Here is a 121896-nt window from a genome sequence, read left to right on the forward strand (position 1 = left end):
TTTTAAAGTTTTGCCAATCTGGTGAGTAATGGTATCTCATAGTGGTCTAATTTGTATTTCTCTGATTACTAATGAGGTTAATCATCATTTCATATGCTTGTTAGCCATTAGGATTTTCTTTTTCAAAAAGTTCTGTAGAAGACTTTTGTCTGTTTTTTCACTGGGTCATCTTTTTTTATTGATTTGTACAAGCTCCCTATACTGGATACTATTGCTTTGTAAGTTACATATGTTTTAAATATCTTCTCTCACTCTATGGTTTATCCTTTCACCTCTTTATGATCTCTCTTGATGAACACAAGTTTTTAATGTTAATATAGTTATAGTTTTGTCTTTCCCATTTAGATCTAAAATCCACCTGGAATTAATTTTTATATGTGCTGTGTGGTAGGGATCAAATTTTATTTTTGGAGCCTGGCCCAGTGGTGTAGCGGTTAAGTGCACACACTCCGTTGCAGCAGCCCGGGGTTCAGATCCCAGGCGCACACTGACGCACCACTTGTCAAGCCATGCTGTGGCGGTGTCCCATATAAAGTAGAGGAAGATGGGCACAGATGTTAGCCCAGGGCCAGTCTTCCTCAGCAAAAATAAAGGGGAGGATTGGTGACAGATGTTAGCTCAGGGCTGATTTTCCTCACCAAAAAAAAAAAAATTTCATTTTTTATCCATGTGGTTACCAATTGTCCTGGCACTATTTATTGAAAAGTCCAGCCTTTCCCCACTAATCTGCAATGATACTTCTCTCATATATTGTGTCCGTTTATGCCTGAGAATCTGTGTCTGAGCTCCCTCTTCTATTTTTCTAATTGTCTATCCCTGCTCTAATGCTACTCTAAAATATTATAGCTTTTATAATCCATCTTGATATCTGGTACAGCAAGTTTTTCCACCTTGTTCTTCAAGAGTATCATGGCTATTTTTGCCCCTTTGCACTTTTATATAAATTTTAGAATCAGCTTATTAAGTTATACACACACAGAACTGTTGAGATTTTATTGGGATTGCATTGAATCCATAATTAATTCGGGAAGAATTGACATTTTTACAATATTATCTTCTAATCCTTCAACATAGTATCTCTTCTTTTGTTTGTCTTCTCTCAATAGGATTTTTTTTTTTAAAGATTTTATTTATTTATTTTTCCCCCCAAAGCCCCAGTAGATAGTTGTATGTCATAGCTGCACATCCTTCTAGTTGTTGTATGTGGGACTCGGCCTCAGGATGGACGGAGAAGTGGTGCCTCGGTGCGCACCCGGGATCCGAACCCGGGCCACCAGCATCGGAGTGCGCGCACTTAACCACCAAGCCACGGGGCCGGCCCTCAATAGGATTTTATAATTTAATATGTTAGAACTCTTTCAGACCTTTTGTTAGATATATTCCTAGGTATTTCATATTTTTGGTGATATTACAATTGGTATTTTTCAAATTCCATTTTTTGTTCTTGTTGATACGATTGGTTTATGTATATTGATTTTAGCAAATTGCTAAATTATCTTATTCATTTTAATAATTTATCTGTAGATTCTTTTGGATTTTCTATATACACTACCCATTAGATCACCTGCAAATAATGCAATATTCTTTTTTTTTTTTTTTTTTTTTTTGTTTGTTGCAGTAACATTGGTTTATAACATTGTATAAATTTCAGGTGTACATCATTATACTTCTATTTCTGCATAGATTACATCATGTTCACCACCCAAATACTAATTACAACCCATCACCACACACATGTGCCGAATTATCCCTTTCGCCCTCCTCCCTCCCCCCTTCCCCTCTGGTAACCATCAATCCAATCTCTGTCTCTATGTGTTTGTTTATTGTTGTTATTATCTACTACTTAATGAAGGAAATCCTACGGTATTTGACCTTCTCCCTCTGACTTATTTCACTTTGCATAATACCCTCAATGTCCATCCATATTGTCACAAATGGCTGGATTTCATCGTTTCTTATGGCTGAGTAGTATTCCATTGTGTATATATACCACAGCTTCTTTATCCATTCGTCCCTTGATGGGCACTTAGGTTGCTTCCAAGTCTTGGCTATTGTGAATAACGCTGCAATGAACACAGGGGTGCATGTATCTTTGAGCATTGGTGTTTTCAAGTTCTTTGGATAAATACCCAGCAGTGGAATAGCTGGATCATATGGTAGTTCTATCCTTGATTTTTTGAGAACTCTCCATACTGTTTTCCCTAGTGGCTGCACCAGTTTGCACTCCCACCAGCAGTGTATGAGAGTTCCCTTCTCTCCACATCCTCTGCAACACATGTTGTTTCCTGTCTTGTTAATTATAGCCATTCTGACGGGCGTGAGGTGATATCTCATTGTAGTTTTGATTTGCATTTCCCTCATAGTTAATGATGTTGAACATCTTTTCATGTGTCTGTTGGCCATCTGTATATCTTCTTTGGAGAAATGTCTGTTGAGGTCTTTTGCCCATTTTTTAATTGGGTTGTTAGTTTTTTTGTTGTTGAGATGCATGAGTTCTTTATATATTTTGGAGATCAACCCCTTATCAGATGTATGGTTTGCAAATATCTTCTCCCAATTGTTAGGTTGTCTTTTTGTTTTGTTGATGGTTTCCTTTGCTGTGCAGAAGCTTTTTAGTTTGATGTAGTCCCATTTGTTTATTTTTTCTATTGTTTCTCTTGCCCGGTCAGACATGGTGCTTGAAAATATGTTGCTAAGACCGATGTCAAAGAGCATACTGCCTATGTTTTCTTCTAGAAGTTTCATAGTTTCAGGTCTTACATTCAAGTCTTTAATCCATTTGGAGTTAATTTTTGTGTATGGTGTAAGGTAAGGGTCTACTTTCATTTTGTTGCATATGGCTATCCAGTTTTCCCAACACCATTTGTTGAAGAGACTTTCTTTTCTCCATTGTATGTTCTTGGCTCCTTTGTCAAAGATTAGCTGTCCATAGATGTGTGGGTTTATTTCTGGGCTTTCGATTCTATTCCATTGATCTGTGTGTCTATTCTGGTGCCAGTACCATGCTGTTTTGGTTACTATAGGTTTGTAGTATTTTGAAATCAGGGAGTGTGATACGTCCAGCTTTGTTCTTTTTCTCAGGATTCCTTTAGCTATTCGGGGTCTTTTGTTGTTCCATATAAATTTTAGGATTCTTTGTTCTATTTCTGTAAAAAATGTTGTTGGAACTTTGATAGGGATTGCATTGAATCTATAGATTGCTTTAGGAAGTATGGACACCTTAACTATGTTAATTCTTCCAATCCAAGAGCACGGAATATCTTTCCATTTCTTTGTGTCTTCTTCAGTTTCTTTTAGCAATGTTTTATAGTTTTTGGTGTACAGATCTTTCACCTCTTTGCTTAAGTTTATTCCTAGGTATTTTATTCTTTTTGTTGCAATTGTAAATGGGATTGTATTCTTTTTTTTTTTTTTTAAAGATTTTATTTATTTTATTTTTCCCCCCAAAGCCCCAGTGGATAGTTGTGTGTCGTAGCTGCACATCCTTCTAGTTGCTGCATGTGGGACTCGGCCTCAGGATGAACGGAGAAGTGGTGCCTCGATGCGCACCCGGGATCCAAACCCGGGCCGCCAGCATCGCAGCGCGCGCACTTAACCACCAAGCCACAGGGCCGGCCCATGGGATTGTATTCTTAATTTCTCTTTCTGCTACTTCGTTGTTAGTGTATAGAAATGCAACTGATTTTTGTAGGTTGATTTTGTATCCTGCAACTTTACCATATTCGTTTATTACTTCTAAAAGTTTTCTGGTGGATTCTTTAGGGTTTTCTATATATAAAATCATGTCATCTGCAAATAGTGACAGTTTCACTTCTTCCTTTCCAATTTGGATCCCTTTTACTTCTTTTTCTTGCCTGATTGCTCTGGCTAGGACTTCCAGTACTATGTTAAATAGGAGTGGTAAGAGTGGGCATCCTTGTCTGGTTCCTGTTGTTAGAGGGATAGCTTTCAGTTTTTCACCATTGAAGATGATATTAGCTGTGGGTTTGTCATATATGGCCTTTATTATGTTGAGGTACTTTCCTTCTATACCCATTTTATTCAGAGTTTTTATCGTAAATGGATGCTGTATCTTGTCAAATGCTTTCTCTGCATCTATTGAGATGATCATGTGATTTTTATTCTTCATTTTATTAATGTGGTGTATTACGTTGATTGATTTGCGAATGTTGAACCATTCCTGCATACCTGGAATAAATCCCACTTGATCATGGTGTATAATCTTTTTAACGTACTGTTGTATGCGATTTGCTAGTATTTTGTTGAGGATTTTTGCATCGATGTTCATCAGTGATATTGGCTTAAAAAAATCTTTATATATTTTGTTTCCTTTTTGACTTACTATACTTGCTAGACCTATACAATGTCAAATAGATAGAGGCAATGAAAACAGGCATCTTTGTCATTTCTGATCTCAGAGAGAAAGCTTATAACATTTCACCATTAAATATGATGTTTACTGTAGGTATTTTGTAATATGTTTATCAGATTAAAGAAGTTCTCTTCTATTCCTAGTTTTCTAGGAATTTTTATCATGAATGGAAATTGAATTCTATCAAGTGCATTTTCTGTATTTTTTGAGATGAGCATGTAATTTTTCTTCTTAAATTGTTAATATGGTGAATTACATAAATTGAGTTTTCAATATTAAACCAACCTTAAAATCCTAGATAAATCTAACTCAATCTTAATGTATTGTCCTCTTTTCATTGCTTGATTTGGTTTACCAATTTATTTTCTATTTTTTCATCTAAGTTCATGGGTGAGACTGGCCTGCATTTTTCTTTCTCTTGTTCTTGTTAGGTTTTGCTAGCATTTATAAATAAGTTGGAAAGTGTTTCCTCTTTTTCTATTCTCTGGAAGAGTTTGCATAAGGTTGGATTTCTTTATTTATTTAGGTGAGGAAGAGTGGTCCTGAGCTAACATCCGTTGCCAATCTTCTCCTTTTTTGGATGAGGAAGATTGTCACTGAGCTAACATCTGTGCCAACCTGCCTCCATTTTGTATGTGGGACGCCACCACAGCATGGCGTGATGAGCAGTGTGTAGGTCCGCACCCGGGATCCGAACCTGCGAACCCTGGGCTGCCGAAGTGGAGCACGTGAACTTAACCACTATGCCACTGGGCTGGCCCTGAGGAATTATTTATTTTTGAATGCTTAATTTAGTTTACTGGAGAAACCATCTGGGCTTGGAATTTTCTTTGTGGGAAGATATTTTACCATTGATATAATGTCCTTTGTGGTTATAGGATTTTTCATATTTTCTATTTATTCTTGGTTTAGTTTTAGAAAATTTTACTTTTCTAGGATAGTGCGCATTTCATCTAAAATCAAATTTGTTGGCATAACATCGTTCCTAATATTCTCTTATCTTTTTTGTGTGTATGTAAGGAAGATCAGCCTTGAGCTAACATATGTCGCCATTCCTCCTCTTTTTGCTAAGGAAGACTGGCCCTGGGCTAATATCCGTGCCCATCTTCCTCTACTTTATATGGGACGCTACCACAGCATGGCTTGACAGGCAGTGCGTCTGTGCGCGCCTAGGATCCGAAACCTGGGCCACCACAGCAGAGCGTGGTCACTTAACCACTATGCCACCGGGCCGGCCCCCTCTTATCTTTTTAATACCTATTACCTCTATAGAATTGACCCCTTTTCATTTTTGAAATTGTTTATAGGTGCTCACTCTTTATTTTTATCACTCTTGTCAGTGGTTTGTCTATTTTATTAATCATTTCAAAGATCCAATGTCTGTCTTTATTGAACCTCTTTATTATTTGTTTCCTATTTTATTAACTTGTGTTCTTTATTTTCTTTCTTTCCATTTATTTGGATTTATTTTGCCAGCTTTTTTTCTCATTTCTTGATAGAGATACTTAACTCTTTGATTTTTTTCTTTAGACTTTCTTCTTTTCTAACATAATTAAAGTGATACATACTTTTTCCTCTGAAAATGGCTTTAGCTTAATCACACGTGTGATATGTATATTTTTCTTATTGTTAAATACAAAAAAAAAATTTCTGATTTCCATTAGGATTCCTCTCTTGACTCATGAGTTTAATTAATAAACATGTACCTTACTTTTCTAACATAATGGTGATATTTAGTAATGTTTTTGTTATTGATTTCTAGCTTAACTTTCTTGTAGTCAGAGAAGATGCTATGTATGATTTCAATCCTACAATACATGTTGAAACTTATTTTATGACTCAACATATAGACTATGTTTATAAATGTTGCAGGTGTATATTCTACAGTTGTTGAGTACAGCTTTCTAAATATGTCCCTTAGGTCAAGTTTGCTAATCATGTTCTTCAAATCATCTGTCTTCTTACTGACATTTTTAGCTGCTTATCTATCAATTACTAAGAGAAGTGTGTTAAAATCTTCACTGTGGTTGTGTATTTGACTATTTTGTCTTCTAATCTGTCAATGTTTGCTTTCTATATTTTGAGGCTATTTTATTATGTGCATAGCAGTTCATAATTGTTATATCTTCCTGGTAAATTGAAATTTTTATCATTGTGAAGGCACCTTTTTTGCCACTAATAATGATTTATGCCTTAAATTTATTTTGCCTATTATTAATACATCTGAACCAGTTTCTTTTTGGTTAGCATTTACATATCCAATATATTTCTTTGTATTTTCAATATTTTATATCCTTATGTTTTAGATATGTCTCATAAAGAGCAAGTTGATAAATTTATCCATTCTGACAATATTTGCATTTTTACTGGTTCATTTAGCCCATGTACAAGTTATGTAACTTCTGATACATTTGTATTTCATTCCACCATTTTCTTTTGGGTTTTTTGTTTCATCTTTTCTAGGTTTTTCTCTCTCTCATTTCTTGTGTTCTTTTTGTTGATAGTTTTTTTATTATTCCATTTTTTCCCTCTACTAGTTTGTTTCTATTCTGTTAATGGTTACCTTAAAAATTGTAGTATGCAGTGGCCAGCCTGGGGGCATAGTGGTTAAGTTCATGCCCTCCACTTCAGCAGCCCAGGGTTCATAGGTTTAGATCCCGGGCGCGGATCTACACACCACTCATCAAGCCATGATGAGTAGTGTCCCACATACAAAAATAGAGGAAGATTGGCACAGATGTTAGCTCAGCGACAATCTTCCTCACCAAAAAAAAAAAAAAATTGTAGCATGCATACTAAATTATCAAAGTCTAAAGTTAAGCAGTATTGTTTCTCTCTTCCCAGGTAAAATATAACCCTTAGAATACTTTAAATTCATTATATCATATTATTTTACTATGTTATTGTTATCATGTATTTAACCCCACAAGATACTATTGTTTTATTATTTTTATATACAATTACTGTTCATTTAGATTTAACCCTATATTTACCAGTTTTTTTGTTATTGTTCTTCTTCATTACTTCTTATATCTCAGACCTTTCATTTGAGATCTCTTTTCTTTTGTCTAAATTTACTTTAGTGAGAATCTACTCGTAGAAAACCCTCCCACCTTTTGTCTAAAAATAATTTTATTTAATTTCATTCTTTTTTTTTTTTTGGTGAGGAAGATTGTCCCTGAGCTAACATCTGTGCCAATCTTCCTCTATTTTGTATGTGAGATGCCACCACAGCATGGCTTGATGAGCAGTGTGTACATCTGCGCCCAGGATACAAACCTGCAAACCCTGGGCCACTGAAGCGGAGCATGCAAACTTAACCACTACGCCACTGAGCTGGCCCCTATTTAACTTTATTCTTAAAAGATAGTTTTGTTGAGTATAAGATTTTATTATTATTATTATTTTTGTGTGTGTGTGTGTGAGAGGAAGATCAGCCCTGAGCTAACATCCATGCTAATCCTCCTCTTTTTGCTGAGGAAGACCAGCTCTGAGCTAACACCTATTGCCAATCCTCCTCCTTTTTTTTCCCCCAAAGCCCCAGGAGATAGTTGTATGTCATAGTTGCACATCCTTCTAGTTGCTGTATGTGGGACGCAGCCTCCGCATGACCGGAGAAGCGGTGCGTCGGTGTGCGCCCGGGATCCGAACCCGGGCCACCAGTAGTGGAGCACGCGCACTTAACCACTAAGCCATGGAGCTGGCCCCGAGTATAAGATTTTAGATTGACAGTTATTTTCTTTCAACACACAGGAGATATAATTTCATCATCAAATGGCTTCCCTTAAAGTTAGTTTTCAGGTTAACTATAACTTCTTTGAAGGTAAGCTGTCTTTTTCTCTGGCTGCTTTTAAGATTTTATCTTTGCTGCTGTTCTGCAATCCTTTACTATGATTTGTGTAGATGTGGCTTTCTTTTTATGGATCCTGCTTGGGATTCACTGAGCTTCTTGATCTGTGGCTTGATGTTGTTCATTAGCTCTGCAAAATTCTCAACCATTATCTCTTCAAATATTGTCTTTGCCTTAATCTCTTTCTCCTCCTCTTCTTTTTTTTTTTTGTGAGGAGATCAGCCCTGAGCTAACATCTGCCAATCCTCCTCTTTTTTTTTTTTTTTTTGCTGAGGAAGACTGGCTCTGGGCTAATATCTGTGCCCATCTTCCTCCACTTTATATAGGACGCCGCCGCTAATATCTGTGCCCATCTTCCTCCACTTTATATAGGACGCTGCCACAGCATGGCCTGACCTGCCAGTGCATCAGTGCACACCCAGGATCCGAACCGGCGAACCCCAGGCCGCCGCAGCGGAATGCGCGCACTTAACGGCTTGCGCCACTAGGTTGGCCCCTCTTTCTCCTCTTCTTTTGGAACTCGGATTGAACATATTTTATACCTATTAGTATCCTCCATGTCTCTTGACCTCACTCCATATCTTCTCACTTTTGTCTCTGTACTATATTTTGAGTATTTTTTTTTCTGATTTCTATTTCACTAACTCTCTCCTCAGCTATATCCAATATACTCTTTAAATCTATCCATTAAGTTTTTTATGTAGGATCAACATTTTCATTTCTAAAAATTCTATTTGGTTCTTTTTCAAATATGATAGGTTATTTTTTACAGTTTTCTTCTTGCTATTGGTATTTTCAAGCTCATTTTAAAATTTCTTTAATTACATAATGAGCACATTTTTATAATCTAGCCTAATAATTCCAATATTTGGGAATTTTATATGTCTCTTTCTGTTGTTTGTTGTTTCTGCTTATTCTTGCTCATGGTGTTGTGTCCTGTGTGCTTTTTAATTTTTTTTATTGGGAACCACTCATTGTCCTTAAAAAATTATTTGTAGAAATGAAGATGACTTCCTTCAGAAAAGATTTGTGTTTGATTCTGACAGGCATCTGGGGACACAATGGATCCTGGGCCCTCACAAACTAAATCTGCAGTTGAGATTCTCTGAAACACCCGGATGATGCAAATCCAGGCTAAGTTCTGTGAAAAGACTAGCCTATGGCCATAATATTTCGGAACTTTTTTCCTTTCCTTTTTTTAACCTCTTCTTCACTCAATACCAAGAGTGTTCCCTACAGTCCCCTGCAGGTGAGGCAAGAGCTATGGGTTTACTGCCAATTCACTCTTCACCTAAATGATGAAGCCCTTTGAGATTCCAGTTTAATATGGGGAAGATCTCCTTTTACTAGACTCCCCACCTTGGGTGAGTACTTGTCCTTGACTTCTGGACTCATCAATCCACAAGGCTGGCAGAACTGAAGCCCCAGCTTGCCTGGATTTGCAAATCTCAACCCCCTTCACCTGGGGCAAAATTACATTAGTGTTCTGATACTTACCTCCCTGGGTCTCCTTTTCCCTTGTATTTTGGCTTGAGTTTCTTTATCTTGCCAGAAATTAGATGCTTATCATGGATGTTTAAAAATTATCTTATCCAGCATTTTAAATTGTTTTCCATGGGAGAGCTGGAGCAAATAATCTAGCTTACTATTACCGGAAACAAGTTTGGCATCACCATTCTTGAATGTTCTTCACCTATCCCGTATCTTGAAGTATTTACTACCTCACCTAGTCTCAGCCTCTCTCCATCTTGCTTGTACTTCTGTCTTCCTCCATTCTCTCTCCTTTCAATGTCCTTCTCCTCCATCTTAGGAGCAAAATCAATAAATTCCTCAATTTGTTTCCTGCAAAGTAGTTTTCCCCCTTCTCCAAGAATTGTTGACATCCAACTCCTTAGAATCTTATCTATCCCAAGCTGGCATTTCTCCAAAACAGTTTTCTTCCCAACAGGGGTAAGCACAGTGTGTTTAGGGGTCTCTAACTCAGCCTGGAGAGATATACAAACTATAAGAAGGGAGTATTGCTTGAGCTAAGAGTTCTGAAGAATGAGCAAGAGTCAGTGGAATCTCCCACATCCCGCCAAGCTCAAATAATGACTATCCCAACTGTCCCCATTTCAAAGTCATCTCTGTCACAAGTTTCAGCCGCTACAACAGGAAATTCCTTACAGATGTATGCAATTGATGTATTGAACTTCACTCTGGAATCAGAAATGTGAGATGAGAAAAGAGAAAAATCAGCAGATCGAATATAAGCCTCAAGTTTCTGGGTCAGTTTAATCTCCCTAAGACAAGTAGTCCCCTGCTGAGACTTGAGAGGAAAGAAAAAAAAATTCTTAGTGACAACTAGTAGTTCTGAGGTTGAGCTAGCCTCATGAAATTCTGGATGTGTCTCCCAAACTTCCCCCAACTCAAAGGCACTTTTGAAGCAAACCAGCATTTACTGAGCCCTAGCAAAAAAAAGTAAGATTTAAACACTATTCTCCAGAACTTCCACATTAGTGGAACAGACATATGTATTAATAATTTCAGTACAATGTGATGAATGCCATAATAGAAATGTTTTCAACATGCTATGGGCCACGCAGAGGAAGAAGTAACCAAATTCTTTGGGAAACTGGGATGACTAGTGAGGAAGGGATATTTGAGCCATAGTGTAAAGGATGGATAAGGTGAGGGAAGGAAATCCAGGCAGAGGGAGAATGCAACCTGTATTTTAAAAAAGTATGTCATTGTAAAAGTACATGGCATGTTCAAATAAAAGACCAATAGTTTGGTATGGTTGGAATCAGAGTTTAAGGAAGAGGGAAGGGGACAATGTCAGAGGTAAGAGGGGACTGCTCTGCTACCTTTTATTAAATGCCCTCATAGTACCCTGTCTTCTATTTATAAAACTTACTACTTTGAACTTGTTGTTCAATGTCTGTTTTTCCCAAGATCCATCCTTAATACTGGGAATCAATAAATACTATCTAAAATTAATAAATTAAGAACAAATATAAGAATATCATTTTTAGTTGTAATAGTAACAGACAGAAAAACTAAAACAGAGTTAAATATGGCTGTCTCAAGAAAGTGGTACTAGTTTCTAGGGTGAAGGGGTTTGAGAGGAAATTTTTACTTAATTTTTTTATATTCTTCTGTATGTTCAAATATGTTTTCATGTGCATATATTATGTTTTTAAATTAAAATTCTTATTGAGGTAAAAAAAAACTTACAGTAAAGTGGAGTAAAAAAAAGTGCCCAGATCTTAAGTGTATAGCTTAGTAAATTTTTACATATGTAAACATCCATGTAACCACTGTCCAGATCAAGATATAAAATATTTCCAGTGACCCAAAAGATTCCCTCATGTCCCTTCCCAGTCAATACTGTCCCCAATAAGATAACCACTATTTTGACTTCTACCACCATTGCTTAGTTTTGCCTGTTCTTGAGCCTCATGTAACTGGAATCATACAGTATTGTGGTGGCTGTGGAGGGTACCACTCAGATTTTCTTTAGGAGAACCTGCTGCAGGAAGCATAGTCGACTGAGAACCTCTAGCTGACGCCCTGTAGATCTGCTTCCTGAGGTCAAGCTTTCCTGGGCTGGTCCCAGCCAAAGGCTGAGCATGGTCGGGGGACTTCTCCAGTAGACTATTTTTGCTCAGGTTGGCTTGGCTGAGACTCTCAGAACTTCGCTGCGATCTGAGACTCTTCCTACTAGATCCTTCCCTCCTTCTCTACTTTCACAGGTTTTAGACCTGCATTGTGATTTGAAGGTTTGCCATGCCTATTCCTGCTTCCTCTCCCTTTATTCTTTACAGCCTTTTCCTCTAATAAGTCTTTTGCACATCTAGTTCCATTTTGGCACCTGCTTCTCATAGGACCCAAACTTAAATATGTTCTTTTGTGTCTGGCTTCATTTGCTCAGCATTATGTCTGGGAGAGTTGTTGTTATGTGTAGCAGTAATTTGTTTTGTTTTATTGCATAAATATACAATAATTTATGTATCCATGCTAATGTTATTGGACATCTGAATAGTTTTCAGCTTGGGGCTCTTATGTTAACATTCTTGTATATGCATGTCTTTTGGTGAATACATGCACTCGTTTCTCTCAGGTGTATGCCCAGGAAATGGAGTTGCTGGGTCACAGGCATATATTTAGCTTTAGGAGATACTGTCAAACAATTTTCCAAAGTGGTTGACAAATATACACTCCAACAGCACTTATGAGAATTCCTGTTGCATATAATAGTTTTACAAATTTAAAAGAAAAAAATAACTCTAGATCAAAAGATACAAAACAAATTTATGTTATATCATCCTAGATTCATGTTTAAATTACCATTTTAAAAGCTGCTGCAGAGGGAAAATGTTAACATATCCCAAAATGTTAACAGTGGTTATATTAGAGGGAGAAAGGGAGGTCCCAGAGTACCTTTACCTTCGACTTTGAGAAATATTTGAAATGCTTTACAACAAGCATATATTTCTTTTACTTTTAATTACATCGTCTTAAAAAATATTAAATGGAACTAAAAGGAACTTTTAGAATTAAATTTTAGAACTAAAATAGAACTTTATGATGTAAAAAACAGCAGTGTCCCCCTGCACTCCTCTGCACCCCTCAGTCCCACAACTCCTGGCTTGCACTCCTTTAATTACTTTCTAGTTTCCAAAGATGTGTTGAAATCTCTTATCTGCTGCCTCATTCTCTTTATCCTTGGGGGTTTATATCTTTTCGATTGCTTTACTGTCATTTAGCGAGGTTTCAAGAAAGAGAGGAAATTAATATGATCAATCTGCCACTTTTAATCAGAAGGCCAAGCATACAATCCAGGCTGATTTTTGGACATTATCAAGTAGGGAATAGGATTTATCAAAGAATAGCCAGCTGCTTGTTTTAAAGACATTCTGGTGATGAGGCGGGTAGGCAGGATAAAGATAGACTGGGAAGGGGAGCAGCCAGAGGCTAGTGGGGAGAATGGTTAAAGAGCTAACATACAGTTAGGAAGACACAGAGGTAGGCTTCTCACTCAGCTGCAGCAGGATAGAAACAGCAACATAGAGAGCACAGAGAATCCGTGCCTCAGGGTCACAGCCCACCTCATGGGGCTGCTCACCGGGGTTCTGCTCCAGGATAGACTCAACCTGGAAGGAAACACACCAGAATGTAAACGCTAGGAACAAGGAAATATACTAGAAATGGCAAATACTTGGCCGCATTCCTTATTTGTGAGCCCATGGCAGATGTAGTAATCCATCATGGCACTCTTTCCTGCGGAGGCTGGAGGGCCTCATACTTTCTCAACATAGTGACAGGCACTGCTAATCAATGTTGTCACTCAAGATGGTGCCAGCTGCCATCCTGGGACTAACAGTCTTCCATCCTCCTCTCTTGCCCATAGGCAAGCAACAGAACGTAAAAAGCCCATCCCAATTGTCCTGGAAACTGTATGTCCAGGGGATTGCCACAAGCCAGCTGAATAAACATGAGCTGACAGAGAACTGTGAAGTAGGAAGAGTCTGTACACTGGGACTTTTGGGTCCCTTGAGAGCCAGGGTCAGGGTCCCTCAGCCCAGGCTGTCTTACCTGGCCCTTCAACAGGGTCAGAGTCCCCTTCCCTAGGGCCTCAGCCACAAGCTGCTGCTCCTCAGACAGCTCTGGGGGCAAAAAAGAGGGTGGTTGGCAGAGAAGAGAGGCACATGGTGGGACAGGGCTTCAGTGTCTGATCAGATTCAGGACAAGCATCAGAAGGAGGTTCTGGAGAGACCCTGGCAGTGCTAGATGGGAGTTATTCCAAATGGGCTCCTGCTGTATGGTTCCTGCTTTCCTCTTAACCTGCAGGAGGTCACAGACTGTGCCAAGGGGGAAGAGGAGGCAATCCCTCAATCCCTGACCTGGGGAAGATGACTAGTTTCTGAAGTGTGAAAGCCTTTCCCTCACAAAATGTAAAGGGCAATGTGTACCCCCTTCCTCCCAAGATTTGATTCCTCACACACCCCTCTGCTCAGCGTTTTCTCCAAACCAGCATACATCCAGACCCCTCCTCACCCATCAAGGCATCCAGGACATCCAGAATGGCTTCTATGCGCGCCTGTACCAAGATGCCAGCATCGTTAAAAAGGCTACTTATGAGAGGACCTGCTGGGCCCTCCGTCTGTAGCTCACCAGAGATCAGGACCTCAGACACCTAGGGCCAGGAGATGGGGGAGATGAGCACCACTCCCACTATAGCAGATTGTCTTTAGCGTGTCAACTTCCCTCCCCACTGGCTCCTCCCTCTCTCTGCCCAGTTCTTTCTTGGGCCTCTTACTCTTTGCTCTAGATCCTGCAGCTGCCCATCCTTGCTGAGGCATTCAGTGAGGCAGCTTAGCACATCTTTTTGCTCCTCCTCAGTCAGATCCTGGAGGCCTATCACCATGTCCTGCACCTTCTCCTTCATGTTTCTGAAATCCTCCAAATTCAAGGACTTCCCTGTAAAGGAAGCAATTAAGAGCCCAACCTACTCAGCCCAGCAAGCTCCATTTCCAAGACCCCTCTAGACTCCATTCTTCGTCTAGTCTTTCTTCTGGAGACCACCTTTCTGTATCTTCCCTTCTTCTAATCTTTTCCTATTAAAATGAAGCATCCTTCTTCTCAGATTCCCACCATCATTGCCTCCTGCTGACCCCACTTCCATCTCCCCAGATCACCCCTAGTCTTGTACCAACCCCAAATTCTTTGGACCACACTAGGAGTAGTGAGGATTTACAGCAAGTTAGAACAGTGGTTCTCAACCTTGATTGTGCATGAGAATCACCTGAGGAGTGATTAAAAATCTTGAAGCCAGGCCACACCCTCAGATCAATTAAATCAGAATTTCTAGCGGTGGGACTCAGGCTCACTAGTTTTAAAGTTCCTCCAGGTGATGTCTATGTACAACCAATGAGAACCACTGTGTTTAGAGGAGACACATGCAACCTCCAGACTAAACTTGCCAGAGACTGAACTTGAAACCTGCTTGGGCACTGTCCCACCCTTCTCCCCCGAGCCACCCCCCAACACACACACATACTCAGCTACCCCACCTGAGCTGCAGTCCTTGAGGCCAGAGGGCTCAAGGGTGAGTGGGTGCAGCCACCCTGAACACAGCTGGCTCCCATACTTACCTAAGCAAGATGAACCACCATCTTTCTCTGCAAAGAGAGGAAGAATAATCTCAGAGTCTTCAGGTCACCTCCAGCCCCCTGTGGACATTCTCTTCCCAGCGGTGGAAGTTTTCATTCTTGGACTCTGAGCCCTCACTGCCCATGCCAGGGAGCCTACATCCTCATCATTGTGTGTAAATGACCCTTCCCACATCCTGGGAGATAGGCAGCCATAGGATTATATCTAGATGATTGAAGAAGAAACAGAGGCCCAGAGAGGGTGCAATATGCCCTCAGTCACTCAGCAAATTTGGGTCAAATTAGGGATTGAAATCCATCTCCTGTCTCCTCTGTTATGGCACGTTAGAATGACAGAGATTCACTCTTTTGAGCTAGCAAGACCTTGCCAGGACTGAACCTGCAACTTCTACAACTTCCAGGAGTTTCTCAAATTTTCTACCATATCTAGACCTCTCTCTACTCCTTCCCAAGGCCTTTTAGGCAGTACAATCCTTCTGAGATGCAAGGAAAAACTCTGAAATTCCAGAGGAAGCCACATTCAGAATCACAGGGATCTTGTAATCTAACCCATTCATTTTAAAGTCAGGATAACCATGGCTCAGGAGGCTATAGAGCTAGTGATTGCCAGAGCCAGGACTAGACCCTGAGACCATTTGACTCCCAGTCCAGTGCTCCTTTCACAGCCAGTGCTATCATGTGAGAACTGGCCAGGCAATCCAGTTGTGCTTCCTAGGCCAATAAGCCTTCAGTAAAGGCTGTGACCCTGGGATCCAGCACACTGCCTCACACAAAGCAAGTCAAAGTTGTCAGAGCCTAGAAATCCTAGGCCAACATGCAATCCCACCTGCTTCTCCAACAGGCAGATTTTTCTCCTGCCCTTACCACGGTTCCCACCCTGGGTGCATCCTATTACATTCTTAGCTCTAATAACTTTATAATTCCAGGCCATTTGTTATACTCTTTTTAAAAATACTATCCTTGCCCATTCTGGAATGATGAACAGGAGGCCCAGAAGCTCACTCACCTTCTGGAAAGGATTCTGTTTCGCCCAAGAAACAAATATCTAAACCAGTGCAAAAAAAGAGAGAGAGACCAGTTATCAGAAAGACCAGTTCTCTCTCTGTAAGTTCTTCTTTCTAGTCTTTCCTCAATCCTCACGCTCTGCCCCCCACCAAAAAAGAAAATACTGGGAAAGAGATGGTAGTTAACACCTCTAGGGAAGGATTAGTGTCATGGTGGGGCAAATCCTGGGTCTGTGGTGTCTGAGCAAGAAACCTCAGGCCTTCCTCCCAGTCCTAAACCCTCCCTCTTCCTTGGAACTTCCCTGACCTTCAAGCTCACCAGGAGCCCTCCAGGCTGACACAGAGCCTGGCTGAATCAGCCCCCACTCCCACCAGGCCTTGCTTACTCATCCTTTCCATGTTGGGGAAGACGAGCTGCTTTATTCGATAGCCCAGGACGCACTTCGGGGGGATGGTCACTGCCCTTTGGTGCTAGGAAAAAGGAGCTCACGTTGATTGATCCCTAGGTGCTTTATGTAGTTATCTTACCTGATCTCCCAAACAGTCCTGGGAGGTAGAGATTTTTATCCTCATTTTACAGATGAGAGAACTGAGGCTCAGAGAGGGTCAGTAGGTGAGCCAGTTTCACAGCTAAAAACAGTAATAGAGCTGAAATTTGAACCCACATCTGACCCTAAAACTCATGTTGTTTCCACTGTTCATTCAACAAATGTTTATTGAGGATCTGTTTTGTTCCAGGCACTGTGGCTCCTGCCCTCCTGCCTCCTAGAAAGGGAGGCAGACAATGAATAAGCAAAAAACCCTCGTGTAATTATGAACTGTGGGAAGCCTTTTGAAGCAAATGAAAACAGGATATCACAGCGAGTGACAGGGGAGGGACTTAGCGATGCCACACACACTTTCTTGGGGCAAGAAGAGAGGTCATAAGAAGGCCAAGGAGCAGGCAGGGCTGCTCAGGGAGGTCTGGAGGAAGAGCTGAAGAGCCTAGAGTCTGGGCTGGCATCCCCCTGACCTGCAGTGGGCGGGCCAAGGCTGGCTCTCCACAATCCCTGCCTCCCAGGATCCAAACCTTGTGTTCCAATTTGAAACTGCCAAAATTTATCTTGCTCCATAATGTACACTGCCATTTACTTTCCAGGGTTTCCTTCTTTGTTGTCTCCACAGTTTCTGTCACCAGATAGAGGTCTTTTCTCTTTGTCTGGATTGATCGGAAAAAAGCAGGTAGTTTTCTCTTCAGCTTCCTGGAGGGAGTGAGGGGGGATGAGAGTTCAGGATCTCAGGGGCCCCACCTCCCAGTGAGGTTTCCTCTCCATCAGCTAGTTCCTATTTGAGATTAAGTGCCTCTGAGGCTAGAAAACCAAGGAACACAGCATCCCTGTCACAGTTAACTTGACGCGCTGGGGGCAAGGGAGTGCAAAGTGGGAGGGGAACTCACTAGCATTTTTTGAAGACTAGAGTGTGCAAGCACTGTGAGATACTTCACATGTCATTTCGTTTAACCCTCCTCACAACACTATGATATAGGCAGAATTGCATCCATTTTTCATATGAGGAAATTGAGGCTTAGAGACAGGTGGTAAATGGTCCAACGTCACACAGCTAATAAGTATAGAGCTGGGATTCAAACCCTGGTCTATGTGAGTCCAAAGCGTGTGCCCTTCTCATGGCACTGAGATAGGCATCTGCCCAGCCCAGAGTAGCCTGTTGTCTGAGAAGGGGCTCCAGCTCCTCGCCTGTACCTGGGGCCTGGCTGCATTGTCCACCCTTGGGTTCCAGGAGGTATCTCTGATTCCATAAGAAAATTCATTTTGTGACTAAAAACAGCCTGATGGAGCTTCTGGTATTTACAACCAAAAGACCCTCAAGGAAGGCCTACATCCTTGCCTCTGCTGAGCCTCCTGTACCCATCCAGTCATCCTCCCCCCAACTCTATATATACATACCACATAGCCTCACCCTAGAAACGACAGGCATTCTAGAAAAACTCCAAAGGCCCTACCCAGTAATACTGTGGTGGGGAAGGGTAGTTTCAAGGACCAGTAAAATTTCACTGTAAGCCTTTCAACTTTTAATTAAAAAGGAAAAACAAAAGGCAGCCACCCCACTCAGGGAGCGCTAGACCAGGAGAATGGTAGGGCCCCTTCCCCTGAGCTGCTCCAACCACGCTTTCCGACAACTCCAGCTAGGGAAGGAACACCAACACCAACAGCAAAATGATCGCTGAGGGGGAAGGCTGGTGATGTACCTCTAAGTCCCTTGGAAGCACCAGGACCTCAGCTATCAGAACCTCTGTGGCACTTGATTGGTACCACCCCAGTGGAGTGGGATGGTGGCACTTTCTGTGCAGGAAGTGTTCTACAGGGGTGTTTTGATTTCATTGTGCTTCACCTCAGCTCTCCTACTGAGCACCTACTGTGTGCTAGGGACAAATACAGAGAGGTTAATAAAGTCAGTCCCCGGTCACAAGTTGTTCCTAGTCCAGTGAGGGAGAGGAACATGGAAATCACTGGCTTGCCACAAGGCAGAGTGAAATAAGCACAAAATACAGATTTGGGCAACTCAGTATAGAAGAACAGAGGAGAATGGCCTCTTGAAACCAGCAGGTTTTGGTCCAATCCAGAGTAATCAGTCACCCCGGAGGATAGCAGGGATGTGAGTGAATTGGAGGTATCAGAAGAAGGTTTCCTGGAGGCTGATCCTGGAAGAATGAGAAGGCTTCCTGAAGGTGGAGAAGAGGAAGGCATGCTTGAGTAAAGGAGTGGGTTGGGGGAATGCTGGGAGTAGGGAGTGAGAGGCTGCACCAGCCAGGGTGCCCCCCCTCAGATGCCCTTGGCGCCCAAAATGGGCTTTCTCCCTCTCTGCCTCCCCACTGCTGCCCACCTCCAGCCTCACCTGTTCTCAAGGGAATCCAGATATTGTGGGGATATCTGAGTCGCCAATATCTCGATTCTCTGCTCCTGAGAGCCGTGGAAGGCCCCTGCAATTGTTATTTCTTTGGGTGATTTCACTGTCAACATTCCCTTTGAGTCTACCATGTCTGTAACTTGGAACTCAGCCTTTTGACCTAGAAGGAGAAGGGTAAAGGTCATACTGAGGCTGACCCAAAAGATTTTTCTCCAGAAAATCCTCCCTGGAGCAGCCCTACCCTGGGGTCCCCTCCACGATCCCTTTCCCTTCTGAGGAAGTCCTGCAGCTGTGGCTCTCCAGAAAATGCTCTTCTCACCAGGAGTCATCGTGAGGTCACACAATCCCAGGTTTGAGCACACTCTGCCACCTTCTCACCAATGACCTTGGACAAGTCACTTAACCTCTTTGAATCTGTTTCCTCATCTATAGAAGGAGAATATTAATAGTACCTACTGCCTGTGCTTGAGGAAATTAAATAAAATAATGCAGTTAAGCACTTAACAAAGTACCTGGCATGTACACTAAATGCTCAATAAATGTGAGCTAGTCCTATTTAACTATTTGAGAGGCTGAAATGAAACAAAAGTAAAGCTAAAGAATTAGGAACCCTTGCCCATTGGGAAATAAAAATTAAGCAGCGTTCAGCCTCTGTGTTTGTATGAACCATGCAGGTATAAAGTGAGGTAACCCTAGGAAGTTGCCCACGTCTGTGTGGACTCTGCCCAGGCTGATGAGGTGCTGTCATAAGGGCCTTGATTCTGAGTCAGCTGCTGCCCTGGAGTTAGTGGAGCTTGTGGAGATGCTGCCAGGCTGAGTGCCTTTCTCTCAGACCTCCCAGGTGTGACCTACAAAGGAGGGAGAGCTTCAACTGCTAGGTTTTGGGGGCAGGGCTGGATTTCCAGAGAAAAATCCATTTTGGAACGGGTGGAACATGACAGAACTAGAAATAGTGCCTGAAGTCAGTCCTGTATGTGTGACACTAAGGTCTCAGGGCCCATTTGTTTCTTGAGCAATGTAAATTTTGTATGTGCTTTATCAGAGAGAAAAGAAAAGTCAAACCTAGCACACAAAGAGTACAGTATGGGGGGTGGGGGGTGGGCAGTAACTTTACAGTGGAGAAACCTGACAAAAACTACCTCAGCCTGGTGACCAAGGTTAACATCAACAGTGATAAGTCATGTTGACAGTCTGTACCCTTGATACCATGTGATGAGAATGGCACTTTACCTCTGTGGTCTTCCTCCCCCATACCCATTACCTCAGTCTAACCATGAGAAAAAAGCATCAGACAAATTCCAGTAGAGAGGCATCCTGCAATAAGCCTGACCAATAGTCCTTAAAACTGTCAAGGTCATCAAAAACAAGGAAAGTCTGAGAAATTGTCACAGCCAAGAGGAGCCTAAGGAGATATGATGACTAAAGGTAACATGGTATCCTGGATGGGATCCTGGAACAGAAAAAGGACAGTAGGTAAAACTAAGATAATTTGAATGAAATATGGACTTTAGTTAATTAAAAAAACAAAACAAAAAAACCTATTCACACTTTAACCAGACTATCAGCACGATATAGTTAAAAAATAAATAATCCATTTGAAATGGGGGCAGGCCAAGTTGCTGAAAACCAATTCAAATTACCAATTCACTTCATTCTTAAGGATTTTTTTTTTTTAAAGTTGGTTTTCACCTCTGCCTCTGAATTTTTTATGCAAACAGACAGACTGTCCCTTAAAGGAAGTTAACTGACTTAGTCAAATTTTTTTTCCATACTTACACTTTGCCCCTGCCCCTGGGGAGTAATATGATCATGGCAAAACATCCCAGTCCAGGTTTAAAGTTTTTTTCTGTCTTTAGTGAACTGGTCATTTGACAAACTGATTTTTTGAGAATTAGCTTTTAGTAAGTTGGCTCTTGGCAAGTTGCTTTTTAGAGCACTGACTCGGAGTCTTTGAAAAATGCTAATCTGAAATTTTCCTAAAACCCCTTGCTTCCTTAATTAAACTCCACTTGTGGAAAGGCCGACCACCTCCAAGTAATCTGGGCCCTTCTTGGGGTCACAGAACAGCAGTGCCTGGCACGTGGCAGGTGCTCTAAAACTGTACAGTGGTATCGTTAGAATTCTTTTCCTTCTCTTGGTGAGACCCAAATGGGTTATAGCAGAGATGTCTGAGCTGTAAAACTCCTCACCATGAGGCACGAAACACTGAAGTAAGTCTCCAAGTAAGGGTTCAACAATATTTACCCTGGGCCTTCTGAAACCCAAGAAACCGCAGAAATAGCTGAGCTTGGAGGCAGGGGGATGGAATAGACTCCTCTACAAATCCCTTCAAGCCCTTAGGGAGTTCTGCTTGCCAGCAACTTCCCATTCAGTCATGATTTCCAGAGAACTTTAAGGGATAATAATAATAACCGCCACCAGCAGAATGATTGCGGTGAACTTTGATTGAGTCTCCTGTGCAGGCACTGTGATAAATGATTTATGTAACTAATCTCATTCGATTCTTGCAACAATCTTCTTGAGTTGAGAGATGAAGAAACAAACTTAGAGAGATAAAGCAACTTGTCCAGAGGTCACCCACCTGGTAAGTGGCAGAGTCAGGCTTAGAAACCAGACGCCCCCAGCTCTAAAGCTTGTGTCCTTTTTTAACCACTAAGCAAACTGCCTCCATTTATTTATCCATTGAAATGATAAACATATAAACACATGAGAAGACCTCAGCTAATTTAAAAACCAATTATTTACAAAGAGAAAAAATGGGAAAGGAAGACTGTTTACGAATAGTTTACAATAAAAATAAATTTCCAGGGCCGGCCCTGTGGCTTAGCACTGCGCTAAGCAGTGCTGGCAGCCTGGGTTCGGATCCCGGGCGCTCACCCATGCACTGCTTCTCCGGCCATGCTGAGGCCGCGTCCCACATACAGCAACTAGAAGGATGTGCAACTATGACCTACAACTATCTACTGGAGCTTTGGGGGAAGAAAAAAAGGAGGAGGATTGGCAATAGATGTTAGCTCAGAGCCGGTCTTCCTCAGCAAAAAGAGGAGGATTGGCACGGATGTTAGCTCAGGGCTGATCTTCCTCACAAAAAGTAAAAATAAAAAAAATAATAAATTTCCACTTCCTATTCCCTTCTCCCCATTCAGCTCTTCTGTTGGAGGTGTGTGGATGTGTATATACAAATTCCACAGTTTCTTTGTTGACTGGCTGACTTGGTTGATGGCAGTGGGGAGTTGAGAGTGGGGTAGAGTAGGAGTGGGCAAAGTCTCCTGCCTGGCCATCTCTCACCTACCTCATACTGACCTTGGAACCCAGAATCCAGCTCATCAAACTGCCCTTCACCCTTCTCTGTCTCCAGTATGTCCTTCAGGGTGAGGTCTGTCTTGTAGTACCGGCATCCCAAGAAATTTCTCCTCTCCAACACCAGATAGAAGCAGTGAAATCTGTTAGCATCGACAAGGCTTCTGACAGCAATCATATCCCCTCTAGCATCCATCTCTTGGACCACAACTCTTGTGATTTTCTCAAATACGCTGGGCATTGTACCTGGACCAACTGGGAGAAGGAAGCCGATTTCAGTTTGGGGGAGGGGGATATTGGTTCAGGTTTTTAAATCTTCTACCTTTGGCAGCCTGGGCTCAAGGAAGAGCCAAAGTTTCTAGGACAACTAGGACCTGAAGTTACTTGCCTTCCCTCTTTCTAGAAGGTGAGGTGGTCACTACACACTAAGGAAGGGTGACCATCACAAATGCTGTACTCCCCTTTGCCCCTCATGGAACCCTTCTGGAGGAAAGATGGAGCAATGATTGCCTCAAACAGAAAGCGAGATCTGTTTCCTGCATCTCCCACAGCAGAGTTTCCCCCTTGCTCGGAGGGGCCTGAGGTGTAGGAAGGCAGGCCCACCATCCCCCGGGTAGACTCTCACCAGTGTTGATGAACAGAGGATCCAGGAAGGGATGAGGGGCATGGCTGCCAGACCTCACATTACCAACCCCAACTGATTATTTCTTCCCTTGGCTCTGAGTCCCTCCCTTGCTGTATTCTGCAAGGCAGTTGGATGGGTGCCCCTACCAACCATTTCCCAGTGAGATGGTGGTAAGTTGGCCTTAGAAGGAAACAAGAGAGAAAGGATGGAGAGCAAGAGTAGCTTGGAGCTGGGCACCATAAACAGCTCCCTACCCCCAGGTCCTGTCTCCTCAGTTTTTGGTCACCTTCTGAAAGGTCCCCTTACACTTGGTAAAATAAAATGAATCTCAAAACCCCACCTGGGGCATCTCCCCCCACCCACTCTCTCTTTCACCCTCTCATCTACACTTGGCCCCGGTACCTCTCTATCTCCCCTGCCCTGCGGGACCCTCCACAGGCCTATCACCAGTCCAATCTGACATAGCTACTGCTTCTCTGTTTCTATTCAGCAGCAGCTCTTTGTCCCCACATTGGACCCTTTAGGCTCTTTTACCTTCAAATCCTTCTTACTCTCTCCCGTTTCATCAGTCACTCTGCAACTCTTTCCTTTTGAGATCTCTTTCCCTTTCTTCAGGTTCCTTTGCTTCCCTCATGGGGTCAGGCCTCCCCTCACAAGCTTCCTGGGCTCCTTCACTTCTCCATCCTACCTCTGACCACCTTCCCCTAAGACCCTTCTGGCGGCCCAGGCACCTACTCACCCGTGCTCCCTTCTCTGTCCCTGCCCCCATCATGGCAGCCAACTCTCAGCTCACTCCCAACCTAGGAATTCTTCTGGGTGTCTGAAAAGGCAGTGCCCAGGGCTCACAGGCCCATCTCAGGGATCTCAGGGACCACCCACCTCCTCTCTATCCTCAGCTGCTTACCCGAAATGGAGGTTGTGAGAATCCCCTCTGTAAGATCTCTGCACAGTTCCTGGCCGCTGTGTCTCAGGAAGCTATAATAAGAGAACTGAAAGGAATTGGAAAGCTGGGTAGGGCTAGGTGCCCCACCTCTCAGGCCTTTAGATAAGCTACATTATGGCTGGGCCGGAAGCAGATAAGGCTCTCCTCTTGGACTAGGGGAGCAGGTGGTATATATATATATACATATACACACACACACACACACACATTCTAGGTGAGTTTGGGCCAGGGAATGGTGTAGAAGGAGGCATACTGGGCTGTGCAATCCAGTGGGTTTGGAATAGAGAAATAGAATATGGGTGGGTACCAACCAAGTGCCAACAGGCAATGGCTGTGACTGTGCCAGGGACATGAGGAGAGTGACCTAGTCAGAACCAGCTACCCAAATGCCATGCTAGGGTGGGCAACACTGAAGACTGAGAGAGCAACAGCAGCTAACACCTGTAGGGAACAGGCTGGGCCAGTAAGGACTCAAGCCTCTCTCTGCAAATGTGCCCTCATAGCCCACTCAGGGAGATGCCCCCACCTGTCTTCATCACTCACCTCCACCTCCAGGGAGAGGCCTCTGGCCCCACCCCTCAGTCCTCAGAGATAACCACCCTGTCTCCTGGCCCCTGCCTCCCTCAGTTCTGAAAGAACACTTGAGATGATGATGGTGGTGGTAACAATAGTAATAATATTAATATGGCTACCATGTGTTAAGTATTTGCCACATGCCAGGCATTGAGCTAATCCTCATAACAGCCCTAACCTCTTATACAACAGAGGAAGAAACTGAAGCTCTGAGAAGTAAGGTCACGAGGCCACAAGGCCAGTAAGAGGCAGAGCTGGTATTTGAGCCCAGATTGTTGTTGATGTGCCTCAGCCCCTCACCCTGACTGCATTCTTGCAGGTCCAGGAAGCTCCCAGGGCGCCCCCACCTCCAGGACTGAGCACAGGTGGCTGATTTCTCTTCCCAATGCAGTGTGGGCCTCAGGTGCAGGCAGAGGATGGGGGGTGGACTTGGGCAAAGATCCTGCACTCTTCCTGACACCAAGGACATTGTGATGCTGGACCAGGGCCAGAGAGGAGCCCAGGCTGCCGGGGGGGCAGCTCCTCCCTTCTACTCTGGACTTTGTACCTGTCCCAGAATAGCCGATGATATTGCACAGAACAAGCTGAAAGGCCGGGAACCTGGGAGATAAGAGTTCCTTCACTAAAAAACTGCCTTTCCTGGCCATGGGAGCCTAAATAACTCCTGGAGGGTGATCTCTTCCCCTCCCACTCATACTTATGGCAGGAGGAAGCATGAAGATTCCTCTGAAGACAGAAAGGCCAGGAGAAAAGGCAGCCCTCCCAGGGAAGGAACACTGGGGGAAGAGAAGTGAGAACAGGGGAGGCGTTCAGAGGATGGCACTGGGCCCCTCAGGACTCCAGCTTCATTTATAAAGCCTTTGCTGGACCGACCCCCTCCTTGGCCACAGCACAAGCTGTCCCTCCGCCAACCCGGCCTGACTCAGCCAGCCTGTGTAGCCCAGAGGTGGAAATTCTGTCAGAGGAACAGCCAGGCAAAGTCACAGAGCAGAATCCTACTCTTTGGGCTGCTGCTGCCTCTGCCAGTTCCCTCCCAGACCCTGGACTCACTCTGCTGGGGCAGCAGGAACAGCAGCATCCCAGGGTCCCTCCCACCATCCAGGCAGAGGGTCGAGCTGATGCTCCCACACTGCCCTCAGCAGGAGCGCTGTCCACACCCCGCCCCCTCCCCCAGGGACCTCCAGGAAGCAGAAGCCAGACTCAGGAGAAATAGGAACATTGTCCTTTATTTGTGTTTCTCAGAATACTGTACAAAGGGAGTAAAAATCCTATTCACACTTCGCTTAGAAAGATTTTGAGGTGAAAGTTCCCTATGATACATAATGGGGTGGGGGTTGGGGTGACCAGGAGGCAGAAAACAGGGCCAATGACCTCCCCTCCTCCCTCAGGGCCCTGAGACGGGGCACAGGCACCCACACCTTTTCAAAAGTAACACAGACCCTAGTCAGATTGCGGAGGGGAGAAGGCGGCTCCTCTGCAGCCCATGCTCAGGCTCCTGCCCCACCTCTCTTCTCCTCAGGCTGAGGAGACGGCACCTACAGGCCGCTCCTTACTTTCTACTGCGCTGCTGGAGCAGGGACCATGTAGCACTCTGCAGCGCACCGACCCTGTTTGGGGGTGGCCTCATAGCCCCACATGTGCATGCCACACAAGAGGCCTTGCCCCAGTGCCATTCTGCACAAGATTACAAGGTGAAGGGCTGCAGAAGGGCCCCACCATTCATCATTTCTGTCCCAGTTTCCCCACGTTCCTCACACCAAAGGCAGTGTCGAATTGAACCTGTGCTTATGATGACTCACAGGCCTCTTCCACCCATCTCCACCCACTCACGCCAACCCAGGAGCTTCAAACCCACAGCAGCCTCCCTTCCTATTACCACCACCATGCTGTGGGTAAATTAACTCTCCAAGCCTGCCCTCATCCCTGACCACTTCCCAAAGGATGAGATTGGGTCTAGGTTCTCTCCCGACCCTCCCTCCCTCCCACCGATCTCTGCTGCTATGCAGACCCTTCTTCTAAGTCTCAACTCACCATCCTCACCCCTCCCCTCACTTCCTTCCCACCTCCACTAGGGCCAGGATGGCAGCAGCCCTGGCCCCTCACCTCTGAGACCAGGCCATCCACACTCAGCCCCACCATCCCTCTCCTTACTCTCCCCACTCCCACCTAGTACCCAGGGTGGGTCATAGGGAAGCTGCCGAAAGCATGAGACTTGGATTAGACGGTTCTCTACCCAGAAGGACGAGGCACCGTCACACATTTGCTTTCATACATACGAGCACACACTGAGTGTCATCCTAAAGACTTAAGAATTAAAGTGAAACAATCTAGAAGCTGTACCATTCCCTGTGCTCCCCTCACAGAGGTTAAAGTGCTTTAGCAATAGGATGAGCAAGTGAACAGGGGGTTTCCCTGGCCTCCTGTCTAACCTCACAGGTCTGTGTTCAGCCTCAGAGCCCAGCCCATTCCATGACCACCCCCATGGAGTCTCTATCCAAAAGGCAAAAGGAAAAGATCAAAAAATCAGAAAGGGTCAGAGCCCTGGGGGGGGCCTGCCCCAACCCCATTACAAGCTACTTCAGGTCGGCTACTGGGGGACGTGAGTGGGGAGACTAGGGCCCAGAGGCTCAACCTCCATCTCTGGCAGTATCCAGAGGCTCCTTCTGTCTTCAGCATCACAGCACAGGCTTCCACCCCTCCCCTGCCATCCTGGGCAGGGCAAGGGGCTGCACCCTCAGTATTTATTGATTCCAAAAATCCGGACTCCATGGAGCTGGGGCAGCTTGGGGATGAGCACGCTCATCAAGGACAGAGTGTTGAGGATGAAATGGATCTGGTCATACTTGGTATAGAAGCTGGTGAGGAAGTACCTGGGTGGGGAAGGTTGGGGAGAGTTATAAGACTCTGTTTGGAGGTCCCCTTCCTCCCTCACTCCCTGGGTGGGGAAAGGCAGATTCCTGACAGCCGAGGAGTCATGGGAAAGACCCCCAGAACAGAAGTAGGGGGGCAAGATCTCCCTCGCTAAAGAGGCCCCTTGCTTTACCCCAGGCCTGTGGGCTACCTCCCTGGCAGGAAGGAAGACCCAACTGAGGAAAGATAGGCCCAGGGAGGCCTGAGCCCAGCACAAGACCCAGGGACACTCCAACTTCCTTTCCTCTGTTCATTCCTAAGCCAAGACCAGAGCTGGGGAGAGGTTTAAGCCTCGCAGGTCCCCAGGGTCCCCCAGGCCTTGGCCTGCCTGCGGGTGTCCTCTTCTACCAAGGCACTCACAGCACGATGGGTGTGATGGTCAAGAACTTCCGAGACGCTGTGAACTGGACCCCATAGTCCATCTGCTCCCAGTGAGTTAGCAACCTCGCCTTGCCCTGGTCCGGAGTCTCAAAGGGTGTCCCCTTCACCGTGTGCAGGAAGATGTACATGCCCTGGAGGGAGGGGTCTTTGTTAGAGGACACACAAGGCAAAAGGCCCTCCAGCTCAGCTCTCCCACTCCAGTCAGAATGGACTCCGGGTGATCTGGAGCCTCCCTCTGCTGGGCAGGGGGATATGGGCTGGAGGTCAAGATGGAGCAGCTGGGATCCTGGCAGGAGAATAAGGGGACCCGCTGGGTGAGAGGGCAGGCCTGGCATGAGGAAAACCATGGGGAGGAGTTAGCCACAGAACTGGCATGGAGATGCTGCCCCTCTAGCCCAGTGACAGCCTCCCTGTGCCAGCTGGGAGGGGGCAAGCTGATGGGAAGGAACTAGGCCCCTGCTTGCCCACCAAAAGAGTACAAGGTAGCAAGCAGGTGGTGAGGGAGCAGAGGGGGCAAGAGTGGAAGGTGTGTGAGATCCTAACTTGGGAAGGGAGCATTCCTGCACCAGGCTAGGTGCCTGGGTCCTGGGGACTCTCTGGGGCCCTTACTTCACCTCTCAATGGCCCATCACCCAGGTCCATAAACTACCCCATCCTAGGGATGTGGACAGATTTTTTCCTCTTATCGGAATGCACAGGGCTGGAACCCAGAAGGAAAAGTGGGGCAGAGAGATGAGGGCTGGGTCTGGGCTCTGGTGACAGTTGTTGTCAGTATGTCACCCTGACATCTGGCCCATGTTTGGGGGGGCTCCTCCTACTCCTCAGCCCTGCTCTGCTCAGCAGAGTAGCCTACATGGTTGGGTGGGCAGCAGGCAGGTCCTCACCATGTTGTGGATAAGGTTGGTGAGAGTCCAGACGACAGGGACGCTCACGAAGGGGATGCTGAGTAGCACAATGTGGAGAAGCCCAATGGCCAGCACGTAGGAGAGCCAGATGCCGCGGCTGTTCATCACCCGCGTGTTGGGGTTCACCTCGCTGTGCGCCGTGCCCACATTCATCCTGCTGCCCCTCTCCTGCCACTCTCTGCAAACAACCAGCACAGGTGAGACAGGTCACACCACTTTCCCTGCCCCCTCACATCCTCCAGGTCCCGCAGGGAGGGAGGCTCTGCTCTCCCCAAAAACTCCAGGCAGGTCTACTGTTTGATTCTCAAGCAAGGAGGCCACGAAAGTCCATGTGGTCTTTACTCTATTCATTTCCCACTACTGGGATGGGAGAAACACCAGGCTGCCCCACACATCACCAAATCAGCCGCTCCAGCCACTGGGACTGCCTGGGTGGATAGGCCACGAAGAGGCATCCCGCCCCAGAGCAAAGAAACCACTGCCTATCCTCCAATCTCACCCTCCAGAGCATTCCCATGAGGGCTGTCTTCCCACAAAGCCCAGGGAGAGGAGACGAGGCTTGTCTCCTAAGAATCACCCAGCATAACCCCTGCAGGACTGTCTCACTAAGGGCCTGAAATGGGACATCTCTTACCCCTGAGCCTTCTCCCCCGATTATAAGGAATAAAAGGAGGTGGGGCCTGCAAGAACAGGTAGCAGTGGATAAAACATTTGGGGATCATTGCTTCTACCCATCTCTCCTAATTCTCCAGTCCCGGGTCTCCCCTAACGCTGACCCAAGAGGACTGACAGGGTAGAAAGCGGGAGGGAGGGAGGGAGGGAAGAAAACAACAGACTAGGAACAACCTTTGCCCAGACCTGGAAGCCTCCTTCTTGGTGACACAAAACAACCTATCCAGACATTTTATCCATTTGGCAGCCGCTCAGGCTAACCCTCGTGATACCACTCACTCTGCAGCCAAACCACCAGGGCCCTTTTCCCCACTAGAGGAGAGGCAAGGATGGAGAACGTGGCCACGATCTACAGCTCCAACGGGCAGCTGAAACGCACATCAACATACCCCTCCCAAGGACACAAAACCACACCTGTGGCCGCTCCTGCCTCCTTTCCTCTCTGCCCCACCCATCCTCACCTTGGCCTCTTTTCCCAGCACCTGTTTCCAGGTGTAAGTTAGCACCATGCCTTCCCCTGCCCAGCTCCAATGGCAGAAGCCCTGCAGCTGGAAGAACTAGGAGGACTGCCCTTGATGCCCAGGGAACAATGCAACCCAGCTGCAATCCTGGATGCAGGTAAGGAGGGGAATGAGCAGCCCCTTGTCCAGAGCTGGTTGTCTCCAGATCCCTGAGGGCCCTGTGAACAGCAGGAGGTGAGAACAGATGGTGCCTTTGTATTAGCTCACCTCCCTAGCTGAGGGAAGGCCCTGCCTGATAAAGACCCTAAGGTCATCACCATGGTAACAGCTCCATCTTTCCTGGAGAAGCAGAAAGGGGTCGCAGATGGGGGTATCATAGAAGTGCCCAGGCAGCCACCTCCCGCACCCTGCTGCAACCAGACCCCCCCAGACTCAGTTGCTATCTATCTCTGGCTAGGATCACAGCCAAGCCTGTGTAGGGGCCAGAATTCTCAACGATCAGTCCCTTACTTCCAGGATAATGGGAACAAGTTTCCTCTTCTCAGACAGCTCCAAGCTTAGAGACCTCCGGGGAAATGTGACCCCACAACACACCTTCCCAACATGCAAACATACGTGAGAGGGCCCAGGGTGCATCCTAGAAAAAGTGATGCTCCTGGGGCCCATCAGCTCAGCCCATTAGGCTGGATAACTGGGCCTAAGAGAAACCCAAGGAACTAGAAAACCGAGACTGGCTCAGTTGTTTACTTTCCCGGGGCCTTGGGGCTTCAGTTACCCTAACACAGCTCCTGGGACACCTACTGCGCAAAAGCCTCCACCTGGGGTGAGGGAGTGGGGGTGTGGAAGGGAAGCTGGCTAGGAAGTGAGGGCTCTGAAGGACTTACTACTGTCTAAGGAGAAAGTGTTCCCCATCCTGACCAGAAACTGTTGCCCCTCCCCACTTCTCCCTAACCTAGACCTACAGGGGTGGAGGAGTAGAGACCTCTAGCCCTCCCTGGTATTTTGTCCAGGAGTGCCAAGAGCCTTGCTGAATCCCAGATCATCCTATACCTTTCTGGCTGAAACAGGGCATCGAATGAAGCCCAATGAGTCTAGGAGGGGCCTAGACCTAGGACCTGAGAAAGGTTCTTCCTGAAGCCTGAACACTAGCTGCCCCAAGAGCAGAAATCCCAGGAGACTCCCCAAAAAGACAGAATAGATCAATACACTAAGAAAAAGACTGGCAGCCAAGAAGCACTCTTGAGACTTTTGTGTGACTACGGGTACATATCACTTCCATCAGTAAAATAACCAATTGCCCCTCGCCCAGAAGGGGGGAAACGGAGAGAAGCAGCTGGCAGAGGTAGAGTAAGTCTACAGCAGCTGCGGCTGAAAAGTTCTGCTGCCATAGCTGGCAGGTGGCTGCCCGTGCCAGTCCCTAATGTGGTTTCATAACCTGCCTCAAACTAGAGCCTGCAGCAACTCTCTTCTGTTAACTACTTTCTTGCTGGTAACTATTTACTACCCCTTCTCTCCCTTCCCCCCTGGCTCCACATGCAAATAGCCCTGCCCAGCCAGTCTGTCAGACACTTAAGCCAAGGCCACAGAGCGCCTCAGGGCAGTTGCCAGGTGAGCGCTTCCTATTCTCTCCCCCAAATAAGGGCAGCCCTTTAAGCAGCAAACCTTTTGCCTTCTGGATGAGCAGCACAAAACATTCAAGCCTGTAACCTGGACCCCAACAGGGAGTCCCTGGCAGCACGTCACAATGCCATCTTCATTCTGCCCACTCCCAAACCCGCAGGGCCACAGTCGCTCACCTCTCAGCTCTAAACCTGCCTTCCGGACTTAGGAGAGCAGTGGGAATAGGAAGACGGCGAGTACCGAGGCGAACCCCTACCAGCCGAGAGAGAGGGTGAAGCGAAGAGGCAGAGCCCTCCCTATTGCTGGGGTTTTCTGAGTGGGACCTCAAGCCGAAGGGGGGCCTCCCGCTCCGCTCCTCAGCCTGGGACGTCGCACTCGGAGCCTGGCCCGGTCCGGAGCCCCACCCCCACCTCCACGCGTTCACCCAGCCGTAGAGACGGCCAAACATTTATCCCCGAAGCCCAGCCGCTCCCCGCCCCCCACCCCCAGCCCAAGCGCTCCTCCCCGAGGCCCCATCCCCGGCCTCCCGCCTCCACTTTCCCCTTTGGGCATCCCTTCGGCTGACGCACCCCCTCGGCTGCACCCCCTCCACCTCCACTCACCCTGCTCCGGTCCCCTCCAGCCCGGGGCGCCTCCTCAGCAGCCCCCACCTCCTTCCCCGCCCCGCCCCAGGAGGCTCTCAGTTCCGCCACCCCGAGGCCGCCCGTCTGGACTCACCGTACGGGGCCGCAGGTCGAGGGCCCGGGAAAGATGCCCAGGGGCGGGGGCCGCTGCTTCTCTAGCAGCTGTAACAACCCGCGGCGCAGCCACCCGGCTGGCAGCTCTGGCCGAATCAGGGCCCCGCGCCGGGCCCCGTGACGTCACCGCCCGGCGCCGGTCCGCCGGATGCCTCCTGGGAGTTGTAGTTTTCTAGCCCTGCTCCAGCCGGGGCCTCGCTGGGGCCGCACCACCGGACGTTTCAATAGCAAGCGATACTAAGATGAGATGGTATTGCTTTGGCGCGTAACAATTCCTGCTTTTGCGTCCGCGCTCTTCAGCTGTGGTTTACCATTGCCGAGTTTTGCAGATGAGGAAAACTCGCAGTTTTAAGTAACTTGCCATTGTTCCCCGCTGGGTCTCATCCTGGACCCGGAACCCAGAGATTCTGACCCCAGATCAGAATTTTTCCTTTACATTTCACTGCCGCCGCAGATTGGCTCCTGCAGAAACGAACTATCCTAGCCCTTTGCCCTGCCGGGCCTTCCTGGAAGCGGGCTTTTCACGACGTTGGTTAGGATGAGAGTCTGGAGGGCAGAGAACTCTGCCTGTGCGCAGCATTTGTGCAGAGTCTGTCTACTCCTTCTCAGTTACTCCTGGGCCAGGCCACATCCTCGATCTCCTCACATTAGATGTCAGAAAAGGCCACGTGTCTTGGGAAGACTCCTTGATGAATAGTTAGGAGCCTGAATTCTAGTCCGAGGTCAGCTTGTGTGGCTTTGGGTGAGAGGCTGCACCTCTCTGGTCTGCATGCTCTGAAGGCAAGGACACAGATTTTACTGCTAGGTAGACATAGCATAGGCACTCCTTGACCAGCTGTGTGACCTTGGGCAAATAACTTGTCTTAATCTCGAATTCCACACCTGTGAAACCCTACCTCCAAGGTTGTGCAAATTCAAAAGAATGTATGTAAAGCATGAAGTTGAACTAAATGGCTCTTGATGTCTCCTGGGTCACCAAGAGGGCCCTGTTTGGGTAGTTTCCACTCCTCCCACCCAGCTTCTTTTTAAGCCCAATCTGTGCATGGCAGGGCTGGAATAGCAGGATCAGATGGTGTCATGATGTGCCAACTTGCCTGGCTGTAAACACACCCTGAAATGAATGTGAGGGGATAGAAAGCATGCAGGCCCAGGGAACCTGGGGGCACTTTCCTCAGACCTCACCCACCCCTCCTCAAGGGGCTGCCAGGAAACAATTTGCACAAAGCTGGAGTGGAGTCCCGGGAGGTACCTAGTGGGGCATCAAGCAGGTGGATATCTGAACCACTCAGAACAGGAGAATAGGCAGCTTCTTGAAGATTTCCAGGGCCAATGGCCCAAGAGTACTCAGCCCAAGACCTAAATAATCACCCCAGAGTCTGAAAAAGTTCTGCCTTACATCCTACAGAAGTTTCTCCTGGTTCTTGGAGTCCCCTCTGCTTATAGTCAGACTTCTGAAGACATAAGCAAACAACTGAGTGTTGTCCTTTCCACAGAAACCTCCCCAGCACTGAAGCAAAAAAGGTCTTTATTTTTTCCAAAGTGAGCCTAGTTGACCCTTTTGACTTTTCTCTGAGTGTCTTCCATCCTGCATCAAGTTGGTCAAGCTCTCTGGTCCTCTGCAAAGTTCGATGACCTAGACTGGATCCACGTCTCAAATAAGGTTCTGACTAATGCATAGTCTAATGGAAAGATTACTGGACATTCCCTGCCCTATTAATAACTTTTGTTATCGAGTTTTTTTCACAATGTGAATTAACGGAGTTCTGACTCACTGTGGGTTTGTGGTAAATTGTGGATCACTTTCTGCTTAATTTAGCCTGAATCCTTGTCATCATCTGTCTCCTTCTCTAGCTCTCTGCCCTCATAATTACCATGTCTTCAGCAAACATCCTTCAGCCATGAACAGGCCGAAGTACTGTTCAGAATGCGTGTCAGCACTCTCTTGTGGTGCTGGGGCATGCACAGCCTCTTGGACAAAGAGTTAGTAATATGTGCCAAGAGGCTGTAAAATCATTCAGGCTTCGGAGCCATGATTACATTTCTGGTAGTGTATTCTAAGGAAGTATATCCCGTATACTATGTATGAGGATGTTCATCCTAGAATCATTTATAATAGTGGAAAACCAAAAGCAACCTAAATGCCCAAGAAAAATATTATGGTATATCCACTGGATGGAATAGTATGAAGCATTATAGTAGATGGTTGTGAAAACTATGTGGCAGGATGGGAAAATGCTTGCTAGGTTATATGAAAAGATCAGGAATAAAAATAGCGTGAGCATACCCCAGGGATGCAGTCAGCAAAATCTAGAGGAAGGGAAGCTAGGAAACACACCCAATTCCCTTAACAAATAAATTAGAAGAAAAAAAGAAGAGGGAGAGACTTACAAATTAAAATAAATTAAGCAATATGTCAACCAAAAGCCATATTTGGATCCTAATTCAAGCAAACCAACTTAAAAAAAAAAAAAAGATTTCAGGGGCTGGCTGGTGGCATGGTGGTTAAGTTCACAGGCTCCGCTTTGGTGGCCCGGGGTTCACAGGTTTGAATCCTGGGCATGGACCACAGCACCACTCATCAAGCCGTGCTGTGGCGGCATTCCACATACAAAGTGGAGGAAGATCGGCATGGATGTTAGCCCAGGACCAATCTTCCTCAGCAAAAAGAGGAGGATTGGCAACAGATGTTAGCTCAGGGCCAATCTTCCTCACCAAAAAAAAAAAAAGATTTTATTAAATTATTGGGGAAATTTGAATACTGACTATTCAAATTGATGATATTAAGGGGTTACAAATTTTAAGGCATGATATGGTACTGTGTTAATTTTTGTAATAAAAAATCCTCATCTGGGCCGGCCCTGTGGCTTAGCAGTTGGGTGCGCGCGCTCCGCTGCTGGCGGCCCGGGTTCGGATCCCGGGCGTGCACTGACGCCCCGCTTCTCCGGCCATGTTGAGGCCGCGTCCCACATACAGCAACTAGAAGGATGTGCAGCTATGACGTACAACTATCTACTGGGGCTTTGGGGAAAAAATAAATAAATAAATAAAATTATAAAGCAAACAAAAAAAAATTCTCATCTTTTGAAGATACATACTAAAATGTATGTGGATGTTTGATACAATGACTGGATTTGCTTCAAAATAATCTGGGTTAGGGACATGAGGGAATAAAAACCAAGATGAGCCATTGAGGTCATAATTATTGAAACTGGGAGATGGAGATATAAGATTCCTTATATTATTTTCTCTACTTTTTTATGTTTGAAATTGTCCATGATAAAAAGTTTTTATAAACCTTTAACGCAATAGCGTTAACGATTATGATAAAAAATAGAACAACACTGGTGAGATCCTGGCACCAGACTGCCAGGGTTCAAATCCCTGCTCTGGTCACAGCTGTGTGACCTTAGACAAGTCACTGAACCTCTCTGTGCTTCAGTGACTTAATTTCTAAATGGAGATGGTGATGATCACAATAATGCCTACCCCGTGTTGTTGTGAAAGATTAAATGGGTCAATAAATATGAAGCACTTAGAACAATTCCTGGCACCAAGTAAGTGCTCTATATGTGTTGCCTTTTATTAATCCATTCCATATTTGAATGATATTTGAGCATCTACTTTACTAGGCTGTGGAAATTCAACAAAATAAAAACAGATCTTTTGTTAGGATGGAGGGGTTTGGGTGATCTTTTTCATTCTCTAGTTTCAAACTTTGTATAATGTGAAATAGCTTTAAATTTTTTATGAAATGTGTTTGTGTTTTTAAAACAGAGTGAGCTGCCTTCACAGGCTCTCCCTGCTCTCTGGGAGCGCCTTAGTCTGCTGAGGTAGATGCATTCCCCAGCCTTGGGGTGTTTCCAACTGGCAGGGTGGCGTGGCCTCTGCTTGCCATAGATACACCGTGTGGCCAAGATAGCAAACTTGGACGGGAGGGGTAATAAACTGGGACCATATTCCCAGGGTGACGGCAGGGGTGGGAGGTGAGGAGGTGGGGTGTCAAGAAACATGGCCCCTTCGCCAGACCCCTAGGAGAGAGAATGGCACTCGTCCACTCCTCCTATCCCCCACTCTCCTCAAATTCACTCCTACTACCTTCCTGTTCCCCCTACCTTGCCTCCCTCCTTCCTGAAGGGGAGGTGTTGAGGTCACACCCAGAGCAAGTGCAAGGAAGAAAAGAGCTGTTTATTTCATCCACAGTTGTGTTTTTGTTTGGGTAGGGGGCACCCCAAGCATGTGGTGGCAGCGGTGGGGGAGGGGGCGGGCAGGGGACAGGGCAGGGGCAGTGATGCTAAGCAGACCAAGAGGCACTCAGTGAGAACACTAAGAAAGGAGGAAGCACAGGGACTGGCAGCACTGGCAGAGGGCACTGGCTCTCCTCCCCTTGCCCAGCCCTATGGTTGGCTATTTTGCGCTGCAGAGGGAAAGGGCTGAGCAGGCCAGGGCCTCCACGCCGATGCCAAGGCCTGGGAACTAGAACCTCCCTCTGGGAACCAAGAGCAGGGCTGTTCTTTAGGAACCTCTCAATCTGCATATTCTTTGATATGGACAGTTGACATCTGGCTCCCCCATAAAGAAAAGCAGAAAACTGTAAACATTACAGATAAAAAGGGCGATGCCTATAAAAACAGGAGCTTTAGGAAAAGACCCCCTAGTGCCCTTGCAATTGTATTACTACCCCAGCAGACCCTACCTCTCTAGAAATTCTGGATGGCCACTGCCCTAGACCACCTTCTTGCCCTGCCTAACGCCAACTCCTCCTTCAGCGACAATCACAGCCGACATGATTTAGTGTTTGCCATGTCCCAGGTTCTGGGCAAAGGGCTTTACGTATATAAACTCTTTTAATCTTTAAAACAGCCCTGTGAAGTAGGTGTTTTTATTATCCCGACTTTACAATGAGAAAACTGCAGTACAGAGAGTTTAAATATTTTGCACAAGGTCACACAGCTAGGAAGTGGCATTTCTCCCAAAAGCCATTCCTGGCCACCCCCCTGTCCTGTGTGTCCCTCATGTTCCCATAGGTGCCTTGTAAAGTCTTCTATCCCAGACTGAGGTTGCTATATTTAAGTTATCTGTCACCCATCTGCTTCCCCTGCGAGGCTGCTGGCTCCACATCTTAGTCATATTTGCATTTCCTGCACATAGTGGGTTCTCAGTAAATGTCAGCTGAAGGATGTGACTGACCCACACATCCCAGACTTCAGCCGCACTGAGCTCCTAACCGTTCTCAGAACACATCTTGTTCTTTCTTGCTGTTGTCTCAGCCTACAATGCTTTTCCTCCTATCCTTTTCCATCTGGTAGACTCCTATTCATCCCTCAAGGCCTAGTTCACCTGTCACCCTCTCTGTGAAGCATTCCCCCACTCTCCAGGCAGAGTCCACTGCTTCGTCCTCTGGGCCCCTCTGACCCCAGCAGACACCTCAGCTAGAGCCCACCCCAAGGCTATCAGGTGGTCATATTTGTGCACACGCCATCTTTCCCCATTGTCTGGGGGATGTTTTACTTCTCTCTCCATCCCCAATGCCTAAGAGGACCAGAAGGTATGTGTTGAACAAATGAGAGAGTACATCCAAGGATAGGAGCATGAGGTATATACACCCTTTGCCATTTTCCACAAGGAACAAGAATAGCCTTTGCTGTCCCTCCCTCTCAAACTGCCCAGTAGACTGGTGTTAGAGGGTCCCTGGCTGCCATAATAGGAAAAGAAGCTAGTCCTCCTCCTTTTTTGATTATCCCTCTCTATTCAGGCTGGACCTGGGGGCTTCCAACATCAGGGAGGCAGGGGCCTGGAGGCCTGCTGAGCTTCTTTCCGCCAAGGTCACATCTTTGGGGCATGGAATTACTGCCTTTGAAGGCAGGAGCTGTGACTCAGCTCACCCAGGGTGGGCGCCTGAGGGGCCTACTTTCTGGGGCCCTGAACTTGGAAGCCAGGGCCCTGCTGTACCTTAGCTTCTTCCCTGCCCCACCATCATAGACACATTGAACATCAGGCTGGAAGGGATCTCAGAGACTGAGGACCAGAGAACCAAAGGCCCAAGGAGGTTGGGGAAGGATATGCCCAGTGGCACAAATGTCTGATGATCTTGGGCCTGACCCAAGGGTTTTCCCACATGCCCCACAGGCCATGGCAAAGAATGGAACACTCCAGTCACCCTCCTTCAGTTCCACACCATGGCTTCCACTCAGGCCCTTATCATCTCCCACCGGGACTGCCGCAGTAATGGTTTTTCTTCCACCAATATATCCTCCACACAGCCAGCAAAGTGATCCAAATATCAAAGCTAATTTTAAAACCCTTCAATCCATTAGCCACTGAATCAAGTCCCAATTCTTCCATGGTATAAAGACCACAAAGATCTGGTCCCCTTCCACTGTAACCGTGGGCTTTGACACCACCCCCTCCACTCTACAGTCTAGGAGAAGCCAAGGCTTCTCATGTTCCCCTATTCTTGCACAGACTATGCTGCTCCACCTGATGAACTCAGCCTTAAAGACCCAGCTCAAATGTCTTTTTTTGGTGAAGCCTTCCCTGATATCCTGGAAAAGTCAGTGTCTCAGGCAAGAATGCTCTCAGCTGAATACAACAGAAAACCAAGCAAAGGAATGATTCTGACCTTAGGTTGCCAGTAGAATCACCTAAGGAAATTTTAAAAGTCCCCGTCACCAGACACCTGCTGGATCAATTTTACCAGAATCTCCATGATGGACCCAGACATCAGTAGTTTTCAAAACCTCCTATACTCCGATGTGCAGCCAAGTTGAGGAGCACTGAAGCAGGGGTTAATTTTCCCACATAATGAGTCCGGAAGTAGGCAATTGCTAGTGTTGGTTGAGTGGCTCAGTGATATACAGGCCAGCAGTTCAGTGATTCTCTTGACCTTTCCTTTGTGATTCGTTGCCTCATGGTCACAAGATGGCTATAGTTGACCCTCCATGCTCAAAGCAGGGAGAAAGCTGTAGGGAGAGAGGATGTACAGACTGCGCCAAAGACTGCCCCAGAAACCCCTTCTGCAGACTTCTGCTAAGATGTCATTGATCAGAATTGGGCCACCCCCAGCTGCAAAGGGGGCTGGGAAAGTGGGCAACAGGACTTCTGATAGACTGAGAGGACCAATCAAGCTCTATCATAAAGGACTGAGCATATTGCTACTCCCAAGTCAGTGTGTGTTATCAGGTTAGGAGGTAAGGAATGGATACTGAGGAGTGGCAGAATATGCCGTCCCAAAAATATGCCACTTGGCATATTAAAAAACAGCAGATGCAAGAAGGGCATTCTAATCTCCCCTTTTCTTCCAGAAAACAGGAGACAAAAACTCTTGTGTGAAAGATGCCCTCCTGGTACCAGGAGAAAATAAACATTCTTCAACGGAAAGTCAAAGCCGAAAGAACTCTGTACAAACAGCCTTTGTTAAAATAATTCTTGGGCCGGCCCTGTGGCTTGGTGGTTAAGTGCGCGCGCTGCAATGCTGGTGGCCCGGGTTCGGATCCCGGGTGCGCATCGAGGCACCACTTCTCCGTCCATCCTGAGGCCGAGTCCCACATACAGCAACTAGAAGGATGTGCAGCTATGACATACAACTATCTACCGGGGCTTTGGGGGGAAAAAATAAAATAAATAAAATCTTTAAAAAAATAATAATAATAATTCTTATCTTCCTCTAGCCTCCCTGTATATTTTAGTTACTTTTTCCCCATATATTTTAGTTACTTTTCCACAATTGCCTCTCTCTATTCAACCTAGTATAAAAGTATTTGTGTTTTGCCACTTCTTTGGTTCTTCATTTCCTTATGAGGGCTGTGTCACATAAAACTTATATAAATTTGTATGCTTTTCTCCTGTTAAACTATCTTATGTCGGCTTAATTCTCAGGCCCAGCTGAAAAGCCCTAAGAGGGCAGAGATAAAATGTTGCCTGCCCTACAATAATACCAAGTAGACAGCCAGCAGATTCTGCCAGTTACTTATTCTCTCCCTGGGCTTCAAATCTCCTTGCACACAGGTCATTATGACAGACATCACATTAATGCATTGTGGAGACGTGTGTCAACATGTCCACGTCTCCTTCTAGACTGCAGTTCTCAACTCAGGCTGCACATTAGAAATACCTGGGGAGGGCCGGCTTGGTGGCATAGTGGTTAAATTCATGCACTCCACTTTGGCGGCCCGGGGTTCGCAGGTTCTGATCCTGGGCACAGACCTATGCATCGCTTATCAAGCCATGCTGTAGCGGCGTCCCATATAGAGGAAGAGGGGCACACATGTTAGCCCAGGGCCACTCTTCCTCAGCAAAAAGAGGAGGACTGGAAACAGATGTTAGCTCAAGGCTAATCTTCCTCACCAAAAAAAAAAAGCCTGGGGAGACTTTGGAAAATACCAGTGCCTAGACCCCATCCACAGAGATTTTAATTTAATTGGTCCAGGCGAAGTCCAGACATAACTAATTTTTAGTTTTTTTTTTTAATTTTTATTTATTTATTTTTCCCCCAAAGCACCAGTAGATAGTTGTATGTCATAGTTGCACATCCTTCTAGTTGCTGTATGTGGGATGCGGCCTCAGCATGGCCCCACAAGCGGTGCGTCGGTGCGCGCCCGGGATCCAAACCCGGGCCACCAGCAGTGGAGCGCGTGCACATAACTGCTAAGCCACAGGGCCGGCCCTGACATAACTAATTTTTAAAAGCTCCTCTGAGTGATTCTAATGTGCAGGCTGGGTTTTGAGAGCCACTGCTATAAAGCCAGTGCCTTAAGAACAGGGTCTGTATCCCTTTCAATAAGTACAGTTCTTAGACATGGGGCTTGCAGGAAATCCTCGCTGAATGAATAAATGAATGGCAGAGAAGGATCTGTGCTCCAGCCTCGTCAACCTCCAGCCTGCACCATGCATCATCCTAAGTGTAATTCCTCTTTCCTCTCAGTTCTGCCTTCTCCTCTGAGCACAGCACTTAGCCACACTCCACTAACCACAGCCACTACTCCAGTTGGACTCTTCTATGTACACAGACTGCCTGCTTCTCCTACAGCTGCTGTGCTGGGCACTCCAGTCCCACTCTTTCCTACTAGCTGCCCTGGTCTGAGAAGGAGATAACTCTCTCCATCAACAGCCAGGCTCAACTCTTGTGCCTCAGCTAAAGCCACTGCCCAGTGTGAGAGAAGAGCAGTGGGAGGGTAGGGTTCCACATGCTTTCTATTCCACATTCAGCCACAATCCTGAAATTAACACCCGAGTACTCACGGCACAGTGCCTGGCCTAACTAACAAGCGACCCACAAGCAAAATTTTCACTTCTGCCCAAGTGTAGAAAATGTGTCTTATCTGATTCCTTGGACAAATGTGAGTGTGAGAAATGCCCCTGTTGATATCACAAGAATGAGTCAGTGGTGAGTACATCCCCAGAGATGACCTCATCCAGTATTCTACCATCTGATTCTGATCTCTATCGTGATTCTGAAACTGCTTGTTTAAAGGTCACCTACAGGGCCGGCTTCACGGGCATGCTACGTGTGCAGTCCCACAGGGCCCTGTGCCCTGCACTCAGAAGGGCCCTGCACTTGGTTTTACGATCTGCTGTTGCTGTGTTGAAATTCTTAACAGTATTTGAATAAGGGGCCCCATGTTTTCATTTTGCACTCAGTCCTGAAATTATGTGTCCAATCCTAGTCACCCATAGTCTCGTACAAAATCCAGCAAGGTTTTTCTTCTCAGAAAAGTCTCCACAGCCCATGACCTCAGCCTCCTTTGTGCAAGTCTCTGTGACACGCCACTCTCCCATTCCCTTCCACTGCATTAGGAGAGGGTGACATAATGGGGTGGCATGGGCTGCAAATGATGGTTGGGATCAGGAGGCCCTGGGGAAGAAGTTGCCCAAGCCCTCCTTGCCTCCTGGGAAAGAGGGAGAGTTAAAAGTACCAACTTGGGAGCCCAGGGCCCCTTCCAACTCCTAAAGGGGCCATCTACCAACAGCACAGAGAACAAACTAAAAGTGAACCATGATGCTCCCTGCCAGGCAAAAGGGCTGGACACCCCGTGAAGAGCCAGGAGATAAGGTCCACCAGAGAGGGACAAGTTTTCCAAGGAAAGGCTGAGGGAAGTTTGCTCACTGTGGAAGAAAATGCCACAAGCCTCGGTAGAAGAGCAGAGAAGGAGAGTGGGGGAGAGATGGAGCTGGGAGCTGAGGGTTGCTGGAGGCAATGGGTGTGAAAAGGGTCCCACCCCAGTTCTGTCCCCTAGGCCTGCCAAGCAGGGATTCTTCTGCTCAGCCATGCTCTGGGCAAGGGGCAGAGGTTCTGGGGGGCAGAGTCTCAGCCCTGGCTGGGATGGAAGATGGCAATGTCAAAGCCTTGGGAGGGGAGCCTGAGGCAGGGAATGGAATTGGGACCTGGTCTCCCCACAGCTGAGTTCATCGGGGTCCAGGATCTGCCCTCTCTTGGCATCATCTGGCCAGGCCATGGCTCAGGTATCCGACACCTGGGGCCCTGAGTCACATGCCAGGAAACCCAACACTCTTGGGCCTCAGCCCCCAGCTTCCAGCAGCTACGAGCAAGCAGGGCTTCTGGAGGAGGAATCGGGTCTCCAGAGCCGAGCAGCAGGGAGGCTACTTCCAAGGAGAGGGCAGCACAGGAGAAGGCTCTCCCGCCAACAGGGGTGAGAGGCGGGGAGGAGGAGGGAGAGGACGAGGGAGGAAGAGCGGGGCAGACAGGACAAAACTGGGGCAGGCAGAGGGGTGGATGCTCCAAGAAAAGGGATGGATGGGCACAGAGGTGGGGCCTGAGTCACCTAGCCTAGCTTGTTGCCCTGCAGTCCTATTGCTGATCCGTCCTCCTTGTCTCCTTCATTCTAGTGCCAACCAGGCCCTCTGGTGCCTACCTGGCCCACCTGGCAGCCACCCAGGTAGGCTGGCAGAAAAAGACTTTATTCCAATGAGGGAAATCAATACATGGGCAGAAGCAGAAACTTAGAACCCCCTAGACCCAGAATGACCACCAGGGCCTCGGACCAAGAGACTTCACAGGTTAGCCTTCCAGAATCAAAGAGACCTAAAAGAGTCTCAGGCCCAGGGGACCTTTTACCCAAAGAGCCCACATGAGGAGCCCTAGACCCCAAAGAAGAAGCAAAAAAGTCACCCAGGCCTGAGAAAGCCCCCAAAGGTGGGGCCCCGGTCCAAAGAGACTTCACAGTGGACTTCAGGAAGAGAGAGCTGGCAGTGGGGAATGGAATTCTCTAGACTCACTCTTCTTTTATGGGGCTTTTTCTTCCCCAGATCCTACTCCATTCCAGGGCTATGCCGATCTGTGGCCATGCTCCCACCAGCCGGTCATCTCCTGCCCCTCCTGCTGGTGATAGGCACAGGGGGTACCATGCCCAGCCCCCGGGTACCTCCTCAGGGCTGCTATGTAGCAGAGGAAGCTGGTGAGCGGACCTTCCGCTGCAGCCAGGCAGGCCTGAGTGCTGTGCCCCCCGGCATCCCCAACGACACCCGCAAGCTCTACTTGGATGCCAACCGGCTGGCATCAGTACCAGCTGGTGCCTTCCAGCACCTGCCTGTTCTGGAGGAGCTGGACCTGTCCCATAATGTCCTTGCCCACCTCTCAGGGGCCGCTTTCCAGGGCCTGGCAGGGACGCTGCGCCACCTCGACCTCTCTGCCAACCAGCTGGCTTCAGTGCCCGTGGAGGCCTTCATGGGGCTGCAGATCCAAGTGAACCTGTCCGCCAACCCGTGGCGCTGTGACTGTGCCCTCCAGGAGGTGCTCATGCGGGTGAGGCTGGCACCAGGCACTGGGACAGGCATCGTGTGTGGCCCGGGAGCCCGACCAGACCTTGTGGGGCAGGAGCTCCTGCCGCTGGCAGGGGAGGAAGAGCTGTGTGGGACAGGGCGGGGTGGGGCCCGGCGGAGCACCGACGTGGCCCTGCTGGTCACCATGGGGGGCTGGCTGGTACTTGTGGTGGCTTATCTGGTCCACTACATATGGCAGAACCGGGATGAGACCCGACGTCCCCTCAAGTGGGCCCCCGTGCTACCCGTGCAACCCGAAGACTCCTCCACCCTCAGCACAGTGGTCTGATGACCAGGGCCACTCCTCCGGCCCCACGCCCCACACTCTTACCCGCATGTCCTCTCTTTTTCTCTGACCCTCTCTGCCTCCTCTGCAGCTCCATCCCATCCTCCAAATTCCACCCGCTTCCTCCTCCATCTCCCCTAAACACCTGATCTCTCTCTCTCTCTCTCTCTCTCTCTCTCTCTCTCTCTCTCTCTCAAGCAACACCATCTTCGGTGCCTGGAGTTTTGGTGCCTACTTTTGGTGCCTACTCTGGGTCTGGATGGTGCTAGACTCAGAGACCCAAAGCTCCCGAGTCTGCAGTGGTGGGGGACGACAGAAAAGAGAATGATAGTAGTGGTATGTGTGGCAGCTCAGAGGCAGGAGCAGGCAGCTGTGGGAGCGTGGAGGAGGGAGGCTCTGCCTGGTGGAGGTGATCTCAAAGCCTTCGCTGAACGGATGTTTGAGCTGACTCTTCAAGAATGAGGAGGGCTCTGAGCAGAAGAGGGAGGACCCTAGCTGAAAGGTGGTGGACTAAGGCAAGGAAGATGCAAAACAACTTGGAATGTCTGGGCAGCAGCAGGACCTACCTGGAGCCTGAATGGAGGATGCAAAAAGGGGCGAGGGATGGAGGTGAGGTCAGAAAGTCGGGTGCAGCTGGATTGAGAAGGATCCCGTGGGTCGTCCCCTCTCCTGTCTCCATCTCAGAGAAGCTCCACCCTCGCTTCTTGCCTCTCTCTTGGCCCCAGGCTCCTCTCCCTGTGCCCTCTATTGGGGATCCCCTGGCTTAAGGTCCCCTCTTCCTTTTCCAGAGACTCTCCAACTCTCTGCTCTCTCCTTTATACACTGAAGGGCTTCCTGAACCCTTTTCCTTGGGAAAAAAGTGGTCTCCTCTACGCCCGAACTGGGGATGGGTCACTGGAGAGCTGGGGGCAGCGGGGGACCAGGAAGTCTCCTACCCTCAGAACATCACTGGACAACTCAATAAAGTCACTTCTGTTAATGCCCCTCATCTCCTTCTTATTGTTCATTTCATTGAACATGTGTGGCCTGGTAGTGAGGAGGGGGAGGGTGTTGAGACCTTCACCACCACCTCAACACCCCTTTAGTGGTGGGTGCTCCCACTGGGCTGGATGCAAACTCTTCCCTGCCCTCCTACCTCCCAGCTCCTGATACCAGAGCCTATCTGCTAGGGAAGCCAGGTCCTATGAATTAATGATGGTGGAACGGAAGGATAGGGAATGGGAGGGGGCCTGGAGGGAGAACAAACAGGGAGGACGGAAGGAGGGCAATGTCCAGACATCAGTCACCAGCTGGCAGTCTCCAGCCTGCTGGAGGGGGCATAGGAAGCAAAGGGAAAGGGAGCTGTTACCCTCTTGGCAATCTGCCTTTTCTCTCAGCGGGAGTCTGAGCAGGGGGCAAGGACAAATCAGATGTAATCAAAGTTAATAAAAGAATTCCTGGGTGGGGGGAGACCAAGTTGGCTGAAGGAGGGGGCCATATGAGATATCTCTATCACCAAATAGGCTTCTCAAGGGACCAAAGGGGTCAACACACCCTGTCCTTGCCACCATACCAGACAATCCACCCATGTGGCCTCCATGGAGGAAGCAGGTGCTTTGGGGAAGCTCCTGGGAGCCCCAACAGAAACCGAAGATAAGAACCACTGAACCAGGGTTCCAGCCAGCTTGGGGCAGAGCCTGGGGCAGAATGGGTGGCCACACAGGGAGTGGCAAAGAGGAACCCATCACCTCCCCTGGTCCCTCTGACTCATCCTGACTTCCCTGTACCCTTTCCAGCCTCCCTTTCACCCCTTCTCTCTCCATCCCTGAGGCTCCCCCCACCACTCTAAGGCTGAGCTCCCTCATATCATCCAGGAAACCTCAACTTGACTCATCTCAGAAAAACCTGGGACCATCCCCCATCCTCTTTTCTCAGGAGACATGGGCCTCCCCGCTTCCAGGGATGCTCAGGGATGAGGGAAAGAACCAGGGTGTGGGAAGTTTCAGGCTGCAGCTTTGACTGTCCGCCCCAGCTACACCTTGGCCTGGACCTTGGAATCCTGGCCCCATCCCTATCAAACCCTCCATCAGTCCCTCTCCTGCCCTCTCAGAGTCTGTCCCACTCTGCTATCCCACCCACTATTGGAATCAGGCTGGGACACGTCTCACTAGGTTCTGGGAAATAGACTGTGCAGACTTGTGGTGTTGGGAGGGTGGGGGCAGCTGGAGCCCCGTGTCTCTATCACTGGTGCCCATTCCTGGGCCTTCATTTAACTCTCTGTCATCCTGAGTAGCAGAGACCACATCTTTAAGGTCTGCAGAGAGTCGGTTCCCGTATCCTAACACCTAACCCCAATTCCCAGAGGTGAGCTCAGGATGGGAAGGGATCCAGTGAGGAAAACTTTGCCTGGAGCCCAGATCAGGAGGGGTTCTGGAGCCCTGGATAATAAATGATAATAATTGGCCCCTCTGGCTCAAATTCCTTTCCCTTTCTGGAGCTAGGACAGAAGGAAAGGGAAAGAGGGGATGAGTGGAGCAGAAGATGGGGGTCTGGGGAGGTGGCAGGGGAGATGCTTTGTCGACTCCTTTCCCCAGGGAGAGACCCCTTCACCCCAGCCAGTTGGGGTCCCTGAGTCAGAACTTGGTGGAGGGGGGCATCAGAAGCTGTAGCTTCAACTTAGCCCATCACAGGAGACTGGACAGAGTGGGGCATCCACAGACTCAGAAAGGCTCCTGCCTGGAACGACAGCCGCTGAACCCCTAAGCCCTTCCTTAAGGATCCTCGCTTCTGGGTTGTACTTGTCCACTGGGCAGGCAGAAGGGGGTGTCGTGACTGGTTTCACTCCTACATCCTTATCTCTGCCAGGGACCAGGGATCATAGGACCCATGCTCCAAGACACCACCTGGGCCCTGGTGAGGCAGCTGGACGGCCTCAATAATGCTGCCCGCTTCTGGCCCTTCTGCCTGGGACAGAGGAAGAGGGGGACACACTACATCAGACCAACCTCTCCCACTGGGATGTGCTGGAGCCAGGAACAAAGCCACCAGGTACCAAGAAAGCCCAGCCACACGCCTGGTCCAGCTCTGAGGCAAGAACCTAGGAGGCCTGGGGCAGGCCCCAGCTTGTCATCCCTGGCCCTCCCTCAGCCCTTCCACAACCAGCTTCTTCCCCCACTGCGGAGCAGAAGCCTGGAGTGGCAGAGAAAGCAGACACTGGTCTCAGGGAGCCCCCAGTCTGAGGAGGAGAGAGATGAACCTAACGCCCAGGGGAATCTCAGACTAATGGAAGTAATGAGGTCTCTTCTCTTTGGGGAGCTCTGAACCTGGTGAGACCCAGACACAGAGACTTAGACACCTACGAAGCCTCGTTATCTACAAAAGGAAGTGAACAGAGAGCAAACTGAGTACACGGGAGCTGAGGGAGGCAGTTAGGGAGCAACGGGTGGGGCACAGCCCCCACCCTTCCTGTCTTGGGCTCACGTGCAGACATTTCAAGTGCAAGGCTGAGCTCTGCTACAGACTGAGGGCATGTCAGCATCCAAACCAGAAGCACCCAGGCAGCTTATTCCAAGGGGAAGGACTGTGCCTCCTCCCATTAGACTAAGGGGAAATCCATCTAGAAACAGCGCCACCTTATCTCTCTGGGACTCTGTCATCAGCAACCTCGCCTGCCTACGAGGAATGTTGCCCCAAACCAGGAAGGCAGAGAACAACACAGAGCAAGGCCTCTGAGCTGCCAAAACGGATACTACCACAAGTCCACTATTTCATTCGATGAACATTTATTGAGTTACTACTACATGCCAGGCACTGCAGATACAAAGATGAGGAAGTCATGGTGCCCATCCTCAGTTAGTGGATCAGTGACACCAGCCCTGGTGACAAAGGCATGCACGGGGGCCGTGTGAGCCCAGAAGGGGCGGCTAAAGCAAACATGGACTAACCTTCATATACCTTACTCACAGCAGCACTCACTCAGAACCCATTTATTTTACCCATTTTTTAAATATTTTACATAGAGTTCTAATAATTTTGGAACTATGGCTTCCTGCATGCAACAGATTAGAAGCAGTATATCTGAAGGAGCAAAAAGTACATTACAGATTGTCAGAATAATGGCAGTGAGAAACAGCAGCCTGACAGCAGGGAGGAACATTATTAAAAGCATTTATAAGAACTCAAAAAGCAGGGGCCGGCCCAGTGGCGTAGTGGTTAAGTGTGCACGCTCCGCTTCAGCAGCCCGCACTTCACAGGTTCGGACCCCGGGCACACACCAACGCACCGCTTGTCGAGCCATGCTGTGGCGGCGTCCCATATAAAGTACAGGAAGACGGGCATGGATGTTAGCCCAGGGCCAGTCTTCCTCAGCAAAAAGAGGAGGATTGGCAAGAGATGTTAGCTCAGGGCTGATCTTCCTCACACACAAAAAAGAACTCAAAAAGCATTGCAGTAGGGCCTTTTAAATGTCTTCCAAATGGCCCTGTGTGGACAAATGACTCTCCCTGCCTCAAAGGGGGCTATGGGCACTGGCAAAATCATAATATTAATCACACTGACTTTGAGTTACCTGCAGAAAAGGTCAGATCTTGGAGTGTCCACGCTTAGGGGCCAGAAGCAGGTGATGCATTGGAGAAAGTTTCCCTCCCATAAGGGCAGAAGTAATGCAGAACAGACTGCTGGAAAACGCTCATTCTACCTGGCCCACATCCCTGTTTCTTCCTCCCACGGGTCCAAGATCTGCCCCCGGGCTTTGCAGAGCAAGCCCACTCTCTCTTGGACACAACAGGCCTTTGGATATGTGAAGATGGCTCCAGAGTCTCCAGACCTTGGAGTCGGCACATCATGGTTCTCCATTCTTGTCTCTCTGTCCCTGTTTAATGTCCCACAACCACCACCACATCCACACGCCTGCCTCAGGCCCCTGGAATCCAGTGTATCTCCTCCCAGTCATAACACTCATGTCTGCACTTAAGATGATTACTATCTTCCTCTTTTAAAAATTTAAAAAAAAACCTTAAGTCCCCATACTAAAACTAATGTCTGAGGTCAGCCCTCAATTCTCACTCACTTTGGGGGTCAAGGGCAATTTATTATGCAGAGTCAGTCAGGGGAGGTGCCTGCAAGGGATGTGCGGGAACAAGCTCAAGGGCATGTCTGTCCTGTAGAACCAAGAAAAGACTCCAAGGTCACCAAGATTGCAGTTGCAGGGCTCCCGGTGAATATCTCTGTCACAGTTGGGGGCAAATGGCAAAACTCCCAGGACATCCAAAACCTCAGCATTGTGAATGACCTGGAAAACCTAAGAGGTGAGCTGCAGGGTGGGATGGGGAGGCAGGTTGAGGATTCCAGACCCGGTGAGAGGGGCTGGCACCGAGGGGCATGCCCCTACCCAGAGCTGCACAGGCTCTCAGAGCTGACAGGGATCCTCATTTTACAAAAGGGCCCAGAGAAGAGTGGTGAGTTGTCCAAGGTCACACAGGGAGTCAGAGAAGAACCAGGACTAGAACACACAGAGCCCCTGTCCTTCTGGGACACCCAACACACACACACCCTCTCTTTCTAAGGGAATGGGATGAGGGAGGGGTAAGGAGAAACCAGGGTGGGCCCAGGGGTGCAACTGAGGGAGCCAGATATGGTGAGGAAGAGGGCCCCACCCACTCAGAGCCGGCCCCACCCCACCCCCCACAGGAAGCTGAAGAAGCTTCAGGAGTGTAAGGAGAACCCGTATGTGGTAAGTGAGGCTGTGGAGACACTGAAGGAAGCCACCCTGGAGAAGGGGGGCAAGGCTGGAGGGGGCGCCCATCCCCCTCCTCGCTACGCTGAGGTTCAAAGTTGGGAATCTCCAAGATGCTTTCTCTGCCCCACCCGATCCACACACTTGCCCCCACTCCTTCCCTCCCACAGCCCTTGAATCTCCCCTGCAGCCTTGCCTATCATTAGGGCATCCTAATGTACCTCTCGTTCTCATCCAGTTCTCCTAATAATACTATTTTCATCTTTCATAATACCACTTTTCTCTTTTCTAAGGACTGTCCCATCCATTATCTCACACGTGTCCTGTGAGGTAGGCTAAAGTGCTATTGCCGTCCCCATTTCACAGTGTTTAAGAAACTACCTCGGAAAAGTCCAGTGGCTCTCCAGCTACTTGTTGGTGAATCTGCGAGCAAAGTTTGGGTTTTGAGACTCGCAGCTGGTGCTTTCCCCTGGCAGCTCCGCCCCCGCCAGGGGAAAGCTCCCTCTCTTCATATTTCGCTCATCTCCCCCACCCCCTTGACCGCCTGCCTTTCCCTAGGGCTCTCTCAGTTCTGCCACCACCAAAACCCTGCCTCAAGCAGTAGTTAAGGGCGAACAGCTGGGGTGTGCCAGGTGGAGTGTGAAGGAGACAGGGAGGCAGACGGCCCTGGGTGGGTCCCCACGCCTTGGGGCCAGGCAGTTGGAGCCAAGCTGAAATCTGGGAGGTTGAGGTCTTCTATTCCTTTTAGGCTCTGCCCCCAAAATCAGCTGGTGACCCCAGCCCCCTCCGAACCCCTTCTGTGTGGCTCCCTAATGCCTGCACCCCTCACCACTCCTCCCATCTCCCAGAGGCCACAATATGTATGCAGATGTGGTAGGGGGAGCCGGCCGGGGAAGGCAAAGGGGAGTTAGGGAGTCAGTGAGGGACAGTGCCCCATTTCTGACTCCCCCCCCTCATTTAAGGACAAGATGCTGAAAATGTTCCCCTCCAAAGGTGAGAGAAGCTGAAGGACTCTTCTCCGTTCCCCACCCCATAATGTGATGGGGGCTGGGAAAGGGTGGACAAAGTCTAAGAAGGTGAGAGGGACACAAAGACTCCTTTCTCCAGCAAAGGAAAGAACCTGGCAAGTGAGGAACTCAAGCCCAGAGCCCCTTCTCAAAACCTTGCGGTGATGGTGGGTCGGACGCAGAGGGGTCCCTCAGACTTTGACAGGATGTGATGATGACTGGGATGCCAGCCACGGGTTTCTTGAGTCCCTTGTGTGCGCCCTCCCTCTGCCCCCAGCCTCCACCACGCTGTTCTAGGCAGGTTGGCGCGAAACCCCCCAGGGCTGCACCATGGTGCAGGAGGACGCCTCTTCCCTTGGGGCTCTCAGTCCGTCTATCGCAGTCACCCTTGGTGACAGTGTGTGTCCCTTCCCCCTCTGCAGGATCCTCAATGCCCATCGGAAAACACTGCAAGGAGTTGAGCTCCCTGGGCACTCCACAGCAGACCCTGCCCTGATCTTCTTTCCCTAGAGAGGGAGGGCACTAGATGCCAAGCACCAGAATGGGGCCTTTGTGTCTGGGCGGGGGGAACCTGCTGGGTGAAGCCATGTCGAGGCTAGTGGAGCAGGGTAGGGTGCTGGTCACCACTGTCCTGTACCCAAAGTTCAGTCTGGGCCTGAGCCGGCCCTCCAGAGCACACGCTGTAGGCCAAAGTCGGGGAACAGCGGCTGCCGCTGGAGGGCCTGACACGGGCAGAGCAGACCGCCCCGCTGTAGGAAGGCCTGGCGACGACGCCGGAGGAACCGGAGGACGCGGCGGGGGCGGGGCCTGGGCGAAGTGGGCGGGATTGCAGGAGGCCGGGGCGGGGTGATGAGAAAGCTCGGCGGCGGACTGCAGTGATGACCGCAGGACGCCGGGCGAGAGAGGCGGGGCTTAGGACGGCTGGGGGCGGGGCCGGTTGCCGGGGGCGGGGCTACCGGCGGCTGGGGCCAGGTGTGGGCTAAATCGGGCGAGACCGGCCTCCTTCTCCAGAGAGATCTCAGTCCTCAAAACCGCTCGAGGGAGGCTTCTTTAGGCTGAGCGAGAGACTAGGCCCCTGCCCTGAGAAAGTGCCCACTCAGAGCGGGGAGACCTGCTCCTCCTCCCTCAGGGAGCACCCTGCCTCTCTAACTGCAAGAGTATCTGCCTGATCACTTCCCATCTCTGCCAGGTGGATAGGGCCTGCATCTTAAGGAGCAGGGGCCATCTTAAGGAGCCTGCATCTGAGGGGCAGCCAGGGACTCAGTCCTCGAATGACTGCAGGAGACTTCTAGCAAACGCAACCCCATACTGGCTGGATACATCCTCTACCTGCGGGGGACTCTGGGTGGTGAGGGTCGGGTGTGGGGATGGGGTCAGCCCCTGATGTGACTGATGGGCCTCCAGGGTTAGGCCCAATGGTACCAAGCAGGACCTGCAACATAATTTACCGGTCCCAGTGCAAAATTAAAAATGCAGGGGTCCTTGTTAAAAAATTATTAGGAATTATTTTTCAAGGGGCCAGCCCGGTGGCACAGTGGTTAAGTTCACGGGGTCTGCTTTGGCAGCCCGGGGTTTGCTGGTTCAGATCCTGGGCACAGACCTACTCACCGCTCATCAAGCCATGCTGAGGCAGCGTCCCACATAGGAGAGCTAGAAGGACCTACAATTAGGATATACAACTATGTACTGGGGGCTTTGGGGAGAAAAAAGAAAAAGTGGAAGATTGGCAACGGATGTTAGCTCAGGGCCAATCTCCCCCCCCCAAAACAAAGAATTATTATTCAAGATGGCAACAGCAGAGCATTAAACCAAGCATGGGGCTCTGTGTGACTTCACAGGTTGCATGCCCATGAAGCAGGATCTGATACCAAGCTACAAGCACAGTGAATTAGGGTTCAAACCCTGTTGTCCCCTCCTTGGAGGAAAAGGCAAGAGATGCAAGCCCACCTACCCCCAAACATTTTTCCCAAAAGAAAGGGGAATATACCCTTCCAGAAATCTTCTCTCATCCTCTTCTGAAGGAGAAAGAGTGAATCTACTGCCCCCTCTCAACACACACACACACACACACACACACACACAAGATAGCCCCAGCTTCCAGAGCCACCTTACAATCCCCTACCCACCAGAGGGAGAGAGAGCATGCTCCTGTCCCTCAAGCCAGCTTCTCCCTTTACCCTCTGGAGCATGAGCAGCTGCGGCCACGTCTGTCTGTGGAGAAAGGGTTCCTTCCCCGACAGACAGAGCTGGGAAGGGGTCTGGGGGTTCCAGGATGGGTGTGAGGGATGACAACTAGGGCAAAATTGAGTTTGAGCACTAGAAGGGATGCGGAAGCTCATCCAGCTCCACCTCCTCACTCATGGATGAGCACTCTGGCCCAGAGAGCAGAAGGTACTTCTCCAGGGCCACACAGCAGTCTCCTAGCAGAGCTCTCTGCAGAACTCAGATCTCCAGATTTTTAATCCGTGCCCATTTCTGCTCGACTCGAGCACTAGTGGGCAGAAGGGATCAAGGATGGGGGCAGGGACTGAAATTCAAAATTTTATTGCAGACCACCTCTGAAGTTGGTGGTTCCCCAAATGCAAAGCATCCTGTGATGCTTATTCTCTGCTGTGCAGATAGAGACCATCCTGGACTCGAATTTCTTCCAGGGGAAGGCAAGGCTCTTCTGTCTTCACTTCGAGCTGCTCAGGATCTTCTGGGGTGAGCAGCTAAAGGTGATCACGCCCTGGCGGGACTCTGCGGCCCTGACATACAAGGGGATGGACCCCTCTATACATGGGAGCCCAACGCCTTGTCATCGCTCTGTGTCCTCTGTGCCACCCTTTCCATCTTTCAGGTGCTAGCCAACAATACCTGGCTTTCCCCAACCAGGGCTGGGGAGAGCAGAGTGGGCTTCAGCTCCAAGTTCTCTTGGAGGTAGAGCTTCAACGGCTCCATCTGGGACCCAGTATCTTTAACAAGGATCTGGGGGCTCTGTCCCATGGAGGGGGGCCTAGCCATCACGAAGTGGACAGGAGCTCCAACACCTGCTCCAGCTGCATCTTCAGGAAGAGTTGAGGTATTGGGAGGATCAGCTGACAGAGGAGGCTTCTCTGGGTTTGGACTGGGGGCTGGTGGTGGACTTCTTGCCCAAACCAGCCTGATGGGGAGGGGGACTGGTGGTGGAGGGCTGGGGGCAGCGAGGGCTGGCATCTTGAAGTTTGTCTTGGAGTTTGACACACCTCTTTAGTTCTTCAGCACGACTTCGAGTTGAACAAGTGTCTCAAGACACTGAACAGTGTTTGCTCAGCCAGGAGTTTGGAGATGTCTTGGGCTCTAAGGCTGATTTGGGAATTTGGGAAGAAACTTCAAAGTTTTTTAGGGGATAAGAAAGGAATCTGAGCATTTTAATATGTTCAAAAAGGAGAATTTATGGAAGTATAGCTCACAATCTGCGATCTGCACCCCAAAACTTCCACTATCTCATGGGACATAAAAAACACAATGCCCTTGGGGCACGTTCTTTCTGCCCGTCCACCAATCATGCCCCTATTCCAGCCTGTCTTCATCCCTAGCCATTCTACTTCCCTTTACTCAGGGAATGTCTGGGACTATGTCTGTGCAAAGGGCCACTTCCCCCAAGTGCTCCAGCCATCCCACACCCTACAAGTGGGCTCTGTATCCTATAAGCATGTTCCAGAAATTTCTCCCTGCCCTCATAACTCCCAGAGTGCCAGCTTCTTTCCGTTCTTGCCAAGACCAGTGCCTTCCACCCTTCTGAACTCCAGTAGCGCACCCCTCTCTCCTCTTTGGCTCCTTCTTGAGGAGAAACTCAACAATAATTAAAAGGAAAATGAGTAAGGAAGTAACACCCTGTCCCAATGTCTGTGTCTGTCTGCAGTGTCTGCAGAACACTCTGTGGGTCAGAAAGACATTCAGGTTCCCAGCCAACAGGTGACTGGTGCTTTCTCCTCTAAGTCAATTCCCTTCCCAGATCCCCATCTCCTAGCAAAAACTCACAAATCGCAAGCTTGGTCCGCACATTCAGGGTTGATTATCGTCCATTACCTCCCGTGACTGACCACCAGAGGGAGATAGAGAGCAAAGCCTGCGGCCTGCATCAGCACCGTGCACCATCCAGCCTCCTGTTTCAATAATTGTCGCTTTTAATTAACCTAAAGAATTCTTACATCTTAGTCTAACTTAAATCTCTTCCAGTGCAATTTACATTCTGTCCCAGACTCCTCTGAACAAAACCCAGGACTCAGGAGAAGGAGGCTCTGGACCCTAAAGGGATTCTGTGGCCTATCTCTAAAACTATGGGAGTAGAGCATGGGTTGGGTGAAGGAGGGTGATGAAAAGACAGGGCATCCTGGATGGGCAGGAGAAACAGCACAGGGACAAGTCTGAACATGGATATTTTCATTCCAAAATCACAAGACCTTCACCCTGGCTGACCCCACAAACCCTTCTCTCTTCTCTCTGCCTTGAACCCTCAAAGCCTCCTGCTTGGAACACCATTAGGTGGTTTGGAGGATGGTGCAATGGGGCAGAGGCAGGGTGGAGGCAGGACGAGGAGAATGAGGACAGGCCTGGCAGAGTTCAGAGTGAATGAAGGAGGGCAAGGGACATGAAACCAGCAAGCCTTCTGGGTCAGAGGAGAGAGAGCTGGCTAGATGGACTTTTTGGGTCCTCAGGGAGAGCAGATACATGTGTGGCTTCTTGAAACCACTGTCCACCAGATCTCAGAGGATGAGCATGACTGGAAACCTGTAACCAGGGGAGGAGGGCAGACACCAGGAAGAAACTCCCAAGAGTCTGACTGAGGCAATGGTGGGCTGGTGAGAGGGTGGAGAGTGGGGCTGCCTTCTCTGGAGCTGAGGAAGGGATGGGAGACTGCACAGCTCAGGACAAATGCTGGGTTGCAGTGGTGTCACAACAATGTGCTGATTAAGAGATACAGAGAGGACGAGACGGAAATCCAGGAAAACAGATAGAGCTGGAAAGCACATCACACATACAACATGTTTCTGCATACATGTGGACGTGTGACAGGGACCGAATGACTAATGACAACCTTCCTACACGCCCAAGCTCCCACTCTGCCTCTCCTAAGGAGGAGGGATGTTTGGTTAAGGTAATGATTAGAGCTGTGGAAGGAGGAGTATTAGAAAGCTGCACAGGGAGGGTATGGAGAGGATGGGGAGGGAGGAGAGCCAAAAGATAGGGGCAGGGCCCAGAGCCCCAGAGGGGCGAGGTCTTGTTTCATTTTGTTTGAAGACATAGAGAAGAGAGATTTGAGAGCAGCTGTCACATTGAATGAGACTTCGGGGACAGAGGTGGAGTCATAATTACATTTTTAGGGATTTTTGCTGAGTGTGATGTTGTCTGATCACTCCATTCACCACCAGCCCCTCAAGAGAACCTCCAGCGAAGGACTAACTTACTCTTCACAGCTTTCGAGGTGGCATCTCATTTTGGATGAGTGATGCTGAGGAGAGCCTCAAGGTGAGTGCCTGAAGGCTCAGTTGTATTCAGGTTACACATGCACATGTACACGCGTATCCCAACACTGTAAGAGCGTTGCTTGTAAAGGTCTTGATTTGTCGTCTAGAGAACTGACCATGTGTGTGAAGTCCCCTTTAAAATTCCTTCCAGGCAAGGGTTTAAGATAAGAGCAGGGGCCGGCCCCGTGGCTTAGCGGTTAAGTGCGCGCGCTCCGCTGCTGGCGGCCCGGGTTCAGATCCTGGGTGCACACCGATGCACCAATTCTCCGACCATGCTGAGGCCGCGTCCCACATACAGCAACTAGAAGAATGTGCAGCTATGACATACAACTATCTACTGGGGCTTTGGGGGAAAATAAATAAATAAAAATTAAAAAAAAAAAAAGATAAGAGCAGGACCTGAGTGACCTATGGCGAGACATATGAATTTCCGCGGCAGACATGCATTTGGGGCTTTTCCACTAACTCTGCTATGCCTCTGTCTATGTACATGTGTGTATGTGTATGTACAATACTCCATGAGGAGCAGAGACGCTGAACAGGAAACAACAGAAAACCATTTGGTCTGTCTCCATCTCTGCCTACACAGACATATGCTTCTGGCGGTGCCATAGATATGCATATGGAGCTAAAACAAATGGAGTAAGGTAGGAATATGCAGGCTGGCAAGCAAAAAGATGGAGGACAACTTGTTAGCTGCTCTGCTTTCTGCTGGAATCTGAAGATACACAGGATTTCTTATCCCCTGATCACATCCTCAAGGCCTCATCATGAGTCCTGGATGCTTCCTGATGACCGTGATGATGACAGAACAGAGATGCCTTCCCTCATCACACGCGCACACACACACGCACACCAACTCCCACTGCATCTCTCTGCAGCCCCTCCCAAGGGTGCCTTCCTGCCTCTCCTCTCAGCCCATCAAGCCAACCTTCAGTTACCACCTCTCTCTCAGCCTTGGCTCCCCCCACCCACACTGGCCCCTGCCTGGCAGCTCCCCACCCACCCACCCGCAGCCCTCAGAAGGCCAGGGCCCAAGGCCTGGGGCAAAGCACATGTGGAACAGGTTGATGCTGTTCTCCCAGAAGTGGAGCAGGAGAGGGGTGGGGTCACTGGGGCAGGCGGGGTCTCTGGAGCCTACATCCTTGCTTCCACAGAGGCATAAAGCAACAGCCTGTCCTGGTGCGGGACAGTCACTCTCTCAACCCACAGACCGTGTGAGCCCGGGCCCTCATCCCAGACCCAGCGGCCAGACAGGACCTAGCATCACTCCCTGGTAAGGTGAAGCCAGCAGAGGAGGCAGGGATGTTCTAGGGATGAACAAGAACATGAGTGGGACAAGAAGGGCCTAAGAGTCCCCTAGAGCCCGGTGGGGTGGTATCTTGATGGGCTTTGGGGAGGGAAGGGGAGCTGGCCCTGTGAGCACCTCTCTGGTGAGGAGGAGACAGCAATCACCTGAGCCCTTCCCAGGGGCATCCAGCTGGCCTGAGGAGGTTGTCCTGTCCCATCCTGGCCCTCTCAAGAATGAGGGGTAAAATAAGCACATTGGAGCTCATGTGGTTGGCAGAACTGCCCCACACATCTGTGTGTGTGCCTCCTGCTTCCCTGACTCTGTGAGGTGTCCCCAGGGGAGGAGAGGCGGTTCCAGACCAGCTGGTGTGTCCTCTTCCACCCATGGGGATAATCCGGCTGTGCCAGCTGGCCACTCAGCCAGAGCACCTGGACTTGAACCTCCAAGACAGAGAACCAAGACCGTGAACCTCAGGATCTCACAGGCCCCACATTCTCCAGGGCTCTCTCACCCCGGCATATGTCTCCCAGCTGCATTCATTCATTCATTTGTTCATTCATTCTTTCCACACATATTTGTCAAGCTCTAAGTCTCTGCCAGGCACTGTGTTTGGTGCTGATGCTACAGAGATGACTAAGACCCATTTCCTGCCCTCTGGGAGGTCACAGTCAAGTGGGCGAGACAGTCGGGTGAACAGATCATAACAACATGAGGTTGCAGGTGTTTCAGAAGGGCATGTACACGGTGCTTTGGGAACTCAAGGTGGAGTCACTGGCTACCTGAAGAGGAGAGGGAAGGGGTCACAGAGGAGGTGACCTGAATTGAGTCTTAAAGGATGAATAGGGATTCTTTAGATTGGGAGGGAGGCATTATAAACAGAGGGAGCAAAGGCAAAGAGCATTAAAATGCCTGGATCTATTGGGCGGTACCTGGAGGGAAATGGGTCTACCCACACCCGTGAGCCAGGAGGTGGGCACAAAGGAAGTAAGGGTAGAGGAAGTGAACCCCACCCAAAGAAAAGGCAGCTGAGGCAGATGAACGGCATCTGCCTCCCCAGACCCTTGGCACCAGTGGTTGCTACCTCCCTGCCCTGGCGTCCCCAGGTCCTGGCTGTCACAGTTCTCTGGGGAAGACAAGGTGGACATAGCTGTGTGAAAGGAGTTTTACTTCCATCACTAATGAAATGCTCCAGCCAGGCTCCAAGTCTGTGAGGAAAATGATTGTGGAGTGAGAAAAGAGCCCTTGACTAAGAAAGGGGAGGCCTGGCTTCCCTAGAGAGCTGTGTGACCTCGGGCAAGCTGTTTCAGCTCTCATCATAAAATGAAGACTCCTTTGGTTCCTTTCAGCTCTCATATTCTGAGAATCCAGGCATCTTTAAGGGCGCCCCTCCCCCAGACCTGGGTGATCTCTCTCTGCAGGGGCCTTACCGTGTCCTGGTCTCCCAGCTTGTCACTCTCCTGTCTCCCTCCTCCCACAGAGAAAATGACCATGTTTGAAAATGTCACCCGGGCCCTGGCCAGACAATTGAACCCTCGAGGGGACCTGACACCCCTTGACAGCCTCATAGACTTCAAGCGCTTCCATCCCTTCTGCCTGGTGCTGAGGAAAAGGAAAAGCACGCTCTTCTGGGGTGCCCAGTATGTGCGCACTGATTACACCCTCCTGGATGTGCTTGAACCCGGCAGCTCACCTTCAGGTCAGCCTCAGGCATGGGGTTGGGTACTGAGGGATGAGGGCCAGGCACCAGCCTACAAGGAGGACCCTGAAGCTCCTCTGCCCAGATGTGCTTAGGTGTCATTGAGCCCAAAGTTCTCACAGGAGGTGGGGGAAGAGGGATCCTCTCAGCCCAGACCCTTTCGTCTTCTCCCTCCTGCAGACCCAACAGACTCTGGGAACTTTGGCTTTAAGAATATGCTGGATGCCCGAGTGGAGGGAGAGGTGGATGTGCCAAAGACAGTCAAGGTGACAGGGACTGCAGGGCTGTCCCGGAGCAGCACCCTGGAGGTCCAGACACTCAGTGTGTCTCCCAAGGCACTGGAGACCTTACACCAGGAGAGGTGAGAGTGGGCAGGGCTGGGGGCTACCGGGATGGGGTGGGTAGTGCATGGAAAGGGTGCTTTGGGCCCTGCGTTAAAGGGCAGGACCTTCACACTGACCTTTATCTGTGTGGTCACCACAGGGAAGCTCTTGAAGATGACCCTTCTAGCCTAAGGGTGCATCCAGGCCATCCTCACCGGCTTCTCACAACCTCCAGTACCACCTCCCTCTATCACACACACATGAGGATGAGTGTTTCACATTAACTTGCTGTGCGACCCTGGAAAAGTCACTTTTCCTCTTGAGACCTCAGTTTTCTTTCCTGAAAAATGACGAGATTGCATGAAAATCTCTAAGGCTCATTTTTAACCTAAAACTCTATGAAATACACTAAAAAGGGAAGGGATCTTAACTGCTCTCTACTGCTCTCTACTGCTCTCACTGTTTGAGCACAGTGTTCTGCTCTCATAAATGAAGCCTCCACCCAGCCCCATACACACACAGCAGGCAGCCCTTGGGAATGCTGCCCCAGCAGCACAAGGGGTGTGGCAGATGCGACGTTGATGCTGGGCACCTCAGATGTTTGGCTTGACTGGGAATTCACTTTTAAGTCGTTAAGTAGTGGTTAAAAGAAATAGGTGAGGACTGGGGAGACAGGAAGGAAGGGCGGGGGTGTTTGGGAAGTCATCCAGTAAACATTTATATCGCCTCACTGAATGCAAAGCACCCTACTAGGTGCTGGGGTGCACTAGAACATCTTGTCTAAGAATCTTGCGGTCTAGAAATGTGAAGAAAAATGTACAACAGTAACTATAATCCAAGGCAAGCAGTGGGACGTGCCATAGGAGGGCTCTGCCTGAGTTTTGTGGCAGGTCAGAGGGGCTTCTGGCTGGGGAAATGAAGAAAGACCTCACGGAGGAGGCAGCCCATGATCTAGGCCTTGAAAGATGAATAGAAATTGGACATGCAGGGCTAGGAGAAGGACATTACAAAGACACACAGGCGAGAAATCACAAAACCTATAGGGACCATGAATAGCCAGTTTGGCAGGAGCAGAAGAGCTATGAGTAGAATGAGTGGGAGATGTAGGATAGGCCCAGATCATCGAGGACCCAGGTGCCCAGTCAAGGACATGGAACTATTCTGTAGGCACCAGGGAAACCCTGATTTGTGTTATGGTTAATCTGGCCAGATGGGGGAAGCGTGTCAGATGGAGGATGAGGGACAGGGGTTTGAAGCAAGCAGACCAGGCAAGACACTATTCCACTGTCCATCAGAGACGTAAAATGAAGACCTGAGCTGGGAAGAGCAGTCAGAATGAAGAGGGAGGAAGGGATGCTAGGCCTCTGGGGCAACAGAATGGGCTGGACTTGGCAGCTGATTGAGGCTGAGGAAGAGGGTTTGTCAAAGATGACTCTGACAGAGCTCTAGTGTACAGCGTGATGACTATAGGTAGCAATTCTATATTACATCCTGGATATTTGCTAAGAGTAAATTTCAGGCAGCCTCACCACACTCAAAAAAATGGTAACTATGTGAGGAGACGCATATGTTAATTAGCTTGACTGTAGTAACCATTTCTCTATGTATGTGTATACCAAAACATCATATTGCGTACCTTAAATATATACAGTTTTTATTAAAATAAGTCGATAAAATGTATAAGAATTTAAAAAGGACTCTGAGATTTGACCCAAGTGATGACATTAATAGAAACAGGAAGACAGAGTTTAGAAGCGTCTTTGGAGAGAAAGATTGTGAGTTCCTTTTGGACATTTTGAGTTTGTGGCTCCACTGAGACATCAGCTGAGAGTGTTCCAAAGAGAGTTGGGGTGAACTATAGTTAACAATATTTGTATTGTTTTTATTGTATTGTATATTTGTAAGTTGCTAAGGGAGTAGATCTTAAAAGTTCTCATCACAAGAAGAAAATTTGTAACTGTGTGTGATGATGGATGTTAACTAAACTCATTATGTTGATCATTTCACAATATATTCATATATCAAATCATTATTGGCCAGCCCCGTGGCTTAGCGGTTAAGTGCGCGCGCTCCGCTGCTGGCGGCCCGGGTTCGGATCCCGGGCGCGCACCAACGCACCACTTCTCCGGCCATGCTGAGGCCGCGTCCCACATACAGCAACTAGAAGGATGTGCAACTATGACATACAACTATCTACTGGGGCTTTGGGGAAAAAAAAAAAAGGAGGAGGATTGGCAATAGATGTTGGCTCAGAGTAGGTCTTCCTCAGCAAAAAGAGGAGGATTAGCATGGATATTAGCTCAGGGCTGATCTTCCTCACAAAATAAATAAATAAATAAATAAATAAATAAATAAATAAAAGTGCCTTTAAAAAAAATCATTATGTTGTACACCTAAAACTAATACAATGTTATATGTCAACTATAACTCAATTAAAAAAAATTTTTAAGGTAGTTGGAAGTGAGGGCATGGAGCAGCTCAGAAGAGAAGTCCAGGTGAAGTACACATGTGGTGATCAGCAACATAAAGAGGAAAACGATATGAATGGGGGAAAGCTGTTGGAGGGAGTTCAGAGAGCAGAGAACTGAGAACAGAATCTTAGAGAACATAAGATTTTAGGGAAGGAAAGAAACTAGAAAAAGAGATGCAGACGGAATGGATAGGATTTAGAAGCCGGAGAGATGGGGGCAGAACCAGGGTGGTCCAGTGTGATGGGAAGCCAGGAGGAGACTGTTGCACGACAGTCTTGGACAGCAGGGTCCAGTGTTGCGCAGTGTTAGAGAAGGTCTTTGAGTCTTGTGGGTGGGAGGTCGTTGTGATTTCCGCTGAGGAGTGCAAATAGAAGCCAAATTATAAAGAATTTAGGAGTGAGCAGTGGGGAAGTAAAGACGGTGGGTATGAGCATATCCTTTGAGATATTTGCCAACGAAGTGAAGGAAAGAAGCAGAATGGTAATTTGAGAGAGGCGCAAGATCAAAGGACATGTTTTTATATATAAGTGGAGAGGAGGAACTGGTGTTAATAGCAAGAGAGGTGATAAGAGATGGAGAAACAGGACCCCAGCAGACAAGAAAAGGGCTAAGAACAGGGAGCAAAGGGAGGGGAATCCACCCCCAGGCCGAGGGAAAAGAGAGACAGAAGTAACCAGAAGGCTTGTTCAGGGCCAGGTGCTCTGTCAGATGATTACCCAGTTTCTCTCTCAACAACCCTGGAGGTAGGTGTCATTATCCCCATTTTAGAGATGAGGCAACCAGGAATAAGAGAAGCTGCCCTGCTGGTAAGTGGGAGACCTGGGTTTGCACCTGGGTCTCCCTCCAGAGTCCTCACCCTTCCCCTGACTCCACCATGCCTTGCTCCTGGGAATGGCAGAAGAAAAGAGAAGGGCACGGCCCAGGCAGGGAGAAGCTCTGAACGATCCCTTTCTGTTTCTCCTCCACAGGAAGTTGTCAGCAGAGCACCCGTTCCTGAAGGAGATGCGAAATCGAGGAGAGAACCTGTATGTGGTGATGGAGGTCGTGGAGACCGTGCAGGAGGTCACTCTGGAGAGAGCCGGCAAGGCAGAGGGTTGCTTCTCTCTCCCATTCTTCGCCCCATTGGGGCTACAGGTTTGGCTCACACACACACACACACTTACATTTACCATCTCCTCAGGGGCTACACGAACTTTGCCCCATCAGTGCTCACCCAGGATACCGAAAAGGACCCACTCCTTCTTCCTGCTCTTCAAGATTCTGGCCCCAGTTGCCATAAAAAAATCCCCTCTCTGGTCGATGGCATCCAATGTGGACAGATCCCTGTGCCAGATGCCACAGGGAATATCGGGCAAGGGGAAACGCATAGTTGTGGGTCCCGCCCCGCCCCCCGCCGGTGCTCCCAGCCTACAAGAGAGATATCCTTGCTCTCAGAAAGTTCTCAGTCGCATGCAGGAGACACATAGGCTAAACCCCAGAGAACACAGGCTTGGAAAATTCAATGTAAATAAGTAATGCTCTACATACCCATGTCTATTTTGTATAACTATTCAAGGGATGAGTTGGAACCAGGAATAGGGATTAGTCATGAAGGGCTTCCTGGAGGAGGTGAGCATGGGACAGATGGCAGAGAGAAAGAAGGAACCAGGGCGTGGATGGAAGCTCTAAGGTGGGACAGGATGCACAGGCAGGTGATGGAGCAGGTCTGCCCAGTTCCTTCATGTCTGAACCACGAAGAGAGATCCAGAGGTTAGAGGGACGATCAGTGGAAATGAGCAGAAGGGCTTTGAAGCTCACTCCAAGGAGTGCAGACTGGGTGGGAAGGCAATCAGGGACACCAGTGGAGGGTTCCCAGCTACTTATCTCCCCAAAGGTGCTCAGGCCTGGACTTCCACTTACCGCCCCCAACCCTCACTCCCCATGTCTCATACTTAGAATCTCTGTAGAGTCACAAATCCTCATTGTCTAATCCTAGGGATCTATAAACCACAAGGAGGCTGTAACCATCCCCAAGGGCTGCATCCTGGCCTTTCGAGTGAGACAGCTGATGGTCAAAGGCAAAGATGAGTGGGGTGAGCAGAGACCGGCATGTTCTCCCCTCACAACAAGAATTACCCTCACCAGTACTAAGGCATCCTGGTCCCCTCTTGTGGCAATGTCAGGGATTGAGTGAAGGAGTGTATTGTATTGTGGTTCAGCTGCCAGGTGCAGGGGCTGCTCTGGAGAGGGAGTGACGGGACTCCTGGGTCTGAGCATCTCCTGTGTGCTAGGAACTGTGTTAGCTGAGGGGAGGGGACAGAGATGAACAAGCACAGCCTCTGCTTTCAAGAAGTCTGTGGTCAGTGGAGGAAACAAACACAGACGCCAGCACTAGAATGCAAAGGAGAAAATAGTGTTACCATAGGAAAGGATTTACAGAGGAAGAAAAGATTACTTCCAGAAATAGAGATACAGTAGGGGATTAGGTGAGGCGTTTGAGGGCGGGGTCCTTGCCCTTAGCAGAGCCCATGGACTTGAGACTAGAGAAGGAAAAGTGGGGCCGCGGTAAATGGTCCTCTCCCCTCTCCCCTCCTTACAGGTATTCCACATATCTACAATGATAGCATGCAAACCTTCCCTCCCGGAGGTAAGTGAAATTGCTTCCTGGCTCCCCACATCTTCTGCCCTACCCCTGACATTATCTGCTAAAATCCTGCACCCGCTAATACCATATACCATAATACCCCAAGGAGCCCCTGATTTTTTTCCAAAGTCCCTGAAAATATCTATCCTCAACTTTAGGAAAGACAGATAGAGGCATATAAATACTGCCCAAGAGAGACAGAGAAACAGAAAGACAGAGACCGAAAGCACAATGGGAGAAAGACGTAAGACTTGGAGACAGTGTATGTTCCCAAATTGTGGGGGTGGATGAGCTAACAGAATCTCCATGTGTTTTTATAATGATCACTGATAAAGCTGCCTTGACAACTGCTCTAAATAAAAAGGCACAAAGAGGTTTTATGCTAACATATGTGCGTTGTTTCTGTCTTCAGAAACGCCGGAAGAGGAGAAGATCATCCGTAAGTGTTCCCTGTCATTTCACTGCAACTTTCTTGACTCAGAATTTTAAAACTTCCGCCCTTTTCCTCCCTTCTCCGTGGGACTGACAGGGAACATGGCTGAGCAGGTCTCAGCAAACAATTGTTCCTGAAACGTGCAGAAATTCTGACAGCTTAGGAAAAAGCAGTGGAAGGGGAATGTCTTTGGACAAGATACCCAGGTGGTCTGATGCTTCAGACCCCTGTCCTCGAGGGCCCAGCAGCTGTAACCTGTTATTCACACATCTGCAACTCTGCCATCCAGCGCAGGGGGTGGGAGCCGCTGAGTCACAGCGAGGCCAACTCAATCCAGGTGCCCCTTTTCACATTGCATTAGCTTCTCTCCTGACCCATTCCTGCCTCCCACAAATGGAGCAAGAGTATCCTTAAGATGGCTAGGATATCCCAGAAGACAGGATCTATTTCCTAACCCCCATTAATGTCTCATCCCCTGAGTATGGCTACTGTTTTGGAGGATTACATTCTTATTTTTTTTTCCTCAGTTATCCAGGCATCTGATGTTGGTAAGGAATTTTGTGAGTTTTTCCCAAGGCGTTGGCATGAAGGCAGTGGAAGAAGCATTGGGATGGAGGGACGGGAAGACAAGTGCTGAGTCCCAGGTCCTGGGGACTGGAGCCACTTCCAGGAAGCCACTCTCTCCAAAGCAGGCTGGATGTATTCCTAGGATTCCACGCTCCTAGATGGTCGGGCCATCTAGGTTCAAGCTATCCCTGATCCACCCATATCCCTGGATAGAGACCCACTGCTCTCTGGAACAGTCCCATCCTGGCCTTCACTCGGTCACCAAAGTCATACTTCTTTGCCAACTAACTCATGAGAAGGGGAAATAGACCTTCCTTCTCAAGGTTTAGCTGAAGTCTAAGAGAGAGGGAAGTCAATTGTCTACTGATACGGGACGGGGCCTGGGATCTCAGGGAGAATTAACTGCTGCCTTAGATGGTAATAGGGGTCCTGATCCACCTCCTCGCCCCCTCCCCCAAAACCTCAAGTCAGGGCTGGTGGATAACTTGATAACCACGTTCCTTGGTCAAGAAAAAAGAGAGATGAGGCTCAAGCTGGGAGCAGTGCAGGGGGACCTGAGGAGGACTGAGCGCCCTGCAGAGAGAATGCTGACTGAATGGGGAGGGTGCCAGATGGTGGTTTGTTTGCCATGTTTACTGTCCCCATAGGGGAGGTACACAAGGACTTCAAGACACTGAAAGAAGAAGTTCAAAGAGAGACCCAAGAAGTGGAGAAGCTGAGCCAAGTAGGGCAAAGCTCCCTGCTCACCTCCCTCAGCAAACTTCTAGGGAAGAAAAAAGAGCTACAAGACCTGGAGCTCACAGTGAGGCCCAGGGGAAGGGTGGGAGGCATGGGAGAAGGCAGGTTTTGGTGGAGGTGTGTGTGGGCGTTGCAACTGGGGGGGGATCTGACACTAACAGAAGGTGGATGTTAGTGGCCAAGGCTATCCCCCAGGCTGCCAGGCTGCTGCTGCTCCCTTTGTGCCTCTGGAAAGGGGCCAACAGTGCAGATTTCCCCAAGGGTCCCTTTTAACATGCTCCCTCCTGAAGGACAGAGGGTAGGCAGCAGGCCCTCTCCTGAAAGGGGGCTGGAACCTTTCCTTTCCAGAGTCCAAGGCTTACAGACCAAAGAATCCAGGACTCCAATACTTTTCAGGACTTGATACCTTGAAACAGAAACAAGGAAATGGGAGCCAGTTAATACATCTCAGGGGATTGTTATGTGCCAGGCACAGTGCTGGGCCCCTCACTCATGTTATCTTAAATGGTCACCCACCTTTCCCCACAGCTTGAGGGGGCTCTGGACAAAGAACATGAAGTGACCCTGGAGGCACTCCCAAAAGATGTCCTACTATCAAAGGAGGCTATGGGTGCCATCCTCTATTTCCTTGGAGCCCTAACAGGTAAATGGAGAATAAGGTCAGTTACATACCTTTTCAGTGATAGGAATGAATCACTGAATGAATTCCCAAATATATGAATGAATGAGTAAGTGAATGAATGCCAGGCAAATTATACTACAGTTAGGTAGTTTATATCTACATTTAAAAAAATTTGTTTCAGGGGCCAGCCCCGTGGCTTAGTGGTTAAGTGCACGCACTCCACTACTAGTGGCCCAGGTTCAGATCCCCGGCACACACCAACGCACCGCTTGTCCAGCCATGCTGAGGCCGCGTCCCACATACAGCAGCTAGAAGGATGTGCAACTATGACATACAACTATCTACTGGGGCTTTGGGGAGAAAAAAAAAAGGGGGGGGGAAGGAGGAGGATTGGCAATAGATGTTAGCTCAGGGCCGGCCTTCCTCAGCAAAAAGAGGAGGATTGACATGGATGTTAGCTCAGGGCTGATCTTCCTCAAAAAAAAAAAAAAATTGTTTCATTCCTAAAGATTCACTCAGTCACCTTGGATAGTCTGAGAAGATGGCCTAGTCTTGTTAACAGAGGTTGGGAAATAACCCTAGTTTTATCAGCCACATATTTAAAACATCTACATATAGCTAAGCTCATCACTTGGATATCGATATTTGTTAGCTTTAATTTCAGAGGGTGACGTCTTCTGATCTTGCCCCTGAATTCTCTTCTTCTCTCTGCATGAAACATTCCTCCACTTAGAAAAACTCTCTGGTCCTTCAGGTGAAGCTGAGACGTTTGTTCCCTTAAGGAGCATGCCCTCAAACGCCAAGACCAAAGCAGACCCCTCAGCTCTGGCTCCATTACCACCCTGTATTGTAACTGCACGTTGCTTTGTCTCCTCCACTAGACTACAAGTCCCTTGAGTGAAAGGAGTACGACTTTTACCTAACACACCTAGCAAAGCTGCTTGGCATAGAGCAGTTATTCAACCACGGAGGAATGTATGAATTAATTAATGCTGAAATTCTGGAAGTGCACCCATTTGGAATCTGTAGTCCCCTTTGCACCAACAACACACATCTCCTTCTCTACTTTTTCCTCCAGAGCTAAATGAAGCCCAACAGAAGCTGCTGGTAAAATCCATGGAGAAAAAGATCCTACCTGTGCAGCTAAAGCTGGTGAGAAAAAACAGCAGATGCTCAGGAGAGTGGGAGGGAGTCAGCTAGAACCAGTGGAAAGATAGAGATTTAGCCTAATGACAGAACCGTCCTAGAGGGTCTCTGTCTCATCCCAGGAGCTCTTGCCCACTTCTCATTTCTCTCCATGTTTCTTCCTTTTTGCTATTTCACAACTAGAGGTAGAAGAGTGAATTCCTGGGCAATTATCTGGGTTTTTTAGCCCGATCTTGGGAAAAGAGACAGAAAACTCTAGCTTTGTTATTCCTAGCCAAGTGATGTGAGCAAATCTTTTAATGTCTCTGAGCCAGCCTCAATTCCCCGTTCTGTAAAATAGGGCTGAGATAAATGTGCTGCCCACTGTACAGGGTTGTTAAAAGGCCCCGATGGAGTTGTAATGTAATGTAATGAAAGGAGTTACAATAAAAGGTAGCCCTCTTTGTGGTTTCTATGAGTTAGGAGAAAGGAAGAGAGGTTTCCAGTTCTTTCTTTTCATGCTATTTTGGTTCCTTCCAGGTGGAGAGCACAATGGAACAGAATTTCCTACAGGATGAAGAGGGTGTTTTCCCCCTGCAACCTAACCTGCTCTCCTCCCTTGGAGAAGAGGAACTGACCCTCACAGAGGCCCTAGTGGGGCTGAGTGGCCTGGAAGTGCAGAGATCAGGCCCCGAGTACGTGTGGGACCCAGACACCCTCCCTCGCCTCTGTGCCCTTTACGCAGGCCTCTCCCTCCTGCAGCTGCTGACGAAGGCCTCCTAACTTTCCTTTTCCATCTGCTTCCTGCTTCCCTAATGCCTTCCCTACCTCATTGTGTTGTGTCCTTAACACCCAAGGGCATTTTAGAGCCATCAGGCTGAGGAAGCCCTACCTGAGCACCCAAGATAACCAATTTCCACTTGTCCAACTCTATATCTCCTCCTGCCCCTCTGGCTCTGCAACCTGATAAGCCCATCAGCTGATGCTTAAATCTTCTAAAAGTAGAAACACTCAAACTTTTAAAACTATGAACCCCTCCCAAAATTTAATTAATTAATAATCAATTTCTTATCTCAATCCCTCTCGCTTATGCTTCCAAAAATCAAGCTTTGCTGGCCTTAGTGGAAAATATTATTTCACTTTGGAAGAAATGTCTTTTGTTGTTTTTCTTTAAAGAATCTATCATAAGGGGGCCGGCCGCGTGGCGTAGCGGTTAAGTGTGCACGCTCCGCTGCTGTCGGCCCGGGTTTGGATCCCGGGCGCGCACCGACACACCGCTTGTCAGGTCATGCTATGGCAGGCTCCCACATAAAGTGGAGGAAGATCGGCACGGATGTTAGCTCAGGGCCAGTCTTCCTCAGCAAAAAGAGGAGGAATGGCAGATGTTAGCTCAGGGCTGATCATCCTCACACACACACAAAAAAGAATCTATCATAAGGAAATTCTTAACTTGTGCCAGAAAAAAAAGACTTTATCGTACTACATACAGATCATATGTACATGAGTACTATTATACCGTCTTCAGGCCAGCTGGAAAGTGCTCAGAGAAGAACTAGGAGGGTATAGAATGTGGAATCTAGATTCTAAAGTGAGAAGATCATCAAAGCAGATTGTCTTTAAAAAGGAGTCTTGGGGGTCCTCTGGACTTGGGTTGAAGGATTGGGAAAGGCAAAGACCTAGAGATACATGGTACAAGCCCAAAACAAGAATAAGACAACTTTCAAGTTTATTGAACAGAAAATGCAGATAAGACTTAACAAAAATAGTACCCCAAAAATAAGACTGACCCAAAACTTTTGAAAAGTAATTGTGATACTATCTTCTTATTTCACCTTTCCCTCTTGTGTCCTCAATCACGGTGGTTGTGGGAGGAAGTGATGTGGGTAGGCTTGGTAGATGGACCTGCAAATATGGATATTGGAATCTCATAAAACTGCTGGGTTCATACAATCCTCCTCCGCCTAAAGCTGGGTTTTAACATCTTTCACCAATCTCTTGTAAAATAGTTTTATAGGTGGAATAATTTCTCCAAGGTTTTAGGCCCCAGGAGTCAGACTCTCCCCCTTCTTAGCCACCCCCCTGCCCAGACCAGTTCCCTCACTCGCCAAGAATTCATGAGCAACTGGCAAAAGCTTTGTGTTCAGCCATCCTCCCCATTCTGGGGCACCTTCCAAGGTCTCACTATATTGCTCAAGGACATACGAGTAGTGATCTGCTGACTTGATTGTTTTTCTCTTGTGATGTAAACTTAATAAAGAGGTGAGCTAACACCCTAACTATCCAGATGGGTAACTTCATAAGGATGAACAACAAGGCTCGTCTGTTTTCTTCCTTTATCATTCTCGCCCACCTTCAGTCACAGAGGGTGTTAGGAAGAAGAGGCTTTAGCGAGTTTATTCCAGTGATGATTCAAAAGTCCTGTTATCCTTCCCCCAGCCCTAGGGGCAGGGGGACAGTTAGGGAGGAATTGGTCAAGGCAGTTTCCTAGGATTGGAGTTTCCTAAAAGTGGAGCACACATTTTTCTATTTAGCAAGTGGCTGTTTAGTGCAAGGAGCTATTTGCTGCAATAGTATGAAAAGGAAGATATAAAGAATATCCTCTCTTCGGACCAGGCTGGTGGCGTAGTGAAGTTCACGTGCTCTGCTTCAGCAGCCTGGGGTTCGCAGGTTCACATCCCAGATGCTGACCTACCCACTGCTTACTAAGCCATGCTGTGGCAGGTGTAAAGTAGAGGAAGATGGGCATGGATGTTAGCCCAGGGCTAAACTTCCTCAGCAAAAAAACAGGAAGACTGGCAACAGATGTTAGCCCAGGGCCAATCTTCCTCACCACAAAAAAAAAAAATCCTCTCTCTACATAAATATACAAGAGAATATAGTCAAAACATATTCTCTGCCCTCTAGGACCTTACAACAGGACTAGATTATCTTGTAAGGTCTGACCTGGTCTAAAACTTAGGACTTTCATTTATGGAAGAAATAAAAATTCCAAGATAGGGAGAGAGATTTTGTTTTGTGTCTTAAGAAATTGGGACCTGTATCCTCCTCCTGCAGAATCACTGGAGAATTCCTTTGAAAAATAAGTGGACAGGGTTCCGGTCCAATTTCCTCCCCCTGGGAGATTCTTAGGCTCTCCTTAGGTACACAGTTATTCTGTTCCCCATTTCACTACAGTGTCTGTCTGGATGCAGTATAGGCGTCCCAAGGGACTCCCTGAAGCCTCTGCCAATGGGAGCTTACACCCTCTCTCCTCTGGCCCCACAATACACGGCAGCCCAGAGCGGAGCTTCCAGCAGACTACATCCCGGAGCTGTCCCCCTACGCCCCCCAAAATGTGCTAGCCCTGGGCCGTATGGAGTAGGCCCGTATCTTTGATTAAAATGGAGTGATTATAGACAAACACACTCTACCCTCGATCCGCACTCCCAGGCTGCAGAGATTTTACGTCTTCTTTTCAGCACTAACTAAAATCTGACAAGGAAGTCTGAATCCTATAGGGTTCTTCCTACTCTCCAGTTCGGTTTTATTTTAAGCCCAACAACTTAGCTCGCAGCTTCTTTACTTCCCTCGCGCCGGATGCACATTGCACAGCCTTTCAGGACAAGCCTCATGGATCTCAAAGGCGACCACAGCCGGGGGCAAATTGAGCGAGTTTGGGCAGGAAACCCGCCCGGCAACTCATGACGTCATCGCGCCCTGCGCTCCGATAGGCCCAACCCACTCCACGCTGGGTGGGGTGCTTTTAGAGTGCAGTATAACCGAGGTCGGAGTCTTGAGGGGACCTCTCATGGACGTGCGCGGAAATGCACTTGAGAGGAACGTGAAAGAAAATCAACACCAGAGCGCTCCAAGAAAGTCCCACAAACCCTTACAGGCTCCTCCCCGCTCCTGCCTCGAAGATCCGCCTCCATCCTGCACCTCGGCTGTTGATTTCTTTCCCCTTTGTTGACTCGGCCATCGGCCCGCCGGGCCTGGCGTTTCCCAGAAGGCCCAGCGCCGGTAAGGGGTTTGCAGCTGCTCCGTCATCGTGCGGCCCGACGCGAGCGAGCCCGCGCTCGTGTGCATTCCGGTTCAGTTCCTGGTCTCTGGTGCGAGGGTTCACTCGAGGCCCCGGCCTCGGTCTCCGGACTAGGCCGCGACCCCGGGCGCCATGAAGCAGGAGGGCTCGGCGCGGCGCCGCGGCGCGGACAAGGCAAAGCCGCCTCCCGGCGGAGGGGAACAAGAACCGCCGCCGCCCCCGGGCCCCCAGGACGTGGAGATGAAAGAGGAGGCGGCGACGGGTGGCGGGTCAACAGGGGAGGCCGACGGCAAGGCAGCGGCGGCTGAGCACTCCCAGCGAGAGCTGGACACTGTCACCTTGGAGGGTACGAGAGCCCGGGCCGGGGACGTGCCATGATCACGGGTGACAGCGTCCCGGTGATCCAGCCTCTCCTTGGGACCCCAGCGCAGCCTCCACCGTCCCCGCTTCCTTAGGATCACCGCTAGTGCCCGCCCCCGCTGCCCTGACACTCCCGACCCCAGCCCCAATAAGTCTCTCCAGGCTCAGGACTCCTCCCTTCACACACACCTCCTCCCCCCACCTGGGGTTGCGTCTAGAACTAGGTCTCACTGGGCCCTCTTCTAAGTCCTCTCCTCTGACCTACTCCATTTACGTCCCACCAGACTGATTCTAGCTCCCCTAATGTATGATTGATTTCTCTAGAACCACCGGTGGTTGTACGTCTTCACGTGTGTAAAGGGAGCCCGGATGACGCAGAATACTGATCCCTGAGTTTTGAGAGTGTACAAAAAGTTTATGTTGTCTTGGTTACCTTTAACAAACTCCCCTAAAGGAACCATTTCTACCGAGTAGCTTGCTTCCTTATTTCTCTGATTCCGGTGCCCAAACAATCCCATCGCTCTTTTCCTCTCCCTTCAAGCTCTTACTCCTACTTCTGTTTCTAAAGGGTTGAAGCACATGCCCACTTTCAGCTTTTTAGGTGTCATCTTTGTTTGAGTTCCCAGTACTCACCTTCGACCTAAACTGTATACCAATCCCATTTCTTTTTTCCTAGGTGCCCGTTCTCAATTTTCTACCTTCCTCTTGTTCCTCCAAGTTCATATGTCACTCTTCCTGCTTGGAGCATCCTGCCCACATTTGGAGTGGGTAGAGTGAGAGCTTCCCAACGTCCCCCTGGTGCTATTTTCCCGGTTCTAGATCAAGTGGGACCTGACTATTTATTGGATTTTCTCTCTACTTAACTGCATGAGAAACTAGCTCAAAAACGTTGAGATAAGCCAAGTTATGCCCCTGGGTGGTGCTTTTGAGGATATGATAGTGATGACTGCATCAGCTCCTACTCTCAAGTTGGGCAACAGGATCATATCTAATAGAGATCCTTTTATCTAAAATAATGTCAGCCAGTGGTAAAGGTGCCATGCAGCATTACTTACTGCGTATATACATACGTTTCTTTTAAACACTTCGTATTCTTATTGTAAAATCACTCGTTCATTTTAGAAATTTTGGAAAATATGAGAAGTCTTAAGTAGCAGGAAAAAAAAAAACCATGGTTAACATTTTTTTCCTGTGACTTTTTCCTGTGCTTTCTCATAATTGAGATTGAGTTATATATACAGTTTGGAACAGGCATAACTAAATACAGATAATTTTGTGTGTTTTCATTTAACTCATCCATAAACAAAGCATTCAGTTATTCCAGAGACATTTATTGAATACCTGATACAGTGGTTAAGAATACAAGTTCTGGAATTAGTTTCTTCATCTTTGTAAATGAGAGTAATGGTACCTATTTCACTGGTTTATTATGAAGAGTAAAATGCATAGAACTGTGTCTAGCACATGGTGAACACATAGTAAACTCTCCATAAATACTAGCTATTATTGTTATTATATCGTTAATGTGACCCAGGCATCCTGTGCTAAGTATACAAAGGTCACTAAGAAACTACCAATTGATTGCATTCCTTTATTCCTGGACGTTTAAGTTGTTTCCAGTTTCTTACTATTGTAAATAGTTTGCAACAGTTATCTTTGTGCCCAAGTTTTTAATTTACCTTTAATAAGTATTTCTTCAGTATAGATTCTCTATATGCCTGAATCAAAAGGGTGAACGTTTTTAAGGTTTTTGGTAGGTGTTGTCCAGAAAAACTGTACTGATTTATATTATACCAGTAGAAATGTCCTGTTCAGCCCTGTACTCAATCATTTTTAAAATATTACTAATTTATTAGTTGAAAAATGTTTCCATTTGCACTTACTCGAATCCCAGTGAAATGTATTTTTCATGTCTGTTACCTGTTTGTCATTTGTCTTTTTGTGTTGTCTGTGTTCATTTTTATTTGTCTTAACCATTTGTACAAGCTCCTTGTAGAATAAGAATATGAATCTTTGGTTGCATTTGTTGCAAATATTTTTCTTTTGTTTACACAATTATTCAGAAGGATTTTTTTATGAAGTTAAGGTCATCAGTCGTGAGTGTGTGTATGTATTTCTCCCATTGTTTACATTTCAGAAGTCTTTTCCTGTTTAGAGATCTGACAAATCTTCACGTGTTTGTTTTATTTCTCATCTTTTTTCCTTTCTTCCTCTTTCTGTCACCCTCTACCCCTTCCCTCACCCCATCTTTATTTTTTGTTGTCTCCTAGGTCTTAAAATCAGTCTGTGGAATCCGTAAGTGTTGCTTAATCTATTAGGGCAAAAGAGGTGATTGGCCACATAAGAGGCTCTCTAGAGCTACTTGCCTGGAGTGATGGGGGACTAGGAAGGCTTGGAAGTAACCATATTTTTTCCTCCTCTGGTCCTCCGCAGACATCAAGGAGCATGTGAAACAGTTGGAGAAAGCAGTTTCCGGCAAGGAGCCTCGATTCGTGCTGAGGGCCCTGCGGATGCTGCCTTCCACATCACGCCGCCTCAACCACTATGTTCTGTATAAGGCTGTGCATGGCTTCTTCACCTCAAATAATGCCACTCGAGACTTCTTGCTACCCTTTTTGGAAGAGGTTAGTGGGTCCAGCCAGCTTAAAGGGTGTGGGCTTGACCTGAGACCTCCCGGATGTAGCTGTTTCGCATCCTGAAGACCTGTCTTATTAGCTGCTGTCGCAGAGCAGTGAAGCAAAGCAGCCCATTTTATTACTCATTTGCCCACTAACAAGGGAAATCATCCTTCTGCCCTGTAGTGTCATTCTTCCGAGTCAGGGAAAGAAGCTAGGAATCAGGACCCTTCCAGCCAAACTCATTTACCATTACCCCCCAACATGGATGCTCTCCTCCAGTTGGGTGACGTCTCCGTTGCCAGCTCCTTTTTGCCTCCAGAGCTTCACCATGGAGGACGTATAGAACAGTGGTTAAGTGCACAGGTTTTGAAGATAGAGTTGAATTTGAATCCAAACTCTACCACTTGGTACCTGTGGGGCTTGGGCAAGTGACCTAACCTCCTTTTCTTCATTTGTTAAATGTGATGAACAGGTCTGGGGGGTGAGGGGGGAGTGCGTATAAAGCTGTTGGAACAGTGCCTGACACAAAATGAATGCCTCTGAAGTTAGTTTGACGGTGGTAGTGGTCTCCGTGCCAGGAGAGACCTCTCCTTTTCCTTTCTGCTGTGAAATCCCCCTCATCATTCGTGGTACAGTCCAAGTCCTGCCCAAACTTCATCAACCCTTCCAGCCACCTTCACCTCCCTAAAATCCTGTGTGCTTGCAGCCTGTTACATAGATGTAAAAACTCAGAAAATCCCTTGAGGTGGAACGAGGAAGAGTTTATTGTCTGGAAAGGGGAAAGCGCCCTCCTCCAACCCCACCTGGAATGGTTTTAACCTTGACATCTGTAGATTCACCCAACATGATCACTTTTTGTGCTAACTATAACACATTATTCCAGTTTTGGTGACTAGATATGAAAATAAATACTATGTATATGTCAATTTCCTCTTTTCCCACCAAAAAAAAATTTTTTGTCTAGTTATTCTTGATCTCATTTCTAGAATTATATCACTTCATTAAACCCTGTCTGATAGAATTTGGAGTGGTTCCACGTGTGGTGGTTTAATCTCTCTCTCTGGATTGTAGGCTCTTTGAGGGATCCTTACATCATGCTTTCTGTTCCCATTATCATCTGTGAAGATGTCTATTATATTCCTGTAACCCTTTATTGTAGTTATTGTATTGCCAGCTTCCTTGACTCCCTAGAGAAAGAGATGGCGTCATCTTTATTTTGTATCCCCAGCATCTAGAAAAATCTTGGCACATCGTAGGCACTCAGTAAATATTTGTTAAAATACACGAGTGCTTAATAAATTCTGATTGACCTGACTGAGCTTTTGCACGGTAACTCACATCCTCTCCTAGCCCATGGACACAGAAGCCGATTTACAGTTCCGTCCTCGAACAGGAAAAGCTGCGTCGGCACCCCTCCTGCCTGAGGTGGAAGCCTATCTACAGCTCCTCGTGGTCATCTTCCTGATGAACAGCAAGCGCTACAAAGAGGTATCCAGGACCAGTGGGAGCGTTAATGTGCCCCAGGCAGTGCGAGGGGTTTGCAGGGGAGGTTGTCTCTAGTGAAGAAATGGACATAATCACTGTGTTATTAACTGTCCCCCAGATTCTCCCTCCATGTGGCCTGACGGGGAACCCCTCAACTCTTGCCCGGGCACTGTGGGAAAGGGCTGGCACTGGTTACTCTGTACCTGTCTGTGGTACAATACCAGCATAGTTTATTCTTTTGGGAAAAGGAGGGGATTTGGAGACAGAAAGACCTGGCTTCAAATCCCAGCTGTACTTGAGGCAAATTAATTTCTCCTAGCTATATGTAAAATGGGGACAAGTGTATAATTTACAAGGTTATCATTAATATTCAATAAAATAACATGTTTAAAAATACTTAGCACAATGATCTGCAGATAGTAAGCTTTTACAATATTTTAATAAATGGCAGCTATTATTATGGGACTGAGCACCTCCATTTTGGATACTACAAATACTTCCTCCACTCCTTCCAGCTGGGGCCAGCTTTTTTGTCAGCATAGCCACTATCCCAGGAACACACTCAAGAAATGGCAGGTCCCACTCCTCAGTTCCCTATTTTGTTTTTTCCTTGCCTTGCCAACTGGTTGGTTTTTGTTTTTTTGTTTTAGATATAATTCAACTGCCCTTAAAGTGTACAGTTCAGTGGTTTTTGGTAAATTCACAAGGTTGTGCAACCATCATCACTGTCTAATTCCAGAACATTTTCATCACCCCAGAAAGAAGCACCATACCTATTAGTAGTCACTCCTCATTCTCCCCTCACCCCAAGCCCTGGCAACCACTAATCTACTTTCTCTCTCACGCACTTTCCCTATCCTGGACATTTTGTATAAATGAAGTTATACAACACGTGGCCTTTTGTGTCTGGCTTCTTTCACTTAGCATAATGTTTTCAAGGTTTATCCATGTTGTAGCATTTATCTGTACTCCATTCCTTTTTGTGGATGAATAATATTCCATTGTATGGATATACCACATTTTATTTATCCATTCATTGGGTGATGGGCACTTGGGTTGTTTCTACTTTTTCGTTATTATGAATAATGCTGCTGTGAACATTTGTGTGCAGATTTTTGTGTGAACATGTTTTCAGTTCTTTAAGATACATACCTAGGAGGGGAATTACTGGCTCACATGATAGCTCCATGTTGAACTTTTTGAGGAATTGCCACTTAATTCTCTATGGGCTGCCTCCCCAGGCACAGAAGATCTCTGATGACCTGATGCAGAAGATCAGCACTCAGAACCGCCGGGCCCTGGATCTTGTGGCAGCCAAGTGTTACTATTATCACGCCCGGGTCTATGAGTTCCTGGACAAGCTGGATGTGGTGCGCAGGTACTGGTGGTCAAAGGTCTCACTCGTGGCCCTTGGGGTCAGAGATGTGGTCAGTCACTGCCACAGAGCTGTGGGCTTGCAGAGGGGGTAAGCTGGTAGATACCAGGTGCCCAGCAGGAAATGGGGGTAATGGTTAGCATGCCCTGAGCCATGAAGGGGTTGAGAGAGGGACTGAGGAAAGATGAAGAAATGGAGATAACCCCTGGGCTGTATGAACTGTCCCCAGCTCTTCCCTTCGCTGCACATCAAGGGAAGACTGATTGGTAGATGAAGAGTGGAAGGACAGGCTGGAAAACATTTCACCCCTATGCTGAAACCCTGCAGTGCCTCCCCTTTTCCCTCAGGGAAAAGCCAAAGCCCTCAAGGCCTGACATGATCTGGCCCCTGTTGCTCCCTCCTTGACGTTATCTCCTACTGCTCCTGTGACTCGCTCTCAGCCACGCTGGCCTCCTGGCTCTTCCTTGGGCAAGCAGGCACACTGTTCCTTAGAGTCTTCGCATGGCTTGTCCCTCTGCCAAGAATGCTCTTCTCCCTACGTCCTCCAGGTCTTTGCCTAACTGTTACTTTCTCAGTGAGTCCTACCCTGACCAAGCTATTTAAAATCAACCCCATCCTTCTCACCTCCTGTCGCCCCCATTGCACTTACCCTGAGTTCTCCATAGCCCCTACCACCTTCGATCGTACGACGTAATACACCACTTACCATGATCGTTGTCTGGCTCCCCCACTAGAGTCCAAGTTCCCCAAGAGCAGAGTTTTGTCCTTTTCTGTGCACCTAGAATAGTGCTTCACTCAGTAGGCGCTTGATAGTGGAATATTTAGTGAATAACCAGAAAAGCAGTTTGTATCACTTTTTAAGGAATTGAGAGAATAGGGAGGTCAAAGGCAGTGCAAAGAGTTGTGATTTGAGGCCTTTGACATCTTTTTTCTTTCCTTCTTGAAGCTTCTTGCATGCTCGGCTCCGGACAGCCACCCTTCGGCATGACGCGGACGGGCAGGCCACCCTGCTGAACCTCCTGCTGCGGAACTACCTACACTACAGCTTGTACGACCAGGCTGAGAAGCTGGTGTCCAAGTCCGTGTTCCCTGAGCAGGCCAACAACAATGAGTGGGCAAGGTACCTCTACTACACAGGTGAGCAGGGGCCCAGCCCCCAAGGCAGAGGGGTCTCAGGCTCGCTTGGTGCCTATTTTCTAAAAGTGGGGTGCACTTGGTGCGTGAAGCCCACTTGGCACTCTGCTTTACAAGGGGGTTTGGATGACATCATTCTCTTGATCCACTCTCCTCCTCTCCACACCAGGGCGAATCAAAGCCATCCAGCTGGAGTACTCCGAGGCCCGGAGAACAATGACCAATGCCCTGCGCAAGGCTCCTCAGCACACAGCCGTCGGCTTCAAACAGACGGTGAGCGGCAGTTCTCGTCCCTTTGCCACTTACTCACCTGCTACCACTTTAGTTCTGTTTCCCTGTATGAGGGACCAGGAAAGCCCTCCTTAGTCTTCATTATCCAAGAGGTTGCATCACATGTCTGTCTGTGCATAACATTGTTCAGAGCTCATCAAGCAGACGTGATCCACACCTCTAGCAGTTTCTGTTCCGCATATTCTCCTTGGTAGATGGGTTTAGAATAGTCCTGATTCCCCAGCACTCCTTATAGTCATTCTGGGCGTGGGTCTGGATTGTGTTGATAAACCCCAGACTTGTAACTGGTCCCTCACATGCTCGTTTGGGAGCAGTGTTGTGTGTGGACAAGGTACCCAGAACATCTTCAGCTGGCTGACTGACTCAGGTGGAGATGAACGTCGGCCACCTAAGAGCTGTCAGTCACCATATAGTCTTTGAGTGAGGGATAGAAAAGAAGGATGAGAAGTGGTATTTGCCCTTGAAGAAACAGATAAAGAACACTGACCCAAAGTCTGTGTAAAGTCACAGAGACTGGTAGGCAGAATTTGGACCCAGCTTTCCCAACTACAAACCTCTGCTCCCACCTTAATACGACATCACCTCCTAGTGCCCTTGCCTGGAGCACAGGATGAAAATGTGCAATGATAGGTCGGTGTAGTAGGTTTGTTTTGTTTCTGTTCATAAGTTCAGAGAAAGGCAGATTTGGTTTTGATCAAATAATTAGAGATCTTAAAGAAAAAAGTTGAATTTGGTCTGGTTTTTGAAAGATAGGAGGAATTTTCACAGAAAGGAATGGCTTTTGAGACACACAGGGTACATGTGCAAAATGTTAGATTGCTTACAATATAAGGCACACACTAAAGTTTCTTCTAAAAACGCAAATAATTAACATATAGACTGTGTCATGTACCAGGGGAGAGGCATTATGGGGTAAAGCAGTGTTTTCAAACCAGATTTTACTGCAGTTGGATAAGGTTTCAAAGTTTGCTGTGGGGGAGCCAGGTGGCAGGAAGGAGCAGAGAGAGCTGGAGTGAGGTCTTTGGCCTGTGGACTATTGGTGAAGGAGCCAGGAAAGAGATGGGATGGTTGCTTAAGAGGAGAAGCAGCAGAGTTGGGGGAACTTTCCACCCCGAGAGACTTAAGTAAATAGATGGTGGGCCAAGGCCTTGGAGGAGATAGGAGGGAATGAGATAAAGAGCACAGGTGGAGAAGCTAGCTTTAGGTAAAAACAGGGAGGGTGAGAATGGGTGAAGAGAGACATTAAGTTTAAAGTGGAGTCCACGATAGAATCCTTGGAAAGCTTATCCATCCAGAGTAAAATCCACACTCTCCTTGGGTGATCTCACTTGCTTTCATAGCTCAACTCTCACCTCCATGATACTTCACCAAAGTCTGTTACTGACTGTCTAAGTCTACTCGGGCTGCCATAACAAGGTACCACAGACTGGGTGGCTTAACAAGAGAAATTTATTTCGTCACAGTTCTGAAGGCTAGAAGTCCAAGATCAGGGTGTCAGCACAGTTGGTTTCTTCTGAGGGCCTCTCTTTTCCTTGTAGATGGCCATCTTCTTCTAATGTCTTCAAATGGTCTTCCTGCTGTGCATGTCTGTATCTTAATTTCTTCTTATAAGGATACCAGTCATACTGGATTACGGCCCACTCATATGACCTCATTTTACCTTAATTACCTTTCTAAAGGCCCTATCTCCAAATATAGTTACATTATGAGGTACTGGGGGGTTAGGGATTTCAACATGAATTTGGGGTTCACAGTTCAGCCTGTAATACTAATTTTGAACCTGCTCATGAACACCAGACCTACAAATCCAACTTCCGCCACACATCTCTATACAGATACTCGCTGACTCCTCACACTCAGCTTGTCCAGAACAAACCCCCTTGGGCGCCCCTTACCAGTTGTTCCCATCCAGACGAGCCTCAGGATCATCTCCAACTCCTCCCCACCCCTCTTCCCCATTACTGAGTCATCTGTTGATTTGCCTCCATGTCTTTTGTATTAGCCTCCACTCTGATATTGCCAGTGCCCTTATTCGAGCCCCTAACATTTCTGGTTCCGTACAACTGCCTAGCTAAGCAGAGCTCTAGACCCATCTTTGCCTTGCCCCGGAAGCTTGCATTGCTCTCCATTGCCTGCCCAGTAGAGTATCATAAGTCTTGTGAGGTGGATAGGCCAGGTATTATTGTTATTATGCCCATTTTAGGGATGAGGAAACCAAGGACTCAGTTGCCCAGCATTTCCTAGCTATTGACTAGAGACTAAACCTCAGTATTCTGTCTCCAAGCTCTGAAGCCAGGCTGGCTTTCAAAACAGCACATCCCCAGACTGGCCCCAGTCGTCTCTCCTGATAGCCCCCATACTCCTCAAGGGGTATCCTCACCCTTGCCTGTCTCTGTTCCAGCCTGTTCCCTTGACTGAAACGTTCTCATTCCTTTTTCTGCTTCATCCTAATCCTTAAGGCACATATTAACTGCTACTGTTGCCATGGTTTTCTCCTCTCTTGTGGATTACTCCAAGGGACAGGGCAACTTCGTGGGTGTATGTGGAGGGGTGAGGAGTCCTTGCCCAGATGTGGACATGATCACCCACCACCGTTGGGTGATTTAACCCTTTACCTCCCTCGCGACACTTGCTATTGCATGATTCAGCTGTCCGTGTTCCTTTCCCTCCTACTTGGTGGGAAGCTCCTTAATTGCTGGGCATCGTCCCCTCCACCATAGTTTTCCTTGCACAGTGCTGAATCCACGGTAAGCACTACTCAGAAACACTCACAGGTTTATGGAGGAGGAAGGCCTGATTGCCCAGCCAGCCTTCTAGGTCCATACACGGCTCGTTCACTGAGTTTCTGCCAGGCCCATTTCCTGTGCTTCTGCTTCTACCCTGATAACTAGGTCTACACATTGTTCACCTCCTCTCCTCCAGGAACAATCCACTTCCCTAACTGGCATCTTTGGCTGACTCGCATTCCACTCCCTAGGCCTGTGGGCCCTGTTCCCTCACCTCTGAGCTGCAGAACCTGCCCACCTGACCTATACTTTAGAGCATTGCCCTTTCAGAGCAGTGTGTGCACTGACTGGCCAGATAAAATGGAGCTTAGGGCTGAGTGTGGTCAAGCCCTAATTCCCAGTAATTCCCACTACCTGGCTACAAAGGCAGGGCTTCAATGCCATGCCCAGCATAGGTGTTCAGGGTTTCTTCCTCTCTACATGGGCCTAATCACAATGCCACTTTCCCCATTTCTCAGTATGTCTGACTGAATCAAAGCCCCATTTCATTCTCTTCCACCTCTTGGGGCTCCTTGCCCACTGCGTTCATGTGTCACACTCTGCCAGGTGCACAAGCTTCTTATTGTGGTGGAGCTGTTGCTGGGGGAGATCCCGGACCGGCTGCAGTTCCGTCAGCCATCCCTCAAGCGCTCACTCATGCCCTACTTCCTTCTGACCCAAGGTAAGGTTGGTCCCCCTCCCAGAGCTTGCCAGACCCCCTGGCACTGCCTCTTTGATGTGTGTGCCCATTTGCATCATCTAATCCACTCCTCTCCCACCTGCAGCTGTCAGGACAGGAAACCTAGCCAAGTTCAACCAGGTCCTGGATCAGTTTGGGGAGAAGTTTCAAGCAGATGGGACCTACACCCTTATAATCCGGCTGCGGCACAACGTCATTAAGACAGGTCTGGATCAGAGTCTGAGGACCCCCTGGAAGAACAGGACCCAGACTAGGTTTCTCCAAGGGACAGGGACAACCCTGTGGGTGTCCGTGGGCGGGTGAAGGGTCTGTCCCCACCCCACTGCTCCTTCCTCTCCCAGGTGTGCGCATGATCAGCCTCTCCTATTCCCGAATCTCCCTGGCCGACATTGCCCAGAAGCTGCAATTGGACAGCCCAGAGGATGCAGAGTTCATTGTTGCCAAGGTGGGGCTGGTTCAGGCACCGCGGTGGCCCAGGTTGTCACCTTCTGCCTTAGTTCAGGGGTGGGAGTGGGTGGAGATTGGCCAAGGAGAGGATGGGTGAAGCAGTGGCATAGACCTTTCAGGGAGGTCCTATCTTGCAGTGAAGCCAGGAAGTTGCCAGAGAGAGAGAGTATGAGGGTGTGTGTGAGAGTGGAAGGAGGATGAAGGGATGGGACAGGATGTTCTAGGACTTAGAAGATGGGCTTTCTGGTGACTTTTCCTCCCTTGGGGGCCTGCAGGCCATCCGGGATGGCGTCATCGAGGCCAGCATCAACCATGAGAAGGGCTACGTCCAGTCCAAGGAGATGATTGATATCTATTCCACCCGGGAGCCCCAGCTCGCCTTCCACCAGCGAATCTCCTTCTGCCTAGATATCCACAACATGTCCGTCAAGGTGAAACACCCTTGTGCAGAGGCGAGCTTGGAGCAACATGCCCCTCCCTCCATACCTGGGGATTCCTCGGAGAAGATGGGCTTGGTTTGGGTCCAGTTCCCAGGCCATCTCTGTAAAATCATTGAATGGCAGTGCAGGGGGCCCAGAGGGAGCAAAGGACTTTGCTGTGGGACCACACACCTTTAAGAGGTCTGGTCACCAGAGAGGACAAGACAGGGATTCTGGGTGCAGGCTTCTAGATCTGGCTCCAAATTTGAGGCATTTACCTTCTCTGAGCCTCTTTCCCCATCTGTGAAGCTGATAATGACACGTGACCTGCCCTGCCTGCTTCTCAGGGGTGACAAGCTTCAATGAAATCAGTATTAGGGCACTTAGTGAAGTCTACACCATGTAGAAGGTAGGGCTGGTATCTGGTTCCACAAAAGGCTATTAAGCCCTCGTCCTGTCAGGCAGTGAATTAGGCGCTGTTACTATTTGATTGCCGAAATTTTTCCTGGTCTCCTTCCCCCAGGAAACCAGGGATATTGCTCCCTTGCCTAAAATCAGCCGAATGCCGTGCTCCATGGGACACGCGAGGCCCTTTGTGATCTGTGCCCATGCTTCTAGCCTCACTTCCCACGACTCTCCCCACCGTTTCCTCCCCCACACACTGCCCCACTGGACCTGGCCAGGCCTTTTCACAAGTTGACTCCTCTTCTGGAATGCCTTTCCTCTATTCCCACAACCAGTCCGTTCTTCCTCCTTTTCCTCCTCTCTGCAGTCCCCCTCCCTGCCCAGTCAAGAGGGTTGGTCATTCGTACCTCCAGATTCTCCTAATTCTCCTTTTTTAGCATTTACCGCATGGTGGTGTAATACTTAGTTTCCACGCCTGGCTCCCCAACTAGACTAAACCTATCTTGGTCCTATCTAGTGCGTGGTACACAGAAGGAGCACAATAAATGTATGTTAAGTTAATGCCTGCTCTTCATCTTGCTCCTGTCTCAACTGTGCTTCAGGCCATGAGGTTTCCTCCCAAATCGTACAACAAGGACTTGGAGTCTGCAGAGGTAAGCTGCCTTCTGCCCTGGGAAAGACTGAATGCAGAGAGGGAAGAGGGAGGTTTCTGGAAGGGCCGGGGCCAGCTCTGAAGCTTTGGCAGCCTCTGGCCTTGGGGTGGGCCAGGCTGGGTGAAGCACCGAGTGAGCGAGCGAGACGGCTGGTCCTCAGCAGCCCGCCCTCCCCCATCCTTCCCCAGGAACGGCGGGAGCGAGAGCAGCAGGACTTGGAGTTTGCCAAGGAGATGGCAGAGGATGACGACGACAGCTTCCCTTGAGCTGGGGGGCTGGGGAGGGGTGGGTGAGTGGGGACTGGCGTGTCATCTTTCCCCCTTGGGGGTCCCCTGCCCAGCGAACTGGCCCTTTTCCCACACACGGCTCACAGACTGCATGCATGCAGGGGCTGAGGGGAGCAGGGGCCAGCCCCCCGCCCCCCACCCAGGGCCCCTCCCCAGCCGGTGGCTTAGCACATGGTGGGCAGGAGGGCGGGGTCTTGGCTAGTGGTGTGGGCAGCAAGGCGGGAGGGAGTAGCCCTGTGCCTCCCCCAGGGAGCAGAGGACTGGGATTGGGACGTGTGTTGGGTTGTACGTTTTTTGAAGCTTCAGTTATGATTTGTAAACAATAAAAAATTCTGCAGAGCTTTTTGTGCGTCAGTTAATGACTGTACTTTGCTCTCACACCTGCCGTGTTGACAGGCTCTGATTTTGTTTCCTGGTCTTGGAGTACTAGCCCCAGGTGCAACATGAGGCCCTGGTGCGGCTGCAGCTGAGGAGGAAGCCGAGGGCTGGGTGAAGGACGCTGAGCTGGGAGCAGAGGGGCCTGGCTTTACTCCATTTCATGCCTAACCGGCTCTCGAATATTGGGCAAATCACTAAACCTCTCGGGCTCCTTTCCCACATGGGTCAAGTACAGGATTAGACTCAATGACCTCTGGCTCTAAATTTGGAATCTAGACTTCTAGAGGATCAAAGAAAAGGCACGAGTCTGACCCTCGCGTGAGGTTCGCAGAGAGAATGGTCTGATGAGGCTGCAGTAGGTGGAGAGCAGGGTTTTGCCCAGTTGACCCTGATGGAATGGGAGATGGGCTCCTCCCTGACAACAGAGTTGGGGTCAGGCAGGAGGGGGCTCCCTGTGGCCCCAGCCCACCTGCTCCAGCTACGTATGGTGGGAAAGTGCACCTGACCGGGTCTCGAGAGTCCCAGCCGCCAACGGCGATGCTCCCTGCGTTGGGTCACTGGGATTCTTCATGTGTTCTCCAGCTGGCCCCTGGGGCGTTGCGGTACCTGTGTTCTTTGTTCCTGCCGAGCTCTCTGTAATCTGAACGATGCCTTGTGGGTTTCGGCCTCCCCTGTCATCCAGTGCTCTGAGCTCTCTGTAATCCGAACAATGCCTTGGTTTCGGCCTCCCCTGTCCTCCAGTGCTCTGCTCTCCAGCTCGCTGATTTCTACACAGCGTCCAGGCTTCCTGCCTCACAGTGATCTAACCCCCTGGGTTCTGGACCACTCACTCGATGATCACATACTTCTCTTAGGAGATAGTTGGTGTGAAAGCTTTACCTTCCCAACTAGTTTGTAAATTCTTAGTATAGGGCGTTTGTGTCCTCCTGGAGCCTGGCACTCTGGGTTCAGTGAAGTCTTGTTGGTAGAAAAGGCACTCTGTTCATACCAACTGAAGATTTTCATCCCGCCATGTCCCTCATTTCCATTAAAGGCCTGTTTGAGGTTGGCCTTGCTTTGGCTCCTGATCCCACCCCAGCCTTGGTTACAGTGATTTGGCATTGCCCGCTTCATTTAAGCTTCTGCCACCTCCCCATGTAATGAAACTCTTAAAAGAGTTTGCTTTGTGAAACAGCACTTTTTTCCCCAAATTCTCCCCTCAATCTTTGTGGAAGATGTTTTTATTCCAGCGTCCAAGCTTTTCATTTATTTTAAGGATTCCAATCCTTTCCTCATTTTCCAGGTGAATTCAGAAATCTAATAGGAGAGCTTTAATTCCCTTCCAGGAAGAGTGGGGCAGGGACTAATAGTGAGCACCCACTGCGTGCCCTTCCAGGAGGCGAGGACAGGCTTAGTGGGACATGAACCCTGGCCTACGTAATACCAAGTTCAGGTCACACTCTGTCAGGCTGTGCTGCCTTCCAGCCTCAGTCTGTGGTTCTGTTACCTGGTTAGTTGGTTTTTGTCTCCACATCGCTGTCCTTCTGGCCCTTGGCCACTTCACCTGACCTCTAAAACTGACTTTTTTTTTTTTTTTTTTTTGCTGAGGAAGATTAGCACTGAGCTAATGTCTGTGCCAGTCTTCCTCTATTTTGTATGTGGGTCGCCACCACAGCATGGCTGATGAGTGTTGTAGGTCCATGCCCAGGATCCAAACCCACGAACCCAGGCTGCTGAAGCAGAGCACGCCAAACTTAACCAGTAGGCCATGGGGCTGACCCAAAAAAACTGACTTTCTTTTTGAGTGTGTGATAAGGAGGCTCAGTATACATACTGAGGGCTGGTACAGCTGCTTGAAGCTCTTTCTAACCTAAGTAACATGTCTCATTGGAATTAATACTATTCCCAATGATGCCCAACCTCGCATAAGGTTATAAATCTTAAAGTCAGCACCTAGCCTGAAGTGCCTCAGACCCTTTCTTGGTTGGTAACAGATTGGAGAGTGTATCACCCTGTTACAGAGAGTTGGGGTCATTTGCCATGATTTCCTGGTTCTCACCCACCTTGAGTCTGTGAACCATTTTTTTGTCTGCTCGCTGTCTGGAAGTTTCCTGTAATTCATCCCCATTGGCTTGGCTTTCTTTTCCAGGAGAAGCTTAGTGTCATTTTTATGCGTGAGGGGTTCACTGTGTTCTCCACCTTCCAGTTTTGTTTTTTAATTAGAAAACTACAGAGAAGTACAAAGAATAACATAACAAATACCCATGTACTTTCCACCCAAGTTTAATAAATGTCAGCATTTTGTTATCTCAAGTTTTTTAATCCAAGAAAAAACATTACAGATAAATTGGAAACCCATCTGGTTCCTTTCCCAGGCCCTTCCCCTCCTTCCCTAGGGGCAGCCACACTGATGAAGTCAGTGGGTAGCCTTCCAGGTTATGTTTTTATACTTTTATTACAAAATATAGTATTGTTTTGAGTTTTTAAACCTTTGTAAATTGTGTGTCACAGGAATGTAACTTGTTCTTTTCACTCAATATTGGTTTTGGAATCTCATGTTGATACCCATGCCCAGAGCTGTTCCAGGCACTGAGAATAGGACTGAATAAAACAGACTCCTTTCCTCATGGAATTTTCATTCCCGGGGGTATGGGGAGGCATATGAGGTATGAATGGACCGCAGTTTACTTGGCCATTCCCCAACTGGTGGGCTCAGGTTCACTATTACAAACGACACTACAGAGGACATCTCTCTGTGCCTCCTCGTACTTATGTACTGTGTACATAGTTTGCAAACTTTTCTTAAAGGGCCAAGAGTACATTTTTTAGGCTTGTAAGCCATATGGTCTGTCACAACTACTCGCTTCTGCCCTTCTTGAAAGCTACTATAGACAGGATGTAAACAAATTATTTATGAACACCAGGGATTTAATTTCATATGATTTTTACATGTTGTAAAATATTCTTTTGAATTTTTTCCAACCGTTTAAAATTGTAAAACCCGTTCTTAACTTGGGGTGTACATATCTTGGCCCACAGGCCGAGTCTGCAACTAATGAGTTACTCCAGAGCCTTTATAAAGGTGCTCCAGGGCCAGCCCAGTGGCACAGTGGTTAAGTTCAGTGCACTCTGCTTCAGCAGCCCGGGTGTGGTTCCTGGGTGTGGACCTACACCACTCATCGGCCATGCTGTGGCAGCGACCCACATACAAAATAGAGGAAGTTCAGCAACAGGTGTTAGCTCAGAGTGAATCTTCCTCAGCAAAAAAAAAAAAAAAAAAAAAAAAAAGATGCTCTAGGCCCAGTGACAGATGAAAACAGGAAGTGTGAGGGGAAGTTGCTGACCAGTTCTGACCATTGAGAAATACCTGGGAAAGCCCTTAGGAAGCTGGAAGGATGAATAACAATGAGGGGTCTCTGGAGCCAGGCCCTTTGCCAGAAGATCATTTTGGTCCAGCTCAGCCCATGTGTGTCATGACTGGTAACACTCTCTACTTGGTCTTTACTCTCCCAAGGGTGGGTCTGAAGTCTGGATTGAGCCATTATCCAAGAAGTATAGCTATCTGAACAGGAAGGTAGGGTAATGGGAATGGCAGGGGCTTGGGGAACCTGACAGCAAATCCTGCCTGGCTCCACCACTGACTGGTTCTATGATCTTGGGCAAAGCCCTTCACTTCTCTGAGGCCATCCCTTGTCTATAATGGGAATAATCCACACCATTCCACTTGGTAGGATGAAATGACGAAGTGTAATGGAAAGTACCTGACATAGATGAAGTGTCCAATAATTGCCAGCCAACACTTCCCGGAACAGGCAGCTCACTTCCTGCGGAAGCAGCCCACTCCATCTTGAGCTGAACACTGGCTGGCTGTGGCTTCCTCTCCCTGTCCCACTTCTAGCCCTTGAGACCACGCAACAACCCCCTCCTCCTTTTCCCCAGACAAAACAATTTGCTTTCTTCATATCATGATCTTGACTCCTTTCACCATTCTGGCCACCTTTGTTAGAATTAACATATTTTCTGAACCAAATATCTGACACACTTAGACTGTAGGTGAAGATAAAAGTTTGGGTCTAGAGCTGGCCTGGTCATTGGCTAAGAGATTCGATGGTTAAGAGTTTAAGACTTGGGCACAGGGCAGGCCTTGGTTGTGCTACGTGGGCCAGTTACTTGACCTCTCCGAAGTCAGGTCTGTCTTCTGCAAAAGGGGAAATGCTTCTATTACCTTCCTCATAGGCTTATTCAAAGGAATGCATTCGATAATGTATGCAGAGTGCTCAGCACAACGTCTGGGGCAGGCTGAGTTCTCAGAGGTTCTTTGGGGGAGGGGAAAGGAGCATGTTTGCGAATGTGAATCTTCTTCCCTCTACAGTTCTGTTAAACCCTCCCCTCTACTCCCGCGGAGCTGGGCATGGAGCTGGGCTCAATCAGTGTGTGGTGGCCAATTGCCTAGCCTGAGATGGAGTGGCGGGCCAATGCCTGCGAGCAGGACGAGGACCAGAGGCTGGATGTGAATAGACCAGCAGGTGAAGTTGCTGCCAGCTCTGGCCACCAGAGGGCGCCCCTGCCCCAGAGATGGCCTAGCCCAGTCAGACACACCCACTCCTCGTCCAAAGATGTCTCTGTGCCTTGGCACGTTGTGGGGTAAATTGGGACAGAAAGTGACAGCCTTGGGTGCAGTCTGTCATACTGCCCTGGGCAGGCCCCACGGCCTGTGGAAAACTCTCAGGCCCAAGGCAAACGTCTGGGTGTATCTCTGACTCTATTACCTATGACCTTGGGCCAGGCACTTCTCTCCTTGGCCCAGTTCACAGAGTTGGAACAGACTCCAAGGTCCCTTCCAGCGCTAACTTTGCGTGGTTCTAGGATTCAAAGCCGGAGCAGTTTCTTCTTTCTCACCCCCAGCCCTTCTCCACCTCAGGGCAGCACACACACTCTGGCTGGCAGTGAACCTGACCAGGAAAGCCACATGTCACAGACCCCCAACTCTAAAGCCCTGGGCCACTGCTGGGGGAGGTGGGTAGTGTGGGAGGAGGAAGAAGAGAAAGGTCAGGTGAACCAAGAGCCTTGAAGGGTCTTGCTTCATTCAGCACAGACATCCGGTTTCCTCTGGTCTCTGCCAGGATTCCGGGGGCTTAGAGGAATGAGTCATGGGGGGATTGGGGAGTTCCCAGCTAACCAGTTTGGAACAGGAACCTTGGATGGTGCCTATCAGAGCGTAGGGTGGGGACAGGAGGCATACCCCAATATCCCAATCTCAGGCCCCTGGCCCCACAGGAAAGGACTCAGGAAGGCAGCCTCCTGGGAGTTTGGGGATAGGAATGGGGGCAACTAGCTTCTTTCCTCTCAGAACTGGGGGGGCGGGGGGGGCAGGGAGGGGGCCTAGGAAGCAGGTGGCTTGAGAATCCCTAGAGAGAGTGCCAAAGGGAGCTGCCCCAGCAAGTCTCCCCAGGGAGGGAGGGAGGGGTCCCCTGGGGGCCTGCCTCTTCCCTGGTCAGTCTGACTCTGGCCTGCCTGGCTTGTATCAGAGGCTCAGTGCTCATTCAGCGGTTCTGTTCAAACACCCTGGGGCAATTCAGGCCTGGGTGGGGCTGAGGGGAGGAAGGGCGTTTGAGGGGGACAAGACGACGTCAAAGAAAGATCAGAGATTCCACAATTTCACAAAACTTTCGCAAACAGCTTTTTGTCTCAACCCCCCTGCGTTGTCCTGGACACCAAATTTGCATAAATCCTGGGAAGTTATTACTAAGCCTTAGTCTCAGCACCAGGTAATTTCCTCCCAGGCCTCCATGGGCTTATGTATAAAGGCCTCTGGGGCTCGTCCCTGACAGAGCCCAGAGCCTGCAGACCCACCCAGACCCTCTGCTGAGCCTGCTGCCCAGAGCCCCATGGAGCTGATAGGTGAGTGTCCTGGCCCAGGATGGCAGAGCGGCCTGCCCTGGGCATGGGAGGGAGGCTGGAGTGGCAGAGGGGCTTGGAGTCCCTGGGCCCCCAGAAAGGGACCCAGGTGAGAGCGGATGGCATGTCTCCTGAGCCTCCGCCTGCTCCCAGTCCTGCAGCTGCTGCTCTGGCACAGTGCACTCTGGACCGTGCAAGAAGCCGCCCCCCTGGCCCCTGCCAGCTCCCTGCCCCAGAGCTTCCTGCTTAAGTGTTTAGAGCAAGTGAGGAAGATCCAGGCTGATGGCGCAGCGCTGCAGGAGAGGCTGGTGAGTGAGGGAGGCTGGCGGGCAGAGAGACAGGGAGGGGACATAGATGCTGTGGGAGGGGGTGTGGAGGAAAGACCTAGAAGGCAGAGCTAAAAGGAGAGAGGAAGAGGGTAAGAGCTGAGGGAAGAGAAGGGAACCCTGCGGAGGATATCATCAGGAAGAGACTGGGAGAGGAGAGACATAGGGGAAACAGAAGAAAATTAGGAGAAGTGGAGCTGTGGGAGGCTAGAAAGGGACTGGGGAAAGAGAAGCTCTTGGGGACAGTGCTGGGAGGGGCTGGCTAGGGTGGCAGTAGAGGGTGGAATGAGGCTGAGAAGCCTGGCGGGACATGGAGTGAGGGGAAGACTCAGAGAAATAGGGGAGCATCGTGGCCCTATCGGGTCCCCTCACTCACCACCCTTTCTATCCCCAGTGTGCCACCCACAAGCTGTGCCACCCTGAGGAGCTCATGCTGCTGGGGCATGCTCTAGGCATCCCCCAGGCTCTCCTGAGCAGCTGCTCCAGCCAGACCCTGCAGCTGGTGAGTGTCTGGAGGGGAGGAGAGCGATAGGGAGGGGGAAGGATGATCTGGAAGGTTCTCCAGATCTCCAGGCTCCAAGCTGGGGCCCTGAGAGGAGCATCCCAGGCTGCACCCCGTGACTCTCCTACTCTGTCCCCCCAGACGGACTGCCTGAGCCAACTCCACAGCGGCCTCCTCCTCTACCAGGGCCTCCTGCAGGCCCTGGCAGGGATCTCCCCCGAGTTAGCCCCCATCTTGGACATGCTGCAGCTGGATGTCACCGACTTTGCCACCAACATCTGGCAGCAGGTAAGCCTCTTTGGGAGCAGCAAGTGTTAGGGGCCTAGACTGAGTTGGTCCACAAAGGTCGTGCTGCAGGCCTGGGGATCTGGAAGTTCTTTAGGGCTGGGGTGGGCGCATTCTAAGGGGCTGTATGTAGGGAGCTACCACCCCATCCCAGGACCCTCTTGCTGCTGGCCCTCCCCCACTCCCCGCTGCGGAGGACAGGAGCCCCATCACTGGACCATGAAGTCAACCTCATGATCTCCCGCAGCCCCTCAGCCCTTTGCATTTCCTCGTTTGTAATAACGCCCACTCAGCAGGGCCTGATTGCTGATCTCATCTTTCCCCCACAGATGGAAGACATGGGGGTGGCCCCTGCGGTGCAGCCCACCCATGGCACCATTCCTACCTTCACTTCGGCCTTCCAGCGCCGGGCAGGAGGGGTCCTGGTTGCCTCCAACCTGCAGAGCTTCCTGGAGCTGGCGTACCGCGTTCTGCGCTACCTGGCAGAGCCCTGAGCAAAACCCTGCCCATCCAGTGTATTTATCTCTATTTAATATTTATGGTTATTTAAACCTAATATTTAAAGACAGGGAAGAGCGGAAAGGAGCCCTAGACTCCTGGGTCCTTCCCTCCACTTCCAAGTTGTTTCGTTCTCCTGCCTGTAGCAGGGAGAAAAAGCTCCTGTCTTCCTGTCCCCTGGACTGGGAGGTAGATAGGTAAATACCAAGTATTAATTCCTGTGACTGCTCCCTGGCCCGGCTCTGTGGTGGGCACTGGGAAGAGCCCCAGTGAACCCCCTACCCTGAGGTGGGGCCCTTGGAAGCATCAGGAAGTCTCCCATGTGGGAGACAAGACAGGCCTGTTTAATATTTAAACAGCAGTGTTCCCCAACTGGGTCCTCGCATCCCTGGCTCTGGCCTCAATTAGGCTTGTGTTTGCCAGGTCGGCCGGGCCTTGCCTCCGTCACGTCCTTCCCCACAGGCACTAAGCCCAGCAGAGGCGGCCAGAGCTGGGAGCCTTGACCCTGGGGCCCCATGAATTTGCTGGGGATTTTTTTTAAGATTTTTTGGATTATACAATGTTATAAACCAATGTTACTGCAATTTAAAAAAAAAGATTTTGGGGGACATGTTTTGACTCCCAGCCTGGGAAGGCCAGGCATCACTGATGTCCCCCTTGCTTTTCTGGATGCCCTATAGAGACACCAACAGGCTTGTGACGCCTGCCCCACCCCCACTAGGGTCAGGATTCTGACTCCCTTTAGGGCTAGGCACACAGTCATCTCTCTGCCTTGCTGGACTGGGATTGGGAATGTGGGAGGGAAAAGATGAGGGGGAATTATGTGATGGGGTGTATGAGAGGGAAGCTCAACTGTTCACCCTCCACCTCTGCCCCCACTGCCTCATTGTGGCCAAACTTCACAATAATAAAGTGTTTGTCTCCAGTAAATGTCCTTCCTCCTTCTTGAGTCCAGCTGGTGCCTGGCCAGGGGTTGGGGGCGGGGCGTTGAATGGTGGGTGAGGCCAGAGGGAGGGAAAGAGGAGGGGCAGGGAGGAGGGAGGCAGTTCTCCAGCCCATCAACATTCATTTCTTAACCATGCATTTATCTTGCACCTACCGTGTGCAGACACTGGGCTAAGTGCTGGCAGCACAGCAGTGAACAAGGCAGGCATGGTCGCCGCCCTCATGGGGAGACAGAAAGCAGATAGGTCACTGGTACCAAGACAGGAGAGAGCGTGGGGGTGGGGTGGGGGCCTAACAGGCTAGATGCAGACAGACACTGGCCTGAAGCAAGGGAGTATTTAATATTTGCACAGGGCTTGTCAGTGTACCATATTCTCTCAGCTTTAGCCCATCCACACTCGCAGGTGCCCACCAAGACAGAATTATGAAGTGCCTTTTACAGATCAGGAAGCTGGGGCCAGCCTGGTGGCATAGTGGTTAAGTTTGCACGCTCTGCTTCGGTGGCCCGGGGTTCTCAGGTTCAGATCCCAGGCACAGACCTACGCACCACTTATCAAGCCATGCTGTGGCAGTGTCCCGTATATAAAGTAGAGGAAGATGGGCATGGATATTTGCCCAGGGCCAATCTTCCTCAGCAAAAAGAGGAGGATTGGCAAGAGCCGTTAGCTCAGGGATAACCTTCCTCACCAAAAAAAAAAAAAATACAGATCAGGAAGCTGAGTTCAAGGTGACAGATTCGGTCAGAACTCAAATTTCAGGCTCTGCACGTCTCCCTCATCAAGCTCTGCCTCAGATCTGCAGGGAGCAGTCTCACACCAGCCTGTTCCTTCCTGCTTGTCTCAGCCTCATGGGCTGAAGAGATCTGAACTCACACCAGGGAGGGGTGAGACGTGGAGACTGGAGGTTCGAGGCATGGCTGTCTGTGCCCCCAGCTGAAGGTGCAAGGCTGCTTCCTGGCTGCCTCCACCAGCCCGTCTCCCTCCCAAGTCTTCCCCATCCTCGGCTCCTCAGTCACCTCTCACTTCCCTGCCCCATCTGGCTTCTTAGAAAGCAGGGTCTGGCTGAGCAGGGCTAGAACCCTCAGCTGTATGGCTCAGGGCTCCCTCTCTGGTTGGTCCTGAAGAAATCGGGGCTTGGAGATGTGGGAACAGGCAAGGAAGGGTTAAAGAGAGTATCTGCCCCTCATCCCCCGGGTCCTCTAGTGGAGAGGGCAGATCAAACTCTGAGATAGTCAGACTCAGTGGGGTTGGGCCCGGTTGGGGAGTGTCAGAAGAACAGGACACCCTAACCCCAGCACCAGTGGGGCCTTTAGCCAAAACCTCTCCCTTTTCAAAGTCTGACTTTGAGAGGGTGGGGGCAGGTGGCAGGTGGGCGGGTATTGACTCGTTATCACCCAACACAGACCTGAGGAAGGGAAGCTGTTCCCGTTGCCCTGCCCTGCTCAGACTGAGCGGATGAACACAGGACTCTGAGCCCAGCCCTGCTCTGCACACCTCTCTCTCCCTCCTCACCCACAGGAGCCTCTCCCTGGGCCACAGCACAAGGGACTCCAAGGAGAGGACATTGTTCCCCGCCCCAGTCAGACACAGGCACTGACGGCATTTAAACAGTCAGAAAGGCATCCACAGGGATCTTTATTTACAAGTGAGCTGAGGTGAACTTCCCTCATGTATTACTAAAAAAAAAAAAAAAAAATAAAAAAATATATATATATATATATATATACACACACACACACACATACATATACAGACACACACACACACACACACACTCTGCACCTGTAAAGTTCCTCAGAGGTAAATCTGCTCTTGGAAGGGGGTCACAACACATGAGAGGGGGGTGTAGTGTGACCGCCCTGAGCTAAGGAACCAGGCTGCTCATACTCCTCAGGTATTGGCAGCGGGGAGAGGAAATTATGAAAGAAATTGGGAGACGTCTTAGAGGTCAGAAGTCAGGAGTAGGGGAAAGATCTGGAAACTGACAGAGGACTCTTACATCATGTGGATATGAGCAATGATGTCTCATCTTTCCTCATTGTTCCCTTCTGAGGTGCCTGGGGCCAGGACCCCCCCGGCCTCCCCTGCAGCCACTCCAGGCCCCTCAGAGTGCAGCAATGGCTTTGGCAGCGACTTGGCGGCCCAGGGGCAGGCTGAGGTCCGTGATGGCCAGAACCACCTTTGGGCTGGACATGGTTGACACCTTCACCAGTTCCGATACCTGCCACAGACAGAGAGACAGACAAACAGCTGCTCACCGAGGCGAACTCGTGGTGGGTGCAAAGTTCCGGGAAGAAGGAGCCCCTCTACTCTGAGAGCTGGCTGCTGAACCCGGCTGGCCGAGAAAGTGGGCCAGCCCTGGCCCAGAGGCGAGTACTCACGGTGGTGAAAGGCATGAACTGCAGGATGCTGCCCCGGCTGCCCTGCTCCAGGCAGTCCACACATTCCTCCATGAACCATTGCACGAACTGAGTGTGCGGGCCAGCGGTCCGTGAGCCCAGGATGGAGGAAATGAGCAGGAACAAGTTGGCTGTGCAGAATGAGGGGAGAAGAAGAATTCCAGGAGAAGGTTTTTTTTTTTTTTTTTTTGTGAGGAAGATCAGCCCTGAGCTAACATCCATGCCAATCCTCCTCTTTTTGCCGAGGAAGACTGGCCCTGGGCTAACATCTATTGCCAATCCTCCTCCTTTTTTTCCCTTTTTCCCCCCAAAGCCCCAGTAGATAGTTGTATGTCATAGCTGCACATCCTTCTAGTTGCTGTATGTGGGACGCAGCCTCAGCATGGCCAGACAAGCAGTGCGTCGGTGCGCGCCCGGGATCCGAACCCGGGCCACCAGTGGCGGAGCGCGCGCACTTAACCGCTAAGCCACGGGGCCGGCCCCAGGAGAAGGTTTGAGAAGAGGTTAGACTCTGGGAGAAGGTGAGACTGAAAAGGGAATAGAAAGAAGTGCTAAGAGTGTCCCCCAAAGGTGGATGTCAAGAAGAGGAAGTGTCAAAGGAAAGTCGGGGCCGAGTCAGAAGAGGGACTAAATGGGAGCCTGGGTGGGACGGGAGAGCCGGCAATTAGGGGAGATGGAGGAAAGAGGTGGGGAAACATGGCAGAAGGGGCGAAGGGGCACCAGGAGGCCCCCTCCCAGCTGACGAAGTCTTCACCCCCAGTCCAGGAGCGGGGACGGAAGGACTCACCCAGGACTCGGTTCAGCGGGTCTCTCATGTTAACTGTGTGGAGCTGGGAGGCCGACAGGGAGCTGCTCATGGACCGGTCGGCTGCGGGGCCAAGCGGAGGGAGCACTGAGGAGATGGCCTTTCCCAAGGGAAGCCCTCCCCCATCAGGCGCAGAGGGCCCGCACGGAGAAGGTCATTGGATCCAGAGTCACAGAGGGCCCTCAAATACAGAGATCCCCGTGAGATGAGAGAGGAGAACTAACATTTGGTGAGCACCACCAGGCAGGGGGTGCCAATCTGGGGGCTGTACATGGATTAAGCCACTTAATCTTCACATCTCCATTTTACAAAGGAAGAAACTGAGACTCAGATTTGCTAAGTAACTAGCCAAAGGTCACAGGGTTTGTAGGTGGCAGACCCAGCATCTCTCCTCTGCTCAAGTGCACAGTTGGTCCCCTAGTCCCTAAAAGGCCTCAGAGACACTTCTAGGCTCAGGAGAAATCTCTAGAAACAGAAAAAATTACATGCCACAGGAGGCCTTGGCAGGGAGAGGTAGTGACATCTAGGGAAGTCAGGTGGGGGAGGGGTGCTCTTCAGGCAGGAAGAGTGGGGAGCAGCCCCAAGTCCCAGCCCAGGCTGCTCCAGGCCTCAGGGCCTGTTTCAGGGGAAGGAAGGTCAGAGGAGGTGAGTCAACGGCACAGACTGTGCCTGAGGCAGTGGACTCACTTGGGTAGCTTGTCAGTCCCTCAACCTTGGGTAAGTAAGGGGTGGGGGAGGGACCGTGGTGTGCCCCCGGCTGGGATGGAATCGGGGCAGCAGAGCTTCCACTCTCAGGGAGAGATCCACAGGAACCTTAGGTCTCTCCAGGGGTAGGAAACAGAGCAGCCGGAGGGGACAGAATGGGACAAACTCCTGCCACACCCTCTCTGACCAGCCAGCAAGGATGCCTGCGGCTGTGGACTTTCTTAGGCAAGAGTGAGTTCCCAGGAAGCTACCGCCAAGCCCCCCATCCACATGCTCACTGGGACTCGAAAGGATGTTGGCGTCCTCCTCATTGGAGCTCAGCAGGCGCATCAGCTTCGAGGGCTGCATGTCGTCCAAGGGGAAGAGGCTGATATAATCCTGGAGGGCGGGAGAGCCACTGTTAACCACCCCTGGGTCCCCACATTGCCCGTTATGGGGGGAAAAGGATGGAGTTCAGATCAGCGTGGGGAAGAGCCACTCCCCACAGGCCTCAGGCAGCAGCTCCAGTGCGGTCATCTTTGTCTCCATCCCTCTCCTCACCCCTCCCACAAACCTAGTGAGACCCTCTGCAGATGCCTGACCAACTGAGGCCCGACAAGGGGCAGGGACCGTGCCTGATGGCCTTTGCCTGGGAAGGTACCTCTTATCAGAAAAGTCTCGGTAAACATCTGCTGAACACACACACAAACAAGTGAATGGAGAGGTCCTCTACCTCGATGTCCTCACGGTGTCTCTTTTTTTGGCGGGAGGAAGCCTGTCCCTTGTGGGAGGAGTAGGAACTCAGGGCACACCAGACGGCTAGCCTGGCAAAGCGTTCCAGGAAGAGAGAGTATAATTAGAGGGGTCCCAAAGGGGGTTTCTGTGCCCATGCTGATTAGGCCCCATCCGACAGGGCTTCCCCACAGCCCAGCTTCCCGGGGTGACCCCAGGCGAGGGACGCCGACTCTGGCTGTGAGGACTTGAAGCTCTGCAGAGAATCCTACTTGGCAAGAGCAGTGCCAGGGGGGTCCATGAGGCTGTGCCACTTGGAAGAGTCGGTGAGCAGGCCAGGCAGGATGTGGCCCAGCAGGACCAGGGTCACTTGCTGCATGTCCAGACAGAAGATGGAGTAGAGCAGCTCCACCGCCCGCAGCGTGTGCTCCTTCCGTGTCTCCTTCAGTAGCTCCTGGATGGGCAGGGAAGGGGGCTTTTAGGAGCTCAGGGCCCTAAACGTGGGGCTCTGACATCCCTGCCACTCCAGCCCAGCTCTCTGGGAGGGCATACAAGGCGGGCCTCGTCCCTCCCTCTGCATCAGAGCCTCTGGCCAGAGCTACCTGAGGAGGCAGCTTCCCTCAGAGGCCAGGAGCTCTTGAGGTGAGGACCAGCCTCTATATGCCAAGGAATCTTCTCACAGCCTTTAAGACACCTCTCAAAGAAGCCCGGCTGACCAAGCTGCATGTGTGGAAGTCAGAGGACAGGACCAAGTTTGGTCCTGTCAGGTATGTTCTCAGAGGTCTCCTGGAGTCTGAGGATACTGACTCCCCCAGCCTCTGTGTCTGGCCACATACCCACCCCAAGTACCTTAATCAGGTTGTTGCAGAACCAGTAGACACCTCCCATGTGCAACAGGGTGTCAAATATGTGGATGGAGCGGCTGTCCACCCATCCCTTCTCCAGCACTTTGGCAAATATGTCCGTCAGCACCTCCTTGATGGGTCGCTTGGGGGGCAGCAGGTTCCAGTAGGGCATGGTGTCCACGCCCGTGGACGGGAATTTGATCTGTGTGGCTGTCTGCTGCAGCACGTCAGCGCACATATGCTCCAGGATGGAGCTCATGATCACCACCCTGCGGGATGGGGAGAGGACCTGAGGTGCAGGCAACAGCAGGTTCAAGAGCCAGGGTGGGGAGGGGAGGAGACGCCCAGGCCACACTTTTCTCAGGATTTGGGTTACGGAAATATTCCTGGGGAATTAATCCCATTCTATGCTGAGGGAGGAGACAAAAGGAAGTTGCAAACCCCTAGGAGACCTGACGCTACCAGTCCTGCTCCTGGCAGGACTCTTACCTGCTGGGCACAAAGCCTATCAAGGGGGGTGGGGGGCGCTCTCCTCCCCCAGGTTATTCCAGCAATTTATTCCTATTTTTTCCTCTCTCTCTCTCTCTCACCAACTTCCCCATCCCCCAGGCCTGGGCCCTGCCTACCTCTGGCATAAATAAATACAATCACTTCCCTCTGGGCTGAGCAATTGGGGGGGGCCCCCATTCAGCCCTGGCCTCCTCCCAAAGTAAACTGTTACTTCCAGGACAGGGGCCCAAGGGCTGCCCCATAGGACTCTTCCCGGCCCCTGACAGCAGGGCAAATATAAGTGCATATCCAGGAATTTCCTCATGAAGTCTTTGACTGTGACTACAGACCTGGGTCTGAGTGCTAATCGTTCTGGAATTCTGAGCAGCTCTGGGAAAGTCGCTATGACTTTCAGAGGCACTTTTGCCACCTGCATGATGGAACCACAGATTTCTCACTGTTCCTTACCCAGATAGGGGTCAGAGTGCTTAGAGCAGATTACATCAGAGCAAACTCCATTACTCATGGGAAGAGGAGGATGAAGGAAGAAAGGAATAAAGGAGGCAGCAAGGGAAAAACAGGAGCGGTGAGTTTGCAGGCCCTCTCCCCTCAGTTCAGCTCAACGTACCCACTTCTCCCTTATAAGACATCCTGAGGGCTCCCCTGGAGTCATCACTCATAACTCATTGGTTGGTGCCTGTCCACGTTCATACACGTGCATGTTCAGCACTACTCACAATAGCCAAGAGGTAGAAGAAACCCAAGTGTCCATCAACCGATGAATGGATAAGCAAAACGGGGTGTATATACACACAATGGAATATTATTCGGCAGGAAAAAGGAAGGAAATTCTGACACTTGCTATAACATCGATGAACCTTGGGGACACTATGCTAAGTGAAATGTGCCATTCACAAAAAGACAAATATTGTATGATTCCACTTACATGGGGTATATAAAGTAGTCAAATTCATAGAAACAGAAAGTAGAATGGTGGTTACCAGAGGCTAGGGGGAGGGGAAAGGGGGAGTTGTTGCTTAATGGATACTGAGTTTCAGATTTACAAGATGAAAAAGTTCTGGAGATCTGCTTCATAACAATGTGAATATACTTAACACTACTAAACTGTACACTTAAAAATGGCTAAGATGGTAAATTTTATGTTATGTATTTTTTACTACAATTAAAAAAGAAAAAGCTTATTGGATGGATAAATGAACCAACACCACTGAACCCAAAATAGCTAAGTCGCCAGGGTGGTCCTCCAAGCCCCTGAAAAGCCAGGGTAGGAAAATGTCACAAAAGACAGCCAGGTGGGGAGGTGACAGGGGTGGGTAGGCCCAAGGCCTCTAAAATCTACAGATGGGCTCATAGTTCCTAGAACAGTGATATAGCTAAGATGATCACTTTGTTCTTCTGGCAAGCTAGTTCTCTGGAACTTAAGCTCTTTGAGGGCAGGAATCATAGCTGTTTGAGGTGTGTATTTCTGTATAAACCAGTAGATGCTGGATTATAAATGCTCTGGCACAGAGACACACACTAAATATTGCTGAGTCAGTGAATGATTACGTGAAAAAGAACATGAGTGAGCGAGGAAGTGAGTAAGTGGGTGAGCAGCGTGTTTGGGAAGGCAAGAGAAGAGGGGGATATTGGTTACTGGAGCTGTTAACTTCTCATGACAGACCTGCAGAGTTCCAGAAAGGAGGGGACGGGTTACTGACCTCTCATTGTAGAACTGCAGGGTGTTCTCGCTATACAGTGGCCCTGCCAGCTGGCGGATCATCTGCAGCGACTTCTCACGCTCATCCAGCCCCAACATCCGCACGTGGGCGACAAGCCAAGCCACAGCACACACAGCCAGGCTGCACACCTTTCCCTTGATGTTATCTGTGATTTTCTGGGGGAGGGGAAAAGGGTACTCTAGCCACCATCTCCCCGTCCCTGGCCATCACTTTCCCTGGCCTCTGTGGGCAGCTAAGTGCAGCAAGTGGAGTCCTGGGCCACATTCCACACCTCTTTCTTCCACAAGTTTGATTTTCCCAAAGTTCGCTGGTGGGATGGAGTAGTTAAGACTATGATTACAAGTAAGATCAATATCCAAACATGAGCTCCTGGATTAAGGGTCTTCTTGTTCTTACAAATTAGAACAAGCTATCAAAGATGGGCTCTGTGTCTCAGGGAAGAGGGAAGGCTGCTGGAAATGTGGCACTACCTGGATAGACTCGAAGGCCAGTACCCCATTCTCCCAGGCATTGAGGATTTCCAAGATGGCCGCTGAAATGCTGAGACAGGCTTCATGCCACTTCATCTGCCTACAGGGGGTGGGGATGGGAGAAGAATCACCATAGGGGTGTGTGGGATGGGAAAAGGGAGAGGGTCTTGGCCCTGCCCCCACCGCCACCCTTGGAGCAGGCACCCAGGCCACTGACACCAGCTTCATCTCTGAGGAGTTGTTGAGCAGGGCCACCAGGGACTCCACTTTGGTGGAATCGGGCCGGAAGCAGGGGTGATCAGGGTTCAGGATTTTGCCCTCCTCAGGCATGCAGGTCTGCATCCAGGTCTCAAAGAAGGGCACCTCTGCTCCAGTGCTTGACTCGGACAGAATCACCTGGGAAAGGAAAGGAGAGTCATCAGCCGAGTGACGAGGGCGCTGTGCCCTGCACCTCAGTTTCCTGCCCACAGCTTCTCCCTTCCAGGCCTGAGGAACTGGGAACAAATTGGTCTGAAGGAGAAAGACGGTGGTATGCTGCCACCTAGTGGTCAGTGTGAATATGGCACTGAAGGATTCGGGATGTGACCAAGGGAACATCTATTGATTTTTCCCAGGGTGGGTGTGTGGGTGCCTGATTTTTGCAGCCAGCAGAACTAACTGGCTTGGGAGCCTGATGGGGGGTGGGGGTATTGACATGAGGTGGGGGAGAGTTACTGGTTGTTTCCTTCCTCTTGGCCCCACCCACTTGGTGCTCCTAATCCTGAGGGCTCTCCTCTCACTCACCTCTGAGCCATAGGTCTGGGCCACGTGGCACAGCATGAGGAAGGAGATGTCAAAGAGCAAGGCTCGAACTGAGGCTGCTTTGGCTGTGAAGGATAAGAAGGCTGACCCAGCAGCCTACAGCAGGGGCCCAAAGCCTTTGTCTGGGTTGGGAGGGCACCAGGATTTGCCTCAAGGAAGGTCAGGGACCAAGCGGCTCCTTCAAAGCTCTGAGGCTCAGAATCCTTTTCTTGAGTCTCAATTGGAACATCATCCCTTCCTTGAAATCAAAGACTCCTGACACCCTCCTTCCCCCCAATACCCAACCAAATCATAAAAAGGGAAAGAGACAAACAGGTGGTTTTAGAAGAATCCTTATCCCAGCATTACCCTCTCTCAAGCCTCCCCTTCAGTCAGTCATCACTCAGGGGAGAAAACAGCCCCCCAGGATGAGCAAAGATGTCCTTTTCCCTCCCCTGTTCTCTCCCTCTAGACCCCTCCTTCAGTGCCGGCCGGGTCTGGGGATGCACAGAGCTGACTTACTGCTTTCTCCACTGCCATGCGTTGTGAATTCATTCAAACTGTGGAAGGAAGGGAGACAGGTAACATCAACCAGGGCAAAGGTTGAGCATTAGCTGGGGTCAGGGGGCTACACCAGCTCAGAGACGTGCTCATGAAGTCTGAATTAGGGGCTAAACTTAAAATGAACACCAGTGCTACTGGGCCGGCCCTGTGGCTTAGCGGTTAAGTGCGCATGCTCCGCTGCTGGCAGCCCGGGTTCGGATCCCAGGCGCGCACTGACGCACCGCTTCTCTGGCCATGCTGAGGCTGCGTCCCACATACAGCAACTAGAAGGATGTGCAGCTATGCCATACAACTATCTACTGGGGCTTTGGGGGAAAAATAAATAAAAATAAATAAAATTAAAAAAAAAAATAAAATAAAATGAACACCAGTGCTACAGAAAAAAGAACTCTATCTATTTTTAAAAGATTTCCAAGGCCTAGAGAATGGCTTACTGAATGAAACAATGTTCTATATATCAAAATCCAGGTCAAGCAAAAAAGTCAGCAGAACTTGAGAGCCCCTTATTAGTAACACAGAATCCCTCCACGCCTACTGTTGAACACCTGGTCACCTCATCAAACTCCTCCACTTCATCCTCAGCTGAAGAGAAAAGACCACTTCACGTCCAGAGAACCGGCCCTTCCCCCAACGTCTCCAGCTGGGGAGACCCAGACACCAGGGCCTTGCCCCTTTCTGCTACCTCCTCCTCACACATGCCCCCCCACCCCGATCAGGCCTCCGCCTTCCTTACTTGATAAATTTCCGGGCGAAGGACTTAAGTTTCCCAGTGGCGGCAGCAGCAGCCAGCAGCAAGTCTAGACTCTTCCCAGACAGCATGTGGCCCAGGACCCCCAGCAGCCCCTCTGGGGACTTGGAGTGGTCTGCATCCATCGTCTGGGGACACGACAGGAAATCATGTCCTGAAGAACACTGAAGACCCCCCGAGATACAGCCTAGCCACCATTTCTCTCTCTGTGTGTCTCTGCTAAATGGGATACCACGACCTGCAACTTAATCTACATCTTTCTGACTCCAGTCTGGGAAACCATTCTTAAACTCTATGCCGGCTCTCTGACACATCCCTCTCGACTAAACTGGGAGAATGGCAGGGTTGGGGTGGGCGAGGTCACTGCTGTAAGATGCTCCGTTGTTTCCACCTAAGACAAGGATATACGTGAAAGCATCTGCCACAGAGCCTGGCTTACAAGTGATGCTCAGCAAATGTTAGTTTTCGATGGCAGCTTCCCTTGCCTTCCCCCTTTCTCTACTTCCAAAGTAACTATGTATAAAAGCCAGGAGAGAGAGGTCTGTGGCCTCTATTTACCTGGAAGTAGAGGGAAAACTGGAAAGAGGGAAGAGATGACCCTGACGGCAAGGGAAGGACGCACTCACCTTGAGGATGTTCGTGACAGTGGGCTCCGCCCGGAGGATCAGCCCGGGATTGGGCTGAATGTTGGCATTCTCTGACGATTTCAGCTGGGGTACGTGCTTCCGGTCTGCTGCACTGCAGCCATAACCAGTTGGCCAAGAGAAGGGAAGAGGAATAGAGATAAGTTCCTGACACGCTCCCCAGTCCAGCCCCAGAAGCAGAGGCACAGAGAAGGTGGGAAGCACCTAAGAAGCCTTGGGGTTGGGGTGACGCTTATGAAAGCGTATCCAATATTGTAACTGGTTCAATTTGTCATTGGTCATTACATCTACTTTGAAAGTTCATTTAAGATTGAAGGAAGATTTAATATTTTTACTTTGATCACAAACGAGGGTGAGAGTTAAAGCACAGCACCTAAGAGTGCAAAACTCTGGCGTGCAGAAGTCAGTGTCTCCTGTCCCTGGTCACCCCAGGCATGGTCCCAGTCACCTGCAGCCCAGACTCTAGACACGGGGAGGAAAGGCACCCAGCAGCCCAATCTGGACATGAGAGAGGGAGGTCAAGGGGTCCTCAGGCCAGCCCAAGGGAGCTCACACTTACCGCTTGGCCACAAGGTTGTTTACACTGGCTTCAGACAGAAGGCCCTGCTTGCCACATTCCTGGAGTAGGAAGTCTGTACAGTCACAGCTGGGAGGGAAAAAGATGATGAGGGGACTGGGCATCCAGCAGGGGTTATTGAGGGGTGGGAGCAATGAGTCCCTGCCCGGGATCCTCCCTCCTGAGGATGAAGAACGTTTTGAGTGCCTGAGGGAAGGAAGAGGGGCTCGGGCACTCGGCAACTACAGGGCTGCTGCCTCCTGCCCCTGCCAAGGGGAGTGAACAAGGAGGCAGTCCCCAGAGGCTTATCTGGCACAGAAGAGCAGGGGAAGAGCCCAGAACACCTTCTAGGAAAGTGGGGGTGAGCAGGGGAGTCCGTACTTGTAGCGCTGGTCAGCTTTGTCCAGCAAGGGTGTGAGCTTCAGCAGGAACTCAAAAGCACAATTGACATCCTCAGTAAAGTCCTAAAAAGAGCCAGAAACTGCCACCTGGCTTCTAGGTCCTCCACTCCCCCACAGCCTGTGATGCAGGCTCACAAGGACACCCCGCTGGATGTAAAAGCCTACAAGTTGGCTGTGTCCACCACTGGCTTCCAGTGACTGGACGGGGAGAAGTATGGGCACCACTGCTCCCTGCACGGCCACCCCGGCCCCTGTCATCTTGGGCAACCTTGCCTCCTGAGCGGCCTGGCTGCCTTCTGTCTGGAGACGGTGCATGTGCGTGCATGCATGCAGGTGCTCAGGAACACGCACACTTCCGGCCTCCCCTGGGCACGAGAGTGCACTACTGCCCAGCTAGGGCCTAAGTGACCCGTCCCTTGCCCTTGTTTCTCCAGGGTGGAAACAAGGATTCACCTGCTCCCATGCGCCCCACCTCATTTCTTCAACTCACCTTGTCCCCATGAGAATATTTCTTCAACTTCACCAAAACCTGTGGGATCTAGAGAGTGAGGCAGGGGGAAAAACAAGAAGCTCAATTTCTCCTCTCTTTCACCCAGAACTAAAGGCATGCCCTCCATCCCCCTGCTCTGGGCAGAGAGACAGGAACACTCCCGCCCTGAAGTGAAAGCACTCTTAGAGCCAAATCAGACAGCTAACAGGTACTCAAGTGCCTGGTGCCCTCAGCCTACAGGACACAGGGACCCCTCACTTCTGCTGGCTCAACAAGGAAATGCCATAAGCAAAGGTGGAACCCCTTCAAGGACTGGGGCCCGCTTCCTTGGCCCCTGAAAGTGCCCTGCACCAATCTGGCTGATGACTGAGTGAAACAGCACCTGTGTGCTAAGAAACGGCAGAGGCCTGCCAAGTGGGCTAAATATAGCCCTGGGACTTTCAGAGAAAAGAATCGATGGGAACTTGTGCTGGGGGACCTAGCAGGCTGGACATGATGCCAGCGGGGAGAAACATAGCGCAAAGGTCCAGGTTGTGCCCTCTTTTCCTGAGAACCATTCCTAGACTGGCTCTCTGCTGTTCCCATGTCCCAGGTACCTTGAGGAAGGTGAAAGCCGTCCACTTGAGCTCCTCTGTACCCTCAGGAGACTCGATGAGGCCCACGAAGCAAGCTTTCCAGATCTCCAGGACAAAAAGTGGGGTGGGGATATGCTGTGGGCAGATCCCAGGGTGAGGCATAAGAGCATGCCCCACCCCCTTTCATCTTCTGAAGGCCCCTGGGGATCAGGCTGGGTCACAGACTGCACAGCACAGGCACCTCCCCCACCCTAATGTGAGACCAGGGACGATAAGTGAAATGGCAGAACCACGCAGGACTGGGATCCACTTTCCACCCTGAATCAGAAGAAACCCTATTTCCCCCAAGAGGGACCAGGAGCATTCTCCCTTCTGCCCACAAATGGCCAGCCCACCTTGGGGACAGAGAATCAACCCTGGCCCTCCCACCTGCATGCGTTTCACCATCATCAGCTGTTCCACCAGGGGCTGCATCTCGCCTGTCAGGTTCATGGTGCCCTCGAGCAGGACCACTGCATGCACTGTGGGGAAGCCGGTCTTGTGCAGCTGCTCGGAGTGCACAGATAGCATTGTGGGGATGCTGAGGGGAACAGAAACACGGGGGACAGTGTTTGGGGAGCTAGGAAGAGTTGGAGAGGTGAGAGCACAGGGGTTGGGGCCAGGTGCCACATCTTCCCACCCACACCCAGGGCTTTTCCTCTCTCCCTTCACCAAGACCACCCTGGGAGCTGGGTACCTCCTAATGAGTGTGCCACATTGCTCAGCCTGGCTCCGGAGCTGAGGGTTGCTGAGATTGGCCAGGATCTCCCCAAGCTTCAAGAGAGAATGCTCAATGGCAGTCCAGGAGGCTGGCAGAGAAAAGAAAATGCAGAAACATGATGGGAAACAGAGGAGAGGGAGAGACTGGCCCCAAACTCCTCGACTTTGGCACCCGCTAGACCCACAAAACCACGCAGGAAGGCTTCCCCTGAGGATGACAGGGAGGTGAGGGGCCTGAGGGCAGCATGCACCTTTCTAGAAGGGGAGTGAGCACCAATGGTGAAGCCCCTAGAAACTATTCCCAGAAACCAAGCTTCTAGGGGACGCACAAGGCTGACTTTAGAGACTAGGCACAGCTTAACACAGGCAGTGGCAGAGAGAGGCAGACGGGGGTTGGAGTCCAGTGGCTAGAACAGGTAGGGTGGCCACAAATCACTTCAGGTGTGGGCTAGCCTTGCAAGTGGCCATCACACTCCACCCCAGTCAAGCTAGGTTCCTTAACAGCCTTCTGTGTTCACCCACTCCCTGTCTGGGCCTTTGCTCTAACGTTCTCCCCTTCTGAAATGCCGTCCTACCCATCTTCACCTCTCAAACCCTCACTATCCTTCAAGTCTCTGTTTAAGCCCCAGCTCCTTTAACAACTTACCCACCTGGTCCAACCCACTGATATCTCCTCCTACACGCCTGCACTCATGGTCTATACTGCATTAGTTATCACTTAAGTATAAGTCACTTATCCTAGTTACAATTCCAGAGGGTCAAATGATGAATAATGGTACCAACTAGCCCATTAACCTCCATGTAGCATAGGGAAAAAAACCCAAAAAGATAAGACCTGAGATCCACTAAAATTAAGTTAAAATTCATTCATTTTTCAGCCAATAAACATTTGTCAAGTGTTCAAGATAGGTAAGAAACTGTCAATAGCCCATTTTTACATAGTGATCATCTTTCTGGACTTTTCACAGGCAATAAAACATATTTTGAGAAGTAATAAATATACGAATCCTATAACAAGTTCTCCAACCAGGTCCTGAAGACCTGAGTGTAACCCATGCTAGCATTCTCATTACTGGAGAACAAGAGCTCCTTACGTGGTCCTAAGCCACAGCAAGACTGTACCCTTTGGGCCCCTTGTCCAGAAATACCAGAGTCTTCCCTCCCACGGGGTGATCTGTATGATCTCAGGGTCTGGGGCTCCAATATTTCACATCTGCACTTGAGTTAAGAGGTATATGGCACAACAGGCCTGACAGCAGACAGGTACCACGTTTAAAGGGACATTTTAAGAAACACTCAAACACAAGAGTCATTTGCTTTCAGATGATGAGTAACAAAGAGACAAACACAAGGACGGATGGTGTGCTCATCTTGTCCTCTAATTTTTTCCATGTATATTACGTACTAGTCTTGCTTCCCACTAGCATGTGTGTTTGCTGAGGGCAGGGACCCTGCCACATGCTCCTTCGGTAGCCCCCCACCCCCCACCCCCAGCACCTGGCACAGTGCTGGGCATACAACAATGCTCAGTAAATACCTGTTGGTTGATTGGCTCGCGTGCCACCCTGCCCAAGTCCCTGGGATGTATGCAATGCTTATAGGGAGAAAAAAAAGGAAGTGGGATGATTTCAGATCCTCCTGGAAAGAAGTGGGATGGCAACCTGCCTCTCCCCTCTCAATTAAAGAACCGGCTATGGGAGCAGTGGCAGGTGGGGCTCAGGGAAACCAGGGGACATACAGGCCTCCTCTAGTTTGGCGATGTGGAGCAGGGCCCGGTTCTTGGTGCTGCTGAGGGTCTTCTCCAGGCGCTGTAGGCACATGGCAAGCTGCTTCTCCCCAGTGGCTGGATTGCCGGCCTCCAGCCCCTCCCGGAGCCGCTCTGCAGAGGCTGCGGTGCAGCGCAGCAGCCAGTGGAGGGCGCTGAGAAGGGCCCGGCACAGCCCGATGCACTCCTCCGCTTTGCCATGACAGCTAGGAAAAGGATGCAAAATCTGTCTCTGTTCCAAAGGCTGAAATCCGACCCACACCAATGTTCCCCAGAGGGCCCAGCACTCCCCTACTAGAGAAGAGAGTTGGGAAGCTAGCAAAGTCCTGGGGTAGAGAGCCCTGTCTGCTTCCACTGGAGAGGTTTCAAAAGAGCTACTCAAAATAGACAAGAGGCATTTTTGTCTGAAGGGAGTAAGTAGAAAAGGATGGGGATGTCTGGGTGCAGAAGAGCAGGTGGGAAGAAGAAGTGTGGGAACCCAGCAACTGGTCTCAATCTATGTGCTAGGAGCTTTCCCTTTACACTAAGATAATACTGGAAGGTTGCAAGCCCCCTACCCCTGCCATTACCTCAGTCGGTCACAAAACATGTCCATGATATCCAGCAAAGCCTGGACACACAGCTCCCGGGAAAAGTCATCAAACTGTGGAAAGAACAGCAGCGATGCTACGGAATGCCCCAGTCAACCCCAGGTCTCACACATGAGGCAGATGGTACGGTCAGGACTCCCGCTCATCTTTCCTCCAACCTCAGGTTTCAGATTCAGCATCCTTTCAACACTGGAAATCTGCTTCTAAATGCCAGCCCCCACTTCCCAGGATCCCCCTCCCTCCAATGGAAAGCGCAATGCCAGCCAGGGGCATTGGTGTGCTGCTGTCCAGCCTCAAAGGCACATGATGGGAGCAGTCAAGGAGGTGGGGTCCCTTCTGTCACTACCATATCTCTGTCCCCCCCGGCCCTCCCCCTGGCTCGTGAGTGGCTGTGGTCATACCTTACTGATAGCTGTGAGGACAGAGGAGTAGGACACCATCTGGAGGGAAAGAAGAAAGATAAAGTTCAGACAACTAGTGTTCCACAGTTGAGAGGAATACACACTGACACTTCAAGTTGCTGCAGCTCTCCTAAAACCTCAACCCCCTCAAGAGGCCTTTCTCAACCCACTAGAAGAGAGGCAGTAACACTAGGCATTGTCCCCATTCCTGCTTCTATCAGACTCACTGTAAATGATATCAGCATAAACCCACTGAGAAGATGATTCTGGAGTATTCAAAGGTGCCACGTTTCATGCTCACATGCCACTCATTGTCCACTACATAAAGATTTAACTGACTGCTAGTGGGCAGAAGAATGGACAAGTGAGATTACATTACTTTACTCCTACAACCTCTATCAAGAGTGATTTTATTTGGTCAAGAACTAAAGACAAACATTTCCTGCAATGAGTAAGTAGTACCCGCATCTTGACATAGGTAGTGAATTTCACTACACACACTCTTACTCACTCTCTAGGACTTAATCTCTAGGACTCCTCCAGGACACCTCCGATCAACACCAACCTCCCACCCAAAGCTGAAACCCTTCCTCTGTGCTCCAAGTCATCCCCTTAGACCCATCATGATGTAGTGGGTACCTGTTGCTCACACCAGACTAGGAGCTCCTTGAGGACAACGATGCTTTTAATCAGCAACCACCATGAACTTGTTGATAATGTTTATAGAATGAATAAGTAAAAACACACCCTTAGATCAGCTTTTCCCAAAGTAGCTTCCAAAGCTGCACTGTCCAATAGGGAGGCCACTAGCCACACGTGGCTGTTTAAATTTAAATTAAATTAAATTAAAAATTCAGTTCCTTAGTCATATTAGCCACATTTCAAGTGCTCAACAGCCAAATGTGGCTAGTGGCTATTGTACTAGACAGCATAGATATAGAACATTTCTATCATGTAGAAAGTTCTATTGGATGATGTTGTTCCAAAGGTTCCTCAAGATGTTAAGAAATTTTACATGCACATAAACACACACAGAGCTTCTGTGTGATATGAATTTGAGAAACCCTGGAATAAATATATATAAAGAGCTTTCTTTAAAGTAAATGGTCCTGGGGCCGGCCCAGTGGCGCAAGCAGTTAGGTGCGCACACTCCACTGCGGCGGCCCGGGGTTCGCCAGTTCAGATCCCGGGCATGCACCAAAGCGCCACTTGTCGAGCCATGCTGTGGCAGCATCCCATGTAGAGCGGAGGAAGATGGGCATGGATGTTGCCCCAGGGCCAGTCTTCCTCAGCAAAAAAAGAGGAGGATTGGCAGATGTTAGCTCAGGGCTGATCTTCCTCACAAAAAAAATAAATAAAAATAAAGTAAATGGTCCTTTTAGTAAAGAGCTTTCTTTACTGTAGGACTTCTCTGAACCATAATACACTTGTATACAATGAGAATCTCTAAGATGACTGGAGAAGAAGCAAGCAATACTTTTCTAACTTACTTGACCAAGGAATCTCATTTAGTTAGTATTTCCAAAATACTTTTTGGGAAATTCTACCTGAACCGTGGACTCCTTGAGAACAGAAATAGTGTTGAATTTACATGTTTCTCTAGAACCTAGCCTGGGGCCTAGCACACAGTAGGTCCTCAGTAAGTTTTTACTGCTTTGGATTAATGAATTCTAGTAACTAGCATCCTGAAAAAAATTTACCTTAAAACAAATTTCTATTAGTAAAACCTATTCATCACCAACATAAGATTGGAGGTGTAACTCAAAAAATTTAATTTGGCCTGAATGAAATTAAAGCCTACAGAAAGTCTCTTAAGTTGTCATATTTTTAAAAATTAAAGGGTGCTGATAAAACATGAATAATACTATAGAAAACAGTTACAACTGTATACTCAAAATCAGTGGCAAAATACACCAAAATAAAAAAGCAGAATACAATGACAGAAACTGTCAAGATAATCACCTGCCTCATGGGTTATCTTCACTAGAGGAACAGAAATATCCAAAGATTTAAGAAGAAAGCCAAGTCAGCCTCAATGACCTTAGCATGGTGAATTTTACATGCATGGCAATGCCTTCCCTGTATAATTGCTCCATCACATGAACAGACTGCTCACTGTCAGGACATCTTTAACTAGTATTCTTGGATACACAGGAGCAAAACACACAGAGGACTTAAATACACAATTAGTGTTTAGTGCCACTCTCAGCGGAACGTACTGTGAAGCCATAGCTTGTGTCTGACAGCGATCAGAAAGTTGGGAGCCTGCCTGGGCAGGATGACCATAACGTTCCAGGCGAGTGTTTATTTATAACTGATGTCCCCATAGCAAGAGCTTGGCAGAGAACTGAACCTTGTTGGATACCAACCTGAAGGGGGAGCTGGATGTTCCCACTAGAAACTGACCCCAAACTACCAGGAGAAACAACCCCAATTCTATATATTCTGAGGGATGCCATTGGTTACCATAAATTTATGGTCTCCAAATTCAGAACTCTGTTCAGTAAATTTTTGCTAACAGTATCGATAAAGCATTGCTACTCGAGAGACCTAAAAATACTTTCCACATGCTGAACTGTTTTACACGGCAGGATTCAACCTATTCCAGTCTTAATATATCTATCAACACAGAAGCTCTAAGTTACCACCAGCGTGAGGCTGGAGACTGTCTATGCAGCCTGATGCCCACCTGGCTGGCCCAGACTGACACTGCAGCTGCTCTCTAGTTTCCTCTGCTCTTCATATCAACACCCCCAACTACTCCTAAGTGCCCTCTACATGCAGAGCACTGGCACAAAGAGCCTCTTGACCCTGAAGGAAGAATAAATTCCTAATGTTGCATGGCACTTTACACGTCATGAAGGTCTTTCATATATATTTATTTCGCTCTCACTGTTATTTCACTATTACTTTCTCCCTCTTGCCTTTCCCATCAGTGTTTACACACCTTAAGATTCTTGTTTTTACAAGAACTTCCCACAGACCCCACATTTCTAAGTAACCACCACCCTCTCTCCTGCTCTTCACAGACATAAAAGAATTCTCTACACTCTACCTCCCCATCTTCCATTCGCAATTCAATCCACTCCAATCACTTCTGTCCTTACCACTCCATGAATCTTCTCATTAAGCTCACCAACAAGCTCTTGTTGTTAAACCCCATGGATACTCCTCAGTTCTGATCTCACTGACTTCTGGGCAGCATCTAACCCCAGGAAACACTTCCTCATTCTTTAGTCCTCTCCTCCCTTGGCTTTTCCAGATACCACACTCTTTAGCTTTTCTTCTCTCCTAATTGACCCCTTCTTTTCAGACTCCTGCAAGGAATTCTTTTCCTATGTGTGTTCCTTAAATGTGACTGGCTCCTCAGGAGTTTGGCGAGGGCTGCTTCTTTGCTCACTCTCCATCCTCTCTCTGGGCAATCTCACCCATGCCCATAGCTTCAATTACCACCTGCAGCTGACGACTCCTAAATCAATAGCTCCAGTCTAGACCTCTCCTTCCAGTTCCACACATGTATGTTCAACTTCCTACTGAGTATCTTCTCTTTAGCAGCCCACACAGGCACCTTAAACTTAACAAGGCCCAAATCAAACATGTCATCTCCTCCCCTTACCTGCATCCCAACCCTAACAACAGTCCTACTCTACTCCCACTGTCTCTTTACGATCCCATCAGCCATCTAGTGGCCCAAACCAGAAACCTAGACACCAGCCTTGATTTCTTCCTCTCCCTCATACCCCTCATCCAGTTACTCACCAAATCCTTTCAATGCTACCTCCTAAGTTTTTCTTGAATTCAGCTTTTTTTCCTGCTGCCATTTCCCAAGTTTATGCTAACATCATCTCTTTTTTTTTTTTTTAAAGATTTTATTTATTTATTTTTCCCCCAAAGCCCCAGTACATAGTTGTCTGTCATAGCTGCACATCCTTCTAGTTGCTGTATGTGGGACGCGGCCTCAGCATGGCTGGAGGAGTGGTGCCTCGGTGCGCACCCGGGATCCGAACCCGGGCCGCCGGCAGCGGAGCGCACGCACTTAACCGCTAAGCCACGGGGCCGGCCCATAACATCATCTCTTGCTTGAATTACTGCAATCGCCTAAATCAAGGGTTGGAAAACTATAGTTTGCAAGGCAAATGTGGTTCATCACCTTTTTTGTAAATGAAATTTTATCAGAACACAGGCATGCCCATTTATTTACATTTTGTCTATATCTGCTTTCAAGCTATAATGACAGAATAGTGGTGACAGAGACCATACGGCCTGCAAAGCGAAAAATATTTACTATCTGGTCCTTTACAGAAAAAATATGCCAGACTAAATGGTCTCCCTGCCTTCTCTCTCACCTCCCTCCAACTCATTCTTCAAACCACAACCAGAGTGATCTTTCTCAAATTAACCCACAAATTCCTCAAATCCACAAAGTCAAGGAAATCCAATCAAAATACAATAGGATTTTTTTAGGGAACTTAAGTTGATTCTAAAATCTGTCTGGAAAAGAAAATGCCTGAAAACAGCCAAGAAATTTTTGAAAAAGAAAACAAAGGCGGGCCAGCCCCGTGGTTTAGCGGTTAAGCGCGCACGCTCCACTACTGGCGGCCGGGGTTCGGATCCCGGGTGCGCACCGAGGCACCACTTCTCCGGCCGTGCTGAGGCCGCGTCCCACATACAGCAACTAGAAGGATGTGCAACTATGACATACAACTATCTACTGGGGCTTTGGGGAAAAAAAGGAGGAGGATTGGCAATAGATGTTAGCTCAGAGCCGGTCTTCCTCAGCAAAAAGAGGAGGATTAACATGGATGTTAGCTCAGGGCTGATCTTCCTTACAAAAAAAAAAAAAAGAAAACAAAGGGAAGACTTGCCTAACCAGATATCAAACATGCTATACAGGTATAGTAGTTAAAACAGTAAAGTATTGGTGTGAGAAAAGACAAAACTATCAATCAAACATACTAGAATGTCAAGAAACAATTTAGGATACAACAAAGAATGGCCTATTCAATAAAGGCAGTTGAGCCAACTGTCCATCTATTTGGAAAAATAAATAAATAAATATGGATCTCTTCTTCAAACCTCAATAAAGTCTAAATGGATTAAACAAAATAAATATAAAAAAGAAAAGTAAAATGTTGGCAGAAATCAGAGAAGAATATATCTTGATCCTCAGAGCAGGGAGGCCCTCAAGCAAGACAAAGCCATATAATGGAAAAAATGGTTAAATCTGACAAAAAAACATTAAAAATTTCTGCATGCTAAGAAAATAAAACCAACAAGTCAAAAAAAGTGATAGAAAATTTAAAACATATATAAAAGATAATGATTACAAGATAGATTATATTAATAGACACTTAAAAATCAGTAAGAATTCTTCTTGGGATGATGAAAATGTTCTAAATTGATTGTGGTGATGGTTGCACAAGTCTGAATAAACTAAAAACCAGTGAATTGTATACTTTATATGGGTAAATGGTATAGTTTGTGATTTATATCTCAATAAAGCTGTTACCAAAATAAAGAAAACAAACAAATGACAGAAAAATGGGCAAATGATATACATAAGTAATTGACAGAAGATATACAGAGAGCCGATAAACATACGAAAAAATACGCTCAACATCGCAATCATGGAAATATGTATTATAATGTGATGTAATTTTTTGCCTCTCTGCAAAAGAGTTTTAAGAGATTCTATCCAGCACTGGAAAGGTGTGGGGAAATACTATCAAACACTATGGAGAGGTTATAAACTGATACAATCCTTTTTGGAGCACAATTTGTAGGACCTACTACAATTTAATGTGTGGGTACTCTTCAAATCAGCAATTCCATTTCTAGGTAGTTCCCTATCCTAGGGAAATATTCTCAGATATGCAGAAGGGTGAGGATAAGGTAAGTATAAGGATGTTCAGTGAAACGTTGATTATAACAGTAAAAAATTAAAAAACAACCTAAATTACAGTACATATGGAACACTATGCAGCAGTTAAAAAGAATAAAGGACGTGAATATGTACTAACATGGAAAGCAGACATAACGCCAAGAGGAAAAAGGAAGTACGAGAACTACGTGCCAGCTGAAGAATACTACTCACCAAAAAAAAAGGAAGTTCTGACATACACAACAACATAGATAAATCTCAAAAACATTTATGTTAAACAAAAGAAAACAGTATACAGAACATATATGATTCCATTTCTATGAAATCCAAATATTAGTCTATGGTGATAGAAAACATTTAGTGGTTATAAGAGGATGGACTAGAAAGGAGCACAAGAGAACTTTCTGGGAGAATGAAAATGTTCTGTATCTTATTTTGGATATCAGTGACATGGTATATACAATTGCTAAAACTCACTGAATTAATCTTAAGATCTGTGCATTTTATTGCATGTTAAATATATATATATCTCCTATCACACTATTCTTCCACTTAAAATCCTTTAAATGATTACTTGTCACCCTAGGATAAAGTCCAAACTCCTTGGCATCACTCACGGGTCCTTTATGACCTAATCTCTATCTCACTCTAAACCAGTGTCCTCCTTGAAGTGCTAGCCCAGCAGTTCTCAAAATATGGTCCAGGAACCCCTGGGGTCTGTGAGGTCAAAAAATAAATACGACTAAGATGTTATTTGCCTTTTTCACTCTCATTCTCTCACAACTGTACATGGAGTGTCCCAGAGGCTCTATGATATGTGATGATATCATATAATTAAACGTGTCAACAACTGGAACATCTGTGTAACTCAGTAATGGATATCTTCCAAATGACCAATTCATGATATGATAAAATCATGCATGGGTAAAAGATATATTCAAAGTGCAAGAGAGAGACTAATGGATTTTAATGTAATGGAGTATAAAAAGTTGATTCATGCGGTTTCACATCACCTGTTGAATTTTAGTGTATCAAAGAAGAATATGCAATTATCTGAAAAGTTTATTAAAATACTGCTCCCTTTTCAAACTAAATATTTGATGTGTGAGGGCAGATTTTCTTCATATACTTCAACCAAAATAGCCTATTGCAACAATTGAATGGACAAGATTTGAGAATTCAGGGGCCAGCCCCACGGAGTAGTGGTTAAGTGCGCACGCTCCACTGCTGGCGGCCCGGGGGTTCACAGGTTCGGATCCCGGGCAGGCACTGATGCACCGCTTATCAGGCCATGCTGTGGCAGCATCCCGTATAAAGTGGAGGAAGATGGGCACGGATGTTAGCCCAGGGCCAATCTTCCTCAGCAAAAAAAAAAGATGAGGATTGGCATGGATGTTAGCTCAGGGCTGATCTTCCTCACAAAAAAAAAAAAAAAGATTTGAGAATTCAGCTGTCTTCTATTAAGCCAGACATTAAAGAGATTTGTAAAAACATAAAACAATGCCACTTTCCTCACTAATTTTTTTGTTTTGGAAAATATAGTTTTCATTAAAATGTTATTTATATTAACATGTAATGGCTTTATTTTTTGTTACTTTTAAATAAATTCATAAATATTTTTAAATTTCTGTTTTCATTTCTACACTGGTAAATATGGATAGATGTAAAACATATAAACAAAGCAGTCTCAATAATTTTTTTTTTGGAGTCTTTTCTTTGTTTTTTTATTGGATTGTCACCGGGGACCTTTTCAGTTTTGCCCAGTGGATCAACAATTTTTAAGAGTATAAAAGGGTCCTCAGACCAAAACTGCTGCTCTAGCCATACTCAATTATTTTCATCATCATGCAATTTTTGCCTCCCAGCCTCTTCACGTGCTTTCCTCCCTGCTTTGTACAGTCTCATCAATCTGCCTGGCTAACTCCTACTTACCATTCAGGTCTTGGTTTAAACATCATTTCCTCTAGAAAGCCTTCCCTGATTCCTCAGACTGGATCACGTACCCCTCCCATATACTCCCATACTACTGTCCTAACCTAGATCATAAACCCATCCTGTGACCCATAAACCCATCCTGTGACCGACTGCTTATTTATATATCTGTATCACCCACCAAATTCCTTCTGTGCTGGGATCAGGTCTTGTTCACAGCTATATCCCCAGAGTCTGCAGCACTGTCTAGCACATACAAGAATTCAGGAATACTTATTGAGAGAATAAGTTAATGTAATATTCATCATAACCAACGAAGCATTATCTTTTATTTTTTGTGTGTGTGAGAAAGATTAGCCCTGAGCTAACATCCGTTGCCTATCTTCCTCTTTTTGCTGAGGGAGATTGGCCCTCAGCTAACATGTGTGTCCATCTTCCTGTATTTTATATGTGGGACACCTGCCACAGTATGGCTTGATAAGCGGTGTGAAGGTGCCCGCCCAGGATCCGAACCTGAGAACCCTGGGCCACAAAAGCAGAGCCAGGAACTTAACCACTACGCCACTGGGCCAGCCCCCAATGAAGCATTATTATTTTTACGAGAAAACTAGGGCTCAGAGAAGTGATGTGTTCAAACAAATTCACCTAAAAAGTATGAGTTGACAATTGTACTCCGAGTCTTTTACCTTCAAACCCTCACTCTCTGGAATAGGTGGGGCAGTTTACCTGGGAACTAATGGCATACTTCAGGTAGGACAGGATGAGAGGATTGGGGGAAGGTCCAATCATAGCCTGCTCCAGTAGTGCTTCTGCAAGGGGAATAACAAAGCAAGACTGAGTGGTTACAACTTTTCTGAGTTTAGCCCTCCCATCCTTCCTTCCTATTTCACTTGAGAACCTGCTAAGTTGAGAATGTCCCAGGTGGCTCCCTTGGGAAAGAATTTCTTCATGTTGATTGCCCACTGGTAGTCACTCCATCGCTCCTTCCAGGCTTGCAAAATGGCTTGCTTCAGGTTCACCACCTTCATGATTTCACTCTGAGGAGGCGGGGCCGGTGGCGGTCACCTTTGAGGTGGGAGAAATCGAGCTGGAGAAGAGAAGAGGAGATTCTGAGGAAAAGAACAGGGGAGGGCAGAGTTAAATGCAACGGAGGAGATACAAGAAGATTTAAGGGAGGCAGAGGAACTAGAAAGGAAAAAAGGGGAAGGGGGCAACGTAGGGATCCTGTCAAGTTCTTCCCTCCTGAACCATCTTTCCTTAAACTGAAGCACTAAGAAGAGGGTGTCAAAGGGGCTTAATACAAAGAGTAAATAGGGCAACAAGGGGTTAAGCCAATTCCAGTTTCCTAATTACGCCCTTAGCTCCGGCTGCGTCCCTCAGCCAGTACCACCTCGAACGCACATTCCCTCCCCCCACCCCCATTTCCTCCACCTTCCCTAACCCTAAAACTACAACTCCATATTTCTTTTTCATCCACCACTTGCCCAAATGTAAGCCTACCGGACAATCAAGCCCTAGAGCCTAGGTATCGCCATTTTGGCACTTATCAAAGGGCTAATTTTCTATTGGCTGGGAATAATAAACATGAACCAATAGGAATGTAGCAAGAGACAGGTCACGCCACGATGCCTTCTGGGAATTGTAGTTTCCTGGACTGGGCTAGCGAGGAAGCTAAGGGACTAAGCTAGTAACCGCGCATTGTTTCTCTCCTTTAGGGAAGGACAGGGAGAGGCTGAAGCATCACGGAGACTCAGACCGCGAGCGGGGGGGGCTCTCGAAAAGCGGTTCGCGATCAGACGTGGCCCAATGACGTCACTGTCGACCCGGCCTTTAAATTATATTCCGACACCCTTTCGTTACCCGCTACTTAGTAGGCACAGCTAGTGTGTGGCGTTGATTCAGCAATACGTTTTCTCTTTCCTGGCCTTTTCTTGCTCTCCTAAACCCCTGCGCCTATCAGAGTTGTTCTCATTTCCACACCTGTATTCCAGAAGCGACACTGAGGCTTGGTCAGTTGCACACACATCACTACTTCACCCCCAAATTTGGCAGTCCTCCCAGAATCTCCTGGCCCTCCAACTGCTTGAATACAGGGAGAAGCAAGGAGGAAAGTAAGGAGGAAACTGAGGTTAAGGTTATCAAAAATAAGGAAAGTCTGAAAAACCGTCATAGCCAAGAGGGCCTAAGGAGACATGATGACTAAATGTAACTCGGTTCACTGGATGGGATCCTGGAACAGAAAAAGAACATTAGGTGAAAACTAAGAAATATAAATAAAGCATGGACATTAGTTAATAATAATGTATCAATATCGTTTCATTAATTGTAACAAATGTATCGTACTAATGTAAGATGTTTAAAAAAGGGGAAATTAGGTGTGGGGTATGTAGGGATCCTCTACTATCTTCAAATTTTTTCCTGTAAATCAAAAACTATTCCTAAAAATAATGTTTCTTAACAATGTGATGTCTTGGGCTGGCCCCGTGGCTTAGCGGTTAAGTGTGCGCGCTCCGCTGCTGCCGGCCCCGGTTCGGATCCCGGGCGGGCACCGACGCACAGCTTCGCCGGCAGTGCTGAGGCCATGTCCCACATACAGCAACTAGAAAGATGTGCAGCTATGACATACAACTGTCTACTGGGGCTTTGGGGGAATAAATAAATAAATAAAATTAAAAAAAAAAAACAATGTGATGTCTCACTTATCCTTTGGAACCATATTGTAGATAATTATGTCCAGGGTTTAAGGCATTAGCTCTTGTTCCCCCACCCCCAACCCCACAGTGGGAAGCCCAAAAGCAAATGCTACCCACCTCTGGCTCCAACATCTTTTTTTTTTTTTTTTAACTTTATTTATTTATTTTTCCCCCCAAAGCCCTAGTAGATAGCTGTATGTCATAGTTCCACATCCTTCTAGTTGCTGTACATGGGACTCGGCCTCAGCATGGCCAGAGAAGTGGCGCATCGGTGTGCGCCCGGGATCCAGGCCCGGGCCGCCAGCAGCGGAGCGCACGAACTTAACCGCTAAGCGACGGGGCTGGCCCTGGCTCCAACATCTGAGCCTCCCTGTACACAGCCTTCATCCCTGCCCTGTCCTGTGGACAAGTCGTCCCTAACATTTACAACTATGGACAAGAATAATCATGGAGTCACCCACCCAATGTCCTGCCACCCCTATTTTGAGCCTCCCCATCCCATACCCCCATGAGTCCAAGATCCATCCATATTCCCCAACGACCATTCTTTGGCCACCCTTTCAGTGGTAAAATCAGTCCTCAGAAGGATGAATCCGGGAGAGCAGCCTACTCAG

At 48.8% G+C, this 121896-nt stretch overlaps 7 protein-coding genes, 1 long non-coding RNA gene and 1 other non-coding gene across 19 annotated transcripts; 4 read left to right on the plus strand and 5 right to left on the minus strand.

The window, feature by feature from the left end:
• Nucleotides 1-13000: 13000 nt before the first annotated feature.
• Nucleotides 13001-32466, minus strand: GSDMB (gasdermin B). Of its 3 annotated transcripts, none has more exons than XM_087441105.1 (11): nucleotides 32392-32466; nucleotides 22588-22839; nucleotides 19273-19444; nucleotides 17450-17621; nucleotides 16767-16851; nucleotides 16383-16421; nucleotides 15359-15385; nucleotides 14524-14684; nucleotides 14262-14400; nucleotides 13800-13870; nucleotides 13001-13357 (listed from the first exon to the last, which is right to left on the minus strand). In XM_087441105.1, exons 2-11 carry the CDS (start codon nucleotides 22823-22825, stop codon nucleotides 13214-13216), a joined length of 1248 nt encoding a protein of 415 aa, XP_087297231.1. In that variant the 5' UTR covers nucleotides 22826-22839; nucleotides 32392-32466; the 3' UTR covers nucleotides 13001-13213. The 3 variants fall into 3 exon arrangements, with proteins under 3 accessions (XP_087297231.1, XP_004434611.1, XP_087297232.1); XM_004434554.3 differs by lacking the exon at nucleotides 32392-32466 and adding an exon at nucleotides 24114-24247; XM_087441106.1 differs by lacking the exon at nucleotides 13800-13870 and having other exon boundaries at nucleotides 13240-13357.
• On the minus strand, nucleotides 26711-32474 carry ORMDL3 (ORMDL sphingolipid biosynthesis regulator 3). The gene is made up of 4 exons (XM_014790729.2): nucleotides 32392-32474; nucleotides 28901-29099; nucleotides 27996-28147; nucleotides 26711-27595 (listed from the first exon to the last, which is right to left on the minus strand). Exons 2-4 carry the CDS (start codon nucleotides 29072-29074, stop codon nucleotides 27460-27462), a joined length of 462 nt encoding a protein of 153 aa, XP_014646215.1. The 5' UTR covers nucleotides 29075-29099; nucleotides 32392-32474; the 3' UTR covers nucleotides 26711-27459.
• Nucleotides 32475-42135: 9661 nt separating this feature from the next.
• LRRC3C (leucine rich repeat containing 3C) lies at nucleotides 42136-44475 on the plus strand. 3 transcript variants are annotated; one of them, XM_004434552.2, is made up of 2 exons: nucleotides 42136-42155; nucleotides 43674-44475. In XM_004434552.2, the coding sequence occupies exons 1-2, from the start codon at nucleotides 42136-42138 to the stop codon at nucleotides 44473-44475; spliced, it is 822 nt and encodes a 273-aa protein (XP_004434609.1). The 3 variants fall into 3 exon arrangements, with proteins under 3 accessions (XP_004434609.1, XP_087296334.1, XP_087296333.1); XM_087440208.1 differs by lacking the exon at nucleotides 42136-42155 and adding an exon at nucleotides 42624-43057; XM_087440207.1 differs by lacking the exon at nucleotides 42136-42155 and adding an exon at nucleotides 42898-43059 and having other exon boundaries at nucleotides 43677-44475.
• Nucleotides 44476-59454: 14979 nt separating this feature from the next.
• On the plus strand, nucleotides 59455-69710 carry GSDMA (gasdermin A). The gene is made up of 11 exons (XM_004434550.3): nucleotides 59455-59668; nucleotides 59849-60029; nucleotides 63431-63596; nucleotides 64438-64534; nucleotides 65041-65088; nucleotides 65498-65524; nucleotides 66046-66066; nucleotides 66733-66887; nucleotides 67352-67466; nucleotides 68524-68597; nucleotides 69111-69710. Exons 1-11 carry the CDS (start codon nucleotides 59455-59457, stop codon nucleotides 69351-69353), a joined length of 1341 nt encoding a protein of 446 aa, XP_004434607.2. The 3' UTR covers nucleotides 69354-69710.
• A 569-nt stretch (nucleotides 69711-70279) lies between these two features.
• Nucleotides 70280-72528, minus strand: LOC147915012 (uncharacterized). The gene is made up of 2 exons (XR_015554720.1): nucleotides 71981-72528; nucleotides 70280-70472 (listed from the first exon to the last, which is right to left on the minus strand). It is a non-coding gene; the product is annotated as an uncharacterized LOC147915012 (long non-coding RNA).
• Nucleotides 72529-72563: 35 nt separating this feature from the next.
• Nucleotides 72564-85869, plus strand: PSMD3 (proteasome 26S subunit, non-ATPase 3). 2 transcript variants are annotated; one of them, XM_004434548.3, is made up of 12 exons: nucleotides 72564-72934; nucleotides 75382-75572; nucleotides 76917-77054; nucleotides 78293-78429; nucleotides 79373-79563; nucleotides 79730-79833; nucleotides 83184-83298; nucleotides 83402-83521; nucleotides 83658-83761; nucleotides 84039-84194; nucleotides 85190-85240; nucleotides 85429-85869. In XM_004434548.3, exons 1-12 carry the CDS (start codon nucleotides 72721-72723, stop codon nucleotides 85504-85506), a joined length of 1599 nt encoding a protein of 532 aa, XP_004434605.1. In that variant the 5' UTR covers nucleotides 72564-72720; the 3' UTR covers nucleotides 85507-85869. The 2 variants fall into 2 exon arrangements, with proteins under 2 accessions (XP_004434605.1, XP_087297233.1); XM_087441107.1 differs by lacking the exon at nucleotides 85429-85869 and having other exon boundaries at nucleotides 85105-85241.
• A 5797-nt stretch (nucleotides 85870-91666) lies between these two features.
• CSF3 (colony stimulating factor 3) lies at nucleotides 91667-93513 on the plus strand. The gene is made up of 4 exons (XM_087441112.1): nucleotides 91667-92111; nucleotides 92503-92610; nucleotides 92752-92898; nucleotides 93225-93513. The coding sequence occupies exons 1-4, from the start codon at nucleotides 91902-91904 to the stop codon at nucleotides 93387-93389; spliced, it is 630 nt and encodes a 209-aa protein (XP_087297238.1). The 5' UTR covers nucleotides 91667-91901; the 3' UTR covers nucleotides 93390-93513.
• Nucleotides 93514-95927: 2414 nt separating this feature from the next.
• Nucleotides 95928-120135, minus strand: MED24 (mediator complex subunit 24). 6 transcript variants are annotated; one of them, XR_015554722.1, is made up of 28 exons: nucleotides 120090-120131; nucleotides 119488-119698; nucleotides 119316-119398; nucleotides 110777-110815; nucleotides 110355-110428; nucleotides 109759-109991; nucleotides 109558-109614; nucleotides 107998-108109; nucleotides 107691-107841; nucleotides 107283-107396; nucleotides 106687-106734; nucleotides 106177-106259; nucleotides 105799-105885; nucleotides 105222-105333; nucleotides 104581-104759; nucleotides 103806-103843; nucleotides 103287-103369; nucleotides 102721-102899; nucleotides 102504-102603; nucleotides 102013-102188; nucleotides 99807-100071; nucleotides 99230-99411; nucleotides 98959-99049; nucleotides 98525-98624; nucleotides 97524-97604; nucleotides 96719-96867; nucleotides 96337-96558; nucleotides 95928-96013 (listed from the first exon to the last, which is right to left on the minus strand). XR_015554722.1 is itself a non-coding variant. In XM_087441109.1 (27 exons), the coding sequence occupies exons 2-27, from the start codon at nucleotides 119615-119617 to the stop codon at nucleotides 96442-96444; spliced, it is 3063 nt and encodes a 1020-aa protein (XP_087297235.1). In that variant the 5' UTR covers nucleotides 119618-119676; nucleotides 120090-120135; the 3' UTR covers nucleotides 96049-96441. The 6 variants fall into 6 exon arrangements, 5 of the variants coding, with proteins under 5 accessions (XP_087297235.1, XP_087297236.1, XP_087297234.1 ...); XM_087441109.1 differs by lacking the exon at nucleotides 95928-96013 and having other exon boundaries at nucleotides 96049-96558; nucleotides 119488-119676; nucleotides 120090-120135; XM_087441110.1 differs by lacking the exon at nucleotides 95928-96013 and having other exon boundaries at nucleotides 96049-96558; nucleotides 104581-104723.
• LOC147915013 (small nucleolar RNA SNORD124) lies at nucleotides 103449-103552 on the minus strand. The gene has a single exon (XR_015554840.1). It is a non-coding gene; the product is annotated as a small nucleolar RNA SNORD124 (small nucleolar RNA).
• Nucleotides 120136-121896: the final 1761 nt, after the last annotated feature.

The sequence above is a fragment of the Ceratotherium simum genome, chromosome 16 (assembly GCF_057802395.1).
Source record: "Ceratotherium simum simum isolate JZ-2026a chromosome 16, ASM5780239v1, whole genome shotgun sequence".
NCBI lineage: Eukaryota > Metazoa > Chordata > Mammalia > Perissodactyla > Rhinocerotidae > Ceratotherium > Ceratotherium simum.

Excerpts from the sequence above, each read along its gene's own strand:
- GSDMB (XM_087441105.1), bottom strand. The coding sequence starts at position 22,825 with ATGCCCAGCGTATTTGAGAAAATCACAAGAGTTGTGGTCCAAGAGATG. Across the intron at positions 19,445-22,587 it reads GCTGGATTCTGGGTTCCAAG|GTCAAAAGGCTGAGTTCCAA; the intron begins GTCAGTATGAGG and ends TTCTCCTTCTAG. Across the intron at positions 16,422-16,766 it reads CCCCAACATGGAAAGGATGA|ATATTTGTTTCTTGGGCGAA; the intron begins GTAAGCAAGGCC and ends GCACTGGTTTAG.
- ORMDL3 (XM_014790729.2), bottom strand. The coding sequence starts at position 29,074 with ATGAATGTGGGCACGGCGCACAGCGAGGTGAACCCCAACACGCGGGTG. Across the intron at positions 28,148-28,900 it reads CCAACCTTATCCACAACATG|GGCATGTACATCTTCCTGCA; the intron begins GTGAGGACCTGC and ends CCCTCCCTCCAG. Across the intron at positions 27,596-27,995 it reads ACCATCACACCCATCGTGCT|GTACTTCCTCACCAGCTTCT; the intron begins GTGAGTGCCTTG and ends TTCCCCACCCAG.
- LRRC3C (XM_087440208.1), top strand. The coding sequence starts at position 42,861 with ATGGCTCAGGTATCCGACACCTGGGGCCCTGAGTCACATGCCAGGAAA. Across the intron at positions 43,058-43,673 it reads AGGCTCTCCCGCCAACAGGG|ATCCTACTCCATTCCAGGGC; the intron begins GTGAGAGGCGGG and ends TTTCTTCCCCAG.
- GSDMA (XM_004434550.3), top strand. The coding sequence starts at position 59,455 with ATGACCATGTTTGAAAATGTCACCCGGGCCCTGGCCAGACAATTGAAC. Across the intron at positions 60,030-63,430 it reads GAGACCTTACACCAGGAGAG|GAAGTTGTCAGCAGAGCACC; the intron begins GTGAGAGTGGGC and ends TCTCCTCCACAG. Across the intron at positions 67,467-68,523 it reads TTTCCTTGGAGCCCTAACAG|AGCTAAATGAAGCCCAACAG; the intron begins GTAAATGGAGAA and ends TTTTTCCTCCAG.
- PSMD3 (XM_004434548.3), top strand. The coding sequence starts at position 72,721 with ATGAAGCAGGAGGGCTCGGCGCGGCGCCGCGGCGCGGACAAGGCAAAG. Across the intron at positions 72,935-75,381 it reads GGACACTGTCACCTTGGAGG|ACATCAAGGAGCATGTGAAA; the intron begins GTACGAGAGCCC and ends GGTCCTCCGCAG. Across the intron at positions 84,195-85,189 it reads TCCACAACATGTCCGTCAAG|GCCATGAGGTTTCCTCCCAA; the intron begins GTGAAACACCCT and ends ACTGTGCTTCAG.
- CSF3 (XM_087441112.1), top strand. The coding sequence starts at position 91,902 with ATGGCATGTCTCCTGAGCCTCCGCCTGCTCCCAGTCCTGCAGCTGCTG. Across the intron at positions 92,611-92,751 it reads CCAGCCAGACCCTGCAGCTG|ACGGACTGCCTGAGCCAACT; the intron begins GTGAGTGTCTGG and ends CTGTCCCCCCAG. Across the intron at positions 92,899-93,224 it reads CCACCAACATCTGGCAGCAG|ATGGAAGACATGGGGGTGGC; the intron begins GTAAGCCTCTTT and ends TTTCCCCCACAG.
- MED24 (XM_087441109.1), bottom strand. The coding sequence starts at position 119,617 with ATGAAGGTGGTGAACCTGAAGCAAGCCATTTTGCAAGCCTGGAAGGAG. Across the intron at positions 109,615-109,758 it reads CGCCAAACTAGAGGAGGCCT|CATTGCATACATCCCAGGGA; the intron begins GTATGTCCCCTG and ends TCTCCCTATAAG. Across the intron at positions 102,900-103,286 it reads CCCAGACCTATGGCTCAGAG|GTGATTCTGTCCGAGTCAAG; the intron begins GTGAGTGAGAGG and ends TTCCTTTCCCAG.